Source organism: Pseudorca crassidens, chromosome 10 (assembly GCF_039906515.1).
Source record: "Pseudorca crassidens isolate mPseCra1 chromosome 10, mPseCra1.hap1, whole genome shotgun sequence".
NCBI classification, from domain to species: Eukaryota; Metazoa; Chordata; class Mammalia; order Artiodactyla; family Delphinidae; genus Pseudorca; species Pseudorca crassidens.
In genome coordinates, this window is record NC_090305.1 from 64,910,049 (window position 1) to 65,054,227 (window position 144,179).

The window sequence follows — 144,179 nt, forward strand, 5'->3', positions numbered from 1 at the left end:
TCCTTACCAGACTAAACACTGGAGGGACCACGAGATTGGGCAACCCCGTTGGAGGTCGGATAAACAGAGACTAGCATCATTGGAAGGAAGCACTTGCACCCCAGCGGTCGTTGTGGTACCCTTTACCACAGCCGAGACACGCAAGCGCACGAAATATCGAACGAGGGGTGAATGGAGAAAGGTGTTCTGCTACCTATACTCCCTCGACTACCACTCGTCCACAGAACCAAATGAACTCATACCATTTGCAGCAGCGTGGGTGCAGCAGTAGATGATCTCACTAATTCTGGTAGAGACAGCAAGACACATATCGCAGGATATCTCTTATATGTGCAGTCTAAATAGGGATACAAAGGAAACACAGGATTCACAGAGGGAAGAAAGAAGCGTGGAGTTCTCAGAGGGGGAAATTGGAGACCGGGGAAGGGTGAAGTGGGAGGTTGGGATTCAGAGAAACACACTTAACTTATCAAAAAGTGCTCATCAAGGGCGACCCCCCCAAAAGCACAGGGAACGCTGCAAAACATTCCTCAATCAACTAACAGGGCAAAGAATCTGAAACGCTACGGGTACAGCTACGTTTATAATTGCATCAAGCGGCTGTAGAACTCAGCAGACTCAACACTGTATGTAAACTATGCTGAGAGGGAAAAGGATTGCTCAACGACAAGGCAAAGAAGGGGTTAAGAAACGCCTAGTCTGTTACCTCAGGCCTCTGTGACATCGGCCGGTGTCACACCCCTGGAGCCTCAGCAGGCCTGGGTCCCACGGCTGGAGTATGCTGCTGCTGAGGGAACAAGGTAGCAGGACGTGCCACCTGACCAGCGGCCCCTCGGACCTCTACTGCCCATTCTCCCCTGCGTGGTACCACAATGTCCCGATCCAACGTGGCCCTCCTACAGGTAAGCAAAGCCTGGTGCACCCAGATGATGGTGGAGCAGCTGAGAGGGAAGAGCTGTGAGGAAACGGGATCTCCATAGCTCCTGCTAGGCAGGTTCCCACCTCTAGCCCACTTCCTTAGAGTCGACCCACCTGCGAACCACGGCACCCTCCGAGTAGCCCACTTGCAAGTCTTGCGATATGCCTGGGGTGGGGCAGTGCAGGTTAAGGGGCAGGAGGCGAGCATACGCAAGCCCTGGGGTGTGCGCTTAGCCACGTTCGACTCCCCATTTCCAATCCAACACCGGGAGCCCCGCAATGGCTTTGTTTCCCCAAGTTACCGGAGAGAACGCGGAGCAGTGCTGCCGCCTTGTGGCACACTGCCGTAACAACCTTACAAACTGTGCCGAAGGGCTCCTATCATTCACAAGGCCTGCGGCCGGCGGCTTTGCAAACACAACCCTGCCCTCAAGAAATATCCTGGGCTCGGTAATCTGAAACGAATTCAAATCAGGCCCGACTCTCAGGCAGAAACCTTACAAGACCTCAGTGGTACTCACGCGCGTTTTAGAAAACAGCACATTCAAATGAAAAGATGCTCAGCATCTGTCTTGATTAGAGAGTGCAAGGGAAGCTAGACGAGGGTTTCCCTGGCTGCAGTCCTCACAAACCCTAAAAGCGTAAGTGCTCAAGAGGGCATGCCCAACAGAGAAGCCTACTATTGCTGTGGCTGGCATTGTAAATTGGTAACAGCCGGTAGGAAGATCAGTAGGCAAGTTCCTTACCAGACTAAACACTGGAGGGACCACGAGATTGGGCAACCCCGCTGCAGGTCGGATAACCAGAGACTAGCATCATTGGAAGGAAGCACTTGCACCCCAGCGGTCGTTGTGGTACCCTTTACCACAGCCGAGACACGCAAGCGCACGAAATATCGAACGAGGGGTGAATGGAGAAAGGTGTTCTGCTACCTACACTCCCTCGACTACCACTCGTCCACAGAACCAAATGAACTCATACCATTTGCAGCAGCGAGGGTGCAGCAGTAGATGATCTCACTAATTCTGGTAGAGACAGCAAGACACATATCGCAGGATATCTCTTATATGTGCAGTCTAAATAGGGATACAAAGGAAACACAGGGTTCACAGAGGGAAGAAAGAAGCGTGGAGTTCTCAGAGGGGGAAATTGGAGACCGGGGAAGGGTGAAGTGGGAGGTTGGGATTCAGAGAAACACACCTAACTTATCAAAAAGTGCTCATCAAGGGCGACCCCCCCAAAAGCACAGGGAACGCTGCAAAACATTCCTCAATCAACTAACAGGGCAAAGAATCTGAAACGCTACGGGTACAGCTACGTTTATAATTGCATCAAGCGGCTGTAGAACTCAGCAGACGCAACACTGTATGTAAACTATGCTGAGAGGGAAAAGGATTGCTCAACGACAAGGCAAAGAAGGGGTTAAGAAACGCCTAGTCTGTTACCTCAGGCCTCTGTGACATCGGCCGGTGTCACACCCCTGGAGCCTCAGCAGGCCTGGGTCCCACGGCTGGAGTATGCTGCTGCTGAGGGAACAAGGTAGCAGGACGTGCCACCTGACCAGCGGCCCCTCGGACCTCTACTGCCCATTCTCCCCTGCGTGGTACCACAATGTCCCGATCCAACGTGGCCCTCCTACAGGTAAGTAAAGCCTGGTGCACCCAGATGATGGTGGAGCAGCTGAGAGGGAAGAGCTGTGAAGAAACGGGATCTCCACAGTTCCTGCTAGGCAGGTTCCCACCTCCAGCCCACTTCCTTAGAGTCGACCCACCTGCAAACCACGGCACCCTCCGAGTAGCCCACTTGCAAGTCTTGCGATAGGCCTGGGGTGGGGCAGTGCAGGTTAAGGGGCAGGAGGCGAGCATACGCAAGCCCTGGGGTGTGTGCTTAGCCACGTTCGACTCCCCATTTCCAAACCAACACCGAGACCCCCGCTAAGGCTTTGTTTCCCCAAGTTACCGGAGAGAAAACGGAGCAGTGCTGCCGCCTTGTGGCACACTGCCGTAACAACCTTACAAACTGTGCCGAAGGGCTCCTATCATTCACAAGGCCTGCGGCCGGCGGCTTCGCAAACACAACCCTGCCCTCAAGAAATATCCTGGGCTAGGTAATCTGAAACGAATTCAAATCAGGCCCGACTCTCAGGCAGAAACCTTACAAGACCTCAGTGGTACTCACGCGCGTTTTAGAAAACAGCACATTCAAATGAAAAGATGCTCAGCATCTGTCTTGATTAGAGAGTGCAAGGGAAGCTAGACGAGGGTTTCCCTGGCTGCAGTCCTCACAAACCCTAAAAGCGTAAGTGCTCAAGAGGGCATGCCCAACAGAGAAGCCTACTATTGCTGTGGCTGGCATTGTAAATTGGTAACAGCCGGTAGGAGGATCAGTAGGCAAGTTCCTTACCAGACTAAACACTGGAGGGACCACGAGATTGGGCAACCCCGCTGCAGGTCGGATAACCAGAGACTAGCATCATTGGAAGGAAGCACTTGCACCCCAGCGGTCGTTGTGGTACCCTTTACCACAGCCGAGACACGCAAGCGCACGAAATATCGAACGAGGGGTGAATGGAGAAAGGTGTTCTGCTACCTACACTCCCTCGACTACCACTCGTCCACAGAACCAAATGAACTCATACCATTTGCAGCAGCGTGGGTGCAGCAGTAGATGATCTCACTAATTCTGGTAGAGACAGCAAGACACATATCGCAGGATATCTCTTATATGTGCAGTCTAAATAGGGATACAAAGGAAACACAGGGTTCACAGAGGGAAGAAAGAAGCGTGGAGTTCTCAGAGGGGGAAATTGGAGACCGGGGAAGGGTGAAGTGGGAGGTTGGGATTCAGAGAAACACACTTAACTTATCAAAAAGTGCTCATCAAGGGCGACCCCCCCAAAAGCACAGGGAACGCTGCAAAACATTCCTCAATCAACTAACAGGGCAAAGAATCTGAAACGCTACGGGTACAGCTACGTTTATAATTGCATCAAGCGGCTGTAGAACTCAGCAGACGCAACACTGTATGTAAACTATGCTGAGAGGGAAAAGGATTGCTCAACGACAAGGCAAAGAAGGGGTTAAGAAACGCCTAGTCTGTTACCTCAGGCCTCTGTGACATCGGCCGGTGTCACACCCCTGGAGCCTCAGCAGGCCTGGGTCCCACGGCTGGAGTATGCTGCTGCTGAGGGAACAAGGTAGCAGGACGTGCCACCTGACCAGCGGCCCCTCGGACCTCTACTGCCCATTCTCCCCTGCATGGTACCACAATGTCCCCATCCAACGTGGCCCTCCTACAGGTAAGCAAAGCCTGGTGCACCCACATGATGGTGGAGCAGCTGAGAGGGAAGAGCTGTGAAGAAACGGGATCTCCACAGTTCCTGCTAGGCAGGTTCCCACCTCCAGCCCACTTCCTTAGAGTCGACCCACCTGCAAACCACGGCACCCTCCGAGTAGCCCACTTGCAAGTCTTGCGATAGGCCTGGGGTGGGGCAGTGCAGGTTAAGGGGCAGGAGGCGAGCATACGCAAGCCCTGGGGTGTGTGTTTAGCCACGTTCGACTCCCCATTTCCAAACCAACACCGAGACCCCCGCTAAGGCTTTGTTCCCCCAAGTTACCGGAGAGAAAACGGAGCAGTGCTGCCGCCTTGTGGCACACTGCCGTAACAACCTTACAAACTGTGCCGAAGGGCTCCTATCATTCACAAGGCCTGCGGCCGGCGGCTTTGCAAACACAACCCTGCCCTCAAGAAATATCCTGGGCTCGGTAATCTGAAACGAATTCAAATCAGGCCCGACTCTCAGGCAGAAACCTTACAAGACCTCAGTGGTACTCACGCGCGTTTTAGAAAACAGCACATTCAAATGAAAAGATGCTCAGCATCTGTCTTGATTAGAGAGTGCAAGGGAAGCTAGACGAGGGTTTCCCTGGCTGCAGTCCTCACAAACCCTAAAAGCGTAAGTGCTCAAGAGGGCATGCCCAACAGGGAAGCCTACTATTGCTGTGGCTGGCATTGTAAATTGGTAACAGCCGGTAGGAAGATCAGTAGGCAAGTTCCTTACCAGACTAAACACTGGAGGGACCACGAGATTGGGCAACCCCGTTGCAGGTCGGATAACCAGAGACTAGCATCATTGGAAGGAAGCACTTGCACCCCAGCGGTCGTTGTGGTACCCTTTACCACAGCCGAGACACGCAAGCGCACGAAATATCGAACGAGGGGTGAATGGAGAAAGGTGTTCTGCTACCTACACTCCCTCGACTACCACTCGTCCACAGAACCAAATGAACTCATACCATTTGCAGCAGCGTGGGTGCAGCAGTAGATGATCTCACTAATTCTGGTAGAGACAGCAAGACACATATCGCAGGATATCTCTTATATGTGCAGTCTAAATAGGGATACAAAGGAAACACAGGGTTCACAGAGGGAAGAAAGAAGCGTGGAGTTCTCAGAGGGGGAAATTGGAGACCGGGGAAGGGTGAAGTGGGAGGTTGGGATTCAGAGAAACACACTTAACTTATCAAAAAGTGCTCATCAAGGGCGACCCCCCCAAAAGCACAGGGAACGCTGCAAAACATTCCTCAATCAACTAACAGGGCAAAGAATCGGAAACGCTACGGGTACAGCTACGTTTATAATTGCATCAAGCGGCTGTAGAACTCAGCAGACGCAACACTGTATATAAACTATGCTGAGAGGGAAAAGGATTGCTCAACGACAAGGCAAAGAAGGGGTTAAGAAACGCCTAGTCTGTTACCTCAGGCCTCTGTGACATCGGCCGGTGTCACACCCCTGGAGCCTCAGCAGGCCTGGGTCCCACGGCTGGAGTATGCTGCTGCTGAGGGAACAAGGTAGCAGGACGTGCCACCTGACCAGCGGCCCCTCGGACCTCTACTGCCCATTCTCCCCTGCGTGGTACCACAATGTCCCCATCCAACGTGGCCCTCCTACAGGTAAGTAAAGCCTGGTGCACCCAGATGATGGTGGAGCAGCTGAGAGGGAAGAGCTGTGAAGAAACGGGATCTCCACAGTTCCTGCTAGGCAGGTTCCCACCTCCAGCCCACTTCCTTAGAGTCGACCCACCTGCAAACCACGGCACCCTCCGAGTAGCCCACTTGCAAGTCTTGCGATAGGCCTGGGGTGGGGCAGTGCAGGTTAAGGGGCAGGAGGCGAGCATACGCAAGCCCTGGGGTGTGTGCTTAGCCACGTTCGACTCCCCATTTCCAAACCAACACCGAGACCCCCGCTAAGGCTTTGTTTCCCCAAGTTACCGGAGAGAACGCGGAGCAGTGCTGCCGCCTTGTGGCACACTGCCGTAACAACCTTACAAACTGTGCCGAAGGGCTCCTATCATTCACAAGGCCTGCGGCCGGCGGCTTCGCAAACACAACCCTGCCCTCAAGAAATATCCTGGGCTCGGTAATCTGAAACGAATTCAAATCAGGCCCGACTCTCAGGCAGAAACCTTACAAGACCTCAGTGGTACTCACGCGCGTTTTAGAAAACACCACATTCAAATGAAAAGATGCTCAGCATCTGTCTTGATTAGAGAGTGCAAGGGAAGCTAGACGAGGGTTTCCCTGGCTGCAGTCCTCACAAACCCTAAAAGCGTAAGTGCTCAAGAGGGCATGCCCAACAGAGAAGCCTACTATTGCTGTGGCTGGCATTGTAAATTGGTAACAGCCGGTAGGAGGATCAGTAGGCAAGTTCCTTACCAGACTAAACACTGGAGGGACCACGAGATTGGGCAACCCCGCTGCAGGTCGGATAACCAGAGACTAGCATCATTGGAAGGAAGCACTTGCACCCCAGCGGTCGTTGTGGTACCCTTTACCACAGCCGAGACACGCAAGCGCACGAAATATCGAACGAGGGGTGAATGGAGAAAGGTGTTCTGCTACCTACACTCCCTCGACTACCACTCGTCCACAGAACCAAATGAACTCATACCATTTGCAGCAGCGTGGGTGCAGCAGTAGATGATCTCACTAATTCTGGTAGAGACAGCAAGACACATATCGCAGGATATCTCTTATATGTGCAGTCTAAATAGGGATACAAAGGAAACACAGGGTTCACAGAGGGAAGAAAGAAGCGTGGAGTTCTCAGAGGGGGAAATTGGAGACCGGGGAAGGGTGAAGTGGGAGGTTGGGATTCAGAGAAACACACCTAACTTATCAAAAAGTGCTCATCAAGGGCGACCCCCCCAAAAGCACAGGGAACGCTGCAAAACATTCCTCAATCAACTAACAGGGCAAAGAATCTGAAACGCTACGGGTACAGCTACGTTTATAATTGCATCAAGCGGCTGTAGAACTCAGCAGACGCAACACTGTATGTAAACTATGCTGAGAGGGAAAAGGATTGCTCAACGACAAGGCAAAGAAGGGGTTAAGAAACGCCTAGTCTGTTACCTCAGGCCTCTGTGACATCGGCCGGTGTCACACCCCTGGAGCCTCAGCAGGCCTGGGTCCCACGGCTGGAGTATGCTGCTGCTGAGGGAACAAGGTAGCAGGACGTGCCACCTGACCAGCGGCCCCTCGGACCTCTACTGCCCATTCTCCCCTGCGTGGTACCACAATGTCCCGATCCAACGTGGCCCTCCTACAGGTAAGCAAAGCCTGGTGCACCCAGATGATGGTGGAGCAGCTGAGAGGGAAGAGCTGTGAAGAAACGGGATCTCCACAGTTCCTGCTAGGCAGGTTCCCACCTCCAGCCCACTTCCTTAGAGTCGACCCACCTGCAAACCACGGCACCCTCCGAGTAGCCCACTTGCAAGTCTTGCGATAGGCCTGGGGTGGGGCAGTGCAGGTTAAGGGGCAGGAGGCGAGCATACGCAAGCCCTGGGGTGTGTGTTTAGCCACGTTCGACTCCCCATTTCCAAACCAACACCGAGACCCCCGCTAAGGCTTTGTTCCCCCAAGTTACCGGAGAGAACGCGGAGCAGTGCTGCCGCCTTGTGGCACACTGCCGTAACAACCTTACAAACTGTGCCGAAGGGCTCCTATCATTCACAAGGCCTGCGGCCGGCGGCTTTGCAAACACAACCCTGCCCTCAAGAAATATCCTGGGCTCGGTAATCTGAAACGAATTCAAATCAGGCCCGACTCTCAGGCAGAAACCTTACAAGACCTCAGTGGTACTCACGCGCGTTTTAGAAAACAGCACATTCAAATGAAAAGATGCTCAGCATCTGTCTTGATTAGAGAGTGCAAGGGAAGCTAGACGAGGGTTTCCCTGGCTGCAGTCCTCACAAACCCTAAAAGCGTAAGTGCTCAAGAGGGCATGCCCAACAGGGAAGCCTACTATTGCTGTGGCTGGCATTGTAAATTGGTAACAGCCGGTAGGAAGATCAGTAGGCAAGTTCCTTACCAGACTAAACACTGGAGGGACCACGAGATTGGGCAACCCCGTTGCAGGTCGGATAAACAGACACTAGCATCATTGGAAGGAAGCACTTGCACCCCAGCGGTCGTTGTGGTACCCTTTACCACAGCCGAGACACGCAAGCGCACGAAATATCGAACGAGGGGTGAATGGAGAAAGGTGTTCTGCTACCTATACTCCCTCGACTACCACTCGTCCACAGAACCAAATGAACTCATACCATTTGCAGCAGCGTGGGTGCAGCAGTAGATGATCTCACGAATTCTGGTAGAGACAGCAAGACACATATCGCAGGATATCTCTTATATGTGCAGTCTAAATAGGGATACAAAGGAAACACAGGGTTCACAGAGGGAAGAAAGAAGCGTGGAGTTCTCAGAGGGGGAAATTGGAGACCGGGGAAGGGTGAAGTGGGAGGTTGGGATTCAGAGAAACACACCTAACTTATCAAAAAGTGCTCATCAAGGGCGACCCCCCCAAAAGCACAGGGAACGCTGCAAAACATTCCTCAATCAACTAACAGGGCAAAGAATCTGAAACGCTACGGGTACAGCTACGTTTATAATTGCATCAAGCGGCTGTAGAACTCAGCAGACGCAACACTGTATATAAACTATGCTGAGAGGGAAAAGGATTGCTCAACGACAAGGCAAAGAAGGGGTTAAGAAACGCCTAGTCTGTTACCTCAGGCCTCTGTGACATCGGCCGGTGTCACACCCCTGGAGCCTCAGCAGGCCTGGGTCCCACGGCTGGAGTATGCTGCTGCTGAGGGAACAAGGTAGCAGGACGTGCCACCTGACCAGCGGCCCCTCGGACCTCTACTGCCCATTCTCCCCTGCGTGGTACCACAATGTCCCCATCCAACGTGGCCCTCCTACAGGTAAGCAAAGCCTGGTGCACCCACATGATGGTGGAGCAGCTGAGAGGGAAGAGCTGTGAAGAAACGGGATCTCCACAGTTCCTGCTAGGCAGGTTCCCACCTCCAGCCCACTTCCTTAGAGTCGACCCACCTGCAAACCACGGCACCCTCCGAGTAGCCCACTTGCAAGTCTTGCGATAGGCCTGGGGTGGGGCAGTGCAGGTTAAGGGGCAGGAGGCGAGCATACGCAAGCCCTGGGGTGTGTGCTTAGCCACGTTCGACTCCCCATTTCCAAACCAACACCGAGACCCCCGCTAAGGCTTTGTTTCCCCAAGTTACCGGAGAGAACGCGGAGCAGTGCTGCCGCCTTGTGGCACACTGCCGTAACAACCTTACAAACTGTGCCGAAGGGCTCCTATCATTCACAAGGCCTGCGGCCGGCGGCTTTGCAAACACAACCCTGCCCTCAAGAAATATCCTGGGCTCGGTAATCTGAAACGAATTCAAATCAGGCCCGACTCTCAGGCAGAAACCTTACAAGACCTCAGTGGTACTCACGCGCGTTTTAGAAAACACCACATTCAAATGAAAAGATGCTCAGCATCTGTCTTGATTAGAGAGTGCAAGGGAAGCTAGACGAGGGTTTCCCTGGCTGCAGTCCTCACAAACCCTAAAAGCGTAAGTGCTCAAGAGGGCATGCCCAACAGAGAAGCCTACTATTGCTGTGGCTGGCATTGTAAATTGGTAACAGCCGGTAGGAGGATCAGTAGGCAAGTTCCTTACCAGACTAAACACTGGAGGGACCACGAGATTGGGCAACCCCGCTGCAGGTCGGATAACCAGAGACTAGCATCATTGGAAGGAAGCACTTGCACCCCAGCGGTCGTTGTGGTACCCTTTACCACAGCCGAGACACGCAAGCGCACGAAATATCGAACGAGGGGTGAATGGAGAAAGGTGTTCTGCTACCTACACTCCCTCGACTACCACTCGTCCACAGAACCAAATGAACTCATACCATTTGCAGCAGCGTGGGTGCAGCAGTAGATGATCTCACTAATTCTGGTAGAGACAGCAAGACACATATCGCAGGATATCTCTTATATGTGCAGTCTAAATAGGGATACAAAGGAAACACAGGGTTCACAGAGGGAAGAAAGAAGCGTGGAGTTCTCAGAGGGGGAAATTGGAGACCGGGGAAGGGTGAAGTGGGAGGTTGGGATTCAGAGAAACACACTTAACTTATCAAAAAGTGCTCATCAAGGGCGACCCCCCCAAAAGCACAGGGAACGCTGCAAAACATTCCTCAATCAACTAACAGGGCAAAGAATCTGAAACGCTACGGGTACAGCTACGTTTATAATTGCATCAAGCGGCTGTAGAACTCAGCAGACGCAACACTGTATGTAAACTATGCTGAGAGGGAAAAGGATTGCTCAACGACAAGGCAAAGAAGGGGTTAAGAAACGCCTAGTCTGTTACCTCAGGCCTCTGTGACATCGGCCGGTGTCACACCCCTGGAGCCTCAGCAGGCCTGGGTCCCACGGCTGGAGTATGCTGCTGCTGAGGGAACAAGGTAGCAGGACGTGCCACCTGACCAGCGGCCCCTCGGACCTCTACTGCCCATTCTCCCCTGCGTGGTACCACAATGTCCCCATCCAACGTGGCCCTCCTACAGGTAAGCAAAGCCTGGTGCACCCACATGATGGTGGAGCAGCTGAGAGGGAAGAGCTGTGAAGAAACGGGATCTCCACAGTTCCTGCTAGGCAGGTTCCCACCTCCAGCCCACTTCCTTAGAGTCGACCCACCTGCAAACCACGGCACCCTCCGAGTAGCCCACTTGCAAGTCTTGCGATAGGCCTGGGGTGGGGCAGTGCAGGTTAAGGGGCAGGAGGCGAGCATACGCAAGCCCTGGGGTGTGTGCTTAGCCACGTTCGACTCCCCATTTCCAAACCAACACCGAGACCCCCGCTAAGGCTTTGTTTCCCCAAGTTACCGGAGAGAACGCGGAGCAGTGCTGCCGCCTTGTGGCACACTGCCGTAACAACCTTACAAACTGTGCCGAAGGGCTCCTATCATTCACAAGGCCTGCGGCCGGCGGCTTTGCAAACACAACCCTGCCCTCAAGAAATATCCTGGGCTCGGTAATCTGAAACGAATTCAAATCAGGCCCGACTCTCAGGCAGAAACCTTACAAGACCTCAGTGGTACTCACGCGCGTTTTAGAAAACACCACATTCAAATGAAAAGATGCTCAGCATCTGTCTTGATTAGAGAGTGCAAGGGAAGCTAGACGAGGGTTTCCCTGGCTGCAGTCCTCACAAACCCTAAAAGCGTAAGTGCTCAAGAGGGCATGCCCAACAGGGAAGCCTACTATTGCTGTGGCTGGCATTGTAAATTGGTAACAGCCGGTAGGAAGATCAGTAGGCAAGTTCCTTACCAGACTAAACACTGGAGGGACCACGAGATTGGGCAACCCCGTTGCAGGTCGGATAAACAGACACTAGCATCATTGGAAGGAAGCACTTGCACCCCAGCGGTCGTTGTGGTACCCTTTACCACAGCCGAGACACGCAAGCGCACGAAATATCGAACGAGGGGTGAATGGAGAAAGGTGTTCTGCTACCTACACTCCCTCGACTACCACTCGTCCACAGAACCAAATGAACTCATACCATTTGCAGCAGCGTGGGTGCAGCAGTAGATGATCTCACTAATTCTGGTAGAGACAGCAAGACACATATCGCAGGATATCTCTTATATGTGCAGTCTAAATAGGGATACAAAGGAAACACAGGATTCACAGAGGGAAGAAAGAAGCGTGGAGTTCTCAGAGGGGGAAATTGGAGACCGGGGAAGGGTGAAGTGGGAGGTTGGGATTCAGAGAAACACACTTAACTTATCAAAAAGTGCTCATCAAGGGCGACCCCCCCAAAAGCACAGGGAACGCTGCAAAACATTCCTCAATCAACTAACAGGGCAAAGAATCTGAAACGCTACGGGTACAGCTACGTTTATAATTGCATCAAGCGGCTGTAGAACTCAGCAGACGCAACACTGTATGTAAACTATGCTGAGAGGGAAAAGGATTGCTCAACGACAAGGCAAAGAAGGGGTTAAGAAACGCCTAGTCTGTTACCTCAGGCCTCTGTGACATCGGCCGGTGTCACACCCCTGGAGCCTCAGCAGGCCTGGGTCCCACGGCTGGAGTATGCTGCTGCTGAGGGAACAAGGTAGCAGGACGTGCCACCTGACCAGCGGCCCCTCGGACCTCTACTGCCCATTCTCCCCTGCGTGGTACCACAATGTCCCGATCCAACGTGGCCCTCCTACAGGTAAGTAAAGCCTGGTGCACCCAGATGATGGTGGAGCAGCTGAGAGGGAAGAGCTGTGAAGAAACGGGATCTCCACAGTTCCTGCTAGGCAGGTTCCCACCTCCAGCCCACTTCCTTAGAGTCGACCCACCTGCAAACCACGGCACCCTCCGAGTAGCCCACTTGCAAGTCTTGCGATAGGCCTGGGGTGGGGCAGTGCAGGTTAAGGGGCAGGAGGCGAGCATACGCAAGCCCTGGGGTGTGTGCTTAGCCACGTTCGACTCCCCATTTCCAAACCAACACCGAGACCCCCGCTAAGGCTTTGTTTCCCCAAGTTACCGGAGAGAAAACGGAGCAGTGCTGCCGCCTTGTGGCACACTGCCGTAACAACCTTACAAACTGTGCCGAAGGGCTCCTATCATTCACAAGGCCTGCGGCCGGCGGCTTTGCAAACACAACCCTGCCCTCAAGAAATATCCTGGGCTAGGTAATCTGAAACGAATTCAAATCAGGCCCGACTCTCAGGCAGAAACCTTACAAGACCTCAGTGGTACTCACGCGCGTTTTAGAAAACACCACATTCAAATGAAAAGATGCTCAGCATCTGTCTTGATTAGAGAGTGCAAGGGAAGCTAGACGAGGGTTTCCCTGGCTGCAGTCCTCACAAACCCTAAAAGCGTAAGTGCTCAAGAGGGCATGCCCAACAGGGAAGCCTACTATTGCTGTGGCTGGCATTGTAAATTGGTAACAGCCGGTAGGAAGATCAGTAGGCAAGTTCCTTACCAGACTAAACACTGGAGGGACCACGAGATTGGGCAACCCCGTTGCAGGTCGGATAAACAGAGACTAGCATCATTGGAAGGAAGCACTTGCACCCCAGCGGTCGTTGTGGTACCCTTTACCACAGCCGAGACACGCAAGCGCACGAAATATCGAACGAGGGGTGAATGGAGAAAGGTGTTCTGCTACCTACACTCCCTCGACTACCACTCGTCCACAGAACCAAATGAACTCATACCATTTGCAGCAGCGTGGGTGCAGCAGTAGATGATCTCACTAATTCTGGTAGAGACAGCAAGACACATATCGCAGGATATCTCTTATATGTGCAGTCTAAATAGGGATACAAAGGAAACACAGGGTTCACAGAGGGAAGAAAGAAGCGTGGAGTTCTCAGAGGGGGAAATTGGAGACCGGGGAAGGGTGAAGTGGGAGGTTGGGATTCAGAGAAACACACCTAACTTATCAAAAAGTGCTCATCAAGGGCGACCCCCCCAAAAGCACAGGGAACGCTGCAAAACATTCCTCAATCAACTAACAGGGCAAAGAATCTGAAACGCTACGGGTACAGCTACGTTTATAATTGCATCAAGCGGCTGTAGAACTCAGCAGACGCAACACTGTATATAAACTATGCTGAGAGGGAAAAGGATTGCTCAACGACAAGGCAAAGAAGGGGTTAAGAAACGCCTAGTCTGTTACCTCAGGCCTCTGTGACATCGGCCGGTGTCACACCCCTGGAGCCTCAGCAGGCCTGGGTCCCACGGCTGGAGTATGCTGCTGCTGAGGGAACAAGGTAGCAGGACGTGCCACCTGACCAGCGGCCCCTCGGACCTCTACTGCCCATTCTCCCCTGCGTGGTACCACAATGTCCCCATCCAACGTGGCCCTCCTACAGGTAAGCAAAGCCTGGTGCACCCACATGATGGTGGAGCAGCTGAGAGGGAAGAGCTGTGAAGAAACGGGATCTCCACAGTTCCTGCTAGGCAGGTTCCCACCTCCAGCCCACTTCCTTAGAGTCGACCCACCTGCAAACCACGGCACCCTCCGAGTAGCCCACTTGCAAGTCTTGCGATAGGCCTGGGGTGGGGCAGTGCAGGTTAAGGGGCAGGAGGCGAGCATACGCAAGCCCTGGGGTGTGTGCTTAGCCACGTTCGACTCCCCATTTCCAAACCAACACCGAGACCCCCGCTAAGGCTTTGTTTCCCCAAGTTACCGGAGAGAACGCGGAGCAGTGCTGCCGCCTTGTGGCACACTGCCGTAACAACCTTACAAACTGTGCCGAAGGGCTCCTATCATTCACAAGGCCTGCGGCCGGCGGCTTCGCAAACACAACCCTGCCCTCAAGAAATATCCTGGGCTCGGTAATCTGAAACGAATTCAAATCAGGCCCGACTCTCAGGCAGAAACCTTACAAGACCTCAGTGGTACTCACGCGCGTTTTAGAAAACACCACATTCAAATGAAAAGATGCTCAGCATCTGTCTTGATTAGAGAGTGCAAGGGAAGCTAGACGAGGGTTTCCCTGGCTGCAGTCCTCACAAACCCTAAAAGCGTAAGTGCTCAAGAGGGCATGCCCAACAGAGAAGCCTACTATTGCTGTGGCTGGCATTGTAAATTGGTAACAGCCGGTAGGAGGATCAGTAGGCAAGTTCCTTACCAGACTAAACACTGGAGGGACCACGAGATTGGGCAACCCCGCTGCAGGTCGGATAACCAGAGACTAGCATCATTGGAAGGAAGCACTTGCACCCCAGCGGTCGTCGTGGTACCCTTTACCACAGCCGAGACACGCAAGCGCACGAAATATCGAACGAGGGGTGAATGGAGAAAGGTGTTCTGCTACCTACACTCCCTCGACTACCACTCGTCCACAGAACCAAATGAACTCATACCATTTGCAGCAGCGTGGGTGCAGCAGTAGATGATCTCACTAATTCTGGTAGAGACAGCAAGACACATATCGCAGGATATCTCTTATATGTGCAGTCTAAATAGGGATACAAAGGAAACACAGGGTTCACAGAGGGAAGAAAGAAGCGTGGAGTTCTCAGAGGGGGAAATTGGAGACCGGGGAAGGGTGAAGTGGGAGGTTGGGATTCAGAGAAACACACTTAACTTATCAAAAAGTGCTCATCAAGGGCGACCCCCCCAAAAGCACAGGGAACGCTGCAAAACATTCCTCAATCAACTAACAGGGCAAAGAATCTGAAACGCTACGGGTACAGCTACGTTTATAATTGCATCAAGCGGCTGTAGAACTCAGCAGACGCAACACTGTATGTAAACTATGCTGAGAGGGAAAAGGATTGCTCAACGACAAGGCAAAGAAGGGGTTAAGAAACGCCTAGTCTGTTACCTCAGGCCTCTGTGACATCGGCCGGTGTCACACCCCTGGAGCCTCAGCAGGCCTGGGTCCCACGGCTGGAGTATGCTGCTGCTGAGGGAACAAGGTAGCAGGACGTGCCACCTGACCAGCGGCCCCTCGGACCTCTACTGCCCATTCTCCCCTGCGTGGTACCACAATGTCCCGATCCAACGTGGCCCTCCTACAGGTAAGCAAAGCCTGGTGCACCCAGATGATGGTGGAGCAGCTGAGAGGGAAGAGCTGTGAAGAAACGGGATCTCCACAGTTCCTGCTAGGCAGGTTCCCACCTCCAGCCCACTTCCTTAGAGTCGACCCACCTGCAAACCACGGCACCCTCCGAGTAGCCCACTTGCAAGTCTTGCGATAGGCCTGGGGTGGGGCAGTGCAGGTTAAGGGGCAGGAGGCGAGCATACGCAAGCCCTGGGGTGTGTGCTTAGCCACGTTCGACTCCCCATTTCCAAACCAACACCGAGACCCCCGCTAAGGCTTTGTTTCCCCAAGTTACCGGAGAGAACGCGGAGCAGTGCTGCCGCCTTGTGGCACACTGCCGTAACAACCTTACAAACTGTGCCGAAGGGCTCCTATCATTCACAAGGCCTGCGGCCGGCGGCTTCGCAAACACAACCCTGCCCTCAAGAAATATCCTGGGCTCGGTAATCTGAAACGAATTCAAATCAGGCCCGACTCTCAGGCAGAAACCTTACAAGACCTCAGTGGTACTCACGCGCGTTTTAGAAAACACCACATTCAAATGAAAAGATGCTCAGCATCTGTCTTGATTAGAGAGTGCAAGGGAAGCTAGACGAGGGTTTCCCTGGCTGCAGTCCTCACAAACCCTAAAAGCGTAAGTGCTCAAGAGGGCATGCCCAACAGAGAAGCCTACTATTGCTGTGGCTGGCATTGTAAATTGGTAACAGCCGGTAGGAGGATCAGTAGGCAAGTTCCTTACCAGACTAAACACTGGAGGGACCACGAGATTGGGCAACCCCGCTGCAGGTCGGATAACCAGAGACTAGCATCATTGGAAGGAAGCACTTGCACCCCAGCGGTCGTCGTGGTACCCTTTACCACAGCCGAGACACGCAAGCGCACGAAATATCGAACGAGGGGTGAATGGAGAAAGGTGTTCTGCTACCTACACTCCCTCGACTACCACTCGTCCACAGAACCAAATGAACTCATACCATTTGCAGCAGCGTGGGTGCAGCAGTAGATGATCTCACTAATTCTGGTAGAGACAGCAAGACACATATCGCAGGATATCTCTTATATGTGCAGTCTAAATAGGGATACAAAGGAAACACAGGGTTCACAGAGGGAAGAAAGAAGCGTGGAGTTCTCAGAGGGGGAAATTGGAGACCGGGGAAGGGTGAAGTGGGAGGTTGGGATTCAGAGAAACACACTTAACTTATCAAAAAGTGCTCATCAAGGGCGACCCCCCCAAAAGCACAGGGAACGCTGCAAAACATTCCTCAATCAACTAACAGGGCAAAGAATCTGAAACGCTACGGGTACAGCTACGTTTATAATTGCATCAAGCGGCTGTAGAACTCAGCAGACGCAACACTGTATGTAAACTATGCTGAGAGGGAAAAGGATTGCTCAACGACAAGGCAAAGAAGGGGTTAAGAAACGCCTAGTCTGTTACCTCAGGCCTCTGTGACATCGGCCGGTGTCACACCCCTGGAGCCTCAGCAGGCCTGGGTCCCACGGCTGGAGTATGCTGCTGCTGAGGGAACAAGGTAGCAGGACGTGCCACCTGACCAGCGGCCCCTCGGACCTCTACTGCCCATTCTCCCCTGCGTGGTACCACAATGTCCCGATCCAACGTGGCCCTCCTACAGGTAAGCAAAGCCTGGTGCACCCAGATGATGGTGGAGCAGCTGAGAGGGAAGAGCTGTGAAGAAACGGGATCTCCACAGTTCCTGCTAGGCAGGTTCCCACCTCCAGCCCACTTCCTTAGAGTCGACCCACCTGCAAACCACGGCACCCTCCGAGTAGCCCACTTGCAAGTCTTGCGATAGGCCTGGGGTGGGGCAGTGCAGGTTAAGGGGCAGGAGGCGAGCATACGCAAGCCCTGGGGTGTGTGCTTAGCCACGTTCGACTCCCCATTTCCAAACCAACACCGAGACCCCCGCTAAGGCTTTGTTTCCCCAAGTTACCGGAGAGAACGCGGAGCAGTGCTGCCGCCTTGTGGCACACTGCCGTAACAACCTTACAAACTGTGCCGAAGGGCTCCTATCATTCACAAGGCCTGCGGCCGGCGGCTTCGCAAACACAACCCTGCCCTCAAGAAATATCCTGGGCTCGGTAATCTGAAACGAATTCAAATCAGGCCCGACTCTCAGGCAGAAACCTTACAAGACCTCAGTGGTACTCACGCGCGTTTTAGAAAACACCACATTCAAATGAAAAGATGCTCAGCATCTGTCTTGATTAGAGAGTGCAAGGGAAGCTAGACGAGGGTTTCCCTGGCTGCAGTCCTCACAAACCCTAAAAGCGTAAGTGCTCAAGAGGGCATGCCCAACAGAGAAGCCTACTATTGCTGTGGCTGGCATTGTAAATTGGTAACAGCCGGTAGGAGGATCAGTAGGCAAGTTCCTTACCAGACTAAACACTGGAGGGACCACGAGATTGGGCAACCCCGCTGCAGGTCGGATAACCAGAGACTAGCATCATTGGAAGGAAGCACTTGCACCCCAGCGGTCGTCGTGGTACCCTTTACCACAGCCGAGACACGCAAGCGCACGAAATATCGAACGAGGGGTGAATGGAGAAAGGTGTTCTGCTACCTACACTCCCTCGACTACCACTCGTCCACAGAACCAAATGAACTCATACCATTTGCAGCAGCGTGGGTGCAGCAGTAGATGATCTCACTAATTCTGGTAGAGACAGCAAGACACATATCGCAGGATATCTCTTATATGTGCAGTCTAAATAGGGATACAAAGGAAACACAGGGTTCACAGAGGGAAGAAAGAAGCGTGGAGTTCTCAGAGGGGGAAATTGGAGACCGGGGAAGGGTGAAGTGGGAGGTTGGGATTCAGAGAAACACACCTAACTTATCAAAAAGTGCTCATCAAGGGCGACCCCCCCAAAAGCACAGGGAACGCTGCAAAACATTCCTCAATCAACTAACAGGGCAAAGAATCTGAAACGCTACGGGTACAGCTACGTTTATAATTGCATCAAGCGGCTGTAGAACTCAGCAGACGCAACACTGTATGTAAACTATGCTGAGAGGGAAAAGGATTGCTCAACGACAAGGCAAAGAAGGGGTTAAGAAACGCCTAGTCTGTTACCTCAGGCCTCTGTGACATCGGCCGGTGTCACACCCCTGGAGCCTCAGCAGGCCTGGGTCCCACGGCTGGAGTATGCTGCTGCTGAGGGAACAAGGTAGCAGGACGTGCCACCTGACCAGCGGCCCCTCGGACCTCTACTGCCCATTCTCCCCTGCGTGGTACCACAATGTCCCCATCCAACGTGGCCCACCTACAGGTAAGCAAAGCCTGGTGCACCCAGATGATGGTGGAGCAGCTGAGAGGGAAGAGCTGTGAAGAAACGGGATCTCCACAGTTCCTGCTAGGCAGGTTCCCACCTCCAGCCCACTTCCTTAGAGTCGACCCACCTGCAAACCACGGCACCCTCCGAGTAGCCCACTTGCAAGTCTTGCGATAGGCCTGGGGTGGGGCAGTGCAGGTTAAGGGGCAGGAGGCGAGCATACGCAAGCCCTGGCGTGTGTGCTTAGCCACGTTCGACTCCCCATTTCCAAACCAACACCGAGACCCCCGCTAAGGCTTTGTTTCCCCAAGTTACCGGAGAGAACGCGGAGCAGTGCTGCCGCCTTGTGGCACACTGCCGTAACAACCTTACAAACTGTGCCGAAGGGCTCCTATCATTCACAAGGCCTGCGGCCGGCGGCTTCGCAAACACAACCCTGCCCTCAAGAAATATCCTGGGCTCGGTAATCTGAAACGAATTCAAATCAGGCCCGACTCTCAGGCAGAAACCTTACAAGACCTCAGTGGTACTCACGCGCGTTTTAGAAAACACCACATTCAAATGAAAAGATGCTCAGCATCTGTCTTGATTAGAGAGTGCAAGGGAAGCTAGACGAGGGTTTCCCTGGCTGCAGTCCTCACAAACCCTAAAAGCGTAAGTGCTCAAGAGGGCATGCCCAACAGAGAAGCCTACTATTGCTGTGGCTGGCATTGTAAATTGGTAACAGCCGGTAGGAGGATCAGTAGGCAAGTTCCTTACCAGACTAAACACTGGAGGGACCACGAGATTGGGCAACCCCGCTGCAGGTCGGATAACCAGAGACTAGCATCATTGGAAGGAAGCACTTGCACCCCAGCGGTCGTTGTGGTACCCTTTACCACAGCCGAGACACGCAAGCGCACGAAATATCGAACGAGGGGTGAATGGAGAAAGGTGTTCTGCTACCTACACTCCCTCGACTACCACTCGTCCACAGAACCAAATGAACTCATACCATTTGCAGCAGCGTGGGTGCAGCAGTAGATGATCTCACTAATTCTGGTAGAGACAGCAAGACACATATCGCAGGATATCTCTTATATGTGCAGTCTAAATAGGGATACAAAGGAAACACAGGATTCACAGAGGGAAGAAAGAAGCGTGGAGTTCTCAGAGGGGGAAATTGGAGACCGGGGAAGGGTGAAGTGGGAGGTTGGGATTCAGAGAAACACACTTAACTTATCAAAAAGTGCTCATCAAGGGCGACCCCCCCAAAAGCACAGGGAACGCTGCAAAACATTCCTCAATCAACTAACAGGGCAAAGAATCTGAAACGCTACGGGTACAGCTACGTTTATAATTGCATCAAGCGGCTGTAGAACTCAGCAGACGCAACACTGTATGTAAACTATGCTGAGAGGGAAAAGGATTGCTCAACGACAAGGCAAAGAAGGGGTTAAGAAACGCCTAGTCTGTTACCTCAGGCCTCTGTGACATCGGCCGGTGTCACACCCCTGGAGCCTCAGCAGGCCTGGGTCCCACGGCTGGAGTATGCTGCTGCTGAGGGAACAAGGTAGCAGGACGTGCCACCTGACCAGCGGCCCCTCGGACCTCTACTGCCCATTCTCCCCTGCGTGGTACCACAATGTCCCGATCCAACGTGGCCCTCCTACAGGTAAGCAAAGCCTGGTGCACCCAGATGATGGTGGAGCAGCTGAGAGGGAAGAGCTGTGAAGAAACGGGATCTCCACAGTTCCTGCTAGGCAGGTTCCCACCTCCAGCCCACTTCCTTAGAGTCGACCCACCTGCAAACCACGGCACCCTCCGAGTAGCCCACTTGCAAGTCTTGCGATAGGCCTGGGGTGGGGCAGTGCAGGTTAAGGGGCAGGAGGCGAGCATACGCAAGCCCTGGGGTGTGTGCTTAGCCACGTTCGACTCCCCATTTCCAAACCAACACCGAGACCCCCGCTAAGGCTTTGTTTCCCCAAGTTACCGGAGAGAACGCGGAGCAGTGCTGCCGCCTTGTGGCACACTGCCGTAACAACCTTACAAACTGTGCCGAAGGGCTCCTATCATTCACAAGGCCTGCGGCCGGCGGCTTCGCAAACACAACCCTGCCCTCAAGAAATATCCTGGGCTCGGTAATCTGAAACGAATTCAAATCAGGCCCGACTCTCAGGCAGAAACCTTACAAGACCTCAGTGGTACTCACGCGCGTTTTAGAAAACACCACATTCAAATGAAAAGATGCTCAGCATCTGTCTTGATTAGAGAGTGCAAGGGAAGCTAAACGAGGGTTTCCCTGGCTGCAGTCCTCACAAACCCTAAAAGCGTAAGTGCTCAAGAGGGCATGCCCAACAGGGAAGCCTACTATTGCTGTGGCTGGCATTGTAAATTGGTAACAGCCGGTAGGAAGATCAGTAGGCAAGTTCCTTACCAGACTAAACACTGGAGGGACCACGAGATTGGGCAACCCCGTTGCAGGTCGGATAAACAGAGACTAGCATCATTGGAAGGAAGCACTTGCACCCCAGCGGTCGTCGTGGTACCCTTTACCACAGCCGAGACACGCAAGCGCACGAAATATCGAACGAGGGGTGAATGGAGAAAGGTGTTCTGCTACCTACACTCCCTCGACTACCACTCGTCCACAGAACCAAATGAACTCATACCATTTGCAGCAGCGTGGGTGCAGCAGTAGATGATCTCACTAATTCTGGTAGAGACAGCAAGACACATATCGCAGGATATCTCTTATATGTGCAGTCTAAATAGGGATACAAAGGAAACACAGGGTTCACAGAGGGAAGAAAGAAGCGTGGAGTTCTCAGAGGGGGAAATTGGAGACCGGGGAAGGGTGAAGTGGGAGGTTGGGATTCAGAGAAACACACCTAACTTATCAAAAAGTGCTCATCAAGGGCGACCCCCCCAAAAGCACAGGGAACGCTGCAAAACATTCCTCAATCAACTAACAGGGCAAAGAATCTGAAACGCTACGGGTACAGCTACGTTTATAATTGCATCAAGCGGCTGTAGAACTCAGCAGACGCAACACTGTATATAAACTATGCTGAGAGGGAAAAGGATTGCTCAACGACAAGGCAAAGAAGGGGTTAAGAAACGCCTAGTCTGTTACCTCAGGCCTCTGTGACATCGGCCGGTGTCACACCCCTGGAGCCTCAGCAGGCCTGGGTCCCACGGCTGGAGTATGCTGCTGCTGAGGGAACAAGGTAGCAGGACGTGCCACCTGACCAGCGGCCCCTCGGACCTCTACTGCCCATTCTCCCCTGCGTGGTACCACAATGTCCCGATCCAACGTGGCCCTCCTACAGGTAAGCAAAGCCTGGTGCACCCAGATGATGGTGGAGCAGCTGAGAGGGAAGAGCTGTGAAGAAACGGGATCTCCACAGTTCCTGCTAGGCAGGTTCCCACCTCCAGCCCACTTCCTTAGAGTCGACCCACCTGCAAACCACGGCACCCTCCGAGTAGCCCACTTGCAAGTCTTGCGATAGGCCTGGGGTGGGGCAGTGCAGGTTAAGGGGCAGGAGGCGAGCATACGCAAGCCCTGGGGTGTGTGCTTAGCCACGTTCGACTCCCCATTTCCAAACCAACACCGAGACCCCCGCTAAGGCTTTGTTTCCCCAAGTTACCGGAGAGAACGCGGAGCAGTGCTGCCGCCTTGTGGCACACTGCCGTAACAACCTTACAAACTGTGCCGAAGGGCTCCTATCATTCACAAGGCCTGCGGCCGGCGGCTTCGCAAACACAACCCTGCCCTCAAGAAATATCCTGGGCTCGGTAATCTGAAACGAATTCAAATCAGGCCCGACTCTCAGGCAGAAACCTTACAAGACCTCAGTGGTACTCACGCGCGTTTTAGAAAACACCACATTCAAATGAAAAGATGCTCAGCATCTGTCTTGATTAGAGAGTGCAAGGGAAGCTAGACGAGGGTTTCCCTGGCTGCAGTCCTCACAAACCCTAAAAGCGTAAGTGCTCAAGAGGGCATGCCCAACAGAGAAGCCTACTATTGCTGTGGCTGGCATTGTAAATTGGTAACAGCCGGTAGGAGGATCAGTAGGCAAGTTCCTTACCAGACTAAACACTGGAGGGACCACGAGATTGGGCAACCCCGCTGCAGGTCGGATAACCAGAGACTAGCATCATTGGAAGGAAGCACTTGCACCCCAGCGGTCGTCGTGGTACCCTTTACCACAGCCGAGACACGCAAGCGCACGAAATATCGAACGAGGGGTGAATGGAGAAAGGTGTTCTGCTACCTACACTCCCTCGACTACCACTCGTCCACAGAACCAAATGAACTCATACCATTTGCAGCAGCGTGGGTGCAGCAGTAGATGATCTCACTAATTCTGGTAGAGACAGCAAGACACATATCGCAGGATATCTCTTATATGTGCAGTCTAAATAGGGATACAAAGGAAACACAGGGTTCACAGAGGGAAGAAAGAAGCGTGGAGTTCTCAGAGGGGGAAATTGGAGACCGGGGAAGGGTGAAGTGGGAGGTTGGGATTCAGAGAAACACACTTAACTTATCAAAAAGTGCTCATCAAGGGCGACCCCCCCAAAAGCACAGGGAACGCTGCAAAACATTCCTCAATCAACTAACAGGGCAAAGAATCTGAAACGCTACGGGTACAGCTACGTTTATAATTGCATCAAGCGGCTGTAGAACTCAGCAGACGCAACACTGTATGTAAACTATGCTGAGAGGGAAAAGGATTGCTCAACGACAAGGCAAAGAAGGGGTTAAGAAACGCCTAGTCTGTTACCTCAGGCCTCTGTGACATCGGCCGGTGTCACACCCCTGGAGCCTCAGCAGGCCTGGGTCCCACGGCTGGAGTATGCTGCTGCTGAGGGAACAAGGTAGCAGGACGTGCCACCTGACCAGCGGCCCCTCGGACCTCTACTGCCCATTCTCCCCTGCGTGGTACCACAATGTCCCGATCCAACGTGGCCCTCCTACAGGTAAGCAAAGCCTGGTGCACCCAGATGATGGTGGAGCAGCTGAGAGGGAAGAGCTGTGAAGAAACGGGATCTCCACAGTTCCTGCTAGGCAGGTTCCCACCTCCAGCCCACTTCCTTAGAGTCGACCCACCTGCAAACCACGGCACCCTCCGAGTAGCCCACTTGCAAGTCTTGCGATAGGCCTGGGGTGGGGCAGTGCAGGTTAAGGGGCAGGAGGCGAGCATACGCAAGCCCTGGGGTGTGTGCTTAGCCACGTTCGACTCCCCATTTCCAAACCAACACCGAGACCCCCGCTAAGGCTTTGTTTCCCCAAGTTACCGGAGAGAACGCGGAGCAGTGCTGCCGCCTTGTGGCACACTGCCGTAACAACCTTACAAACTGTGCCGAAGGGCTCCTATCATTCACAAGGCCTGCGGCCGGCGGCTTCGCAAACACAACCCTGCCCTCAAGAAATATCCTGGGCTCGGTAATCTGAAACGAATTCAAATCAGGCCCGACTCTCAGGCAGAAACCTTACAAGACCTCAGTGGTACTCACGCGCGTTTTAGAAAACACCACATTCAAATGAAAAGATGCTCAGCATCTGTCTTGATTAGAGAGTGCAAGGGAAGCTAGACGAGGGTTTCCCTGGCTGCAGTCCTCACAAACCCTAAAAGCGTAAGTGCTCAAGAGGGCATGCCCAACAGAGAAGCCTACTATTGCTGTGGCTGGCATTGTAAATTGGTAACAGCCGGTAGGAGGATCAGTAGGCAAGTTCCTTACCAGACTAAACACTGGAGGGACCACGAGATTGGGCAACCCCGCTGCAGGTCGGATAACCAGAGACTAGCATCATTGGAAGGAAGCACTTGCACCCCAGCGGTCGTCGTGGTACCCTTTACCACAGCCGAGACACGCAAGCGCACGAAATATCGAACGAGGGGTGAATGGAGAAAGGTGTTCTGCTACCTACACTCCCTCGACTACCACTCGTCCACAGAACCAAATGAACTCATACCATTTGCAGCAGCGTGGGTGCAGCAGTAGATGATCTCACTAATTCTGGTAGAGACAGCAAGACACATATCGCAGGATATCTCTTATATGTGCAGTCTAAATAGGGATACAAAGGAAACACAGGGTTCACAGAGGGAAGAAAGAAGCGTGGAGTTCTCAGAGGGGGAAATTGGAGACCGGGGAAGGGTGAAGTGGGAGGTTGGGATTCAGAGAAACACACTTAACTTATCAAAAAGTGCTCATCAAGGGCGACCCCCCCAAAAGCACAGGGAACGCTGCAAAACATTCCTCAATCAACTAACAGGGCAAAGAATCTGAAACGCTACGGGTACAGCTACGTTTATAATTGCATCAAGCGGCTGTAGAACTCAGCAGACGCAACACTGTATGTAAACTATGCTGAGAGGGAAAAGGATTGCTCAACGACAAGGCAAAGAAGGGGTTAAGAAACGCCTAGTCTGTTACCTCAGGCCTCTGTGACATCGGCCGGTGTCACACCCCTGGAGCCTCAGCAGGCCTGGGTCCCACGGCTGGAGTATGCTGCTGCTGAGGGAACAAGGTAGCAGGACGTGCCACCTGACCAGCGGCCCCTCGGACCTCTACTGCCCATTCTCCCCTGCGTGGTACCACAATGTCCCCATCCAACGTGGCCCACCTACAGGTAAGCAAAGCCTGGTGCACCCAGATGATGGTGGAGCAGCTGAGAGGGAAGAGCTGTGAAGAAACGGGATCTCCACAGTTCCTGCTAGGCAGGTTCCCACCTCCAGCCCACTTCCTTAGAGTCGACCCACCTGCAAACCACGGCACCCTCCGAGTAGCCCACTTGCAAGTCTTGCGATAGGCCTGGGGTGGGGCAGTGCAGGTTAAGGGGCAGGAGGCGAGCATACGCAAGCCCTGGGGTGTGTGCTTAGCCACGTTCGACTCCCCATTTCCAAACCAACACCGAGACCCCCGCTAAGGCTTTGTTTCCCCAAGTTACCGGAGAGAACGCGGAGCAGTGCTGCCGCCTTGTGGCACACTGCCGTAACAACCTTACAAACTGTGCCGAAGGGCTCCTATCATTCACAAGGCCTGCGGCCGGCGGCTTCGCAAACACAACCCTGCCCTCAAGAAATATCCTGGGCTCGGTAATCTGAAACGAATTCAAATCAGGCCCGACTCTCAGGCAGAAACCTTACAAGACCTCAGTGGTACTCACGCGCGTTTTAGAAAACACCACATTCAAATGAAAAGATGCTCAGCATCTGTCTTGATTAGAGAGTGCAAGGGAAGCTAGACGAGGGTTTCCCTGGCTGCAGTCCTCACAAACCCTAAAAGCGTAAGTGCTCAAGAGGGCATGCCCAACAGAGAAGCCTACTATTGCTGTGGCTGGCATTGTAAATTGGTAACAGCCGGTAGGAGGATCAGTAGGCAAGTTCCTTACCAGACTAAACACTGGAGGGACCACGAGATTGGGCAACCCCGCTGCAGGTCGGATAACCAGAGACTAGCATCATTGGAAGGAAGCACTTGCACCCCAGCGGTCGTCGTGGTACCCTTTACCACAGCCGAGACACGCAAGCGCACGAAATATCGAACGAGGGGTGAATGGAGAAAGGTGTTCTGCTACCTACACTCCCTCGACTACCACTCGTCCACAGAACCAAATGAACTCATACCATTTGCAGCAGCGTGGGTGCAGCAGTAGATGATCTCACTAATTCTGGTAGAGACAGCAAGACACATATCGCAGGATATCTCTTATATGTGCAGTCTAAATAGGGATACAAAGGAAACACAGGGTTCACAGAGGGAAGAAAGAAGCGTGGAGTTCTCAGAGGGGGAAATTGGAGACCGGGGAAGGGTGAAGTGGGAGGTTGGGATTCAGAGAAACACACTTAACTTATCAAAAAGTGCTCATCAAGGGCGACCCCCCCAAAAGCACAGGGAACGCTGCAAAACATTCCTCAATCAACTAACAGGGCAAAGAATCTGAAACGCTACGGGTACAGCTACGTTTATAATTGCATCAAGCGGCTGTAGAACTCAGCAGACGCAACACTGTATGTAAACTATGCTGAGAGGGAAAAGGATTGCTCAACGACAAGGCAAAGAAGGGGTTAAGAAACGCCTAGTCTGTTACCTCAGGCCTCTGTGACATCGGCCGGTGTCACACCCCTGGAGCCTCAGCAGGCCTGGGTCCCACGGCTGGAGTATGCTGCTGCTGAGGGAACAAGGTAGCAGGACGTGCCACCTGACCAGCGGCCCCTCGGACCTCTACTGCCCATTCTCCCCTGCGTGGTACCACAATGTCCCGATCCAACGTGGCCCTCCTACAGGTAAGCAAAGCCTGGTGCACCCAGATGATGGTGGAGCAGCTGAGAGGGAAGAGCTGTGAAGAAACGGGATCTCCACAGTTCCTGCTAGGCAGGTTCCCACCTCCAGCCCACTTCCTTAGAGTCGACCCACCTGCAAACCACGGCACCCTCCGAGTAGCCCACTTGCAAGTCTTGCGATAGGCCTGGGGTGGGGCAGTGCAGGTTAAGGGGCAGGAGGCGAGCATACGCAAGCCCTGGGGTGTGTGCTTAGCCACGTTCGACTCCCCATTTCCAAACCAACACCGAGACCCCCGCTAAGGCTTTGTTTCCCCAAGTTACCGGAGAGAACGCGGAGCAGTGCTGCCGCCTTGTGGCACACTGCCGTAACAACCTTACAAACTGTGCCGAAGGGCTCCTATCATTCACAAGGCCTGCGGCCGGCGGCTTCGCAAACACAACCCTGCCCTCAAGAAATATCCTGGGCTCGGTAATCTGAAACGAATTCAAATCAGGCCCGACTCTCAGGCAGAAACCTTACAAGACCTCAGTGGTACTCACGCGCGTTTTAGAAAACACCACATTCAAATGAAAAGATGCTCAGCATCTGTCTTGATTAGAGAGTGCAAGGGAAGCTAGACGAGGGTTTCCCTGGCTGCAGTCCTCACAAACCCTAAAAGCGTAAGTGCTCAAGAGGGCATGCCCAACAGAGAAGCCTACTATTGCTGTGGCTGGCATTGTAAATTGGTAACAGCCGGTAGGAGGATCAGTAGGCAAGTTCCTTACCAGACTAAACACTGGAGGGACCACGAGATTGGGCAACCCCGCTGCAGGTCGGATAACCAGAGACTAGCATCATTGGAAGGAAGCACTTGCACCCCAGCGGTCGTCGTGGTACCCTTTACCACAGCCGAGACACGCAAGCGCACGAAATATCGAACGAGGGGTGAATGGAGAAAGGTGTTCTGCTACCTACACTCCCTCGACTACCACTCGTCCACAGAACCAAATGAACTCATACCATTTGCAGCAGCGTGGGTGCAGCAGTAGATGATCTCACTAATTCTGGTAGAGACAGCAAGACACATATCGCAGGATATCTCTTATATGTGCAGTCTAAATAGGGATACAAAGGAAACACAGGGTTCACAGAGGGAAGAAAGAAGCGTGGAGTTCTCAGAGGGGGAAATTGGAGACCGGGGAAGGGTGAAGTGGGAGGTTGGGATTCAGAGAAACACACTTAACTTATCAAAAAGTGCTCATCAAGGGCGACCCCCCCAAAAGCACAGGGAACGCTGCAAAACATTCCTCAATCAACTAACAGGGCAAAGAATCTGAAACGCTACGGGTACAGCTACGTTTATAATTGCATCAAGCGGCTGTAGAACTCAGCAGACGCAACACTGTATGTAAACTATGCTGAGAGGGAAAAGGATTGCTCAACGACAAGGCAAAGAAGGGGTTAAGAAACGCCTAGTCTGTTACCTCAGGCCTCTGTGACATCGGCCGGTGTCACACCCCTGGAGCCTCAGCAGGCCTGGGTCCCACGGCTGGAGTATGCTGCTGCTGAGGGAACAAGGTAGCAGGACGTGCCACCTGACCAGCGGCCCCTCGGACCTCTACTGCCCATTCTCCCCTGCGTGGTACCACAATGTCCCGATCCAACGTGGCCCTCCTACAGGTAAGCAAAGCCTGGTGCACCCAGATGATGGTGGAGCAGCTGAGAGGGAAGAGCTGTGAAGAAACGGGATCTCCACAGTTCCTGCTAGGCAGGTTCCCACCTCCAGCCCACTTCCTTAGAGTCGACCCACCTGCAAACCACGGCACCCTCCGAGTAGCCCACTTGCAAGTCTTGCGATAGGCCTGGGGTGGGGCAGTGCAGGTTAAGGGGCAGGAGGCGAGCATACGCAAGCCCTGGGGTGTGTGCTTAGCCACGTTCGACTCCCCATTTCCAAACCAACACCGAGACCCCCGCTAAGGCTTTGTTTCCCCAAGTTACCGGAGAGAACGCGGAGCAGTGCTGCCGCCTTGTGGCACACTGCCGTAACAACCTTACAAACTGTGCCGAAGGGCTCCTATCATTCACAAGGCCTGCGGCCGGCGGCTTCGCAAACACAACCCTGCCCTCAAGAAATATCCTGGGCTCGGTAATCTGAAACGAATTCAAATCAGGCCCGACTCTCAGGCAGAAACCTTACAAGACCTCAGTGGTACTCACGCGCGTTTTAGAAAACACCACATTCAAATGAAAAGATGCTCAGCATCTGTCTTGATTAGAGAGTGCAAGGGAAGCTAGACGAGGGTTTCCCTGGCTGCAGTCCTCACAAACCCTAAAAGCGTAAGTGCTCAAGAGGGCATGCCCAACAGAGAAGCCTACTATTGCTGTGGCTGGCATTGTAAATTGGTAACAGCCGGTAGGAGGATCAGTAGGCAAGTTCCTTACCAGACTAAACACTGGAGGGACCACGAGATTGGGCAACCCCGCTGCAGGTCGGATAACCAGAGACTAGCATCATTGGAAGGAAGCACTTGCACCCCAGCGGTCGTCGTGGTACCCTTTACCACAGCCGAGACACGCAAGCGCACGAAATATCGAACGAGGGGTGAATGGAGAAAGGTGTTCTGCTACCTACACTCCCTCGACTACCACTCGTCCACAGAACCAAATGAACTCATACCATTTGCAGCAGCGTGGGTGCAGCAGTAGATGATCTCACTAATTCTGGTAGAGACAGCAAGACACATATCGCAGGATATCTCTTATATGTGCAGTCTAAATAGGGATACAAAGGAAACACAGGGTTCACAGAGGGAAGAAAGAAGCGTGGAGTTCTCAGAGGGGGAAATTGGAGACCGGGGAAGGGTGAAGTGGGAGGTTGGGATTCAGAGAAACACACTTAACTTATCAAAAAGTGCTCATCAAGGGCGACCCCCCCAAAAGCACAGGGAACGCTGCAAAACATTCCTCAATCAACTAACAGGGCAAAGAATCTGAAACGCTACGGGTACAGCTACGTTTATAATTGCATCAAGCGGCTGTAGAACTCAGCAGACGCAACACTGTATGTAAACTATGCTGAGAGGGAAAAGGATTGCTCAACGACAAGGCAAAGAAGGGGTTAAGAAACGCCTAGTCTGTTACCTCAGGCCTCTGTGACATCGGCCGGTGTCACACCCCTGGAGCCTCAGCAGGCCTGGGTCCCACGGCTGGAGTATGCTGCTGCTGAGGGAACAAGGTAGCAGGACGTGCCACCTGACCAGCGGCCCCTCGGACCTCTACTGCCCATTCTCCCCTGCGTGGTACCACAATGTCCCCATCCAACGTGGCCCACCTACAGGTAAGCAAAGCCTGGTGCACCCAGATGATGGTGGAGCAGCTGAGAGGGAAGAGCTGTGAAGAAACGGGATCTCCACAGTTCCTGCTAGGCAGGTTCCCACCTCCAGCCCACTTCCTTAGAGTCGACCCACCTGCAAACCACGGCACCCTCCGAGTAGCCCACTTGCAAGTCTTGCGATAGGCCTGGGGTGGGGCAGTGCAGGTTAAGGGGCAGGAGGCGAGCATACGCAAGCCCTGGGGTGTGTGCTTAGCCACGTTCGACTCCCCATTTCCAAACCAACACCGAGACCCCCGCTAAGGCTTTGTTTCCCCAAGTTACCGGAGAGAACGCGGAGCAGTGCTGCCGCCTTGTGGCACACTGCCGTAACAACCTTACAAACTGTGCCGAAGGGCTCCTATCATTCACAAGGCCTGCGGCCGGCGGCTTCGCAAACACAACCCTGCCCTCAAGAAATATCCTGGGCTCGGTAATCTGAAACGAATTCAAATCAGGCCCGACTCTCAGGCAGAAACCTTACAAGACCTCAGTGGTACTCACGCGCGTTTTAGAAAACACCACATTCAAATGAAAAGATGCTCAGCATCTGTCTTGATTAGAGAGTGCAAGGGAAGCTAGACGAGGGTTTCCCTGGCTGCAGTCCTCACAAACCCTAAAAGCGTAAGTGCTCAAGAGGGCATGCCCAACAGAGAAGCCTACTATTGCTGTGGCTGGCATTGTAAATTGGTAACAGCCGGTAGGAGGATCAGTAGGCAAGTTCCTTACCAGACTAAACACTGGAGGGACCACGAGATTGGGCAACCCCGCTGCAGGTCGGATAACCAGAGACTAGCATCATTGGAAGGAAGCACTTGCACCCCAGCGGTCGTTGTGGTACCCTTTACCACAGCCGAGACACGCAAGCGCACGAAATATCGAACGAGGGGTGAATGGAGAAAGGTGTTCTGCTACCTACACTCCCTCGACTACCACTCGTCCACAGAACCAAATGAACTCATACCATTTGCAGCAGCGTGGGTGCAGCAGTAGATGATCTCACTAATTCTGGTAGAGACAGCAAGACACATATCGCAGGATATCTCTTATATGTGCAGTCTAAATAGGGATACAAAGGAAACACAGGATTCACAGAGGGAAGAAAGAAGCGTGGAGTTCTCAGAGGGGGAAATTGGAGACCGGGGAAGGGTGAAGTGGGAGGTTGGGATTCAGAGAAACACACTTAACTTATCAAAAAGTGCTCATCAAGGGCGACCCCCCCAAAAGCACAGGGAACGCTGCAAAACATTCCTCAATCAACTAACAGGGCAAAGAATCTGAAACGCTACGGGTACAGCTACGTTTATAATTGCATCAAGCGGCTGTAGAACTCAGCAGACGCAACACTGTATGTAAACTATGCTGAGAGGGAAAAGGATTGCTCAACGACAAGGCAAAGAAGGGGTTAAGAAACGCCTAGTCTGTTACCTCAGGCCTCTGTGACATCGGCCGGTGTCACACCCCTGGAGCCTCAGCAGGCCTGGGTCCCACGGCTGGAGTATGCTGCTGCTGAGGGAACAAGGTAGCAGGACGTGCCACCTGACCAGCGGCCCCTCGGACCTCTACTGCCCATTCTCCCCTGCGTGGTACCACAATGTCCCGATCCAACGTGGCCCTCCTACAGGTAAGCAAAGCCTGGTGCACCCAGATGATGGTGGAGCAGCTGAGAGGGAAGAGCTGTGAAGAAACGGGATCTCCACAGTTCCTGCTAGGCAGGTTCCCACCTCCAGCCCACTTCCTTAGAGTCGACCCACCTGCAAACCACGGCACCCTCCGAGTAGCCCACTTGCAAGTCTTGCGATAGGCCTGGGGTGGGGCAGTGCAGGTTAAGGGGCAGGAGGCGAGCATACGCAAGCCCTGGGGTGTGTGCTTAGCCACGTTCGACTCCCCATTTCCAAACCAACACCGAGACCCCCGCTAAGGCTTTGTTTCCCCAAGTTACCGGAGAGAACGCGGAGCAGTGCTGCCGCCTTGTGGCACACTGCCGTAACAACCTTACAAACTGTGCCGAAGGGCTCCTATCATTCACAAGGCCTGCGGCCGGCGGCTTCGCAAACACAACCCTGCCCTCAAGAAATATCCTGGGCTCGGTAATCTGAAACGAATTCAAATCAGGCCCGACTCTCAGGCAGAAACCTTACAAGACCTCAGTGGTACTCACGCGCGTTTTAGAAAACACCACATTCAAATGAAAAGATGCTCAGCATCTGTCTTGATTAGAGAGTGCAAGGGAAGCTAAACGAGGGTTTCCCTGGCTGCAGTCCTCACAAACCCTAAAAGCGTAAGTGCTCAAGAGGGCATGCCCAACAGGGAAGCCTACTATTGCTGTGGCTGGCATTGTAAATTGGTAACAGCCGGTAGGAAGATCAGTAGGCAAGTTCCTTACCAGACTAAACACTGGAGGGACCACGAGATTGGGCAACCCCGTTGCAGGTCGGATAAACAGAGACTAGCATCATTGGAAGGAAGCACTTGCACCCCAGCGGTCGTCGTGGTACCCTTTACCACAGCCGAGACACGCAAGCGCACGAAATATCGAACGAGGGGTGAATGGAGAAAGGTGTTCTGCTACCTACACTCCCTCGACTACCACTCGTCCACAGAACCAAATGAACTCATACCATTTGCAGCAGCGTGGGTGCAGCAGTAGATGATCTCACTAATTCTGGTAGAGACAGCAAGACACATATCGCAGGATATCTCTTATATGTGCAGTCTAAATAGGGATACAAAGGAAACACAGGGTTCACAGAGGGAAGAAAGAAGCGTGGAGTTCTCAGAGGGGGAAATTGGAGACCGGGGAAGGGTGAAGTGGGAGGTTGGGATTCAGAGAAACACACCTAACTTATCAAAAAGTGCTCATCAAGGGCGACCCCCCCAAAAGCACAGGGAACGCTGCAAAACATTCCTCAATCAACTAACAGGGCAAAGAATCTGAAACGCTACGGGTACAGCTACGTTTATAATTGCATCAAGCGGCTGTAGAACTCAGCAGACGCAACACTGTATATAAACTATGCTGAGAGGGAAAAGGATTGCTCAACGACAAGGCAAAGAAGGGGTTAAGAAACGCCTAGTCTGTTACCTCAGGCCTCTGTGACATCGGCCGGTGTCACACCCCTGGAGCCTCAGCAGGCCTGGGTCCCACGGCTGGAGTATGCTGCTGCTGAGGGAACAAGGTAGCAGGACGTGCCACCTGACCAGCGGCCCCTCGGACCTCTACTGCCCATTCTCCCCTGCGTGGTACCACAATGTCCCGATCCAACGTGGCCCTCCTACAGGTAAGCAAAGCCTGGTGCACCCAGATGATGGTGGAGCAGCTGAGAGGGAAGAGCTGTGAAGAAACGGGATCTCCACAGTTCCTGCTAGGCAGGTTCCCACCTCCAGCCCACTTCCTTAGAGTCGACCCACCTGCAAACCACGGCACCCTCCGAGTAGCCCACTTGCAAGTCTTGCGATAGGCCTGGGGTGGGGCAGTGCAGGTTAAGGGGCAGGAGGCGAGCATACGCAAGCCCTGGGGTGTGTGCTTAGCCACGTTCGACTCCCCATTTCCAAACCAACACCGAGACCCCCGCTAAGGCTTTGTTTCCCCAAGTTACCGGAGAGAACGCGGAGCAGTGCTGCCGCCTTGTGGCACACTGCCGTAACAACCTTACAAACTGTGCCGAAGGGCTCCTATCATTCACAAGGCCTGCGGCCGGCGGCTTCGCAAACACAACCCTGCCCTCAAGAAATATCCTGGGCTCGGTAATCTGAAACGAATTCAAATCAGGCCCGACTCTCAGGCAGAAACCTTACAAGACCTCAGTGGTACTCACGCGCGTTTTAGAAAACACCACATTCAAATGAAAAGATGCTCAGCATCTGTCTTGATTAGAGAGTGCAAGGGAAGCTAGACGAGGGTTTCCCTGGCTGCAGTCCTCACAAACCCTAAAAGCGTAAGTGCTCAAGAGGGCATGCCCAACAGAGAAGCCTACTATTGCTGTGGCTGGCATTGTAAATTGGTAACAGCCGGTAGGAGGATCAGTAGGCAAGTTCCTTACCAGACTAAACACTGGAGGGACCACGAGATTGGGCAACCCCGCTGCAGGTCGGATAACCAGAGACTAGCATCATTGGAAGGAAGCACTTGCACCCCAGCGGTCGTCGTGGTACCCTTTACCACAGCCGAGACACGCAAGCGCACGAAATATCGAACGAGGGGTGAATGGAGAAAGGTGTTCTGCTACCTACACTCCCTCGACTACCACTCGTCCACAGAACCAAATGAACTCATACCATTTGCAGCAGCGTGGGTGCAGCAGTAGATGATCTCACTAATTCTGGTAGAGACAGCAAGACACATATCGCAGGATATCTCTTATATGTGCAGTCTAAATAGGGATACAAAGGAAACACAGGGTTCACAGAGGGAAGAAAGAAGCGTGGAGTTCTCAGAGGGGGAAATTGGAGACCGGGGAAGGGTGAAGTGGGAGGTTGGGATTCAGAGAAACACACTTAACTTATCAAAAAGTGCTCATCAAGGGCGACCCCCCCAAAAGCACAGGGAACGCTGCAAAACATTCCTCAATCAACTAACAGGGCAAAGAATCTGAAACGCTACGGGTACAGCTACGTTTATAATTGCATCAAGCGGCTGTAGAACTCAGCAGACGCAACACTGTATGTAAACTATGCTGAGAGGGAAAAGGATTGCTCAACGACAAGGCAAAGAAGGGGTTAAGAAACGCCTAGTCTGTTACCTCAGGCCTCTGTGACATCGGCCGGTGTCACACCCCTGGAGCCTCAGCAGGCCTGGGTCCCACGGCTGGAGTATGCTGCTGCTGAGGGAACAAGGTAGCAGGACGTGCCACCTGACCAGCGGCCCCTCGGACCTCTACTGCCCATTCTCCCCTGCGTGGTACCACAATGTCCCGATCCAACGTGGCCCTCCTACAGGTAAGCAAAGCCTGGTGCACCCAGATGATGGTGGAGCAGCTGAGAGGGAAGAGCTGTGAAGAAACGGGATCTCCACAGTTCCTGCTAGGCAGGTTCCCACCTCCAGCCCACTTCCTTAGAGTCGACCCACCTGCAAACCACGGCACCCTCCGAGTAGCCCACTTGCAAGTCTTGCGATAGGCCTGGGGTGGGGCAGTGCAGGTTAAGGGGCAGGAGGCGAGCATACGCAAGCCCTGGGGTGTGTGCTTAGCCACGTTCGACTCCCCATTTCCAAACCAACACCGAGACCCCCGCTAAGGCTTTGTTTCCCCAAGTTACCGGAGAGAACGCGGAGCAGTGCTGCCGCCTTGTGGCACACTGCCGTAACAACCTTACAAACTGTGCCGAAGGGCTCCTATCATTCACAAGGCCTGCGGCCGGCGGCTTCGCAAACACAACCCTGCCCTCAAGAAATATCCTGGGCTCGGTAATCTGAAACGAATTCAAATCAGGCCCGACTCTCAGGCAGAAACCTTACAAGACCTCAGTGGTACTCACGCGCGTTTTAGAAAACACCACATTCAAATGAAAAGATGCTCAGCATCTGTCTTGATTAGAGAGTGCAAGGGAAGCTAGACGAGGGTTTCCCTGGCTGCAGTCCTCACAAACCCTAAAAGCGTAAGTGCTCAAGAGGGCATGCCCAACAGAGAAGCCTACTATTGCTGTGGCTGGCATTGTAAATTGGTAACAGCCGGTAGGAGGATCAGTAGGCAAGTTCCTTACCAGACTAAACACTGGAGGGACCACGAGATTGGGCAACCCCGCTGCAGGTCGGATAACCAGAGACTAGCATCATTGGAAGGAAGCACTTGCACCCCAGCGGTCGTCGTGGTACCCTTTACCACAGCCGAGACACGCAAGCGCACGAAATATCGAACGAGGGGTGAATGGAGAAAGGTGTTCTGCTACCTACACTCCCTCGACTACCACTCGTCCACAGAACCAAATGAACTCATACCATTTGCAGCAGCGTGGGTGCAGCAGTAGATGATCTCACTAATTCTGGTAGAGACAGCAAGACACATATCGCAGGATATCTCTTATATGTGCAGTCTAAATAGGGATACAAAGGAAACACAGGGTTCACAGAGGGAAGAAAGAAGCGTGGAGTTCTCAGAGGGGGAAATTGGAGACCGGGGAAGGGTGAAGTGGGAGGTTGGGATTCAGAGAAACACACTTAACTTATCAAAAAGTGCTCATCAAGGGCGACCCCCCCAAAAGCACAGGGAACGCTGCAAAACATTCCTCAATCAACTAACAGGGCAAAGAATCTGAAACGCTACGGGTACAGCTACGTTTATAATTGCATCAAGCGGCTGTAGAACTCAGCAGACGCAACACTGTATGTAAACTATGCTGAGAGGGAAAAGGATTGCTCAACGACAAGGCAAAGAAGGGGTTAAGAAACGCCTAGTCTGTTACCTCAGGCCTCTGTGACATCGGCCGGTGTCACACCCCTGGAGCCTCAGCAGGCCTGGGTCCCACGGCTGGAGTATGCTGCTGCTGAGGGAACAAGGTAGCAGGACGTGCCACCTGACCAGCGGCCCCTCGGACCTCTACTGCCCATTCTCCCCTGCGTGGTACCACAATGTCCCCATCCAACGTGGCCCACCTACAGGTAAGCAAAGCCTGGTGCACCCAGATGATGGTGGAGCAGCTGAGAGGGAAGAGCTGTGAAGAAACGGGATCTCCACAGTTCCTGCTAGGCAGGTTCCCACCTCCAGCCCACTTCCTTAGAGTCGACCCACCTGCAAACCACGGCACCCTCCGAGTAGCCCACTTGCAAGTCTTGCGATAGGCCTGGGGTGGGGCAGTGCAGGTTAAGGGGCAGGAGGCGAGCATACGCAAGCCCTGGGGTGTGTGCTTAGCCACGTTCGACTCCCCATTTCCAAACCAACACCGAGACCCCCGCTAAGGCTTTGTTTCCCCAAGTTACCGGAGAGAACGCGGAGCAGTGCTGCCGCCTTGTGGCACACTGCCGTAACAACCTTACAAACTGTGCCGAAGGGCTCCTATCATTCACAAGGCCTGCGGCCGGCGGCTTCGCAAACACAACCCTGCCCTCAAGAAATATCCTGGGCTCGGTAATCTGAAACGAATTCAAATCAGGCCCGACTCTCAGGCAGAAACCTTACAAGACCTCAGTGGTACTCACGCGCGTTTTAGAAAACACCACATTCAAATGAAAAGATGCTCAGCATCTGTCTTGATTAGAGAGTGCAAGGGAAGCTAGACGAGGGTTTCCCTGGCTGCAGTCCTCACAAACCCTAAAAGCGTAAGTGCTCAAGAGGGCATGCCCAACAGAGAAGCCTACTATTGCTGTGGCTGGCATTGTAAATTGGTAACAGCCGGTAGGAGGATCAGTAGGCAAGTTCCTTACCAGACTAAACACTGGAGGGACCACGAGATTGGGCAACCCCGCTGCAGGTCGGATAACCAGAGACTAGCATCATTGGAAGGAAGCACTTGCACCCCAGCGGTCGTCGTGGTACCCTTTACCACAGCCGAGACACGCAAGCGCACGAAATATCGAACGAGGGGTGAATGGAGAAAGGTGTTCTGCTACCTACACTCCCTCGACTACCACTCGTCCACAGAACCAAATGAACTCATACCATTTGCAGCAGCGTGGGTGCAGCAGTAGATGATCTCACTAATTCTGGTAGAGACAGCAAGACACATATCGCAGGATATCTCTTATATGTGCAGTCTAAATAGGGATACAAAGGAAACACAGGGTTCACAGAGGGAAGAAAGAAGCGTGGAGTTCTCAGAGGGGGAAATTGGAGACCGGGGAAGGGTGAAGTGGGAGGTTGGGATTCAGAGAAACACACTTAACTTATCAAAAAGTGCTCATCAAGGGCGACCCCCCCAAAAGCACAGGGAACGCTGCAAAACATTCCTCAATCAACTAACAGGGCAAAGAATCTGAAACGCTACGGGTACAGCTACGTTTATAATTGCATCAAGCGGCTGTAGAACTCAGCAGACGCAACACTGTATGTAAACTATGCTGAGAGGGAAAAGGATTGCTCAACGACAAGGCAAAGAAGGGGTTAAGAAACGCCTAGTCTGTTACCTCAGGCCTCTGTGACATCGGCCGGTGTCACACCCCTGGAGCCTCAGCAGGCCTGGGTCCCACGGCTGGAGTATGCTGCTGCTGAGGGAACAAGGTAGCAGGACGTGCCACCTGACCAGCGGCCCCTCGGACCTCTACTGCCCATTCTCCCCTGCGTGGTACCACAATGTCCCGATCCAACGTGGCCCTCCTACAGGTAAGCAAAGCCTGGTGCACCCAGATGATGGTGGAGCAGCTGAGAGGGAAGAGCTGTGAAGAAACGGGATCTCCACAGTTCCTGCTAGGCAGGTTCCCACCTCCAGCCCACTTCCTTAGAGTCGACCCACCTGCAAACCACGGCACCCTCCGAGTAGCCCACTTGCAAGTCTTGCGATAGGCCTGGGGTGGGGCAGTGCAGGTTAAGGGGCAGGAGGCGAGCATACGCAAGCCCTGGGGTGTGTGCTTAGCCACGTTCGACTCCCCATTTCCAAACCAACACCGAGACCCCCGCTAAGGCTTTGTTTCCCCAAGTTACCGGAGAGAACGCGGAGCAGTGCTGCCGCCTTGTGGCACACTGCCGTAACAACCTTACAAACTGTGCCGAAGGGCTCCTATCATTCACAAGGCCTGCGGCCGGCGGCTTCGCAAACACAACCCTGCCCTCAAGAAATATCCTGGGCTCGGTAATCTGAAACGAATTCAAATCAGGCCCGACTCTCAGGCAGAAACCTTACAAGACCTCAGTGGTACTCACGCGCGTTTTAGAAAACACCACATTCAAATGAAAAGATGCTCAGCATCTGTCTTGATTAGAGAGTGCAAGGGAAGCTAGACGAGGGTTTCCCTGGCTGCAGTCCTCACAAACCCTAAAAGCGTAAGTGCTCAAGAGGGCATGCCCAACAGAGAAGCCTACTATTGCTGTGGCTGGCATTGTAAATTGGTAACAGCCGGTAGGAGGATCAGTAGGCAAGTTCCTTACCAGACTAAACACTGGAGGGACCACGAGATTGGGCAACCCCGCTGCAGGTCGGATAACCAGAGACTAGCATCATTGGAAGGAAGCACTTGCACCCCAGCGGTCGTCGTGGTACCCTTTACCACAGCCGAGACACGCAAGCGCACGAAATATCGAACGAGGGGTGAATGGAGAAAGGTGTTCTGCTACCTACACTCCCTCGACTACCACTCGTCCACAGAACCAAATGAACTCATACCATTTGCAGCAGCGTGGGTGCAGCAGTAGATGATCTCACTAATTCTGGTAGAGACAGCAAGACACATATCGCAGGATATCTCTTATATGTGCAGTCTAAATAGGGATACAAAGGAAACACAGGGTTCACAGAGGGAAGAAAGAAGCGTGGAGTTCTCAGAGGGGGAAATTGGAGACCGGGGAAGGGTGAAGTGGGAGGTTGGGATTCAGAGAAACACACTTAACTTATCAAAAAGTGCTCATCAAGGGCGACCCCCCCAAAAGCACAGGGAACGCTGCAAAACATTCCTCAATCAACTAACAGGGCAAAGAATCTGAAACGCTACGGGTACAGCTACGTTTATAATTGCATCAAGCGGCTGTAGAACTCAGCAGACGCAACACTGTATGTAAACTATGCTGAGAGGGAAAAGGATTGCTCAACGACAAGGCAAAGAAGGGGTTAAGAAACGCCTAGTCTGTTACCTCAGGCCTCTGTGACATCGGCCGGTGTCACACCCCTGGAGCCTCAGCAGGCCTGGGTCCCACGGCTGGAGTATGCTGCTGCTGAGGGAACAAGGTAGCAGGACGTGCCACCTGACCAGCGGCCCCTCGGACCTCTACTGCCCATTCTCCCCTGCGTGGTACCACAATGTCCCCATCCAACGTGGCCCACCTACAGGTAAGCAAAGCCTGGTGCACCCAGATGATGGTGGAGCAGCTGAGAGGGAAGAGCTGTGAAGAAACGGGATCTCCACAGTTCCTGCTAGGCAGGTTCCCACCTCCAGCCCACTTCCTTAGAGTCGACCCACCTGCAAACCACGGCACCCTCCGAGTAGCCCACTTGCAAGTCTTGCGATAGGCCTGGGGTGGGGCAGTGCAGGTTAAGGGGCAGGAGGCGAGCATACGCAAGCCCTGGGGTGTGTGCTTAGCCACGTTCGACTCCCCATTTCCAAACCAACACCGAGACCCCCGCTAAGGCTTTGTTTCCCCAAGTTACCGGAGAGAACGCGGAGCAGTGCTGCCGCCTTGTGGCACACTGCCGTAACAACCTTACAAACTGTGCCGAAGGGCTCCTATCATTCACAAGGCCTGCGGCCGGCGGCTTCGCAAACACAACCCTGCCCTCAAGAAATATCCTGGGCTCGGTAATCTGAAACGAATTCAAATCAGGCCCGACTCTCAGGCAGAAACCTTACAAGACCTCAGTGGTACTCACGCGCGTTTTAGAAAACACCACATTCAAATGAAAAGATGCTCAGCATCTGTCTTGATTAGAGAGTGCAAGGGAAGCTAGACGAGGGTTTCCCTGGCTGCAGTCCTCACAAACCCTAAAAGCGTAAGTGCTCAAGAGGGCATGCCCAACAGAGAAGCCTACTATTGCTGTGGCTGGCATTGTAAATTGGTAACAGCCGGTAGGAGGATCAGTAGGCAAGTTCCTTACCAGACTAAACACTGGAGGGACCACGAGATTGGGCAACCCCGCTGCAGGTCGGATAACCAGAGACTAGCATCATTGGAAGGAAGCACTTGCACCCCAGCGGTCGTCGTGGTACCCTTTACCACAGCCGAGACACGCAAGCGCACGAAATATCGAACGAGGGGTGAATGGAGAAAGGTGTTCTGCTACCTACACTCCCTCGACTACCACTCGTCCACAGAACCAAATGAACTCATACCATTTGCAGCAGCGTGGGTGCAGCAGTAGATGATCTCACTAATTCTGGTAGAGACAGCAAGACACATATCGCAGGATATCTCTTATATGTGCAGTCTAAATAGGGATACAAAGGAAACACAGGGTTCACAGAGGGAAGAAAGAAGCGTGGAGTTCTCAGAGGGGGAAATTGGAGACCGGGGAAGGGTGAAGTGGGAGGTTGGGATTCAGAGAAACACACTTAACTTATCAAAAAGTGCTCATCAAGGGCGACCCCCCCAAAAGCACAGGGAACGCTGCAAAACATTCCTCAATCAACTAACAGGGCAAAGAATCTGAAACGCTACGGGTACAGCTACGTTTATAATTGCATCAAGCGGCTGTAGAACTCAGCAGACGCAACACTGTATGTAAACTATGCTGAGAGGGAAAAGGATTGCTCAACGACAAGGCAAAGAAGGGGTTAAGAAACGCCTAGTCTGTTACCTCAGGCCTCTGTGACATCGGCCGGTGTCACACCCCTGGAGCCTCAGCAGGCCTGGGTCCCACGGCTGGAGTATGCTGCTGCTGAGGGAACAAGGTAGCAGGACGTGCCACCTGACCAGCGGCCCCTCGGACCTCTACTGCCCATTCTCCCCTGCGTGGTACCACAATGTCCCGATCCAACGTGGCCCTCCTACAGGTAAGCAAAGCCTGGTGCACCCAGATGATGGTGGAGCAGCTGAGAGGGAAGAGCTGTGAAGAAACGGGATCTCCACAGTTCCTGCTAGGCAGGTTCCCACCTCCAGCCCACTTCCTTAGAGTCGACCCACCTGCAAACCACGGCACCCTCCGAGTAGCCCACTTGCAAGTCTTGCGATAGGCCTGGGGTGGGGCAGTGCAGGTTAAGGGGCAGGAGGCGAGCATACGCAAGCCCTGGGGTGTGTGCTTAGCCACGTTCGACTCCCCATTTCCAAACCAACACCGAGACCCCCGCTAAGGCTTTGTTTCCCCAAGTTACCGGAGAGAACGCGGAGCAGTGCTGCCGCCTTGTGGCACACTGCCGTAACAACCTTACAAACTGTGCCGAAGGGCTCCTATCATTCACAAGGCCTGCGGCCGGCGGCTTCGCAAACACAACCCTGCCCTCAAGAAATATCCTGGGCTCGGTAATCTGAAACGAATTCAAATCAGGCCCGACTCTCAGGCAGAAACCTTACAAGACCTCAGTGGTACTCACGCGCGTTTTAGAAAACACCACATTCAAATGAAAAGATGCTCAGCATCTGTCTTGATTAGAGAGTGCAAGGGAAGCTAGACGAGGGTTTCCCTGGCTGCAGTCCTCACAAACCCTAAAAGCGTAAGTGCTCAAGAGGGCATGCCCAACAGAGAAGCCTACTATTGCTGTGGCTGGCATTGTAAATTGGTAACAGCCGGTAGGAGGATCAGTAGGCAAGTTCCTTACCAGACTAAACACTGGAGGGACCACGAGATTGGGCAACCCCGCTGCAGGTCGGATAACCAGAGACTAGCATCATTGGAAGGAAGCACTTGCACCCCAGCGGTCGTCGTGGTACCCTTTACCACAGCCGAGACACGCAAGCGCACGAAATATCGAACGAGGGGTGAATGGAGAAAGGTGTTCTGCTACCTACACTCCCTCGACTACCACTCGTCCACAGAACCAAATGAACTCATACCATTTGCAGCAGCGTGGGTGCAGCAGTAGATGATCTCACTAATTCTGGTAGAGACAGCAAGACACATATCGCAGGATATCTCTTATATGTGCAGTCTAAATAGGGATACAAAGGAAACACAGGGTTCACAGAGGGAAGAAAGAAGCGTGGAGTTCTCAGAGGGGGAAATTGGAGACCGGGGAAGGGTGAAGTGGGAGGTTGGGATTCAGAGAAACACACTTAACTTATCAAAAAGTGCTCATCAAGGGCGACCCCCCCAAAAGCACAGGGAACGCTGCAAAACATTCCTCAATCAACTAACAGGGCAAAGAATCTGAAACGCTACGGGTACAGCTACGTTTATAATTGCATCAAGCGGCTGTAGAACTCAGCAGACGCAACACTGTATGTAAACTATGCTGAGAGGGAAAAGGATTGCTCAACGACAAGGCAAAGAAGGGGTTAAGAAACGCCTAGTCTGTTACCTCAGGCCTCTGTGACATCGGCCGGTGTCACACCCCTGGAGCCTCAGCAGGCCTGGGTCCCACGGCTGGAGTATGCTGCTGCTGAGGGAACAAGGTAGCAGGACGTGCCACCTGACCAGCGGCCCCTCGGACCTCTACTGCCCATTCTCCCCTGCGTGGTACCACAATGTCCCCATCCAACGTGGCCCACCTACAGGTAAGCAAAGCCTGGTGCACCCAGATGATGGTGGAGCAGCTGAGAGGGAAGAGCTGTGAAGAAACGGGATCTCCACAGTTCCTGCTAGGCAGGTTCCCACCTCCAGCCCACTTCCTTAGAGTCGACCCACCTGCAAACCACGGCACCCTCCGAGTAGCCCACTTGCAAGTCTTGCGATAGGCCTGGGGTGGGGCAGTGCAGGTTAAGGGGCAGGAGGCGAGCATACGCAAGCCCTGGGGTGTGTGCTTAGCCACGTTCGACTCCCCATTTCCAAACCAACACCGAGACCCCCGCTAAGGCTTTGTTTCCCCAAGTTACCGGAGAGAACGCGGAGCAGTGCTGCCGCCTTGTGGCACACTGCCGTAACAACCTTACAAACTGTGCCGAAGGGCTCCTATCATTCACAAGGCCTGCGGCCGGCGGCTTCGCAAACACAACCCTGCCCTCAAGAAATATCCTGGGCTCGGTAATCTGAAACGAATTCAAATCAGGCCCGACTCTCAGGCAGAAACCTTACAAGACCTCAGTGGTACTCACGCGCGTTTTAGAAAACACCACATTCAAATGAAAAGATGCTCAGCATCTGTCTTGATTAGAGAGTGCAAGGGAAGCTAGACGAGGGTTTCCCTGGCTGCAGTCCTCACAAACCCTAAAAGCGTAAGTGCTCAAGAGGGCATGCCCAACAGGGAAGCCTACTATTGCTGTGGCTGGCATTGTAAATTGGTAACAGCCGGTAGGAAGATCAGTAGGCAAGTTCCTTACCAGACTAAACACTGGAGGGACCACGAGATTGGGCAACCCCGTTGCAGGTCGGATAACCAGAGACTAGCATCATTGGAAGGAAGCACTTGCACCCCAGCGGTCGTTGTGGTACCCTTTACCACAGCCGAGACACGCAAGCGCACGAAATATCGAACGAGGGGTGAATGGAGAAAGGTGTTCTGCTACCTACACTCCCTCGACTACCACTCGTCCACAGAACCAAATGAACTCATACCATTTGCAGCAGCGTGGGTGCAGCAGTAGATGATCTCACTAATTCTGGTAGAGACAGCAAGACACATATCGCAGGATATCTCTTATATGTGCAGTCTAAATAGGGATACAAAGGAAACACAGGGTTCACAGAGGGAAGAAAGAAGCGTGGAGTTCTCAGAGGGGGAAATTGGAGACCGGGGAAGGGTGAAGTGGGAGGTTGGGATTCAGAGAAACACACCTAACTTATCAAAAAGTGCTCATCAAGGGCGACCCCCCCAAAAGCACAGGGAACGCTGCAAAACATTCCTCAATCAACTAACAGGGCAAAGAATCTGAAACGCTACGGGTACAGCTACGTTTATAATTGCATCAAGCGGCTGTAGAACTCAGCAGACGCAACACTGTATATAAACTATGCTGAGAGGGAAAAGGATTGCTCAACGACAAGGCAAAGAAGGGGTTAAGAAACGCCTAGTCTGTTACCTCAGGCCTGTGTGACATCGGCCGGTGTCACACCCCTGGAGCCTCAGCAGGCCTGGGTCCCACGGCTGGAGTATGCTGCTGCTGAGGGAACAAGGTAGCAGGACGTGCCACCTGACCAGCGGCCCCTCGGACCTCTACTGCCCATTCTCCCCTGCGTGGTACCACAATGTCCCCATCCAACGTGGCCCTCCTACAGGTAAGCAAAGCCTGGTGCACCCACATGATGGTGGAGCAGCTGAGAGGGAAGAGCTGTGAAGAAACGGGATCTCCACAGTTCCTGCTAGGCAGGTTCCCACCTCCAGCCCACTTCCTTAGAGTCGACCCACCTGCAAACCACGGCACCCTCCGAGTAGCCCACTTGCAAGTCTTGCGATAGGCCTGGGGTGGGGCAGTGCAGGTTAAGGGGCAGGAGGCGAGCATACGCAAGCCCTGGGGTGTGTGCTTAGCCACGTTCGACTCCCCATTTCCAAACCAACACCGAGACCCCCGCTAAGGCTTTGTTTCCCCAAGTTACCGGAGAGAAAACGGAACAGTGCTGCCGCCTTGTGGCACACTGCCGTAACAACCTTACAAACTGTGCCGAAGGGCTCCTATCATTCACAAGGCCTGCGGCCGGCGGCTTCGCAAACACAACCCTGCCCTCAAGAAATATCCTGGGCTAGGTAATCTGAAACGAATTCAAATCAGGCCCGACTCTCAGGCAGAAACCTTACAAGACCTCAGTGGTACTCACGCGCGTTTTAGAAAACAGCACATTCAAATGAAAAGATGCTCAGCATCTGTCTTGATTAGAGAGTGCAAGGGAAGCTAGACGAGGGTTTCCCTGGCTGCAGTCCTCACAAACCCTAAAAGCGTAAGTGCTCAAGAGGGCATGCCCAACAGGGAAGCCTACTATTGCTGTGGCTGGCATTGTAAATTGGTAACAGCCGGTAGGAAGATCAGTAGGCAAGTTCCTTACCAGACTAAACACTGGAGGGACCACGAGATTGGGCAACCCCGTTGCAGGTCGGATAAACAGAGACTAGCATCATTGGAAGGAAGCACTTGCACCCCAGCGGTCGTTGTGGTACCCTTTACCACAGCCGAGACACGCAAGCGCACGAAATATCGAACGAGGGGTGAATGGAGAAAGGTGTTCTGCTACCTATACTCCCTCGACTACCACTCGTCCACAGAACCAAATGAACTCATACCATTTGCAGCAGCGTGGGTGCAGCAGTAGATGATCTCACTAATTCTGGTAGAGACAGCAAGACACATATCGCAGGATATCTCTTATATGTGCAGTCTAAATAGGGATACAAAGGAAACACAGGATTCACAGAGGGAAGAAAGAAGCGTGGAGTTCTCAGAGGGGGAAATTGGAGACCGGGGAAGGGTGAAGTGGGAGGTTGGGATTCAGAGAAACACACTTAACTTATCAAAAAGTGCTCATCAAGGGCGACCCCCCCAAAAGCACAGGGAACGCTGCAAAACATTCCTCAATCAACTAACAGGGCAAAGAATCTGAAACGCTACGGGTACAGCTACGTTTATAATTGCATCAAGCGGCTGTAGAACTCAGCAGACTCAACACTGTATGTAAACTATGCTGAGAGGGAAAAGGATTGCTCAACGACAAGGCAAAGAAGGGGTTAAGAAACGCCTAGTCTGTTACCTCAGGCCTCTGTGACATCGGCCGGTGTCACACCCCTGGAGCCTCAGCAGGCCTGGGTCCCACGGCTGGAGTATGCTGCTGCTGAGGGAACAAGGTAGCAGGACGTGCCACCTGACCAGCGGCCCCTCGGACCTCTACTGCCCATTCTCCCCTGCGTGGTACCACAATGTCCCGATCCAACGTGGCCCTCCTACAGGTAAGCAAAGCCTGGTGCACCCAGATGATGGTGGAGCAGCTGAGAGGGAAGAGCTGTGAGGAAACGGGATCTCCATAGCTCCTGCTAGGCAGGTTCCCACCTCTAGCCCACTTCCTTAGAGTCGACCCACCTGCGAACCACGGCACCCTCCGAGTAGCCCACTTGCAAGTCTTGCGATATGCCTGGGGTGGGGCAGTGCAGGTTAAGGGGCAGGAGGCGAGCATACGCAAGCCCTGGGGTGTGCGCTTAGCCACGTTCGACTCCCCATTTCCAATCCAACACCGGGAGCCCCGCAATGGCTTTGTTTCCCCAAGTTACCGGAGAGAACGCGGAGCAGTGCTGCCGCCTTGTGGCACACTGCCGTAACAACCTTACAAACTGTGCCGAAGGGCTCCTATCATTCACAAGGCCTGCGGCCGGCGGCTTTGCAAACACAACCCTGCCCTCAAGAAATATCCTGGGCTCGGTAATCTGAAACGAATTCAAATCAGGCCCGACTCTCAGGCAGAAACCTTACAAGACCTCAGTGGTACTCACGCGCGTTTTAGAAAACAGCACATTCAAATGAAAAGATGCTCAGCATCTGTCTTGATTAGAGAGTGCAAGGGAAGCTAGACGAGGGTTTCCCTGGCTGCAGTCCTCACAAACCCTAAAAGCGTAAGTGCTCAAGAGGGCATGCCCAACAGGGAAGCCTACTATTGCTGTGGCTGGCATTGTAAATTGGTAACAGCCGGTAGGAAGATCAGTAGGCAAGTTCCTTACCAGACTAAACACTGGAGGGACCACGAGATTGGGCAACCCCGCTGCAGGTCGGATAACCAGAGACTAGCATCATTGGAAGGAAGCACTTGCACCCCAGCGGTCGTTGTGGTACCCTTTACCACAGCCGAGACACGCAAGCGCACGAAATATCGAACGAGGGGTGAATGGAGAAAGGTGTTCTGCTACCTACACTCCCTCGACTACCACTCGTCCACAGAACCAAATGAACTCATACCATTTGCAGCAGCGAGGGTGCAGCAGTAGATGATCTCACTAATTCTGGTAGAGACAGCAAGACACATATCGCAGGATATCTCTTATATGTGCAGTCTAAATAGGGATACAAAGGAAACACAGGGTTCACAGAGGGAAGAAAGAAGCGTGGAGTTCTCAGAGGGGGAAATTGGAGACCGGGGAAGGGTGAAGTGGGAGGTTGGGATTCAGAGAAACACACCTAACTTATCAAAAAGTGCTCATCAAGGGCGACCCCCCCAAAAGCACAGGGAACGCTGCAAAACATTCCTCAATCAACTAACAGGGCAAAGAATCTGAAACGCTACGGGTACAGCTACGTTTATAATTGCATCAAGCGGCTGTAGAACTCAGCAGACGCAACACTGTATGTAAACTATGCTGAGAGGGAAAAGGATTGCTCAACGACAAGGCAAAGAAGGGGTTAAGAAACGCCTAGTCTGTTACCTCAGGCCTCTGTGACATCGGCCGGTGTCACACCCCTGGAGCCTCAGCAGGCCTGGGTCCCACGGCTGGAGTATGCTGCTGCTGAGGGAACAAGGTAGCAGGACGTGCCACCTGACCAGCGGCCCCTCGGACCTCTACTGCCCATTCTCCCCTGCGTGGTACCACAATGTCCCGATCCAACGTGGCCCTCCTACAGGTAAGTAAAGCCTGGTGCACCCAGATGATGGTGGAGCAGCTGAGAGGGAAGAGCTGTGAAGAAACGGGATCTCCACAGTTCCTGCTAGGCAGGTTCCCACCTCCAGCCCACTTCCTTAGAGTCGACCCACCTGCAAACCACGGCACCCTCCGAGTAGCCCACTTGCAAGTCTTGCGATAGGCCTGGGGTGGGGCAGTGCAGGTTAAGGGGCAGGAGGCGAGCATACGCAAGCCCTGGGGTGTGTGCTTAGCCACGTTCGACTCCCCATTTCCAAACCAACACCGAGACCCCCGCTAAGGCTTTGTTTCCCCAAGTTACCGGAGAGAAAACGGAACAGTGCTGCCGCCTTGTGGCACACTGCCGTAACAACCTTACAAACTGTGCCGAAGGGCTCCTATCATTCACAAGGCCTGCGGCCGGCGGTTTTGCAAACACAACCCTGCCCTCAAGAAATATCCTGGGCTAGGTAATCTGAAACGAATTCAAATCAGGCCCGACTCTCAGGCAGAAACCTTACAAGACCTCAGTGGTACTCACGCGCGTTTTAGAAAACACCACATTCAAATGAAAAGATGCTCAGCATCTGTCTTGATTAGAGAGTGCAAGGGAAGCTAGACGAGGGTTTCCCTGGCTGCAGTCCTCACAAACCCTAAAAGCGTAAGTGCTCAAGAGGGCATGCCCAACAGAGAAGCCTACTATTGCTGTGGCTGGCATTGTAAATTGGTAACAGCCGGTAGGAGGATCAGTAGGCAAGTTCCTTACCAGACTAAACACTGGAGGGACCACGAGATTGGGCAACCCCGCTGCAGGTCGGATAACCAGAGACTAGCATCATTGGAAGGAAGCACTTGCACCCCAGCGGTCGTTGTGGTACCCTTTACCACAGCCGAGACACGCAAGCGCACGAAATATCGAACGAGGGGTGAATGGAGAAAGGTGTTCTGCTACCTACACTCCCTCGACTACCACTCGTCCACAGAACCAAATGAACTCATACCATTTGCAGCAGCGTGGGTGCAGCAGTAGATGATCTCACTAATTCTGGTAGAGACAGCAAGACACATATCGCAGGATATCTCTTATATGTGCAGTCTAAATAGGGATACAAAGGAAACACAGGGTTCACAGAGGGAAGAAAGAAGCGTGGAGTTCTCAGAGGGGGAAATTGGAGACCGGGGAAGGGTGAAGTGGGAGGTTGGGATTCAGAGAAACACACTTAACTTATCAAAAAGTGCTCATCAAGGGCGACCCCCCCAAAAGCACAGGGAACGCTGCAAAACATTCCTCAATCAACTAACAGGGCAAAGAATCTGAAACGCTACGGGTACAGCTACGTTTATAATTGCATCAAGCGGCTGTAGAACTCAGCAGACGCAACACTGTATGTAAACTATGCTGAGAGGGAAAAGGATTGCTCAACGACAAGGCAAAGAAGGGGTTAAGAAACGCCTAGTCTGTTACCTCAGGCCTCTGTGACATCGGCCGGTGTCACACCCCTGGAGCCTCAGCAGGCCTGGGTCCCACGGCTGGAGTATGCTGCTGCTGAGGGAACAAGGTAGCAGGACGTGCCACCTGACCAGCGGCCCCTCGGACCTCTACTGCCCATTCTCCCCTGCATGGTACCACAATGTCCCCATCCAACGTGGCCCTCCTACAGGTAAGCAAAGCCTGGTGCACCCACATGATGGTGGAGCAGCTGAGAGGGAAGAGCTGTGAAGAAACGGGATCTCCACAGTTCCTGCTAGGCAGGTTCCCACCTCCAGCCCACTTCCTTAGAGTCGACCCACCTGCAAACCACGGCACCCTCCGAGTAGCCCACTTGCAAGTCTTGCGATAGGCCTGGGGTGGGGCAGTGCAGGTTAAGGGGCAGGAGGCGAGCATACGCAAGCCCTGGGGTGTGTGTTTAGCCACGTTCGACTCCCCATTTCCAAACCAACACCGAGACCCCCGCTAAGGCTTTGTTCCCCCAAGTTACCGGAGAGAAAACGGAGCAGTGCTGCCGCCTTGTGGCACACTGCCGTAACAACCTTACAAACTGTGCCGAAGGGCTCCTATCATTCACAAGGCCTGCGGCCGGCGGCTTTGCAAACACAACCCTGCCCTCAAGAAATATCCTGGGCTCGGTAATCTGAAACGAATTCAAATCAGGCCCGACTCTCAGGCAGAAACCTTACAAGACCTCAGTGGTACTCACGCGCGTTTTAGAAAACAGCACATTCAAATGAAAAGATGCTCAGCATCTGTCTTGATTAGAGAGTGCAAGGGAAGCTAGACGAGGGTTTCCCTGGCTGCAGTCCTCACAAACCCTAAAAGCGTAAGTGCTCAAGAGGGCATGCCCAACAGGGAAGCCTACTATTGCTGTGGCTGGCATTGTAAATTGGTAACAGCCGGTAGGAAGATCAGTAGGCAAGTTCCTTACCAGACTAAACACTGGAGGGACCACGAGATTGGGCAACCCCGTTGCAGGTCGGATAACCAGAGACTAGCATCATTGGAAGGAAGCACTTGCACCCCAGCGGTCGTTGTGGTACCCTTTACCACAGCCGAGACACGCAAGCGCACGAAATATCGAACGAGGGGTGAATGGAGAAAGGTGTTCTGCTACCTACACTCCCTCGACTACCACTCGTCCACAGAACCAAATGAACTCATACCATTTGCAGCAGCGTGGGTGCAGCAGTAGATGATCTCACTAATTCTGGTAGAGACAGCAAGACACATATCGCAGGATATCTCTTATATGTGCAGTCTAAATAGGGATACAAAGGAAACACAGGGTTCACAGAGGGAAGAAAGAAGCGTGGAGTTCTCAGAGGGGGAAATTGGAGACCGGGGAAGGGTGAAGTGGGAGGTTGGGATTCAGAGAAACACACTTAACTTACCAAAAAGTGCTCATCAAGGGCGACCCCCCCAAAAGCACAGGGAACGCTGCAAAACATTCCTCAATCAACTAACAGGGCAAAGAATCTGAAACGCTACGGGTACAGCTACGTTTATAATTGCATCAAGCGGCTGTAGAACTCAGCAGACGCAACACTGTATATAAACTATGCTGAGAGGGAAAAGGATTGCTCAACGACAAGGCAAAGAAGGGGTTAAGAAACGCCTAGTCTGTTACCTCAGGCCTCTGTGACATCGGCCGGTGTCACACCCCTGGAGCCTCAGCAGGCCTGGGTCCCACGGCTGGAGTATGCTGCTGCTGAGGGAACAAGGTAGCAGGACGTGCCACCTGACCAGCGGCCCCTCGGACCTCTACTGCCCATTCTCCCCTGCGTGGTACCACAATGTCCCGATCCAACGTGGCCCTCCTACAGGTAAGCAAAGCCTGGTGCACCCAGATGATGGTGGAGCAGCTGAGAGGGAAGAGCTGTGAAGAAACGGGATCTCCACAGTTCCTGCTAGGCAGGTTCCCACCTCCAGCCCACTTCCTTAGAGTCGACCCACCTGCAAACCACGGCACCCTCCGAGTAGCCCACTTGCAAGTCTTGCGATAGGCCTGGGGTGGGGCAGTGCAGGTTAAGGGGCAGGAGGCGAGCATACGCAAGCCCTGGGGTGTGTGCTTAGCCACGTTCGACTCCCCATTTCCAAACCAACACCGAGACCCCCGCTAAGGCTTTGTTTCCCCAAGTTACCGGAGAGAACGCGGAGCAGTGCTGCCGCCTTGTGGCACACTGCCGTAACAACCTTACAAACTGTGCCGAAGGGCTCCTATCATTCACAAGGCCTGCGGCCGGCGGCTTTGCAAACACAACCCTGCCCTCAAGAAATATCCTGGGCTCGGTAATCTGAAACGAATTCAAATCAGGCCCGACTCTCAGGCAGAAACCTTACAAGACCTCAGTGGTACTCACGCGCGTTTTAGAAAACAGCACATTCAAATGAAAAGATGCTCAGCATCTGTCTTGATTAGAGAGTGCAAGGGAAGCTAGACGAGGGTTTCCCTGGCTGCAGTCCTCACAAACCCTAAAAGCGTAAGTGCTCAAGAGGGCATGCCCAACAGGGAAGCCTACTATTGCTGTGGCTGGCATTGTAAATTGGTAACAGCCGGTAGGAAGATCAGTAGGCAAGTTCCTTACCAGACTAAACACTGGAGGGACCACGAGATTGGGCAACCCCGCTGCAGGTCGGATAACCAGAGACTAGCATCATTGGAAGGAAGCACTTGCACCCCAGCGGTCGTTGTGGTACCCTTTACCACAGCCGAGACACGCAAGCGCACGAAATATCGAACGAGGGGTGAATGGAGAAAGGTGTTCTGCTACCTACACTCCCTCGACTACCACTCGTCCACAGAACCAAATGAACTCATACCATTTGCAGCAGCGAGGGTGCAGCAGTAGATGATCTCACTAATTCTGGTAGAGACAGCAAGACACATATCGCAGGATATCTCTTATATGTGCAGTCTAAATAGGGATACAAAGGAAACACAGGGTTCACAGAGGGAAGAAAGAAGCGTGGAGTTCTCAGAGGGGGAAATTGGAGACCGGGGAAGGGTGAAGTGGGAGGTTGGGATTCAGAGAAACACACCTAACTTATCAAAAAGTGCTCATCAAGGGCGACCCCCCCAAAAGCACAGGGAACGCTGCAAAACATTCCTCAATCAACTAACAGGGCAAAGAATCTGAAACGCTACGGGTACAGCTACGTTTATAATTGCATCAAGCGGCTGTAGAACTCAGCAGACGCAACACTGTATGTAAACTATGCTGAGAGGGAAAAGGATTGCTCAACGACAAGGCAAAGAAGGGGTTAAGAAACGCCTAGTCTGTTACCTCAGGCCTCTGTGACATCGGCCGGTGTCACACCCCTGGAGCCTCAGCAGGCCTGGGTCCCACGGCTGGAGTATGCTGCTGCTGAGGGAACAAGGTAGCAGGACGTGCCACCTGACCAGCGGCCCCTCGGACCTCTACTGCCCATTCTCCCCTGCGTGGTACCACAATGTCCCCATCCAACGTGGCCCTCCTACAGGTAAGCAAAGCCTGGTGCACCCACATGATGGTGGAGCAGCTGAGAGGGAAGAGCTGTGAAGAAACGGGATCTCCACAGTTCCTGCTAGGCAGGTTCCCACCTCCAGCCCACTTCCTTAGAGTCGACCCACCTGCAAACCACGGCACCCTCCGAGTAGCCCACTTGCAAGTCTTGCGATAGGCCTGGGGTGGGGCAGTGCAGGTTAAGGGGCAGGAGGCGAGCATACGCAAGCCCTGGGGTGTGTGCTTAGCCACGTTCGACTCCCCATTTCCAAACCAACACCGAGACCCCCGCTAAGGCTTTGTTTCCCCAAGTTACCGGAGAGAACGCGGAGCAGTGCTGCCGCCTTGTGGCACACTGCCGTAACAACCTTACAAACTGTGCCGAAGGGCTCCTATCATTCACAAGGCCTGCGGCCGGCGGCTTTGCAAACACAACCCTGCCCTCAAGAAATATCCTGGGCTCGGTAATCTGAAACGAATTCAAATCAGGCCCGACTCTCAGGCAGAAACCTTACAAGACCTCAGTGGTACTCACGCGCGTTTTAGAAAACACCACATTCAAATGAAAAGATGCTCAGCATCTGTCTTGATTAGAGAGTGCAAGGGAAGCTAGACGAGGGTTTCCCTGGCTGCAGTCCTCACAAACCCTAAAAGCGTAAGTGCTCAAGAGGGCATGCCCAACAGAGAAGCCTACTATTGCTGTGGCTGGCATTGTAAATTGGTAACAGCCGGTAGGAGGATCAGTAGGCAAGTTCCTTACCAGACTAAACACTGGAGGGACCACGAGATTGGGCAACCCCGCTGCAGGTCGGATAACCAGAGACTAGCATCATTGGAAGGAAGCACTTGCACCCCAGCGGTCGTTGTGGTACCCTTTACCACAGCCGAGACACGCAAGCGCACGAAATATCGAACGAGGGGTGAATGGAGAAAGGTGTTCTGCTACCTACACTCCCTCGACTACCACTCGTCCACAGAACCAAATGAACTCATACCATTTGCAGCAGCGTGGGTGCAGCAGTAGATGATCTCACTAATTCTGGTAGAGACAGCAAGACACATATCGCAGGATATCTCTTATATGTGCAGTCTAAATAGGGATACAAAGGAAACACAGGGTTCACAGAGGGAAGAAAGAAGCGTGGAGTTCTCAGAGGGGGAAATTGGAGACCGGGGAAGGGTGAAGTGGGAGGTTGGGATTCAGAGAAACACACTTAACTTATCAAAAAGTGCTCATCAAGGGCGACCCCCCCAAAAGCACAGGGAACGCTGCAAAACATTCCTCAATCAACTAACAGGGCAAAGAATCTGAAACGCTACGGGTACAGCTACGTTTATAATTGCATCAAGCGGCTGTAGAACTCAGCAGACGCAACACTGTATGTAAACTATGCTGAGAGGGAAAAGGATTGCTCAACGACAAGGCAAAGAAGGGGTTAAGAAACGCCTAGTCTGTTACCTCAGGCCTCTGTGACATCGGCCGGTGTCACACCCCTGGAGCCTCAGCAGGCCTGGGTCCCACGGCTGGAGTATGCTGCTGCTGAGGGAACAAGGTAGCAGGACGTGCCACCTGACCAGCGGCCCCTCGGACCTCTACTGCCCATTCTCCCCTGCGTGGTACCACAATGTCCCCATCCAACGTGGCCCTCCTACAGGTAAGCAAAGCCTGGTGCACCCACATGATGGTGGAGCAGCTGAGAGGGAAGAGCTGTGAAGAAACGGGATCTCCACAGTTCCTGCTAGGCAGGTTCCCACCTCCAGCCCACTTCCTTAGAGTCGACCCACCTGCAAACCACGGCACCCTCCGAGTAGCCCACTTGCAAGTCTTGCGATAGGCCTGGGGTGGGGCAGTGCAGGTTAAGGGGCAGGAGGCGAGCATACGCAAGCCCTGGGGTGTGTGCTTAGCCACGTTCGACTCCCCATTTCCAAACCAACACCGAGACCCCCGCTAAGGCTTTGTTTCCCCAAGTTACCGGAGAGAACGCGGAGCAGTGCTGCCGCCTTGTGGCACACTGCCGTAACAACCTTACAAACTGTGCCGAAGGGCTCCTATCATTCACAAGGCCTGCGGCCGGCGGCTTTGCAAACACAACCCTGCCCTCAAGAAATATCCTGGGCTCGGTAATCTGAAACGAATTCAAATCAGGCCCGACTCTCAGGCAGAAACCTTACAAGACCTCAGTGGTACTCACGCGCGTTTTAGAAAACACCACATTCAAATGAAAAGATGCTCAGCATCTGTCTTGATTAGAGAGTGCAAGGGAAGCTAGACGAGGGTTTCCCTGGCTGCAGTCCTCACAAACCCTAAAAGCGTAAGTGCTCAAGAGGGCATGCCCAACAGGGAAGCCTACTATTGCTGTGGCTGGCATTGTAAATTGGTAACAGCCGGTAGGAAGATCAGTAGGCAAGTTCCTTACCAGACTAAACACTGGAGGGACCACGAGATTGGGCAACCCCGTTGCAGGTCGGATAAACAGACACTAGCATCATTGGAAGGAAGCACTTGCACCCCAGCGGTCGTTGTGGTACCCTTTACCACAGCCGAGACACGCAAGCGCACGAAATATCGAACGAGGGGTGAATGGAGAAAGGTGTTCTGCTACCTACACTCCCTCGACTACCACTCGTCCACAGAACCAAATGAACTCATACCATTTGCAGCAGCGTGGGTGCAGCAGTAGATGATCTCACTAATTCTGGTAGAGACAGCAAGACACATATCGCAGGATATCTCTTATATGTGCAGTCTAAATAGGGATACAAAGGAAACACAGGATTCACAGAGGGAAGAAAGAAGCGTGGAGTTCTCAGAGGGGGAAATTGGAGACCGGGGAAGGGTGAAGTGGGAGGTTGGGATTCAGAGAAACACACTTAACTTATCAAAAAGTGCTCATCAAGGGCGACCCCCCCAAAAGCACAGGGAACGCTGCAAAACATTCCTCAATCAACTAACAGGGCAAAGAATCTGAAACGCTACGGGTACAGCTACGTTTATAATTGCATCAAGCGGCTGTAGAACTCAGCAGACGCAACACTGTATGTAAACTATGCTGAGAGGGAAAAGGATTGCTCAACGACAAGGCAAAGAAGGGGTTAAGAAACGCCTAGTCTGTTACCTCAGGCCTCTGTGACATCGGCCGGTGTCACACCCCTGGAGCCTCAGCAGGCCTGGGTCCCACGGCTGGAGTATGCTGCTGCTGAGGGAACAAGGTAGCAGGACGTGCCACCTGACCAGCGGCCCCTCGGACCTCTACTGCCCATTCTCCCCTGCGTGGTACCACAATGTCCCGATCCAACGTGGCCCTCCTACAGGTAAGTAAAGCCTGGTGCACCCAGATGATGGTGGAGCAGCTGAGAGGGAAGAGCTGTGAAGAAACGGGATCTCCACAGTTCCTGCTAGGCAGGTTCCCACCTCCAGCCCACTTCCTTAGAGTCGACCCACCTGCAAACCACGGCACCCTCCGAGTAGCCCACTTGCAAGTCTTGCGATAGGCCTGGGGTGGGGCAGTGCAGGTTAAGGGGCAGGAGGCGAGCATACGCAAGCCCTGGGGTGTGTGCTTAGCCACGTTCGACTCCCCATTTCCAAACCAACACCGAGACCCCCGCTAAGGCTTTGTTTCCCCAAGTTACCGGAGAGAAAACGGAGCAGTGCTGCCGCCTTGTGGCACACTGCCGTAACAACCTTACAAACTGTGCCGAAGGGCTCCTATCATTCACAAGGCCTGCGGCCGGCGGCTTTGCAAACACAACCCTGCCCTCAAGAAATATCCTGGGCTAGGTAATCTGAAACGAATTCAAATCAGGCCCGACTCTCAGGCAGAAACCTTACAAGACCTCAGTGGTACTCACGCGCGTTTTAGAAAACACCACATTCAAATGAAAAGATGCTCAGCATCTGTCTTGATTAGAGAGTGCAAGGGAAGCTAGACGAGGGTTTCCCTGGCTGCAGTCCTCACAAACCCTAAAAGCGTAAGTGCTCAAGAGGGCATGCCCAACAGGGAAGCCTACTATTGCTGTGGCTGGCATTGTAAATTGGTAACAGCCGGTAGGAAGATCAGTAGGCAAGTTCCTTACCAGACTAAACACTGGAGGGACCACGAGATTGGGCAACCCCGTTGCAGGTCGGATAAACAGAGACTAGCATCATTGGAAGGAAGCACTTGCACCCCAGCGGTCGTTGTGGTACCCTTTACCACAGCCGAGACACGCAAGCGCACGAAATATCGAACGAGGGGTGAATGGAGAAAGGTGTTCTGCTACCTACACTCCCTCGACTACCACTCGTCCACAGAACCAAATGAACTCATACCATTTGCAGCAGCGTGGGTGCAGCAGTAGATGATCTCACTAATTCTGGTAGAGACAGCAAGACACATATCGCAGGATATCTCTTATATGTGCAGTCTAAATAGGGATACAAAGGAAACACAGGGTTCACAGAGGGAAGAAAGAAGCGTGGAGTTCTCAGAGGGGGAAATTGGAGACCGGGGAAGGGTGAAGTGGGAGGTTGGGATTCAGAGAAACACACCTAACTTATCAAAAAGTGCTCATCAAGGGCGACCCCCCCAAAAGCACAGGGAACGCTGCAAAACATTCCTCAATCAACTAACAGGGCAAAGAATCTGAAACGCTACGGGTACAGCTACGTTTATAATTGCATCAAGCGGCTGTAGAACTCAGCAGACGCAACACTGTATATAAACTATGCTGAGAGGGAAAAGGATTGCTCAACGACAAGGCAAAGAAGGGGTTAAGAAACGCCTAGTCTGTTACCTCAGGCCTCTGTGACATCGGCCGGTGTCACACCCCTGGAGCCTCAGCAGGCCTGGGTCCCACGGCTGGAGTATGCTGCTGCTGAGGGAACAAGGTAGCAGGACGTGCCACCTGACCAGCGGCCCCTCGGACCTCTACTGCCCATTCTCCCCTGCGTGGTACCACAATGTCCCGATCCAACGTGGCCCTCCTACAGGTAAGCAAAGCCTGGTGCACCCAGATGATGGTGGAGCAGCTGAGAGGGAAGAGCTGTGAAGAAACGGGATCTCCACAGTTCCTGCTAGGCAGGTTCCCACCTCCAGCCCACTTCCTTAGAGTCGACCCACCTGCAAACCACGGCACCCTCCGAGTAGCCCACTTGCAAGTCTTGCGATAGGCCTGGGGTGGGGCAGTGCAGGTTAAGGGGCAGGAGGCGAGCATACGCAAGCCCTGGGGTGTGTGCTTAGCCACGTTCGACTCCCCATTTCCAAACCAACACCGAGACCCCCGCTAAGGCTTTGTTTCCCCAAGTTACCGGAGAGAACGCGGAGCAGTGCTGCCGCCTTGTGGCACACTGCCGTAACAACCTTACAAACTGTGCCGAAGGGCTCCTATCATTCACAAGGCCTGCGGCCGGCGGCTTCGCAAACACAACCCTGCCCTCAAGAAATATCCTGGGCTCGGTAATCTGAAACGAATTCAAATCAGGCCCGACTCTCAGGCAGAAACCTTACAAGACCTCAGTGGTACTCACGCGCGTTTTAGAAAACACCACATTCAAATGAAAAGATGCTCAGCATCTGTCTTGATTAGAGAGTGCAAGGGAAGCTAGACGAGGGTTTCCCTGGCTGCAGTCCTCACAAACCCTAAAAGCGTAAGTGCTCAAGAGGGCATGCCCAACAGAGAAGCCTACTATTGCTGTGGCTGGCATTGTAAATTGGTAACAGCCGGTAGGAGGATCAGTAGGCAAGTTCCTTACCAGACTAAACACTGGAGGGACCACGAGATTGGGCAACCCCGCTGCAGGTCGGATAACCAGAGACTAGCATCATTGGAAGGAAGCACTTGCACCCCAGCGGTCGTCGTGGTACCCTTTACCACAGCCGAGACACGCAAGCGCACGAAATATCGAACGAGGGGTGAATGGAGAAAGGTGTTCTGCTACCTACACTCCCTCGACTACCACTCGTCCACAGAACCAAATGAACTCATACCATTTGCAGCAGCGTGGGTGCAGCAGTAGATGATCTCACTAATTCTGGTAGAGACAGCAAGACACATATCGCAGGATATCTCTTATATGTGCAGTCTAAATAGGGATACAAAGGAAACACAGGGTTCACAGAGGGAAGAAAGAAGCGTGGAGTTCTCAGAGGGGGAAATTGGAGACCGGGGAAGGGTGAAGTGGGAGGTTGGGATTCAGAGAAACACACTTAACTTATCAAAAAGTGCTCATCAAGGGCGACCCCCCCAAAAGCACAGGGAACGCTGCAAAACATTCCTCAATCAACTAACAGGGCAAAGAATCTGAAACGCTACGGGTACAGCTACGTTTATAATTGCATCAAGCGGCTGTAGAACTCAGCAGACGCAACACTGTATGTAAACTATGCTGAGAGGGAAAAGGATTGCTCAACGACAAGGCAAAGAAGGGGTTAAGAAACGCCTAGTCTGTTACCTCAGGCCTCTGTGACATCGGCCGGTGTCACACCCCTGGAGCCTCAGCAGGCCTGGGTCCCACGGCTGGAGTATGCTGCTGCTGAGGGAACAAGGTAGCAGGACGTGCCACCTGACCAGCGGCCCCTCGGACCTCTACTGCCCATTCTCCCCTGCGTGGTACCACAATGTCCCCATCCAACGTGGCCCTCCTACAGGTAAGCAAAGCCTGGTGCACCCACATGATGGTGGAGCAGCTGAGAGGGAAGAGCTGTGAAGAAACGGGATCTCCACAGTTCCTGCTAGGCAGGTTCCCACCTCCAGCCCACTTCCTTAGAGTCGACCCACCTGCAAACCACGGCACCCTCCGAGTAGCCCACTTGCAAGTCTTGCGATAGGCCTGGGGTGGGGCAGTGCAGGTTAAGGGGCAGGAGGCGAGCATACGCAAGCCCTGGGGTGTGTGCTTAGCCACGTTCGACTCCCCATTTCCAAACCAACACCGAGACCCCCGCTAAGGCTTTGTTTCCCCAAGTTACCGGAGAGAACGCGGAGCAGTGCTGCCGCCTTGTGGCACACTGCCGTAACAACCTTACAAACTGTGCCGAAGGGCTCCTATCATTCACAAGGCCTGCGGCCGGCGGCTTTGCAAACACAACCCTGCCCTCAAGAAATATCCTGGGCTCGGTAATCTGAAACGAATTCAAATCAGGCCCGACTCTCAGGCAGAAACCTTACAAGACCTCAGTGGTACTCACGCGCGTTTTAGAAAACAGCACATTCAAATGAAAAGATGCTCAGCATCTGTCTTGATTAGAGAGTGCAAGGGAAGCTAGACGAGGGTTTCCCTGGCTGCAGTCCTCACAAACCCTAAAAGCGTAAGTGCTCAAGAGGGCATGCCCAACAGAGAAGCCTACTATTGCTGTGGCTGGCATTGTAAATTGGTAACAGCCGGTAGGAAGATCAGTAGGCAAGTTCCTTACCAGACTAAACACTGGAGGGACCACGAGATTGGGCAACCCCGTTGCAGGTCGGATAAACAGACACTAGCATCATTGGAAGGAAGCACTTGCACCCCAGCGGTCGTTGTGGTACCCTTTACCACAGCCGAGACACGCAAGCGCACGAAATATCGAACGAGGGGTGAATGGAGAAAGGTGTTCTGCTACCTACACTCCCTCGACTACCACTCGTCCACAGAACCAAATGAACTCATACCATTTGCAGCAGCGTGGGTGCAGCAGTAGATGATCTCACTAATTCTGGTAGAGACAGCAAGACACATATCGCAGGATATCTCTTATATGTGCAGTCTAAATAGGGATACAAAGGAAACACAGGGTTCACAGAGGGAAGAAAGAAGCGTGGAGTTCTCAGAGGGGGAAATTGGAGACCGGGGAAGGGTGAAGTGGGAGGTTGGGATTCAGAGAAACACACTTAACTTATCAAAAAGTGCTCATCAAGGGCGACCCCCCCAAAAGCACAGGGAACGCTGCAAAACATTCCTCAATCAACTAACAGGGCAAAGAATCTGAAACGCTACGGGTACAGCTACGTTTATAATTGCATCAAGCGGCTGTAGAACTCAGCAGACGCAACACTGTATGTAAACTATGCTGAGAGGGAAAAGGATTGCTCAACGACAAGGCAAAGAAGGGGTTAAGAAACGCCTAGTCTGTTACCTCAGGCCTCTGTGACATCGGCCGGTGTCACACCCCTGGAGCCTCAGCAGGCCTGGGTCCCACGGCTGGAGTATGCTGCTGCTGAGGGAACAAGGTAGCAGGACGTGCCACCTGACCAGCGGCCCCTCGGACCTCTACTGCCCATTCTCCCCTGCGTGGTACCACAATGTCCCGATCCAACGTGGCCCTCCTACAGGTAAGTAAAGCCTTGTGCACCCAGATGATGGTGGAGCAGCTGAGAGGGAAGAGCTGTGAAGAAACGGGATCTCCACAGTTCCTGCTAGGCAGGTTCCCACCTCCAGCCCACTTCCTTAGAGTCGACCCACCTGCAAACCACGGCACCCTCCGAGTAGCCCACTTGCAAGTCTTGCGATAGGCCTGGGGTGGGGCAGTGCAGGTTAAGGGGCAGGAGGCGAGCATACGCAAGCCCTGGGGTGTGTGCTTAGCCACGTTCGACTCCCCATTTCCAAACCAACACCGAGACCCCCGCTAAGGCTTTGTTTCCCCAAGTTACCGGAGAGAAAACGGAGCAGTGCTGCCGCCTTGTGGCACACTGCCGTAACAACCTTACAAACTGTGCCGAAGGGCTCCTATCATTCACAAGGCCTGCGGCCGGCGGCTTTGCAAACACAACCCTGCCCTCAAGAAATATCCTGGGCTAGGTAATCTGAAACGAATTCAAATCAGGCCCGACTCTCAGGCAGAAACCTTACAAGACCTCAGTGGTACTCACGCGCGTTTTAGAAAACACCACATTCAAATGAAAAGATGCTCAGCATCTGTCTTGATTAGAGAGTGCAAGGGAAGCTAGACGAGGGTTTCCCTGGCTGCAGTCCTCACAAACCCTAAAAGCGTAAGTGCTCAAGAGGGCATGCCCAACAGGGAAGCCTACTATTGCTGTGGCTGGCATTGTAAATTGGTAACAGCCGGTAGGAAGATCAGTAGGCAAGTTCCTTACCAGACTAAACACTGGAGGGACCACGAGATTGGGCAACCCCGTTGCAGGTCGGATAAACAGAGACTAGCATCATTGGAAGGAAGCACTTGCACCCCAGCGGTCGTTGTGGTACCCTTTACCACAGCCGAGACACGCAAGCGCACGAAATATCGAACGAGGGGTGAATGGAGAAAGGTGTTCTGCTACCTACACTCCCTCGACTACCACTCGTCCACAGAACCAAATGAACTCATACCATTTGCAGCAGCGTGGGTGCAGCAGTAGATGATCTCACTAATTCTGGTAGAGACAGCAAGACACATATCGCAGGATATCTCTTATATGTGCAGTCTAAATAGGGATACAAAGGAAACACAGGGTTCACAGAGGGAAGAAAGAAGCGTGGAGTTCTCAGAGGGGGAAATTGGAGACCGGGGAAGGGTGAAGTGGGAGGTTGGGATTCAGAGAAACACACCTAACTTATCAAAAAGTGCTCATCAAGGGCGACCCCCCCAAAAGCACAGGGAACGCTGCAAAACATTCCTCAATCAACTAACAGGGCAAAGAATCTGAAACGCTACGGGTACAGCTACGTTTATAATTGCATCAAGCGGCTGTAGAACTCAGCAGACGCAACACTGTATATAAACTATGCTGAGAGGGAAAAGGATTGCTCAACGACAAGGCAAAGAAGGGGTTAAGAAACGCCTAGTCTGTTACCTCAGGCCTCTGTGACATCGGCCGGTGTCACACCCCTGGAGCCTCAGCAGGCCTGGGTCCCACGGCTGGAGTATGCTGCTGCTGAGGGAACAAGGTAGCAGGACGTGCCACCTGACCAGCGGCCCCTCGGACCTCTACTGCCCATTCTCCCCTGCGTGGTACCACAATGTCCCGATCCAACGTGGCCCTCCTACAGGTAAGCAAAGCCTGGTGCACCCAGATGATGGTGGAGCAGCTGAGAGGGAAGAGCTGTGAAGAAACGGGATCTCCACAGTTCCTGCTAGGCAGGTTCCCACCTCCAGCCCACTTCCTTAGAGTCGACCCACCTGCAAACCACGGCACCCTCCGAGTAGCCCACTTGCAAGTCTTGCGATAGGCCTGGGGTGGGGCAGTGCAGGTTAAGGGGCAGGAGGCGAGCATACGCAAGCCCTGGGGTGTGTGCTTAGCCACGTTCGACTCCCCATTTCCAAACCAACACCGAGACCCCCGCTAAGGCTTTGTTTCCCCAAGTTACCGGAGAGAACGCGGAGCAGTGCTGCCGCCTTGTGGCACACTGCCGTAACAACCTTACAAACTGTGCCGAAGGGCTCCTATCATTCACAAGGCCTGCGGCCGGCGGCTTCGCAAACACAACCCTGCCCTCAAGAAATATCCTGGGCTCGGTAATCTGAAACGAATTCAAATCAGGCCCGACTCTCAGGCAGAAACCTTACAAGACCTCAGTGGTACTCACGCGCGTTTTAGAAAACACCACATTCAAATGAAAAGATGCTCAGCATCTGTCTTGATTAGAGAGTGCAAGGGAAGCTAGACGAGGGTTTCCCTGGCTGCAGTCCTCACAAACCCTAAAAGCGTAAGTGCTCAAGAGGGCATGCCCAACAGAGAAGCCTACTATTGCTGTGGCTGGCATTGTAAATTGGTAACAGCCGGTAGGAGGATCAGTAGGCAAGTTCCTTACCAGACTAAACACTGGAGGGACCACGAGATTGGGCAACCCCGCTGCAGGTCGGATAACCAGAGACTAGCATCATTGGAAGGAAGCACTTGCACCCCAGCGGTCGTCGTGGTACCCTTTACCACAGCCGAGACACGCAAGCGCACGAAATATCGAACGAGGGGTGAATGGAGAAAGGTGTTCTGCTACCTACACTCCCTCGACTACCACTCGTCCACAGAACCAAATGAACTCATACCATTTGCAGCAGCGTGGGTGCAGCAGTAGATGATCTCACTAATTCTGGTAGAGACAGCAAGACACATATCGCAGGATATCTCTTATATGTGCAGTCTAAATAGGGATACAAAGGAAACACAGGGTTCACAGAGGGAAGAAAGAAGCGTGGAGTTCTCAGAGGGGGAAATTGGAGACCGGGGAAGGGTGAAGTGGGAGGTTGGGATTCAGAGAAACACACTTAACTTATCAAAAAGTGCTCATCAAGGGCGACCCCCCCAAAAGCACAGGGAACGCTGCAAAACATTCCTCAATCAACTAACAGGGCAAAGAATCTGAAACGCTACGGGTACAGCTACGTTTATAATTGCATCAAGCGGCTGTAGAACTCAGCAGACGCAACACTGTATGTAAACTATGCTGAGAGGGAAAAGGATTGCTCAACGACAAGGCAAAGAAGGGGTTAAGAAACGCCTAGTCTGTTACCTCAGGCCTCTGTGACATCGGCCGGTGTCACACCCCTGGAGCCTCAGCAGGCCTGGGTCCCACGGCTGGAGTATGCTGCTGCTGAGGGAACAAGGTAGCAGGACGTGCCACCTGACCAGCGGCCCCTCGGACCTCTACTGCCCATTCTCCCCTGCGTGGTACCACAATGTCCCGATCCAACGTGGCCCTCCTACAGGTAAGCAAAGCCTGGTGCACCCAGATGATGGTGGAGCAGCTGAGAGGGAAGAGCTGTGAAGAAACGGGATCTCCACAGTTCCTGCTAGGCAGGTTCCCACCTCCAGCCCACTTCCTTAGAGTCGACCCACCTGCAAACCACGGCACCCTCCGAGTAGCCCACTTGCAAGTCTTGCGATAGGCCTGGGGTGGGGCAGTGCAGGTTAAGGGGCAGGAGGCGAGCATACGCAAGCCCTGGGGTGTGTGCTTAGCCACGTTCGACTCCCCATTTCCAAACCAACACCGAGACCCCCGCTAAGGCTTTGTTTCCCCAAGTTACCGGAGAGAACGCGGAGCAGTGCTGCCGCCTTGTGGCACACTGCCGTAACAACCTTACAAACTGTGCCGAAGGGCTCCTATCATTCACAAGGCCTGCGGCCGGCGGCTTCGCAAACACAACCCTGCCCTCAAGAAATATCCTGGGCTCGGTAATCTGAAACGAATTCAAATCAGGCCCGACTCTCAGGCAGAAACCTTACAAGACCTCAGTGGTACTCACGCGCGTTTTAGAAAACACCACATTCAAATGAAAAGATGCTCAGCATCTGTCTTGATTAGAGAGTGCAAGGGAAGCTAGACGAGGGTTTCCCTGGCTGCAGTCCTCACAAACCCTAAAAGCGTAAGTGCTCAAGAGGGCATGCCCAACAGAGAAGCCTACTATTGCTGTGGCTGGCATTGTAAATTGGTAACAGCCGGTAGGAGGATCAGTAGGCAAGTTCCTTACCAGACTAAACACTGGAGGGACCACGAGATTGGGCAACCCCGCTGCAGGTCGGATAACCAGAGACTAGCATCATTGGAAGGAAGCACTTGCACCCCAGCGGTCGTCGTGGTACCCTTTACCACAGCCGAGACACGCAAGCGCACGAAATATCGAACGAGGGGTGAATGGAGAAAGGTGTTCTGCTACCTACACTCCCTCGACTACCACTCGTCCACAGAACCAAATGAACTCATACCATTTGCAGCAGCGTGGGTGCAGCAGTAGATGATCTCACTAATTCTGGTAGAGACAGCAAGACACATATCGCAGGATATCTCTTATATGTGCAGTCTAAATAGGGATACAAAGGAAACACAGGGTTCACAGAGGGAAGAAAGAAGCGTGGAGTTCTCAGAGGGGGAAATTGGAGACCGGGGAAGGGTGAAGTGGGAGGTTGGGATTCAGAGAAACACACTTAACTTATCAAAAAGTGCTCATCAAGGGCGACCCCCCCAAAAGCACAGGGAACGCTGCAAAACATTCCTCAATCAACTAACAGGGCAAAGAATCTGAAACGCTACGGGTACAGCTACGTTTATAATTGCATCAAGCGGCTGTAGAACTCAGCAGACGCAACACTGTATGTAAACTATGCTGAGAGGGAAAAGGATTGCTCAACGACAAGGCAAAGAAGGGGTTAAGAAACGCCTAGTCTGTTACCTCAGGCCTCTGTGACATCGGCCGGTGTCACACCCCTGGAGCCTCAGCAGGCCTGGGTCCCACGGCTGGAGTATGCTGCTGCTGAGGGAACAAGGTAGCAGGACGTGCCACCTGACCAGCGGCCCCTCGGACCTCTACTGCCCATTCTCCCCTGCGTGGTACCACAATGTCCCGATCCAACGTGGCCCTCCTACAGGTAAGCAAAGCCTGGTGCACCCAGATGATGGTGGAGCAGCTGAGAGGGAAGAGCTGTGAAGAAACGGGATCTCCACAGTTCCTGCTAGGCAGGTTCCCACCTCCAGCCCACTTCCTTAGAGTCGACCCACCTGCAAACCACGGCACCCTCCGAGTAGCCCACTTGCAAGTCTTGCGATAGGCCTGGGGTGGGGCAGTGCAGGTTAAGGGGCAGGAGGCGAGCATACGCAAGCCCTGGGGTGTGTGCTTAGCCACGTTCGACTCCCCATTTCCAAACCAACACCGAGACCCCCGCTAAGGCTTTGTTTCCCCAAGTTACCGGAGAGAACGCGGAGCAGTGCTGCCGCCTTGTGGCACACTGCCGTAACAACCTTACAAACTGTGCCGAAGGGCTCCTATCATTCACAAGGCCTGCGGCCGGCGGCTTCGCAAACACAACCCTGCCCTCAAGAAATATCCTGGGCTCGGTAATCTGAAACGAATTCAAATCAGGCCCGACTCTCAGGCAGAAACCTTACAAGACCTCAGTGGTACTCACGCGCGTTTTAGAAAACACCACATTCAAATGAAAAGATGCTCAGCATCTGTCTTGATTAGAGAGTGCAAGGGAAGCTAGACGAGGGTTTCCCTGGCTGCAGTCCTCACAAACCCTAAAAGCGTAAGTGCTCAAGAGGGCATGCCCAACAGAGAAGCCTACTATTGCTGTGGCTGGCATTGTAAATTGGTAACAGCCGGTAGGAGGATCAGTAGGCAAGTTCCTTACCAGACTAAACACTGGAGGGACCACGAGATTGGGCAACCCCGCTGCAGGTCGGATAACCAGAGACTAGCATCATTGGAAGGAAGCACTTGCACCCCAGCGGTCGTCGTGGTACCCTTTACCACAGCCGAGACACGCAAGCGCACGAAATATCGAACGAGGGGTGAATGGAGAAAGGTGTTCTGCTACCTACACTCCCTCGACTACCACTCGTCCACAGAACCAAATGAACTCATACCATTTGCAGCAGCGTGGGTGCAGCAGTAGATGATCTCACTAATTCTGGTAGAGACAGCAAGACACATATCGCAGGATATCTCTTATATGTGCAGTCTAAATAGGGATACAAAGGAAACACAGGGTTCACAGAGGGAAGAAAGAAGCGTGGAGTTCTCAGAGGGGGAAATTGGAGACCGGGGAAGGGTGAAGTGGGAGGTTGGGATTCAGAGAAACACACTTAACTTATCAAAAAGTGCTCATCAAGGGCGACCCCCCCAAAAGCACAGGGAACGCTGCAAAACATTCCTCAATCAACTAACAGGGCAAAGAATCTGAAACGCTACGGGTACAGCTACGTTTATAATTGCATCAAGCGGCTGTAGAACTCAGCAGACGCAACACTGTATGTAAACTATGCTGAGAGGGAAAAGGATTGCTCAACGACAAGGCAAAGAAGGGGTTAAGAAACGCCTAGTCTGTTACCTCAGGCCTCTGTGACATCGGCCGGTGTCACACCCCTGGAGCCTCAGCAGGCCTGGGTCCCACGGCTGGAGTATGCTGCTGCTGAGGGAACAAGGTAGCAGGACGTGCCACCTGACCAGCGGCCCCTCGGACCTCTACTGCCCATTCTCCCCTGCGTGGTACCACAATGTCCCCATCCAACGTGGCCCACCTACAGGTAAGCAAAGCCTGGTGCACCCAGATGATGGTGGAGCAGCTGAGAGGGAAGAGCTGTGAAGAAACGGGATCTCCACAGTTCCTGCTAGGCAGGTTCCCACCTCCAGCCCACTTCCTTAGAGTCGACCCACCTGCAAACCACGGCACCCTCCGAGTAGCCCACTTGCAAGTCTTGCGATAGGCCTGGGGTGGGGCAGTGCAGGTTAAGGGGCAGGAGGCGAGCATACGCAAGCCCTGGGGTGTGTGCTTAGCCACGTTCGACTCCCCATTTCCAAACCAACACCGAGACCCCCGCTAAGGCTTTGTTTCCCCAAGTTACCGGAGAGAACGCGGAGCAGTGCTGCCGCCTTGTGGCACACTGCCGTAACAACCTTACAAACTGTGCCGAAGGGCTCCTATCATTCACAAGGCCTGCGGCCGGCGGCTTCGCAAACACAACCCTGCCCTCAAGAAATATCCTGGGCTCGGTAATCTGAAACGAATTCAAATCAGGCCCGACTCTCAGGCAGAAACCTTACAAGACCTCAGTGGTACTCACGCGCGTTTTAGAAAACACCACATTCAAATGAAAAGATGCTCAGCATCTGTCTTGATTAGAGAGTGCAAGGGAAGCTAGACGAGGGTTTCCCTGGCTGCAGTCCTCACAAACCCTAAAAGCGTAAGTGCTCAAGAGGGCATGCCCAACAGAGAAGCCTACTATTGCTGTGGCTGGCATTGTAAATTGGTAACAGCCGGTAGGAGGATCAGTAGGCAAGTTCCTTACCAGACTAAACACTGGAGGGACCACGAGATTGGGCAACCCCGCTGCAGGTCGGATAACCAGAGACTAGCATCATTGGAAGGAAGCACTTGCACCCCAGCGGTCGTTGTGGTACCCTTTACCACAGCCGAGACACGCAAGCGCACGAAATATCGAACGAGGGGTGAATGGAGAAAGGTGTTCTGCTACCTACACTCCCTCGACTACCACTCGTCCACAGAACCAAATGAACTCATACCATTTGCAGCAGCGTGGGTGCAGCAGTAGATGATCTCACTAATTCTGGTAGAGACAGCAAGACACATATCGCAGGATATCTCTTATATGTGCAGTCTAAATAGGGATACAAAGGAAACACAGGATTCACAGAGGGAAGAAAGAAGCGTGGAGTTCTCAGAGGGGGAAATTGGAGACCGGGGAAGGGTGAAGTGGGAGGTTGGGATTCAGAGAAACACGCTTAACTTATCAAAAAGTGCTCATCAAGGGCGACCCCCCCAAAAGCACAGGGAACGCTGCAAAACATTCCTCAATCAACTAACAGGGCAAAGAATCTGAAACGCTACGGGTACAGCTACGTTTATAATTGCATCAAGCGGCTGTAGAACTCAGCAGACGCAACACTGTATGTAAACTATGCTGAGAGGGAAAAGGATTGCTCAACGACAAGGCAAAGAAGGGGTTAAGAAACGCCTAGTCTGTTACCTCAGGCCTCTGTGACATCGGCCGGTGTCACACCCCTGGAGCCTCAGCAGGCCTGGGTCCCACGGCTGGAGTATGCTGCTGCTGAGGGAACAAGGTAGCAGGACGTGCCACCTGACCAGCGGCCCCTCGGACCTCTACTGCCCATTCTCCCCTGCGTGGTACCACAATGTCCCGATCCAACGTGGCCCTCCTACAGGTAAGCAAAGCCTGGTGCACCCAGATGATGGTGGAGCAGCTGAGAGGGAAGAGCTGTGAAGAAACGGGATCTCCACAGTTCCTGCTAGGCAGGTTCCCACCTCCAGCCCACTTCCTTAGAGTCGACCCACCTGCAAACCACGGCACCCTCCGAGTAGCCCACTTGCAAGTCTTGCGATAGGCCTGGGGTGGGGCAGTGCAGGTTAAGGGGCAGGAGGCGAGCATACGCAAGCCCTGGGGTGTGTGCTTAGCCACGTTCGACTCCCCATTTCCAAACCAACACCGAGACCCCCGCTAAGGCTTTGTTTCCCCAAGTTACCGGAGAGAACGCGGAGCAGTGCTGCCGCCTTGTGGCACACTGCCGTAACAACCTTACAAACTGTGCCGAAGGGCTCCTATCATTCACAAGGCCTGCGGCCGGCGGCTTCGCAAACACAACCCTGCCCTCAAGAAATATCCTGGGCTCGGTAATCTGAAACGAATTCAAATCAGGCCCGACTCTCAGGCAGAAACCTTACAAGACCTCAGTGGTACTCACGCGCGTTTTAGAAAACACCACATTCAAATGAAAAGATGCTCAGCATCTGTCTTGATTAGAGAGTGCAAGGGAAGCTAGACGAGGGTTTCCCTGGCTGCAGTCCTCACAAACCCTAAAAGCGTAAGTGCTCAAGAGGGCATGCCCAACAGGGAAGCCTACTATTGCTGTGGCTGGCATTGTAAATTGGTAACAGCCGGTAGGAAGATCAGTAGGCAAGTTCCTTACCAGACTAAACACTGGAGGGACCACGAGATTGGGCAACCCCGTTGCAGGTCGGATAAACAGAGACTAGCATCATTGGAAGGAAGCACTTGCACCCCAGCGGTCGTCGTGGTACCCTTTACCACAGCCGAGACACGCAAGCGCACGAAATATCGAACGAGGGGTGAATGGAGAAAGGTGTTCTGCTACCTACACTCCCTCGACTACCACTCGTCCACAGAACCAAATGAACTCATACCATTTGCAGCAGCGTGGGTGCAGCAGTAGATGATCTCACTAATTCTGGTAGAGACAGCAAGACACATATCGCAGGATATCTCTTATATGTGCAGTCTAAATAGGGATACAAAGGAAACACAGGGTTCACAGAGGGAAGAAAGAAGCGTGGAGTTCTCAGAGGGGGAAATTGGAGACCGGGGAAGGGTGAAGTGGGAGGTTGGGATTCAGAGAAACACACCTAACTTATCAAAAAGTGCTCATCAAGGGCGACCCCCCCAAAAGCACAGGGAACGCTGCAAAACATTCCTCAATCAACTAACAGGGCAAAGAATCTGAAACGCTACGGGTACAGCTACGTTTATAATTGCATCAAGCGGCTGTAGAACTCAGCAGACGCAACACTGTATATAAACTATGCTGAGAGGGAAAAGGATTGCTCAACGACAAGGCAAAGAAGGGGTTAAGAAACGCCTAGTCTGTTACCTCAGGCCTCTGTGACATCGGCCGGTGTCACACCCCTGGAGCCTCAGCAGGCCTGGGTCCCACGGCTGGAGTATGCTGCTGCTGAGGGAACAAGGTAGCAGGACGTGCCACCTGACCAGCGGCCCCTCGGACCTCTACTGCCCATTCTCCCCTGCGTGGTACCACAATGTCCCGATCCAACGTGGCCCTCCTACAGGTAAGCAAAGCCTGGTGCACCCAGATGATGGTGGAGCAGCTGAGAGGGAAGAGCTGTGAAGAAACGGGATCTCCACAGTTCCTGCTAGGCAGGTTCCCACCTCCAGCCCACTTCCTTAGAGTCGACCCACCTGCAAACCACGGCACCCTCCGAGTAGCCCACTTGCAAGTCTTGCGATAGGCCTGGGGTGGGGCAGTGCAGGTTAAGGGGCAGGAGGCGAGCATACGCAAGCCCTGGGGTGTGTGCTTAGCCACGTTCGACTCCCCATTTCCAAACCAACACCGAGACCCCCGCTAAGGCTTTGTTTCCCCAAGTTACCGGAGAGAACGCGGAGCAGTGCTGCCGCCTTGTGGCACACTGCCGTAACAACCTTACAAACTGTGCCGAAGGGCTCCTATCATTCACAAGGCCTGCGGCCGGCGGCTTCGCAAACACAACCCTGCCCTCAAGAAATATCCTGGGCTCGGTAATCTGAAACGAATTCAAATCAGGCCCGACTCTCAGGCAGAAACCTTACAAGACCTCAGTGGTACTCACGCGCGTTTTAGAAAACACCACATTCAAATGAAAAGATGCTCAGCATCTGTCTTGATTAGAGAGTGCAAGGGAAGCTAGACGAGGGTTTCCCTGGCTGCAGTCCTCACAAACCCTAAAAGCGTAAGTGCTCAAGAGGGCATGCCCAACAGAGAAGCCTACTATTGCTGTGGCTGGCATTGTAAATTGGTAACAGCCGGTAGGAGGATCAGTAGGCAAGTTCCTTACCAGACTAAACACTGGAGGGACCACGAGATTGGGCAACCCCGCTGCAGGTCGGATAACCAGAGACTAGCATCATTGGAAGGAAGCACTTGCACCCCAGCGGTCGTCGTGGTACCCTTTACCACAGCCGAGACACGCAAGCGCACGAAATATCGAACGAGGGGTGAATGGAGAAAGGTGTTCTGCTACCTACACTCCCTCGACTACCACTCGTCCACAGAACCAAATGAACTCATACCATTTGCAGCAGCGTGGGTGCAGCAGTAGATGATCTCACTAATTCTGGTAGAGACAGCAAGACACATATCGCAGGATATCTCTTATATGTGCAGTCTAAATAGGGATACAAAGGAAACACAGGGTTCACAGAGGGAAGAAAGAAGCGTGGAGTTCTCAGAGGGGGAAATTGGAGACCGGGGAAGGGTGAAGTGGGAGGTTGGGATTCAGAGAAACACACTTAACTTATCAAAAAGTGCTCATCAAGGGCGACCCCCCCAAAAGCACAGGGAACGCTGCAAAACATTCCTCAATCAACTAACAGGGCAAAGAATCTGAAACGCTACGGGTACAGCTACGTTTATAATTGCATCAAGCGGCTGTAGAACTCAGCAGACGCAACACTGTATGTAAACTATGCTGAGAGGGAAAAGGATTGCTCAACGACAAGGCAAAGAAGGGGTTAAGAAACGCCTAGTCTGTTACCTCAGGCCTCTGTGACATCGGCCGGTGTCACACCCCTGGAGCCTCAGCAGGCCTGGGTCCCACGGCTGGAGTATGCTGCTGCTGAGGGAACAAGGTAGCAGGACGTGCCACCTGACCAGCGGCCCCTCGGACCTCTACTGCCCATTCTCCCCTGCGTGGTACCACAATGTCCCGATCCAACGTGGCCCTCCTACAGGTAAGCAAAGCCTGGTGCACCCAGATGATGGTGGAGCAGCTGAGAGGGAAGAGCTGTGAAGAAACGGGATCTCCACAGTTCCTGCTAGGCAGGTTCCCACCTCCAGCCCACTTCCTTAGAGTCGACCCACCTGCAAACCACGGCACCCTCCGAGTAGCCCACTTGCAAGTCTTGCGATAGGCCTGGGGTGGGGCAGTGCAGGTTAAGGGGCAGGAGGCGAGCATACGCAAGCCCTGGGGTGTGTGCTTAGCCACGTTCGACTCCCCATTTCCAAACCAACACCGAGACCCCCGCTAAGGCTTTGTTTCCCCAAGTTACCGGAGAGAACGCGGAGCAGTGCTGCCGCCTTGTGGCACACTGCCGTAACAACCTTACAAACTGTGCCGAAGGGCTCCTATCATTCACAAGGCCTGCGGCCGGCGGCTTCGCAAACACAACCCTGCCCTCAAGAAATATCCTGGGCTCGGTAATCTGAAACGAATTCAAATCAGGCCCGACTCTCAGGCAGAAACCTTACAAGACCTCAGTGGTACTCACGCGCGTTTTAGAAAACACCACATTCAAATGAAAAGATGCTCAGCATCTGTCTTGATTAGAGAGTGCAAGGGAAGCTAGACGAGGGTTTCCCTGGCTGCAGTCCTCACAAACCCTAAAAGCGTAAGTGCTCAAGAGGGCATGCCCAACAGAGAAGCCTACTATTGCTGTGGCTGGCATTGTAAATTGGTAACAGCCGGTAGGAGGATCAGTAGGCAAGTTCCTTACCAGACTAAACACTGGAGGGACCACGAGATTGGGCAACCCCGCTGCAGGTCGGATAACCAGAGACTAGCATCATTGGAAGGAAGCACTTGCACCCCAGCGGTCGTCGTGGTACCCTTTACCACAGCCGAGACACGCAAGCGCACGAAATATCGAACGAGGGGTGAATGGAGAAAGGTGTTCTGCTACCTACACTCCCTCGACTACCACTCGTCCACAGAACCAAATGAACTCATACCATTTGCAGCAGCGTGGGTGCAGCAGTAGATGATCTCACTAATTCTGGTAGAGACAGCAAGACACATATCGCAGGATATCTCTTATATGTGCAGTCTAAATAGGGATACAAAGGAAACACAGGGTTCACAGAGGGAAGAAAGAAGCGTGGAGTTCTCAGAGGGGGAAATTGGAGACCGGGGAAGGGTGAAGTGGGAGGTTGGGATTCAGAGAAACACACCTAACTTATCAAAAAGTGCTCATCAAGGGCGACCCCCCCAAAAGCACAGGGAACGCTGCAAAACATTCCTCAATCAACTAACAGGGCAAAGAATCTGAAACGCTACGGGTACAGCTACGTTTATAATTGCATCAAGCGGCTGTAGAACTCAGCAGACGCAACACTGTATGTAAACTATGCTGAGAGGGAAAAGGATTGCTCAACGACAAGGCAAAGAAGGGGTTAAGAAACGCCTAGTCTGTTACCTCAGGCCTCTGTGACATCGGCCGGTGTCACACCCCTGGAGCCTCAGCAGGCCTGGGTCCCACGGCTGGAGTATGCTGCTGCTGAGGGAACAAGGTAGCAGGACGTGCCACCTGACCAGCGGCCCCTCGGACCTCTACTGCCCATTCTCCCCTGCGTGGTACCACAATGTCCCGATCCAACGTGGCCCTCCTACAGGTAAGCAAAGCCTGGTGCACCCAGATGATGGTGGAGCAGCTGAGAGGGAAGAGCTGTGAAGAAACGGGATCTCCACAGTTCCTGCTAGGCAGGTTCCCACCTCCAGCCCACTTCCTTAGAGTCGACCCACCTGCAAACCACGGCACCCTCCGAGTAGCCCACTTGCAAGTCTTGCGATAGGCCTGGGGTGGGGCAGTGCAGGTTAAGGGGCAGGAGGCGAGCATACGCAAGCCCTGGGGTGTGTGCTTAGCCACGTTCGACTCCCCATTTCCAAACCAACACCGAGACCCCCGCTAAGGCTTTGTTTCCCCAAGTTACCGGAGAGAACGCGGAGCAGTGCTGCCGCCTTGTGGCACACTGCCGTAACAACCTTACAAACTGTGCCGAAGGGCTCCTATCATTCACAAGGCCTGCGGCCGGCGGCTTCGCAAACACAACCCTGCCCTCAAGAAATATCCTGGGCTCGGTAATCTGAAACGAATTCAAATCAGGCCCGACTCTCAGGCAGAAACCTTACAAGACCTCAGTGGTACTCACGCGCGTTTTAGAAAACACCACATTCAAATGAAAAGATGCTCAGCATCTGTCTTGATTAGAGAGTGCAAGGGAAGCTAGACGAGGGTTTCCCTGGCTGCAGTCCTCACAAACCCTAAAAGCGTAAGTGCTCAAGAGGGCATGCCCAACAGAGAAGCCTACTATTGCTGTGGCTGGCATTGTAAATTGGTAACAGCCGGTAGGAGGATCAGTAGGCAAGTTCCTTACCAGACTAAACACTGGAGGGACCACGAGATTGGGCAACCCCGCTGCAGGTCGGATAACCAGAGACTAGCATCATTGGAAGGAAGCACTTGCACCCCAGCGGTCGTCGTGGTACCCTTTACCACAGCCGAGACACGCAAGCGCACGAAATATCGAACGAGGGGTGAATGGAGAAAGGTGTTCTGCTACCTACACTCCCTCGACTACCACTCGTCCACAGAACCAAATGAACTCATACCATTTGCAGCAGCGTGGGTGCAGCAGTAGATGATCTCACTAATTCTGGTAGAGACAGCAAGACACATATCGCAGGATATCTCTTATATGTGCAGTCTAAATAGGGATACAAAGGAAACACAGGGTTCACAGAGGGAAGAAAGAAGCGTGGAGTTCTCAGAGGGGGAAATTGGAGACCGGGGAAGGGTGAAGTGGGAGGTTGGGATTCAGAGAAACACACTTAACTTATCAAAAAGTGCTCATCAAGGGCGACCCCCCCAAAAGCACAGGGAACGCTGCAAAACATTCCTCAATCAACTAACAGGGCAAAGAATCTGAAACGCTACGGGTACAGCTACGTTTATAATTGCATCAAGCGGCTGTAGAACTCAGCAGACGCAACACTGTATGTAAACTATGCTGAGAGGGAAAAGGATTGCTCAACGACAAGGCAAAGAAGGGGTTAAGAAACGCCTAGTCTGTTACCTCAGGCCTCTGTGACATCGGCCGGTGTCACACCCCTGGAGCCTCAGCAGGCCTGGGTCCCACGGCTGGAGTATGCTGCTGCTGAGGGAACAAGGTAGCAGGACGTGCCACCTGACCAGCGGCCCCTCGGACCTCTACTGCCCATTCTCCCCTGCGTGGTACCACAATGTCCCCATCCAACGTGGCCCTCCTACAGGTAAGCAAAGCCTGGTGCACCCACATGATGGTGGAGCAGCTGAGAGGGAAGAGCTGTGAAGAAACGGGATCTCCACAGTTCCTGCTAGGCAGGTTCCCACCTCCAGCCCACTTCCTTAGAGTCGACCCACCTGCAAACCACGGCACCCTCCGAGTAGCCCACTTGCAAGTCTTGCGATAGGCCTGGGGTGGGGCAGTGCAGGTTAAGGGGCAGGAGGCGAGCATACGCAAGCCCTGGGGTGTGTGCTTAGCCACGTTCGACTCCCCATTTCCAAACCAACACCGAGACCCCCGCTAAGGCTTTGTTTCCCCAAGTTACCGGAGAGAACGCGGAGCAGTGCTGCCGCCTTGTGGCACACTGCCGTAACAACCTTACAAACTGTGCCGAAGGGCTCCTATCATTCACAAGGCCTGCGGCCGGCGGCTTTGCAAACACAACCCTGCCCTCAAGAAATATCCTGGGCTCGGTAATCTGAAACGAATTCAAATCAGGCCCGACTCTCAGGCAGAAACCTTACAAGACCTCAGTGGTACTCACGCGCGTTTTAGAAAACACCACATTCAAATGAAAAGATGCTCAGCATCTGTCTTGATTAGAGAGTGCAAGGGAAGCTAGACGAGGGTTTCCCTGGCTGCAGTCCTCACAAACCCTAAAAGCGTAAGTGCTCAAGAGGGCATGCCCAACAGGGAAGCCTACTATTGCTGTGGCTGGCATTGTAAATTGGTAACAGCCGGTAGGAAGATCAGTAGGCAAGTTCCTTACCAGACTAAACACTGGAGGGACCACGAGATTGGGCAACCCCGTTGCAGGTCGGATAAACAGACACTAGCATCATTGGAAGGAAGCACTTGCACCCCAGCGGTCGTTGTGGTACCCTTTACCACAGCCGAGACACGCAAGCGCACGAAATATCGAACGAGGGGTGAATGGAGAAAGGTGTTCTGCTACCTACACTCCCTCGACTACCACTCGTCCACAGAACCAAATGAACTCATACCATTTGCAGCAGCGTGGGTGCAGCAGTAGATGATCTCACTAATTCTGGTAGAGACAGCAAGACACATATCGCAGGATATCTCTTATATGTGCAGTCTAAATAGGGATACAAAGGAAACACAGGATTCACAGAGGGAAGAAAGAAGCGTGGAGTTCTCAGAGGGGGAAATTGGAGACCGGGGAAGGGTGAAGTGGGAGGTTGGGATTCAGAGAAACACACTTAACTTATCAAAAAGTGCTCATCAAGGGCGACCCCCCCAAAAGCACAGGGAACGCTGCAAAACATTCCTCAATCAACTAACAGGGCAAAGAATCTGAAACGCTACGGGTACAGCTACGTTTATAATTGCATCAAGCGGCTGTAGAACTCAGCAGACGCAACACTGTATGTAAACTATGCTGAGAGGGAAAAGGATTGCTCAACGACAAGGCAAAGAAGGGGTTAAGAAACGCCTAGTCTGTTACCTCAGGCCTCTGTGACATCGGCCGGTGTCACACCCCTGGAGCCTCAGCAGGCCTGGGTCCCACGGCTGGAGTATGCTGCTGCTGAGGGAACAAGGTAGCAGGACGTGCCACCTGACCAGCGGCCCCTCGGACCTCTACTGCCCATTCTCCCCTGCGTGGTACCACAATGTCCCGATCCAACGTGGCCCTCCTACAGGTAAGTAAAGCCTGGTGCACCCAGATGATGGTGGAGCAGCTGAGAGGGAAGAGCTGTGAAGAAACGGGATCTCCACAGTTCCTGCTAGGCAGGTTCCCACCTCCAGCCCACTTCCTTAGAGTCGACCCACCTGCAAACCACGGCACCCTCCGAGTAGCCCACTTGCAAGTCTTGCGATAGGCCTGGGGTGGGGCAGTGCAGGTTAAGGGGCAGGAGGCGAGCATACGCAAGCCCTGGGGTGTGTGCTTAGCCACGTTCGACTCCCCATTTCCAAACCAACACCGAGACCCCCGCTAAGGCTTTGTTTCCCCAAGTTACCGGAGAGAAAACGGAGCAGTGCTGCCGCCTTGTGGCACACTGCCGTAACAACCTTACAAACTGTGCCGAAGGGCTCCTATCATTCACAAGGCCTGCGGCCGGCGGCTTTGCAAACACAACCCTGCCCTCAAGAAATATCCTGGGCTAGGTAATCTGAAACGAATTCAAATCAGGCCCGACTCTCAGGCAGAAACCTTACAAGACCTCAGTGGTACTCACGCGCGTTTTAGAAAACACCACATTCAAATGAAAAGATGCTCAGCATCTGTCTTGATTAGAGAGTGCAAGGGAAGCTAGACGAGGGTTTCCCTGGCTGCAGTCCTCACAAACCCTAAAAGCGTAAGTGCTCAAGAGGGCATGCCCAACAGGGAAGCCTACTATTGCTGTGGCTGGCATTGTAAATTGGTAACAGCCGGTAGGAAGATCAGTAGGCAAGTTCCTTACCAGACTAAACACTGGAGGGACCACGAGATTGGGCAACCCCGTTGCAGGTCGGATAAACAGAGACTAGCATCATTGGAAGGAAGCACTTGCACCCCAGCGGTCGTTGTGGTACCCTTTACCACAGCCGAGACACGCAAGCGCACGAAATATCGAACGAGGGGTGAATGGAGAAAGGTGTTCTGCTACCTACACTCCCTCGACTACCACTCGTCCACAGAACCAAATGAACTCATACCATTTGCAGCAGCGTGGGTGCAGCAGTAGATGATCTCACTAATTCTGGTAGAGACAGCAAGACACATATCGCAGGATATCTCTTATATGTGCAGTCTAAATAGGGATACAAAGGAAACACAGGGTTCACAGAGGGAAGAAAGAAGCGTGGAGTTCTCAGAGGGGGAAATTGGAGACCGGGGAAGGGTGAAGTGGGAGGTTGGGATTCAGAGAAACACACCTAACTTATCAAAAAGTGCTCATCAAGGGCGACCCCCCCAAAAGCACAGGGAACGCTGCAAAACATTCCTCAATCAACTAACAGGGCAAAGAATCTGAAACGCTACGGGTACAGCTACGTTTATAATTGCATCAAGCGGCTGTAGAACTCAGCAGACGCAACACTGTATATAAACTATGCTGAGAGGGAAAAGGATTGCTCAACGACAAGGCAAAGAAGGGGTTAAGAAACGCCTAGTCTGTTACCTCAGGCCTCTGTGACATCGGCCGGTGTCACACCCCTGGAGCCTCAGCAGGCCTGGGTCCCACGGCTGGAGTATGCTGCTGCTGAGGGAACAAGGTAGCAGGACGTGCCACCTGACCAGCGGCCCCTCGGACCTCTACTGCCCATTCTCCCCTGCGTGGTACCACAATGTCCCGATCCAACGTGGCCCTCCTACAGGTAAGCAAAGCCTGGTGCACCCAGATGATGGTGGAGCAGCTGAGAGGGAAGAGCTGTGAAGAAACGGGATCTCCACAGTTCCTGCTAGGCAGGTTCCCACCTCCAGCCCACTTCCTTAGAGTCGACCCACCTGCAAACCACGGCACCCTCCGAGTAGCCCACTTGCAAGTCTTGCGATAGGCCTGGGGTGGGGCAGTGCAGGTTAAGGGGCAGGAGGCGAGCATACGCAAGCCCTGGGGTGTGTGCTTAGCCACGTTCGACTCCCCATTTCCAAACCAACACCGAGACCCCCGCTAAGGCTTTGTTTCCCCAAGTTACCGGAGAGAACGCGGAGCAGTGCTGCCGCCTTGTGGCACACTGCCGTAACAACCTTACAAACTGTGCCGAAGGGCTCCTATCATTCACAAGGCCTGCGGCCGGCGGCTTCGCAAACACAACCCTGCCCTCAAGAAATATCCTGGGCTCGGTAATCTGAAACGAATTCAAATCAGGCCCGACTCTCAGGCAGAAACCTTACAAGACCTCAGTGGTACTCACGCGCGTTTTAGAAAACACCACATTCAAATGAAAAGATGCTCAGCATCTGTCTTGATTAGAGAGTGCAAGGGAAGCTAGACGAGGGTTTCCCTGGCTGCAGTCCTCACAAACCCTAAAAGCGTAAGTGCTCAAGAGGGCATGCCCAACAGAGAAGCCTACTATTGCTGTGGCTGGCATTGTAAATTGGTAACAGCCGGTAGGAGGATCAGTAGGCAAGTTCCTTACCAGACTAAACACTGGAGGGACCACGAGATTGGGCAACCCCGCTGCAGGTCGGATAACCAGAGACTAGCATCATTGGAAGGAAGCACTTGCACCCCAGCGGTCGTCGTGGTACCCTTTACCACAGCCGAGACACGCAAGCGCACGAAATATCGAACGAGGGGTGAATGGAGAAAGGTGTTCTGCTACCTACACTCCCTCGACTACCACTCGTCCACAGAACCAAATGAACTCATACCATTTGCAGCAGCGTGGGTGCAGCAGTAGATGATCTCACTAATTCTGGTAGAGACAGCAAGACACATATCGCAGGATATCTCTTATATGTGCAGTCTAAATAGGGATACAAAGGAAACACAGGGTTCACAGAGGGAAGAAAGAAGCGTGGAGTTCTCAGAGGGGGAAATTGGAGACCGGGGAAGGGTGAAGTGGGAGGTTGGGATTCAGAGAAACACACTTAACTTATCAAAAAGTGCTCATCAAGGGCGACCCCCCCAAAAGCACAGGGAACGCTGCAAAACATTCCTCAATCAACTAACAGGGCAAAGAATCTGAAACGCTACGGGTACAGCTACGTTTATAATTGCATCAAGCGGCTGTAGAACTCAGCAGACGCAACACTGTATGTAAACTATGCTGAGAGGGAAAAGGATTGCTCAACGACAAGGCAAAGAAGGGGTTAAGAAACGCCTAGTCTGTTACCTCAGGCCTCTGTGACATCGGCCGGTGTCACACCCCTGGAGCCTCAGCAGGCCTGGGTCCCACGGCTGGAGTATGCTGCTGCTGAGGGAACAAGGTAGCAGGACGTGCCACCTGACCAGCGGCCCCTCGGACCTCTACTGCCCATTCTCCCCTGCGTGGTACCACAATGTCCCGATCCAACGTGGCCCTCCTACAGGTAAGCAAAGCCTGGTGCACCCAGATGATGGTGGAGCAGCTGAGAGGGAAGAGCTGTGAAGAAACGGGATCTCCACAGTTCCTGCTAGGCAGGTTCCCACCTCCAGCCCACTTCCTTAGAGTCGACCCACCTGCAAACCACGGCACCCTCCGAGTAGCCCACTTGCAAGTCTTGCGATAGGCCTGGGGTGGGGCAGTGCAGGTTAAGGGGCAGGAGGCGAGCATACGCAAGCCCTGGGGTGTGTGCTTAGCCACGTTCGACTCCCCATTTCCAAACCAACACCGAGACCCCCGCTAAGGCTTTGTTTCCCCAAGTTACCGGAGAGAACGCGGAGCAGTGCTGCCGCCTTGTGGCACACTGCCGTAACAACCTTACAAACTGTGCCGAAGGGCTCCTATCATTCACAAGGCCTGCGGCCGGCGGCTTCGCAAACACAACCCTGCCCTCAAGAAATATCCTGGGCTCGGTAATCTGAAACGAATTCAAATCAGGCCCGACTCTCAGGCAGAAACCTTACAAGACCTCAGTGGTACTCACGCGCGTTTTAGAAAACACCACATTCAAATGAAAAGATGCTCAGCATCTGTCTTGATTAGAGAGTGCAAGGGAAGCTAGACGAGGGTTTCCCTGGCTGCAGTCCTCACAAACCCTAAAAGCGTAAGTGCTCAAGAGGGCATGCCCAACAGAGAAGCCTACTATTGCTGTGGCTGGCATTGTAAATTGGTAACAGCCGGTAGGAGGATCAGTAGGCAAGTTCCTTACCAGACTAAACACTGGAGGGACCACGAGATTGGGCAACCCCGCTGCAGGTCGGATAACCAGAGACTAGCATCATTGGAAGGAAGCACTTGCACCCCAGCGGTCGTCGTGGTACCCTTTACCACAGCCGAGACACGCAAGCGCACGAAATATCGAACGAGGGGTGAATGGAGAAAGGTGTTCTGCTACCTACACTCCCTCGACTACCACTCGTCCACAGAACCAAATGAACTCATACCATTTGCAGCAGCGTGGGTGCAGCAGTAGATGATCTCACTAATTCTGGTAGAGACAGCAAGACACATATCGCAGGATATCTCTTATATGTGCAGTCTAAATAGGGATACAAAGGAAACACAGGGTTCACAGAGGGAAGAAAGAAGCGTGGAGTTCTCAGAGGGGGAAATTGGAGACCGGGGAAGGGTGAAGTGGGAGGTTGGGATTCAGAGAAACACACTTAACTTATCAAAAAGTGCTCATCAAGGGCGACCCCCCCAAAAGCACAGGGAACGCTGCAAAACATTCCTCAATCAACTAACAGGGCAAAGAATCTGAAACGCTACGGGTACAGCTACGTTTATAATTGCATCAAGCGGCTGTAGAACTCAGCAGACGCAACACTGTATGTAAACTATGCTGAGAGGGAAAAGGATTGCTCAACGACAAGGCAAAGAAGGGGTTAAGAAACGCCTAGTCTGTTACCTCAGGCCTCTGTGACATCGGCCGGTGTCACACCCCTGGAGCCTCAGCAGGCCTGGGTCCCACGGCTGGAGTATGCTGCTGCTGAGGGAACAAGGTAGCAGGACGTGCCACCTGACCAGCGGCCCCTCGGACCTCTACTGCCCATTCTCCCCTGCGTGGTACCACAATGTCCCGATCCAACGTGGCCCTCCTACAGGTAAGCAAAGCCTGGTGCACCCAGATGATGGTGGAGCAGCTGAGAGGGAAGAGCTGTGAAGAAACGGGATCTCCACAGTTCCTGCTAGGCAGGTTCCCACCTCCAGCCCACTTCCTTAGAGTCGACCCACCTGCAAACCACGGCACCCTCCGAGTAGCCCACTTGCAAGTCTTGCGATAGGCCTGGGGTGGGGCAGTGCAGGTTAAGGGGCAGGAGGCGAGCATACGCAAGCCCTGGGGTGTGTGCTTAGCCACGTTCGACTCCCCATTTCCAAACCAACACCGAGACCCCCGCTAAGGCTTTGTTTCCCCAAGTTACCGGAGAGAACGCGGAGCAGTGCTGCCGCCTTGTGGCACACTGCCGTAACAACCTTACAAACTGTGCCGAAGGGCTCCTATCATTCACAAGGCCTGCGGCCGGCGGCTTCGCAAACACAACCCTGCCCTCAAGAAATATCCTGGGCTCGGTAATCTGAAACGAATTCAAATCAGGCCCGACTCTCAGGCAGAAACCTTACAAGACCTCAGTGGTACTCACGCGCGTTTTAGAAAACACCACATTCAAATGAAAAGATGCTCAGCATCTGTCTTGATTAGAGAGTGCAAGGGAAGCTAGACGAGGGTTTCCCTGGCTGCAGTCCTCACAAACCCTAAAAGCGTAAGTGCTCAAGAGGGCATGCCCAACAGAGAAGCCTACTATTGCTGTGGCTGGCATTGTAAATTGGTAACAGCCGGTAGGAGGATCAGTAGGCAAGTTCCTTACCAGACTAAACACTGGAGGGACCACGAGATTGGGCAACCCCGCTGCAGGTCGGATAACCAGAGACTAGCATCATTGGAAGGAAGCACTTGCACCCCAGCGGTCGTCGTGGTACCCTTTACCACAGCCGAGACACGCAAGCGCACGAAATATCGAACGAGGGGTGAATGGAGAAAGGTGTTCTGCTACCTACACTCCCTCGACTACCACTCGTCCACAGAACCAAATGAACTCATACCATTTGCAGCAGCGTGGGTGCAGCAGTAGATGATCTCACTAATTCTGGTAGAGACAGCAAGACACATATCGCAGGATATCTCTTATATGTGCAGTCTAAATAGGGATACAAAGGAAACACAGGGTTCACAGAGGGAAGAAAGAAGCGTGGAGTTCTCAGAGGGGGAAATTGGAGACCGGGGAAGGGTGAAGTGGGAGGTTGGGATTCAGAGAAACACACTTAACTTATCAAAAAGTGCTCATCAAGGGCGACCCCCCCAAAAGCACAGGGAACGCTGCAAAACATTCCTCAATCAACTAACAGGGCAAAGAATCTGAAACGCTACGGGTACAGCTACGTTTATAATTGCATCAAGCGGCTGTAGAACTCAGCAGACGCAACACTGTATGTAAACTATGCTGAGAGGGAAAAGGATTGCTCAACGACAAGGCAAAGAAGGGGTTAAGAAACGCCTAGTCTGTTACCTCAGGCCTCTGTGACATCGGCCGGTGTCACACCCCTGGAGCCTCAGCAGGCCTGGGTCCCACGGCTGGAGTATGCTGCTGCTGAGGGAACAAGGTAGCAGGACGTGCCACCTGACCAGCGGCCCCTCGGACCTCTACTGCCCATTCTCCCCTGCGTGGTACCACAATGTCCCCATCCAACGTGGCCCACCTACAGGTAAGCAAAGCCTGGTGCACCCAGATGATGGTGGAGCAGCTGAGAGGGAAGAGCTGTGAAGAAACGGGATCTCCACAGTTCCTGCTAGGCAGGTTCCCACCTCCAGCCCACTTCCTTAGAGTCGACCCACCTGCAAACCACGGCACCCTCCGAGTAGCCCACTTGCAAGTCTTGCGATAGGCCTGGGGTGGGGCAGTGCAGGTTAAGGGGCAGGAGGCGAGCATACGCAAGCCCTGGGGTGTGTGCTTAGCCACGTTCGACTCCCCATTTCCAAACCAACACCGAGACCCCCGCTAAGGCTTTGTTTCCCCAAGTTACCGGAGAGAACGCGGAGCAGTGCTGCCGCCTTGTGGCACACTGCCGTAACAACCTTACAAACTGTGCCGAAGGGCTCCTATCATTCACAAGGCCTGCGGCCGGCGGCTTCGCAAACACAACCCTGCCCTCAAGAAATATCCTGGGCTCGGTAATCTGAAACGAATTCAAATCAGGCCCGACTCTCAGGCAGAAACCTTACAAGACCTCAGTGGTACTCACGCGCGTTTTAGAAAACACCACATTCAAATGAAAAGATGCTCAGCATCTGTCTTGATTAGAGAGTGCAAGGGAAGCTAGACGAGGGTTTCCCTGGCTGCAGTCCTCACAAACCCTAAAAGCGTAAGTGCTCAAGAGGGCATGCCCAACAGAGAAGCCTACTATTGCTGTGGCTGGCATTGTAAATTGGTAACAGCCGGTAGGAGGATCAGTAGGCAAGTTCCTTACCAGACTAAACACTGGAGGGACCACGAGATTGGGCAACCCCGCTGCAGGTCGGATAACCAGAGACTAGCATCATTGGAAGGAAGCACTTGCACCCCAGCGGTCGTTGTGGTACCCTTTACCACAGCCGAGACACGCAAGCGCACGAAATATCGAACGAGGGGTGAATGGAGAAAGGTGTTCTGCTACCTACACTCCCTCGACTACCACTCGTCCACAGAACCAAATGAACTCATACCATTTGCAGCAGCGTGGGTGCAGCAGTAGATGATCTCACTAATTCTGGTAGAGACAGCAAGACACATATCGCAGGATATCTCTTATATGTGCAGTCTAAATAGGGATACAAAGGAAACACAGGATTCACAGAGGGAAGAAAGAAGCGTGGAGTTCTCAGAGGGGGAAATTGGAGACCGGGGAAGGGTGAAGTGGGAGGTTGGGATTCAGAGAAACACACTTAACTTATCAAAAAGTGCTCATCAAGGGCGACCCCCCCAAAAGCACAGGGAACGCTGCAAAACATTCCTCAATCAACTAACAGGGCAAAGAATCTGAAACGCTACGGGTACAGCTACGTTTATAATTGCATCAAGCGGCTGTAGAACTCAGCAGACGCAACACTGTATGTAAACTATGCTGAGAGGGAAAAGGATTGCTCAACGACAAGGCAAAGAAGGGGTTAAGAAACGCCTAGTCTGTTACCTCAGGCCTCTGTGACATCGGCCGGTGTCACACCCCTGGAGCCTCAGCAGGCCTGGGTCCCACGGCTGGAGTATGCTGCTGCTGAGGGAACAAGGTAGCAGGACGTGCCACCTGACCAGCGGCCCCTCGGACCTCTACTGCCCATTCTCCCCTGCGTGGTACCACAATGTCCCGATCCAACGTGGCCCTCCTACAGGTAAGCAAAGCCTGGTGCACCCAGATGATGGTGGAGCAGCTGAGAGGGAAGAGCTGTGAAGAAACGGGATCTCCACAGTTCCTGCTAGGCAGGTTCCCACCTCCAGCCCACTTCCTTAGAGTCGACCCACCTGCAAACCACGGCACCCTCCGAGTAGCCCACTTGCAAGTCTTGCGATAGGCCTGGGGTGGGGCAGTGCAGGTTAAGGGGCAGGAGGCGAGCATACGCAAGCCCTGGGGTGTGTGCTTAGCCACGTTCGACTCCCCATTTCCAAACCAACACCGAGACCCCCGCTAAGGCTTTGTTTCCCCAAGTTACCGGAGAGAACGCGGAGCAGTGCTGCCGCCTTGTGGCACACTGCCGTAACAACCTTACAAACTGTGCCGAAGGGCTCCTATCATTCACAAGGCCTGCGGCCGGCGGCTTCGCAAACACAACCCTGCCCTCAAGAAATATCCTGGGCTCGGTAATCTGAAACGAATTCAAATCAGGCCCGACTCTCAGGCAGAAACCTTACAAGACCTCAGTGGTACTCACGCGCGTTTTAGAAAACACCACATTCAAATGAAAAGATGCTCAGCATCTGTCTTGATTAGAGAGTGCAAGGGAAGCTAGACGAGGGTTTCCCTGGCTGCAGTCCTCACAAACCCTAAAAGCGTAAGTGCTCAAGAGGGCATGCCCAACAGGGAAGCCTACTATTGCTGTGGCTGGCATTGTAAATTGGTAACAGCCGGTAGGAAGATCAGTAGGCAAGTTCCTTACCAGACTAAACACTGGAGGGACCACGAGATTGGGCAACCCCGTTGCAGGTCGGATAAACAGAGACTAGCATCATTGGAAGGAAGCACTTGCACCCCAGCGGTCGTCGTGGTACCCTTTACCACAGCCGAGACACGCAAGCGCACGAAATATCGAACGAGGGGTGAATGGAGAAAGGTGTTCTGCTACCTACACTCCCTCGACTACCACTCGTCCACAGAACCAAATGAACTCATACCATTTGCAGCAGCGTGGGTGCAGCAGTAGATGATCTCACTAATTCTGGTAGAGACAGCAAGACACATATCGCAGGATATCTCTTATATGTGCAGTCTAAATAGGGATACAAAGGAAACACAGGGTTCACAGAGGGAAGAAAGAAGCGTGGAGTTCTCAGAGGGGGAAATTGGAGACCGGGGAAGGGTGAAGTGGGAGGTTGGGATTCAGAGAAACACACCTAACTTATCAAAAAGTGCTCATCAAGGGCGACCCCCCCAAAAGCACAGGGAACGCTGCAAAACATTCCTCAATCAACTAACAGGGCAAAGAATCTGAAACGCTACGGGTACAGCTACGTTTATAATTGCATCAAGCGGCTGTAGAACTCAGCAGACGCAACACTGTATATAAACTATGCTGAGAGGGAAAAGGATTGCTCAACGACAAGGCAAAGAAGGGGTTAAGAAACGCCTAGTCTGTTACCTCAGGCCTCTGTGACATCGGCCGGTGTCACACCCCTGGAGCCTCAGCAGGCCTGGGTCCCACGGCTGGAGTATGCTGCTGCTGAGGGAACAAGGTAGCAGGACGTGCCACCTGACCAGCGGCCCCTCGGACCTCTACTGCCCATTCTCCCCTGCGTGGTACCACAATGTCCCGATCCAACGTGGCCCTCCTACAGGTAAGCAAAGCCTGGTGCACCCAGATGATGGTGGAGCAGCTGAGAGGGAAGAGCTGTGAAGAAACGGGATCTCCACAGTTCCTGCTAGGCAGGTTCCCACCTCCAGCCCACTTCCTTAGAGTCGACCCACCTGCAAACCACGGCACCCTCCGAGTAGCCCACTTGCAAGTCTTGCGATAGGCCTGGGGTGGGGCAGTGCAGGTTAAGGGGCAGGAGGCGAGCATACGCAAGCCCTGGGGTGTGTGCTTAGCCACGTTCGACTCCCCATTTCCAAACCAACACCGAGACCCCCGCTAAGGCTTTGTTTCCCCAAGTTACCGGAGAGAACGCGGAGCAGTGCTGCCGCCTTGTGGCACACTGCCGTAACAACCTTACAAACTGTGCCGAAGGGCTCCTATCATTCACAAGGCCTGCGGCCGGCGGCTTCGCAAACACAACCCTGCCCTCAAGAAATATCCTGGGCTCGGTAATCTGAAACGAATTCAAATCAGGCCCGACTCTCAGGCAGAAACCTTACAAGACCTCAGTGGTACTCACGCGCGTTTTAGAAAACACCACATTCAAATGAAAAGATGCTCAGCATCTGTCTTGATTAGAGAGTGCAAGGGAAGCTAGACGAGGGTTTCCCTGGCTGCAGTCCTCACAAACCCTAAAAGCGTAAGTGCTCAAGAGGGCATGCCCAACAGAGAAGCCTACTATTGCTGTGGCTGGCATTGTAAATTGGTAACAGCCGGTAGGAGGATCAGTAGGCAAGTTCCTTACCAGACTAAACACTGGAGGGACCACGAGATTGGGCAACCCCGCTGCAGGTCGGATAACCAGAGACTAGCATCATTGGAAGGAAGCACTTGCACCCCAGCGGTCGTCGTGGTACCCTTTACCACAGCCGAGACACGCAAGCGCACGAAATATCGAACGAGGGGTGAATGGAGAAAGGTGTTCTGCTACCTACACTCCCTCGACTACCACTCGTCCACAGAACCAAATGAACTCATACCATTTGCAGCAGCGTGGGTGCAGCAGTAGATGATCTCACTAATTCTGGTAGAGACAGCAAGACACATATCGCAGGATATCTCTTATATGTGCAGTCTAAATAGGGATACAAAGGAAACACAGGGTTCACAGAGGGAAGAAAGAAGCGTGGAGTTCTCAGAGGGGGAAATTGGAGACCGGGGAAGGGTGAAGTGGGAGGTTGGGATTCAGAGAAACACACTTAACTTATCAAAAAGTGCTCATCAAGGGCGACCCCCCCAAAAGCACAGGGAACGCTGCAAAACATTCCTCAATCAACTAACAGGGCAAAGAATCTGAAACGCTACGGGTACAGCTACGTTTATAATTGCATCAAGCGGCTGTAGAACTCAGCAGACGCAACACTGTATGTAAACTATGCTGAGAGGGAAAAGGATTGCTCAACGACAAGGCAAAGAAGGGGTTAAGAAACGCCTAGTCTGTTACCTCAGGCCTCTGTGACATCGGCCGGTGTCACACCCCTGGAGCCTCAGCAGGCCTGGGTCCCACGGCTGGAGTATGCTGCTGCTGAGGGAACAAGGTAGCAGGACGTGCCACCTGACCAGCGGCCCCTCGGACCTCTACTGCCCATTCTCCCCTGCGTGGTACCACAATGTCCCGATCCAACGTGGCCCTCCTACAGGTAAGCAAAGCCTGGTGCACCCAGATGATGGTGGAGCAGCTGAGAGGGAAGAGCTGTGAAGAAACGGGATCTCCACAGTTCCTGCTAGGCAGGTTCCCACCTCCAGCCCACTTCCTTAGAGTCGACCCACCTGCAAACCACGGCACCCTCCGAGTAGCCCACTTGCAAGTCTTGCGATAGGCCTGGGGTGGGGCAGTGCAGGTTAAGGGGCAGGAGGCGAGCATACGCAAGCCCTGGGGTGTGTGCTTAGCCACGTTCGACTCCCCATTTCCAAACCAACACCGAGACCCCCGCTAAGGCTTTGTTTCCCCAAGTTACCGGAGAGAACGCGGAGCAGTGCTGCCGCCTTGTGGCACACTGCCGTAACAACCTTACAAACTGTGCCGAAGGGCTCCTATCATTCACAAGGCCTGCGGCCGGCGGCTTCGCAAACACAACCCTGCCCTCAAGAAATATCCTGGGCTCGGTAATCTGAAACGAATTCAAATCAGGCCCGACTCTCAGGCAGAAACCTTACAAGACCTCAGTGGTACTCACGCGCGTTTTAGAAAACACCACATTCAAATGAAAAGATGCTCAGCATCTGTCTTGATTAGAGAGTGCAAGGGAAGCTAGACGAGGGTTTCCCTGGCTGCAGTCCTCACAAACCCTAAAAGCGTAAGTGCTCAAGAGGGCATGCCCAACAGAGAAGCCTACTATTGCTGTGGCTGGCATTGTAAATTGGTAACAGCCGGTAGGAGGATCAGTAGGCAAGTTCCTTACCAGACTAAACACTGGAGGGACCACGAGATTGGGCAACCCCGCTGCAGGTCGGATAACCAGAGACTAGCATCATTGGAAGGAAGCACTTGCACCCCAGCGGTCGTCGTGGTACCCTTTACCACAGCCGAGACACGCAAGCGCACGAAATATCGAACGAGGGGTGAATGGAGAAAGGTGTTCTGCTACCTACACTCCCTCGACTACCACTCGTCCACAGAACCAAATGAACTCATACCATTTGCAGCAGCGTGGGTGCAGCAGTAGATGATCTCACTAATTCTGGTAGAGACAGCAAGACACATATCGCAGGATATCTCTTATATGTGCAGTCTAAATAGGGATACAAAGGAAACACAGGGTTCACAGAGGGAAGAAAGAAGCGTGGAGTTCTCAGAGGGGGAAATTGGAGACCGGGGAAGGGTGAAGTGGGAGGTTGGGATTCAGAGAAACACACTTAACTTATCAAAAAGTGCTCATCAAGGGCGACCCCCCCAAAAGCACAGGGAACGCTGCAAAACATTCCTCAATCAACTAACAGGGCAAAGAATCTGAAACGCTACGGGTACAGCTACGTTTATAATTGCATCAAGCGGCTGTAGAACTCAGCAGACGCAACACTGTATGTAAACTATGCTGAGAGGGAAAAGGATTGCTCAACGACAAGGCAAAGAAGGGGTTAAGAAACGCCTAGTCTGTTACCTCAGGCCTCTGTGACATCGGCCGGTGTCACACCCCTGGAGCCTCAGCAGGCCTGGGTCCCACGGCTGGAGTATGCTGCTGCTGAGGGAACAAGGTAGCAGGACGTGCCACCTGACCAGCGGCCCCTCGGACCTCTACTGCCCATTCTCCCCTGCGTGGTACCACAATGTCCCCATCCAACGTGGCCCACCTACAGGTAAGCAAAGCCTGGTGCACCCAGATGATGGTGGAGCAGCTGAGAGGGAAGAGCTGTGAAGAAACGGGATCTCCACAGTTCCTGCTAGGCAGGTTCCCACCTCCAGCCCACTTCCTTAGAGTCGACCCACCTGCAAACCACGGCACCCTCCGAGTAGCCCACTTGCAAGTCTTGCGATAGGCCTGGGGTGGGGCAGTGCAGGTTAAGGGGCAGGAGGCGAGCATACGCAAGCCCTGGGGTGTGTGCTTAGCCACGTTCGACTCCCCATTTCCAAACCAACACCGAGACCCCCGCTAAGGCTTTGTTTCCCCAAGTTACCGGAGAGAACGCGGAGCAGTGCTGCCGCCTTGTGGCACACTGCCGTAACAACCTTACAAACTGTGCCGAAGGGCTCCTATCATTCACAAGGCCTGCGGCCGGCGGCTTCGCAAACACAACCCTGCCCTCAAGAAATATCCTGGGCTCGGTAATCTGAAACGAATTCAAATCAGGCCCGACTCTCAGGCAGAAACCTTACAAGACCTCAGTGGTACTCACGCGCGTTTTAGAAAACACCACATTCAAATGAAAAGATGCTCAGCATCTGTCTTGATTAGAGAGTGCAAGGGAAGCTAGACGAGGGTTTCCCTGGCTGCAGTCCTCACAAACCCTAAAAGCGTAAGTGCTCAAGAGGGCATGCCCAACAGAGAAGCCTACTATTGCTGTGGCTGGCATTGTAAATTGGTAACAGCCGGTAGGAGGATCAGTAGGCAAGTTCCTTACCAGACTAAACACTGGAGGGACCACGAGATTGGGCAACCCCGCTGCAGGTCGGATAACCAGAGACTAGCATCATTGGAAGGAAGCACTTGCACCCCAGCGGTCGTCGTGGTACCCTTTACCACAGCCGAGACACGCAAGCGCACGAAATATCGAACGAGGGGTGAATGGAGAAAGGTGTTCTGCTACCTACACTCCCTCGACTACCACTCGTCCACAGAACCAAATGAACTCATACCATTTGCAGCAGCGTGGGTGCAGCAGTAGATGATCTCACTAATTCTGGTAGAGACAGCAAGACACATATCGCAGGATATCTCTTATATGTGCAGTCTAAATAGGGATACAAAGGAAACACAGGGTTCACAGAGGGAAGAAAGAAGCGTGGAGTTCTCAGAGGGGGAAATTGGAGACCGGGGAAGGGTGAAGTGGGAGGTTGGGATTCAGAGAAACACACTTAACTTATCAAAAAGTGCTCATCAAGGGCGACCCCCCCAAAAGCACAGGGAACGCTGCAAAACATTCCTCAATCAACTAACAGGGCAAAGAATCTGAAACGCTACGGGTACAGCTACGTTTATAATTGCATCAAGCGGCTGTAGAACTCAGCAGACGCAACACTGTATGTAAACTATGCTGAGAGGGAAAAGGATTGCTCAACGACAAGGCAAAGAAGGGGTTAAGAAACGCCTAGTCTGTTACCTCAGGCCTCTGTGACATCGGCCGGTGTCACACCCCTGGAGCCTCAGCAGGCCTGGGTCCCACGGCTGGAGTATGCTGCTGCTGAGGGAACAAGGTAGCAGGACGTGCCACCTGACCAGCGGCCCCTCGGACCTCTACTGCCCATTCTCCCCTGCGTGGTACCACAATGTCCCGATCCAACGTGGCCCTCCTACAGGTAAGCAAAGCCTGGTGCACCCAGATGATGGTGGAGCAGCTGAGAGGGAAGAGCTGTGAAGAAACGGGATCTCCACAGTTCCTGCTAGGCAGGTTCCCACCTCCAGCCCACTTCCTTAGAGTCGACCCACCTGCAAACCACGGCACCCTCCGAGTAGCCCACTTGCAAGTCTTGCGATAGGCCTGGGGTGGGGCAGTGCAGGTTAAGGGGCAGGAGGCGAGCATACGCAAGCCCTGGGGTGTGTGCTTAGCCACGTTCGACTCCCCATTTCCAAACCAACACCGAGACCCCCGCTAAGGCTTTGTTTCCCCAAGTTACCGGAGAGAACGCGGAGCAGTGCTGCCGCCTTGTGGCACACTGCCGTAACAACCTTACAAACTGTGCCGAAGGGCTCCTATCATTCACAAGGCCTGCGGCCGGCGGCTTCGCAAACACAACCCTGCCCTCAAGAAATATCCTGGGCTCGGTAATCTGAAACGAATTCAAATCAGGCCCGACTCTCAGGCAGAAACCTTACAAGACCTCAGTGGTACTCACGCGCGTTTTAGAAAACACCACATTCAAATGAAAAGATGCTCAGCATCTGTCTTGATTAGAGAGTGCAAGGGAAGCTAGACGAGGGTTTCCCTGGCTGCAGTCCTCACAAACCCTAAAAGCGTAAGTGCTCAAGAGGGCATGCCCAACAGAGAAGCCTACTATTGCTGTGGCTGGCATTGTAAATTGGTAACAGCCGGTAGGAGGATCAGTAGGCAAGTTCCTTACCAGACTAAACACTGGAGGGACCACGAGATTGGGCAACCCCGCTGCAGGTCGGATAACCAGAGACTAGCATCATTGGAAGGAAGCACTTGCACCCCAGCGGTCGTCGTGGTACCCTTTACCACAGCCGAGACACGCAAGCGCACGAAATATCGAACGAGGGGTGAATGGAGAAAGGTGTTCTGCTACCTACACTCCCTCGACTACCACTCGTCCACAGAACCAAATGAACTCATACCATTTGCAGCAGCGTGGGTGCAGCAGTAGATGATCTCACTAATTCTGGTAGAGACAGCAAGACACATATCGCAGGATATCTCTTATATGTGCAGTCTAAATAGGGATACAAAGGAAACACAGGGTTCACAGAGGGAAGAAAGAAGCGTGGAGTTCTCAGAGGGGGAAATTGGAGACCGGGGAAGGGTGAAGTGGGAGGTTGGGATTCAGAGAAACACACTTAACTTATCAAAAAGTGCTCATCAAGGGCGACCCCCCCAAAAGCACAGGGAACGCTGCAAAACATTCCTCAATCAACTAACAGGGCAAAGAATCTGAAACGCTACGGGTACAGCTACGTTTATAATTGCATCAAGCGGCTGTAGAACTCAGCAGACGCAACACTGTATGTAAACTATGCTGAGAGGGAAAAGGATTGCTCAACGACAAGGCAAAGAAGGGGTTAAGAAACGCCTAGTCTGTTACCTCAGGCCTCTGTGACATCGGCCGGTGTCACACCCCTGGAGCCTCAGCAGGCCTGGGTCCCACGGCTGGAGTATGCTGCTGCTGAGGGAACAAGGTAGCAGGACGTGCCACCTGACCAGCGGCCCCTCGGACCTCTACTGCCCATTCTCCCCTGCGTGGTACCACAATGTCCCCATCCAACGTGGCCCACCTACAGGTAAGCAAAGCCTGGTGCACCCAGATGATGGTGGAGCAGCTGAGAGGGAAGAGCTGTGAAGAAACGGGATCTCCACAGTTCCTGCTAGGCAGGTTCCCACCTCCAGCCCACTTCCTTAGAGTCGACCCACCTGCAAACCACGGCACCCTCCGAGTAGCCCACTTGCAAGTCTTGCGATAGGCCTGGGGTGGGGCAGTGCAGGTTAAGGGGCAGGAGGCGAGCATACGCAAGCCCTGGGGTGTGTGCTTAGCCACGTTCGACTCCCCATTTCCAAACCAACACCGAGACCCCCGCTAAGGCTTTGTTTCCCCAAGTTACCGGAGAGAACGCGGAGCAGTGCTGCCGCCTTGTGGCACACTGCCGTAACAACCTTACAAACTGTGCCGAAGGGCTCCTATCATTCACAAGGCCTGCGGCCGGCGGCTTCGCAAACACAACCCTGCCCTCAAGAAATATCCTGGGCTCGGTAATCTGAAACGAATTCAAATCAGGCCCGACTCTCAGGCAGAAACCTTACAAGACCTCAGTGGTACTCACGCGCGTTTTAGAAAACACCACATTCAAATGAAAAGATGCTCAGCATCTGTCTTGATTAGAGAGTGCAAGGGAAGCTAGACGAGGGTTTCCCTGGCTGCAGTCCTCACAAACCCTAAAAGCGTAAGTGCTCAAGAGGGCATGCCCAACAGAGAAGCCTACTATTGCTGTGGCTGGCATTGTAAATTGGTAACAGCCGGTAGGAGGATCAGTAGGCAAGTTCCTTACCAGACTAAACACTGGAGGGACCACGAGATTGGGCAACCCCGCTGCAGGTCGGATAACCAGAGACTAGCATCATTGGAAGGAAGCACTTGCACCCCAGCGGTCGTCGTGGTACCCTTTACCACAGCCGAGACACGCAAGCGCACGAAATATCGAACGAGGGGTGAATGGAGAAAGGTGTTCTGCTACCTACACTCCCTCGACTACCACTCGTCCACAGAACCAAATGAACTCATACCATTTGCAGCAGCGTGGGTGCAGCAGTAGATGATCTCACTAATTCTGGTAGAGACAGCAAGACACATATCGCAGGATATCTCTTATATGTGCAGTCTAAATAGGGATACAAAGGAAACACAGGGTTCACAGAGGGAAGAAAGAAGCGTGGAGTTCTCAGAGGGGGAAATTGGAGACCGGGGAAGGGTGAAGTGGGAGGTTGGGATTCAGAGAAACACACTTAACTTATCAAAAAGTGCTCATCAAGGGCGACCCCCCCAAAAGCACAGGGAACGCTGCAAAACATTCCTCAATCAACTAACAGGGCAAAGAATCTGAAACGCTACGGGTACAGCTACGTTTATAATTGCATCAAGCGGCTGTAGAACTCAGCAGACGCAACACTGTATGTAAACTATGCTGAGAGGGAAAAGGATTGCTCAACGACAAGGCAAAGAAGGGGTTAAGAAACGCCTAGTCTGTTACCTCAGGCCTCTGTGACATCGGCCGGTGTCACACCCCTGGAGCCTCAGCAGGCCTGGGTCCCACGGCTGGAGTATGCTGCTGCTGAGGGAACAAGGTAGCAGGACGTGCCACCTGACCAGCGGCCCCTCGGACCTCTACTGCCCATTCTCCCCTGCGTGGTACCACAATGTCCCGATCCAACGTGGCCCTCCTACAGGTAAGCAAAGCCTGGTGCACCCAGATGATGGTGGAGCAGCTGAGAGGGAAGAGCTGTGAAGAAACGGGATCTCCACAGTTCCTGCTAGGCAGGTTCCCACCTCCAGCCCACTTCCTTAGAGTCGACCCACCTGCAAACCACGGCACCCTCCGAGTAGCCCACTTGCAAGTCTTGCGATAGGCCTGGGGTGGGGCAGTGCAGGTTAAGGGGCAGGAGGCGAGCATACGCAAGCCCTGGGGTGTGTGCTTAGCCACGTTCGACTCCCCATTTCCAAACCAACACCGAGACCCCCGCTAAGGCTTTGTTTCCCCAAGTTACCGGAGAGAACGCGGAGCAGTGCTGCCGCCTTGTGGCACACTGCCGTAACAACCTTACAAACTGTGCCGAAGGGCTCCTATCATTCACAAGGCCTGCGGCCGGCGGCTTCGCAAACACAACCCTGCCCTCAAGAAATATCCTGGGCTCGGTAATCTGAAACGAATTCAAATCAGGCCCGACTCTCAGGCAGAAACCTTACAAGACCTCAGTGGTACTCACGCGCGTTTTAGAAAACACCACATTCAAATGAAAAGATGCTCAGCATCTGTCTTGATTAGAGAGTGCAAGGGAAGCTAGACGAGGGTTTCCCTGGCTGCAGTCCTCACAAACCCTAAAAGCGTAAGTGCTCAAGAGGGCATGCCCAACAGAGAAGCCTACTATTGCTGTGGCTGGCATTGTAAATTGGTAACAGCCGGTAGGAGGATCAGTAGGCAAGTTCCTTACCAGACTAAACACTGGAGGGACCACGAGATTGGGCAACCCCGCTGCAGGTCGGATAACCAGAGACTAGCATCATTGGAAGGAAGCACTTGCACCCCAGCGGTCGTCGTGGTACCCTTTACCACAGCCGAGACACGCAAGCGCACGAAATATCGAACGAGGGGTGAATGGAGAAAGGTGTTCTGCTACCTACACTCCCTCGACTACCACTCGTCCACAGAACCAAATGAACTCATACCATTTGCAGCAGCGTGGGTGCAGCAGTAGATGATCTCACTAATTCTGGTAGAGACAGCAAGACACATATCGCAGGATATCTCTTATATGTGCAGTCTAAATAGGGATACAAAGGAAACACAGGGTTCACAGAGGGAAGAAAGAAGCGTGGAGTTCTCAGAGGGGGAAATTGGAGACCGGGGAAGGGTGAAGTGGGAGGTTGGGATTCAGAGAAACACACTTAACTTATCAAAAAGTGCTCATCAAGGGCGACCCCCCCAAAAGCACAGGGAACGCTGCAAAACATTCCTCAATCAACTAACAGGGCAAAGAATCTGAAACGCTACGGGTACAGCTACGTTTATAATTGCATCAAGCGGCTGTAGAACTCAGCAGACGCAACACTGTATGTAAACTATGCTGAGAGGGAAAAGGATTGCTCAACGACAAGGCAAAGAAGGGGTTAAGAAACGCCTAGTCTGTTACCTCAGGCCTCTGTGACATCGGCCGGTGTCACACCCCTGGAGCCTCAGCAGGCCTGGGTCCCACGGCTGGAGTATGCTGCTGCTGAGGGAACAAGGTAGCAGGACGTGCCACCTGACCAGCGGCCCCTCGGACCTCTACTGCCCATTCTCCCCTGCGTGGTACCACAATGTCCCCATCCAACGTGGCCCACCTACAGGTAAGCAAAGCCTGGTGCACCCAGATGATGGTGGAGCAGCTGAGAGGGAAGAGCTGTGAAGAAACGGGATCTCCACAGTTCCTGCTAGGCAGGTTCCCACCTCCAGCCCACTTCCTTAGAGTCGACCCACCTGCAAACCACGGCACCCTCCGAGTAGCCCACTTGCAAGTCTTGCGATAGGCCTGGGGTGGGGCAGTGCAGGTTAAGGGGCAGGAGGCGAGCATACGCAAGCCCTGGGGTGTGTGCTTAGCCACGTTCGACTCCCCATTTCCAAACCAACACCGAGACCCCCGCTAAGGCTTTGTTTCCCCAAGTTACCGGAGAGAACGCGGAGCAGTGCTGCCGCCTTGTGGCACACTGCCGTAACAACCTTACAAACTGTGCCGAAGGGCTCCTATCATTCACAAGGCCTGCGGCCGGCGGCTTCGCAAACACAACCCTGCCCTCAAGAAATATCCTGGGCTCGGTAATCTGAAACGAATTCAAATCAGGCCCGACTCTCAGGCAGAAACCTTACAAGACCTCAGTGGTACTCACGCGCGTTTTAGAAAACACCACATTCAAATGAAAAGATGCTCAGCATCTGTCTTGATTAGAGAGTGCAAGGGAAGCTAGACGAGGGTTTCCCTGGCTGCAGTCCTCACAAACCCTAAAAGCGTAAGTGCTCAAGAGGGCATGCCCAACAGGGAAGCCTACTATTGCTGTGGCTGGCATTGTAAATTGGTAACAGCCGGTAGGAAGATCAGTAGGCAAGTTCCTTACCAGACTAAACACTGGAGGGACCACGAGATTGGGCAACCCCGTTGCAGGTCGGATAACCAGAGACTAGCATCATTGGAAGGAAGCACTTGCACCCCAGCGGTCGTTGTGGTACCCTTTACCACAGCCGAGACACGCAAGCGCACGAAATATCGAACGAGGGGTGAATGGAGAAAGGTGTTCTGCTACCTACACTCCCTCGACTACCACTCGTCCACAGAACCAAATGAACTCATACCATTTGCAGCAGCGTGGGTGCAGCAGTAGATGATCTCACTAATTCTGGTAGAGACAGCAAGACACATATCGCAGGATATCTCTTATATGTGCAGTCTAAATAGGGATACAAAGGAAACACAGGGTTCACAGAGGGAAGAAAGAAGCGTGGAGTTCTCAGAGGGGGAAATTGGAGACCGGGGAAGGGTGAAGTGGGAGGTTGGGATTCAGAGAAACACACCTAACTTATCAAAAAGTGCTCATCAAGGGCGACCCCCCCAAAAGCACAGGGAACGCTGCAAAACATTCCTCAATCAACTAACAGGGCAAAGAATCTGAAACGCTACGGGTACAGCTACGTTTATAATTGCATCAAGCGGCTGTAGAACTCAGCAGACGCAACACTGTATATAAACTATGCTGAGAGGGAAAAGGATTGCTCAACGACAAGGCAAAGAAGGGGTTAAGAAACGCCTAGTCTGTTACCTCAGGCCTGTGTGACATCGGCCGGTGTCACACCCCTGGAGCCTCAGCAGGCCTGGGTCCCACGGCTGGAGTATGCTGCTGCTGAGGGAACAAGGTAGCAGGACGTGCCACCTGACCAGCGGCCCCTCGGACCTCTACTGCCCATTCTCCCCTGCGTGGTACCACAATGTCCCCATCCAACGTGGCCCTCCTACAGGTAAGCAAAGCCTGGTGCACCCAGATGATGGTGGAGCAGCTGAGAGGGAAGAGCTGTGAAGAAACGGGATCTCCACAGTTCCTGCTAGGCAGGTTCCCACCTCCAGCCCACTTCCTTAGAGTCGACCCACCTGCAAACCACGGCACCCTCCGAGTAGCCCACTTGCAAGTCTTGCGATAGGCCTGGGGTGGGGCAGTGCAGGTTAAGGGGCAGGAGGCGAGCATACGCAAGCCCTGGGGTGTGTGCTTAGCCACGTTCGACTCCCCATTTCCAAACCAACACCGAGACCCCCGCTAAGGCTTTGTTTCCCCAAGTTACCGGAGAGAAAACGGAACAGTGCTGCCGCCTTGTGGCACACTGCCGTAACAACCTTACAAACTGTGCCGAAGGGCTCCTATCATTCACAAGGCCTGCGGCCGGCGGCTTCGCAAACACAACCCTGCCCTCAAGAAATATCCTGGGCTAGGTAATCTGAAACGAATTCAAATCAGGCCCGACTCTCAGGCAGAAACCTTACAAGACCTCAGTGGTACTCACGCGCGTTTTAGAAAACAGCACATTCAAATGAAAAGATGCTCAGCATCTGTCTTGATTAGAGAGTGCAAGGGAAGCTAGACGAGGGTTTCCCTGGCTGCAGTCCTCACAAACCCTAAAAGCGTAAGTGCTCAAGAGGGCATGCCCAACAGGGAAGCCTACTATTGCTGTGGCTGGCATTGTAAATTGGTAACAGCCGGTAGGAAGATCAGTAGGCAAGTTCCTTACCAGACTAAACACTGGAGGGACCACGAGATTGGGCAACCCCGTTGCAGGTCGGATAAACAGAGACTAGCATCATTGGAAGGAAGCACTTGCACCCCAGCGGTCGTCGTGGTACCCTTTACCACAGCCGAGACACGCAAGCGCACGAAATATCGAACGAGGGGTGAATGGAGAAAGGTGTTCTGCTACCTACACTCCCTCGACTACCACTCGTCCACAGAACCAAATGAACTCATACCATTTGCAGCAGCGTGGGTGCAGCAGTAGATGATCTCACTAATTCTGGTAGAGACAGCAAGACACATATCGCAGGATATCTCTTATATGTGCAGTCTAAATAGGGATACAAAGGAAACACAGGATTCACAGAGGGAAGAAAGAAGCGTGGAGTTCTCAGAGGGGGAAATTGGAGACCGGGGAAGGGTGAAGTGGGAGGTTGGGATTCAGAGAAACACACTTAACTTATCAAAAAGTGCTCATCAAGGGCGACCCCCCCAAAAGCACAGGGAACGCTGCAAAACATTCCTCAATCAACTAACAGGGCAAAGAATCTGAAACGCTACGGGTACAGCTACGTTTATAATTGCATCAAGCGGCTGTAGAACTCAGCAGACTCAACACTGTATGTAAACTATGCTGAGAGGGAAAAGGATTGCTCAACGACAAGGCAAAGAAGGGGTTAAGAAACGCCTAGTCTGTTACCTCAGGCCTCTGTGACATCGGCCGGTGTCACACCCCTGGAGCCTCAGCAGGCCTGGGTCCCACGGCTGGAGTATGCTGCTGCTGAGGGAACAAGGTAGCAGGACGTGCCACCTGACCAGCGGCCCCTCGGACCTCTACTGCCCATTCTCCCCTGCGTGGTACCACAATGTCCCGATCCAACGTGGCCCTCCTACAGGTAAGCAAAGCCTGGTGCACCCAGATGATGGTGGAGCAGCTGAGAGGGAAGAGCTGTGAGGAAACGGGATCTCCATAGCTCCTGCTAGGCAGGTTCCCACCTCTAGCCCACTTCCTTAGAGTCGACCCACCTGCGAACCACGGCACCCTCCGAGTAGCCCACTTGCAAGTCTTGCGATATGCCTGGGGTGGGGCAGTGCAGGTTAAGGGGCAGGAGGCGAGCATACGCAAGCCCTGGGGTGTGCGCTTAGCCACGTTCGACTCCCCATTTCCAATCCAACACCGGGAGCCCCGCAATGGCTTTGTTTCCCCAAGTTACCGGAGAGAACGCGGAGCAGTGCTGCCGCCTTGTGGCACACTGCCGTAACAACCTTACAAACTGTGCCGAAGGGCTCCTATCATTCACAAGGCCTGCGGCCGGCGGCTTTGCAAACACAACCCTGCCCTCAAGAAATATCCTGGGCTCGGTAATCTGAAACGAATTCAAATCAGGCCCGACTCTCAGGCAGAAACCTTACAAGACCTCAGTGGTACTCACGCGCGTTTTAGAAAACAGCACATTCAAATGAAAAGATGCTCAGCATCTGTCTTGATTAGAGAGTGCAAGGGAAGCTAGACGAGGGTTTCCCTGGCTGCAGTCCTCACAAACCCTAAAAGCGTAAGTGCTCAAGAGGGCATGCCCAACAGGGAAGCCTACTATTGCTGTGGCTGGCATTGTAAATTGGTAACAGCCGGTAGGAAGATCAGTAGGCAAGTTCCTTACCAGACTAAACACTGGAGGGACCACGAGATTGGGCAACCCCGCTGCAGGTCGGATAACCAGAGACTAGCATCATTGGAAGGAAGCACTTGCACCCCAGCGGTCGTCGTGGTACCCTTTACCACAGCCGAGACACGCAAGCGCACGAAATATCGAACGAGGGGTGAATGGAGAAAGGTGTTCTGCTACCTACACTCCCTCGACTACCACTCGTCCACAGAACCAAATGAACTCATACCATTTGCAGCAGCGAGGGTGCAGCAGTAGATGATCTCACTAATTCTGGTAGAGACAGCAAGACACATATCGCAGGATATCTCTTATATGTGCAGTCTAAATAGGGATACAAAGGAAACACAGGGTTCACAGAGGGAAGAAAGAAGCGTGGAGTTCTCAGAGGGGGAAATTGGAGACCGGGGAAGGGTGAAGTGGGAGGTTGGGATTCAGAGAAACACACTTAACTTATCAAAAAGTGCTCATCAAGGGCGACCCCCCCAAAAGCACAGGGAACGCTGCAAAACATTCCTCAATCAACTAACAGGGCAAAGAATCTGAAACGCTACGGGTACAGCTACGTTTATAATTGCATCAAGCGGCTGTAGAACTCAGCAGACGCAACACTGTATGTAAACTATGCTGAGAGGGAAAAGGATTGCTCAACGACAAGGCAAAGAAGGGGTTAAGAAACGCCTAGTCTGTTACCTCAGGCCTCTGTGACATCGGCCGGTGTCACACCCCTGGAGCCTCAGCAGGCCTGGGTCCCACGGCTGGAGTATGCTGCTGCTGAGGGAACAAGGTAGCAGGACGTGCCACCTGACCAGCGGCCCCTCGGACCTCTACTGCCCATTCTCCCCTGCGTGGTACCACAATGTCCCGATCCAACGTGGCCCTCCTACAGGTAAGCAAAGCCTGGTGCACCCAGATGATGGTGGAGCAGCTGAGAGGGAAGAGCTGTGAAGAAACGGGATCTCCACAGTTCCTGCTAGGCAGGTTCCCACCTCCAGCCCACTTCCTTAGAGTCGACCCACCTGCAAACCACGGCACCCTCCGAGTAGCCCACTTGCAAGTCTTGCGATAGGCCTGGGGTGGGGCAGTGCAGGTTAAGGGGCAGGAGGCGAGCATACGCAAGCCCTGGGGTGTGTGCTTAGCCACGTTCGACTCCCCATTTCCAAACCAACACCGAGACCCCCGCTAAGGCTTTGTTTCCCCAAGTTACCGGAGAGAACGCGGAGCAGTGCTGCCGCCTTGTGGCACACTGCCGTAACAACCTTACAAACTGTGCCGAAGGGCTCCTATCATTCACAAGGCCTGCGGCCGGCGGCTTCGCAAACACAACCCTGCCCTCAAGAAATATCCTGGGCTCGGTAATCTGAAACGAATTCAAATCAGGCCCGACTCTCAGGCAGAAACCTTACAAGACCTCAGTGGTACTCACGCGCGTTTTAGAAAACACCACATTCAAATGAAAAGATGCTCAGCATCTGTCTTGATTAGAGAGTGCAAGGGAAGCTAGACGAGGGTTTCCCTGGCTGCAGTCCTCACAAACCCTAAAAGCGTAAGTGCTCAAGAGGGCATGCCCAACAGAGAAGCCTACTATTGCTGTGGCTGGCATTGTAAATTGGTAACAGCCGGTAGGAGGATCAGTAGGCAAGTTCCTTACCAGACTAAACACTGGAGGGACCACGAGATTGGGCAACCCCGCTGCAGGTCGGATAACCAGAGACTAGCATCATTGGAAGGAAGCACTTGCACCCCAGCGGTCGTCGTGGTACCCTTTACCACAGCCGAGACACGCAAGCGCACGAAATATCGAACGAGGGGTGAATGGAGAAAGGTGTTCTGCTACCTACACTCCCTCGACTACCACTCGTCCACAGAACCAAATGAACTCATACCATTTGCAGCAGCGTGGGTGCAGCAGTAGATGATCTCACTAATTCTGGTAGAGACAGCAAGACACATATCGCAGGATATCTCTTATATGTGCAGTCTAAATAGGGATACAAAGGAAACACAGGGTTCACAGAGGGAAGAAAGAAGCGTGGAGTTCTCAGAGGGGGAAATTGGAGACCGGGGAAGGGTGAAGTGGGAGGTTGGGATTCAGAGAAACACACTTAACTTATCAAAAAGTGCTCATCAAGGGCGACCCCCCCAAAAGCACAGGGAACGCTGCAAAACATTCCTCAATCAACTAACAGGGCAAAGAATCTGAAACGCTACGGGTACAGCTACGTTTATAATTGCATCAAGCGGCTGTAGAACTCAGCAGACGCAACACTGTATGTAAACTATGCTGAGAGGGAAAAGGATTGCTCAACGACAAGGCAAAGAAGGGGTTAAGAAACGCCTAGTCTGTTACCTCAGGCCTCTGTGACATCGGCCGGTGTCACACCCCTGGAGCCTCAGCAGGCCTGGGTCCCACGGCTGGAGTATGCTGCTGCTGAGGGAACAAGGTAGCAGGACGTGCCACCTGACCAGCGGCCCCTCGGACCTCTACTGCCCATTCTCCCCTGCGTGGTACCACAATGTCCCCATCCAACGTGGCCCTCCTACAGGTAAGCAAAGCCTGGTGCACCCAGATGATGGTGGAGCAGCTGAGAGGGAAGAGCTGTGAAGAAACGGGATCTCCACAGTTCCTGCTAGGCAGGTTCCCACCTCCAGCCCACTTCCTTAGAGTCGACCCACCTGCAAACCACGGCACCCTCCGAGTAGCCCACTTGCAAGTCTTGCGATAGGCCTGGGGTGGGGCAGTGCAGGTTAAGGGGCAGGAGGCGAGCATACGCAAGCCCTGGGGTGTGTGCTTAGCCACGTTCGACTCCCCATTTCCAAACCAACACCGAGACCCCCGCTAAGGCTTTGTTTCCCCAAGTTACCGGAGAGAACGCGGAGCAGTGCTGCCGCCTTGTGGCACACTGCCGTAACAACCTTACAAACTGTGCCGAAGGGCTCCTATCATTCACAAGGCCTGCGGCCGGCGGCTTCGCAAACACAACCCTGCCCTCAAGAAATATCCTGGGCTCGGTAATCTGAAACGAATTCAAATCAGGCCCGACTCTCAGGCAGAAACCTTACAAGACCTCAGTGGTACTCACGCGCGTTTTAGAAAACACCACATTCAAATGAAAAGATGCTCAGCATCTGTCTTGATTAGAGAGTGCAAGGGAAGCTAGACGAGGGTTTCCCTGGCTGCAGTCCTCACAAACCCTAAAAGCGTAAGTGCTCAAGAGGGCATGCCCAACAGAGAAGCCTACTATTGCTGTGGCTGGCATTGTAAATTGGTAACAGCCGGTAGGAGGATCAGTAGGCAAGTTCCTTACCAGACTAAACACTGGAGGGACCACGAGATTGGGCAACCCCGCTGCAGGTCGGATAACCAGAGACTAGCATCATTGGAAGGAAGCACTTGCACCCCAGCGGTCGTCGTGGTACCCTTTACCACAGCCGAGACACGCAAGCGCACGAAATATCGAACGAGGGGTGAATGGAGAAAGGTGTTCTGCTACCTACACTCCCTCGACTACCACTCGTCCACAGAACCAAATGAACTCATACCATTTGCAGCAGCGTGGGTGCAGCAGTAGATGATCTCACTAATTCTGGTAGAGACAGCAAGACACATATCGCAGGATATCTCTTATATGTGCAGTCTAAATAGGGATACAAAGGAAACACAGGGTTCACAGAGGGAAGAAAGAAGCGTGGAGTTCTCAGAGGGGGAAATTGGAGACCGGGGAAGGGTGAAGTGGGAGGTTGGGATTCAGAGAAACACACTTAACTTATCAAAAAGTGCTCATCAAGGGCGACCCCCCCAAAAGCACAGGGAACGCTGCAAAACATTCCTCAATCAACTAACAGGGCAAAGAATCTGAAACGCTACGGGTACAGCTACGTTTATAATTGCATCAAGCGGCTGTAGAACTCAGCAGACGCAACACTGTATGTAAACTATGCTGAGAGGGAAAAGGATTGCTCAACGACAAGGCAAAGAAGGGGTTAAGAAACGCCTAGTCTGTTACCTCAGGCCTCTGTGACATCGGCCGGTGTCACACCCCTGGAGCCTCAGCAGGCCTGGGTCCCACGGCTGGAGTATGCTGCTGCTGAGGGAACAAGGTAGCAGGACGTGCCACCTGACCAGCGGCCCCTCGGACCTCTACTGCCCATTCTCCCCTGCGTGGTACCACAATGTCCCGATCCAACGTGGCCCTCCTACAGGTAAGCAAAGCCTGGTGCACCCAGATGATGGTGGAGCAGCTGAGAGGGAAGAGCTGTGAAGAAACGGGATCTCCACAGTTCCTGCTAGGCAGGTTCCCACCTCCAGCCCACTTCCTTAGAGTCGACCCACCTGCAAACCACGGCACCCTCCGAGTAGCCCACTTGCAAGTCTTGCGATAGGCCTGGGGTGGGGCAGTGCAGGTTAAGGGGCAGGAGGCGAGCATACGCAAGCCCTGGGGTGTGTGCTTAGCCACGTTCGACTCCCCATTTCCAAACCAACACCGAGACCCCCGCTAAGGCTTTGTTTCCCCAAGTTACCGGAGAGAACGCGGAGCAGTGCTGCCGCCTTGTGGCACACTGCCGTAACAACCTTACAAACTGTGCCGAAGGGCTCCTATCATTCACAAGGCCTGCGGCCGGCGGCTTCGCAAACACAACCCTGCCCTCAAGAAATATCCTGGGCTCGGTAATCTGAAACGAATTCAAATCAGGCCCGACTCTCAGGCAGAAACCTTACAAGACCTCAGTGGTACTCACGCGCGTTTTAGAAAACACCACATTCAAATGAAAAGATGCTCAGCATCTGTCTTGATTAGAGAGTGCAAGGGAAGCTAGACGAGGGTTTCCCTGGCTGCAGTCCTCACAAACCCTAAAAGCGTAAGTGCTCAAGAGGGCATGCCCAACAGAGAAGCCTACTATTGCTGTGGCTGGCATTGTAAATTGGTAACAGCCGGTAGGAGGATCAGTAGGCAAGTTCCTTACCAGACTAAACACTGGAGGGACCACGAGATTGGGCAACCCCGCTGCAGGTCGGATAACCAGAGACTAGCATCATTGGAAGGAAGCACTTGCACCCCAGCGGTCGTCGTGGTACCCTTTACCACAGCCGAGACACGCAAGCGCACGAAATATCGAACGAGGGGTGAATGGAGAAAGGTGTTCTGCTACCTACACTCCCTCGACTACCACTCGTCCACAGAACCAAATGAACTCATACCATTTGCAGCAGCGTGGGTGCAGCAGTAGATGATCTCACTAATTCTGGTAGAGACAGCAAGACACATATCGCAGGATATCTCTTATATGTGCAGTCTAAATAGGGATACAAAGGAAACACAGGGTTCACAGAGGGAAGAAAGAAGCGTGGAGTTCTCAGAGGGGGAAATTGGAGACCGGGGAAGGGTGAAGTGGGAGGTTGGGATTCAGAGAAACACACTTAACTTATCAAAAAGTGCTCATCAAGGGCGACCCCCCCAAAAGCACAGGGAACGCTGCAAAACATTCCTCAATCAACTAACAGGGCAAAGAATCTGAAACGCTACGGGTACAGCTACGTTTATAATTGCATCAAGCGGCTGTAGAACTCAGCAGACGCAACACTGTATGTAAACTATGCTGAGAGGGAAAAGGATTGCTCAACGACAAGGCAAAGAAGGGGTTAAGAAACGCCTAGTCTGTTACCTCAGGCCTCTGTGACATCGGCCGGTGTCACACCCCTGGAGCCTCAGCAGGCCTGGGTCCCACGGCTGGAGTATGCTGCTGCTGAGGGAACAAGGTAGCAGGACGTGCCACCTGACCAGCGGCCCCTCGGACCTCTACTGCCCATTCTCCCCTGCGTGGTACCACAATGTCCCCATCCAACGTGGCCCACCTACAGGTAAGCAAAGCCTGGTGCACCCAGATGATGGTGGAGCAGCTGAGAGGGAAGAGCTGTGAAGAAACGGGATCTCCACAGTTCCTGCTAGGCAGGTTCCCACCTCCAGCCCACTTCCTTAGAGTCGACCCACCTGCAAACCACGGCACCCTCCGAGTAGCCCACTTGCAAGTCTTGCGATAGGCCTGGGGTGGGGCAGTGCAGGTTAAGGGGCAGGAGGCGAGCATACGCAAGCCCTGGGGTGTGTGCTTAGCCACGTTCGACTCCCCATTTCCAAACCAACACCGAGACCCCCGCTAAGGCTTTGTTTCCCCAAGTTACCGGAGAGAACGCGGAGCAGTGCTGCCGCCTTGTGGCACACTGCCGTAACAACCTTACAAACTGTGCCGAAGGGCTCCTATCATTCACAAGGCCTGCGGCCGGCGGCTTCGCAAACACAACCCTGCCCTCAAGAAATATCCTGGGCTCGGTAATCTGAAACGAATTCAAATCAGGCCCGACTCTCAGGCAGAAACCTTACAAGACCTCAGTGGTACTCACGCGCGTTTTAGAAAACACCACATTCAAATGAAAAGATGCTCAGCATCTGTCTTGATTAGAGAGTGCAAGGGAAGCTAGACGAGGGTTTCCCTGGCTGCAGTCCTCACAAACCCTAAAAGCGTAAGTGCTCAAGAGGGCATGCCCAACAGGGAAGCCTACTATTGCTGTGGCTGGCATTGTAAATTGGTAACAGCCGGTAGGAAGATCAGTAGGCAAGTTCCTTACCAGACTAAACACTGGAGGGACCACGAGATTGGGCAACCCCGTTGCAGGTCGGATAACCAGAGACTAGCATCATTGGAAGGAAGCACTTGCACCCCAGCGGTCGTCGTGGTACCCTTTACCACAGCCGAGACACGCAAGCGCACGAAATATCGAACGAGGGGTGAATGGAGAAAGGTGTTCTGCTACCTACACTCCCTCGACTACCACTCGTCCACAGAACCAAATGAACTCATACCATTTGCAGCAGCGTGGGTGCAGCAGTAGATGATCTCACTAATTCTGGTAGAGACAGCAAGACACATATCGCAGGATATCTCTTATATGTGCAGTCTAAATAGGGATACAAAGGAAACACAGGGTTCACAGAGGGAAGAAAGAAGCGTGGAGTTCTCAGAGGGGGAAATTGGAGACCGGGGAAGGGTGAAGTGGGAGGTTGGGATTCAGAGAAACACACCTAACTTATCAAAAAGTGCTCATCAAGGGCGACCCCCCCAAAAGCACAGGGAACGCTGCAAAACATTCCTCAATCAACTAACAGGGCAAAGAATCTGAAACGCTACGGGTACAGCTACGTTTATAATTGCATCAAGCGGCTGTAGAACTCAGCAGACGCAACACTGTATATAAACTATGCTGAGAGGGAAAAGGATTGCTCAACGACAAGGCAAAGAAGGGGTTAAGAAACGCCTAGTCTGTTACCTCAGGCCTGTGTGACATCGGCCGGTGTCACACCCCTGGAGCCTCAGCAGGCCTGGGTCCCACGGCTGGAGTATGCTGCTGCTGAGGGAACAAGGTAGCAGGACGTGCCACCTGACCAGCGGCCCCTCGGACCTCTACTGCCCATTCTCCCCTGCGTGGTACCACAATGTCCCCATCCAACGTGGCCCTCCTACAGGTAAGCAAAGCCTGGTGCACCCACATGATGGTGGAGCAGCTGAGAGGGAAGAGCTGTGAAGAAACGGGATCTCCACAGTTCCTGCTAGGCAGGTTCCCACCTCCAGCCCACTTCCTTAGAGTCGACCCACCTGCAAACCACGGCACCCTCCGAGTAGCCCACTTGCAAGTCTTGCGATAGGCCTGGGGTGGGGCAGTGCAGGTTAAGGGGCAGGAGGCGAGCATACGCAAGCCCTGGGGTGTGTGCTTAGCCACGTTCGACTCCCCATTTCCAAACCAACACCGAGACCCCCGCTAAGGCTTTGTTTCCCCAAGTTACCGGAGAGAAAACGGAACAGTGCTGCCGCCTTGTGGCACACTGCCGTAACAACCTTACAAACTGTGCCGAAGGGCTCCTATCATTCACAAGGCCTGCGGCCGGCGGCTTCGCAAACACAACCCTGCCCTCAAGAAATATCCTGGGCTAGGTAATCTGAAACGAATTCAAATCAGGCCCGACTCTCAGGCAGAAACCTTACAAGACCTCAGTGGTACTCACGCGCGTTTTAGAAAACAGCACATTCAAATGAAAAGATGCTCAGCATCTGTCTTGATTAGAGAGTGCAAGGGAAGCTAGACGAGGGTTTCCCTGGCTGCAGTCCTCACAAACCCTAAAAGCGTAAGTGCTCAAGAGGGCATGCCCAACAGGGAAGCCTACTATTGCTGTGGCTGGCATTGTAAATTGGTAACAGCCGGTAGGAAGATCAGTAGGCAAGTTCCTTACCAGACTAAACACTGGAGGGACCACGAGATTGGGCAACCCCGTTGCAGGTCGGATAAACAGAGACTAGCATCATTGGAAGGAAGCACTTGCACCCCAGCGGTCGTTGTGGTACCCTTTACCACAGCCGAGACACGCAAGCGCACGAAATATCGAACGAGGGGTGAATGGAGAAAGGTGTTCTGCTACCTACACTCCCTCGACTACCACTCGTCCACAGAACCAAATGAACTCATACCATTTGCAGCAGCGTGGGTGCAGCAGTAGATGATCTCACTAATTCTGGTAGAGACAGCAAGACACATATCGCAGGATATCTCTTATATGTGCAGTCTAAATAGGGATACAAAGGAAACACAGGATTCACAGAGGGAAGAAAGAAGCGTGGAGTTCTCAGAGGGGGAAATTGGAGACCGGGGAAGGGTGAAGTGGGAGGTTGGGATTCAGAGAAACACACTTAACTTATCAAAAAGTGCTCATCAAGGGCGACCCCCCCAAAAGCACAGGGAACGCTGCAAAACATTCCTCAATCAACTAACAGGGCAAAGAATCTGAAACGCTACGGGTACAGCTACGTTTATAATTGCATCAAGCGGCTGTAGAACTCAGCAGACTCAACACTGTATGTAAACTATGCTGAGAGGGAAAAGGATTGCTCAACGACAAGGCAAAGAAGGGGTTAAGAAACGCCTAGTCTGTTACCTCAGGCCTCTGTGACATCGGCCGGTGTCACACCCCTGGAGCCTCAGCAGGCCTGGGTCCCACGGCTGGAGTATGCTGCTGCTGAGGGAACAAGGTAGCAGGACGTGCCACCTGACCAGCGGCCCCTCGGACCTCTACTGCCCATTCTCCCCTGCGTGGTACCACAATGTCCCGATCCAACGTGGCCCTCCTACAGGTAAGCAAAGCCTGGTGCACCCAGATGATGGTGGAGCAGCTGAGAGGGAAGAGCTGTGAGGAAACGGGATCTCCATAGCTCCTGCTAGGCAGGTTCCCACCTCTAGCCCACTTCCTTAGAGTCGACCCACCTGCGAACCACGGCACCCTCCGAGTAGCCCACTTGCAAGTCTTGCGATATGCCTGGGGTGGGGCAGTGCAGGTTAAGGGGCAGGAGGCGAGCATACGCAAGCCCTGGGGTGTGCGCTTAGCCACGTTCGACTCCCCATTTCCAATCCAACACCGGGAGCCCCGCAATGGCTTTGTTTCCCCAAGTTACCGGAGAGAACGCGGAGCAGTGCTGCCGCCTTGTGGCACACTGCCGTAACAACCTTACAAACTGTGCCGAAGGGCTCCTATCATTCACAAGGCCTGCGGCCGGCGGCTTTGCAAACACAACCCTGCCCTCAAGAAATATCCTGGGCTCGGTAATCTGAAACGAATTCAAATCAGGCCCGACTCTCAGGCAGAAACCTTACAAGACCTCAGTGGTACTCACGCACGTTTTAGAAAACAGCACATTCAAATGAAAAGATGCTCAGCATCTGTCTTGATTAGAGAGTGCAAGGGAAGCTAGACGAGGGTTTCCCTGGCTGCAGTCCTCACAAACCCTAAAAGCGTAAGTGCTCAAGAGGGCATGCCCAACAGGGAAGCCTACTATTGCTGTGGCTGGCATTGTAAATTGGTAACAGCCGGTAGGAAGATCAGTAGGCAAGTTCCTTACCAGACTAAACACTGGAGGGACCACGAGATTGGGCAACCCCGCTGCAGGTCGGATAACCAGAGACTAGCATCATTGGAAGGAAGCACTTGCACCCCAGCGGTCGTTGTGGTACCCTTTACCACAGCCGAGACACGCAAGCGCACGAAATATCGAACGAGGGGTGAATGGAGAAAGGTGTTCTGCTACCTACACTCCCTCGACTACCACTCGTCCACAGAACCAAATGAACTCATACCATTTGCAGCAGCGAGGGTGCAGCAGTAGATGATCTCACTAATTCTGGTAGAGACAGCAAGACACATATCGCAGGATATCTCTTATATGTGCAGTCTAAATAGGGATACAAAGGAAACACAGGGTTCACAGAGGGAAGAAAGAAGCGTGGAGTTCTCAGAGGGGGAAATTGGAGACCGGGGAAGGGTGAAGTGGGAGGTTGGGATTCAGAGAAACACACCTAACTTATCAAAAAGTGCTCATCAAGGGCGACCCCCCCAAAAGCACAGGGAACGCTGCAAAACATTCCTCAATCAACTAACAGGGCAAAGAATCTGAAACGCTACGGGTACAGCTACGTTTATAATTGCATCAAGCGGCTGTAGAACTCAGCAGACGCAACACTGTATGTAAACTATGCTGAGAGGGAAAAGGATTGCTCAACGACAAGGCAAAGAAGGGGTTAAGAAACGCCTAGTCTGTTACCTCAGGCCTCTGTGACATCGGCCGGTGTCACACCCCTGGAGCCTCAGCAGGCCTGGGTCCCACGGCTGGAGTATGCTGCTGCTGAGGGAACAAGGTAGCAGGACGTGCCACCTGACCAGCGGCCCCTCGGACCTCTACTGCCCATTCTCCCCTGCGTGGTACCACAATGTCCCGATCCAACGTGGCCCTCCTACAGGTAAGTAAAGCCTGGTGCACCCAGATGATGGTGGAGCAGCTGAGAGGGAAGAGCTGTGAAGAAACGGGATCTCCACAGTTCCTGCTAGGCAGGTTCCCACCTCCAGCCCACTTCCTTAGAGTCGACCCACCTGCAAACCACGGCACCCTCCGAGTAGCCCACTTGCAAGTCTTGCGATAGGCCTGGGGTGGGGCAGTGCAGGTTAAGGGGCAGGAGGCGAGCATACGCAAGCCCTGGGGTGTGTGCTTAGCCACGTTCGACTCCCCATTTCCAAACCAACACCGAGACCCCCGCTAAGGCTTTGTTTCCCCAAGTTACCGGAGAGAAAACGGAACAGTGCTGCCGCCTTGTGGCACACTGCCGTAACAACCTTACAAACTGTGCCGAAGGGCTCCTATCATTCACAAGGCCTGCGGCCGGCGGTTTTGCAAACACAACCCTGCCCTCAAGAAATATCCTGGGCTAGGTAATCTGAAACGAATTCAAATCAGGCCCGACTCTCAGGCAGAAACCTTACAAGACCTCAGTGGTACTCACGCGCGTTTTAGAAAACAGCACATTCAAATGAAAAGATGCTCAGCATCTGTCTTGATTAGAGAGTGCAAGGGAAGCTAGACGAGGGTTTCCCTGGCTGCAGTCCTCACAAACCCTAAAAGCGTAAGTGCTCAAGAGGGCATGCCCAACAGAGAAGCCTACTATTGCTGTGGCTGGCATTGTAAATTGGTAACAGCCGGTAGGAGGATCAGTAGGCAAGTTCCTTACCAGACTAAACACTGGAGGGACCACGAGATTGGGCAACCCCGCTGCAGGTCGGATAACCAGAGACTAGCATCATTGGAAGGAAGCACTTGCACCCCAGCGGTCGTTGTGGTACCCTTTACCACAGCCGAGACACGCAAGCGCACGAAATATCGAACGAGGGGTGAATGGAGAAAGGTGTTCTGCTACCTACACTCCCTCGACTACCACTCGTCCACAGAACCAAATGAACTCATACCATTTGCAGCAGCGTGGGTGCAGCAGTAGATGATCTCACTAATTCTGGTAGAGACAGCAAGACACATATCGCAGGATATCTCTTATATGTGCAGTCTAAATAGGGATACAAAGGAAACACAGGGTTCACAGAGGGAAGAAAGAAGCGTGGAGTTCTCAGAGGGGGAAATTGGAGACCGGGGAAGGGTGAAGTGGGAGGTTGGGATTCAGAGAAACACACTTAACTTATCAAAAAGTGCTCATCAAGGGCGACCCCCCCAAAAGCACAGGGAACGCTGCAAAACATTCCTCAATCAACTAACAGGGCAAAGAATCTGAAACGCTACGGGTACAGCTACGTTTATAATTGCATCAAGCGGCTGTAGAACTCAGCAGACGCAACACTGTATGTAAACTATGCTGAGAGGGAAAAGGATTGCTCAACGACAAGGCAAAGAAGGGGTTAAGAAACGCCTAGTCTGTTACCTCAGGCCTCTGTGACATCGGCCGGTGTCACACCCCTGGAGCCTCAGCAGGCCTGGGTCCCACGGCTGGAGTATGCTGCTGCTGAGGGAACAAGGTAGCAGGACGTGCCACCTGACCAGCGGCCCCTCGGACCTCTACTGCCCATTCTCCCCTGCATGGTACCACAATGTCCCCATCCAACGTGGCCCTCCTACAGGTAAGCAAAGCCTGGTGCACCCACATGATGGTGGAGCAGCTGAGAGGGAAGAGCTGTGAAGAAACGGGATCTCCACAGTTCCTGCTAGGCAGGTTCCCACCTCCAGCCCACTTCCTTAGAGTCGACCCACCTGCAAACCACGGCACCCTCCGAGTAGCCCACTTGCAAGTCTTGCGATAGGCCTGGGGTGGGGCAGTGCAGGTTAAGGGGCAGGAGGCGAGCATACGCAAGCCCTGGGGTGTGTGTTTAGCCACGTTCGACTCCCCATTTCCAAACCAACACCGAGACCCCCGCTAAGGCTTTGTTCCCCCAAGTTACCGGAGAGAAAACGGAGCAGTGCTGCCGCCTTGTGGCACACTGCCGTAACAACCTTACAAACTGTGCCGAAGGGCTCCTATCATTCACAAGGCCTGCGGCCGGCGGCTTTGCAAACACAACCCTGCCCTCAAGAAATATCCTGGGCTCGGTAATCTGAAACGAATTCAAATCAGGCCCGACTCTCAGGCAGAAACCTTACAAGACCTCAGTGGTACTCACGCGCGTTTTAGAAAACAGCACATTCAAATGAAAAGATGCTCAGCATCTGTCTTGATTAGAGAGTGCAAGGGAAGCTAGACGAGGGTTTCCCTGGCTGCAGTCCTCACAAACCCTAAAAGCGTAAGTGCTCAAGAGGGCATGCCCAACAGGGAAGCCTACTATTGCTGTGGCTGGCATTGTAAATTGGTAACAGCCGGTAGGAAGATCAGTAGGCAAGTTCCTTACCAGACTAAACACTGGAGGGACCACGAGATTGGGCAACCCCGTTGCAGGTCGGATAACCAGAGACTAGCATCATTGGAAGGAAGCACTTGCACCCCAGCGGTCGTTGTGGTACCCTTTACCACAGCCGAGACACGCAAGCGCACGAAATATCGAACGAGGGGTGAATGGAGAAAGGTGTTCTGCTACCTACACTCCCTCGACTACCACTCGTCCACAGAACCAAATGAACTCATACCATTTGCAGCAGCGTGGGTGCAGCAGTAGATGATCTCACTAATTCTGGTAGAGACAGCAAGACACATATCGCAGGATATCTCTTATATGTGCAGTCTAAATAGGGATACAAAGGAAACACAGGGTTCACAGAGGGAAGAAAGAAGCGTGGAGTTCTCAGAGGGGGAAATTGGAGACCGGGGAAGGGTGAAGTGGGAGGTTGGGATTCAGAGAAACACACTTAACTTACCAAAAAGTGCTCATCAAGGGCGACCCCCCCAAAAGCACAGGGAACGCTGCAAAACATTCCTCAATCAACTAACAGGGCAAAGAATCTGAAACGCTACGGGTACAGCTACGTTTATAATTGCATCAAGCGGCTGTAGAACTCAGCAGACGCAACACTGTATATAAACTATGCTGAGAGGGAAAAGGATTGCTCAACGACAAGGCAAAGAAGGGGTTAAGAAACGCCTAGTCTGTTACCTCAGGCCTCTGTGACATCGGCCGGTGTCACACCCCTGGAGCCTCAGCAGGCCTGGGTCCCACGGCTGGAGTATGCTGCTGCTGAGGGAACAAGGTAGCAGGACGTGCCACCTGACCAGCGGCCCCTCGGACCTCTACTGCCCATTCTCCCCTGCGTGGTACCACAATGTCCCGATCCAACGTGGCCCTCCTACAGGTAAGCAAAGCCTGGTGCACCCAGATGATGGTGGAGCAGCTGAGAGGGAAGAGCTGTGAAGAAACGGGATCTCCACAGTTCCTGCTAGGCAGGTTCCCACCTCCAGCCCACTTCCTTAGAGTCGACCCACCTGCAAACCACGGCACCCTCCGAGTAGCCCACTTGCAAGTCTTGCGATAGGCCTGGGGTGGGGCAGTGCAGGTTAAGGGGCAGGAGGCGAGCATACGCAAGCCCTGGGGTGTGTGCTTAGCCACGTTCGACTCCCCATTTCCAAACCAACACCGAGACCCCCGCTAAGGCTTTGTTTCCCCAAGTTACCGGAGAGAACGCGGAGCAGTGCTGCCGCCTTGTGGCACACTGCCGTAACAACCTTACAAACTGTGCCGAAGGGCTCCTATCATTCACAAGGCCTGCGGCCGGCGGCTTTGCAAACACAACCCTGCCCTCAAGAAATATCCTGGGCTCGGTAATCTGAAACGAATTCAAATCAGGCCCGACTCTCAGGCAGAAACCTTACAAGACCTCAGTGGTACTCACGCGCGTTTTAGAAAACAGCACATTCAAATGAAAAGATGCTCAGCATCTGTCTTGATTAGAGAGTGCAAGGGAAGCTAGACGAGGGTTTCCCTGGCTGCAGTCCTCACAAACCCTAAAAGCGTAAGTGCTCAAGAGGGCATGCCCAACAGGGAAGCCTACTATTGCTGTGGCTGGCATTGTAAATTGGTAACAGCCGGTAGGAAGATCAGTAGGCAAGTTCCTTACCAGACTAAACACTGGAGGGACCACGAGATTGGGCAACCCCGCTGCAGGTCGGATAACCAGAGACTAGCATCATTGGAAGGAAGCACTTGCACCCCAGCGGTCGTTGTGGTACCCTTTACCACAGCCGAGACACGCAAGCGCACGAAATATCGAACGAGGGGTGAATGGAGAAAGGTGTTCTGCTACCTACACTCCCTCGACTACCACTCGTCCACAGAACCAAATGAACTCATACCATTTGCAGCAGCGAGGGTGCAGCAGTAGATGATCTCACTAATTCTGGTAGAGACAGCAAGACACATATCGCAGGATATCTCTTATATGTGCAGTCTAAATAGGGATACAAAGGAAACACAGGGTTCACAGAGGGAAGAAAGAAGCGTGGAGTTCTCAGAGGGGGAAATTGGAGACCGGGGAAGGGTGAAGTGGGAGGTTGGGATTCAGAGAAACACACCTAACTTATCAAAAAGTGCTCATCAAGGGCGACCCCCCCAAAAGCACAGGGAACGCTGCAAAACATTCCTCAATCAACTAACAGGGCAAAGAATCTGAAACGCTACGGGTACAGCTACGTTTATAATTGCATCAAGCGGCTGTAGAACTCAGCAGACGCAACACTGTATGTAAACTATGCTGAGAGGGAAAAGGATTGCTCAACGACAAGGCAAAGAAGGGGTTAAGAAACGCCTAGTCTGTTACCTCAGGCCTCTGTGACATCGGCCGGTGTCACACCCCTGGAGCCTCAGCAGGCCTGGGTCCCACGGCTGGAGTATGCTGCTGCTGAGGGAACAAGGTAGCAGGACGTGCCACCTGACCAGCGGCCCCTCGGACCTCTACTGCCCATTCTCCCCTGCGTGGTACCACAATGTCCCGATCCAACGTGGCCCTCCTACAGGTAAGTAAAGCCTGGTGCACCCAGATGATGGTGGAGCAGCTGAGAGGGAAGAGCTGTGAAGAAACGGGATCTCCACAGTTCCTGCTAGGCAGGTTCCCACCTCCAGCCCACTTCCTTAGAGTCGACCCACCTGCAAACCACGGCACCCTCCGAGTAGCCCACTTGCAAGTCTTGCGATAGGCCTGGGGTGGGGCAGTGCAGGTTAAGGGGCAGGAGGCGAGCATACGCAAGCCCTGGGGTGTGTGCTTAGCCACGTTCGACTCCCCATTTCCAAACCAACACCGAGACCCCCGCTAAGGCTTTGTTTCCCCAAGTTACCGGAGAGAAAACGGAACAGTGCTGCCGCCTTGTGGCACACTGCCGTAACAACCTTACAAACTGTGCCGAAGGGCTCCTATCATTCACAAGGCCTGCGGCCGGCGGCTTTGCAAACACAACCCTGCCCTCAAGAAATATCCTGGGCTAGGTAATCTGAAACGAATTCAAATCAGGCCCGACTCTCAGGCAGAAACCTTACAAGACCTCAGTGGTACTCACGCGCGTTTTAGAAAACAGCACATTCAAATGAAAAGATGCTCAGCATCTGTCTTGATTAGAGAGTGCAAGGGAAGCTAGACGAGGGTTTCCCTGGCTGCAGTCCTCACAAACCCTAAAAGCGTAAGTGCTCAAGAGGGCATGCCCAACAGAGAAGCCTACTATTGCTGTGGCTGGCATTGTAAATTGGTAACAGCCGGTAGGAGGATCAGTAGGCAAGTTCCTTACCAGACTAAACACTGGAGGGACCACGAGATTGGGCAACCCCGCTGCAGGTCGGATAACCAGAGACTAGCATCATTGGAAGGAAGCACTTGCACCCCAGCGGTCGTTGTGGTACCCTTTACCACAGCCGAGACACGCAAGCGCACGAAATATCGAACGAGGGGTGAATGGAGAAAGGTGTTCTGCTACCTACACTCCCTCGACTACCACTCGTCCACAGAACCAAATGAACTCATACCATTTGCAGCAGCGTGGGTGCAGCAGTAGATGATCTCACTAATTCTGGTAGAGACAGCAAGACACATATCGCAGGATATCTCTTATATGTGCAGTCTAAATAGGGATACAAAGGAAACACAGGGTTCACAGAGGGAAGAAAGAAGCGTGGAGTTCTCAGAGGGGGAAATTGGAGACCGGGGAAGGGTGAAGTGGGAGGTTGGGATTCAGAGAAACACACTTAACTTATCAAAAAGTGCTCATCAAGGGCGACCCCCCCAAAAGCACAGGGAACGCTGCAAAACATTCCTCAATCAACTAACAGGGCAAAGAATCTGAAACGCTACGGGTACAGCTACGTTTATAATTGCATCAAGCGGCTGTAGAACTCAGCAGACGCAACACTGTATGTAAACTATGCTGAGAGGGAAAAGGATTGCTCAACGACAAGGCAAAGAAGGGGTTAAGAAACGCCTAGTCTGTTACCTCAGGCCTCTGTGACATCGGCCGGTGTCACACCCCTGGAGCCTCAGCAGGCCTGGGTCCCACGGCTGGAGTATGCTGCTGCTGAGGGAACAAGGTAGCAGGACGTGCCACCTGACCAGCGGCCCCTCGGACCTCTACTGCCCATTCTCCCCTGCATGGTACCACAATGTCCCCATCCAACGTGGCCCTCCTACAGGTAAGCAAAGCCTGGTGCACCCACATGATGGTGGAGCAGCTGAGAGGGAAGAGCTGTGAAGAAACGGGATCTCCACAGTTCCTGCTAGGCAGGTTCCCACCTCCAGCCCACTTCCTTAGAGTCGACCCACCTGCAAACCACGGCACCCTCCGAGTAGCCCACTTGCAAGTCTTGCGATAGGCCTGGGGTGGGGCAGTGCAGGTTAAGGGGCAGGAGGCGAGCATACGCAAGCCCTGGGGTGTGTGTTTAGCCACGTTCGACTCCCCATTTCCAAACCAACACCGAGACCCCCGCTAAGGCTTTGTTCCCCCAAGTTACCGGAGAGAAAACGGAGCAGTGCTGCCGCCTTGTGGCACACTGCCGTAACAACCTTACAAACTGTGCCGAAGGGCTCCTATCATTCACAAGGCCTGCGGCCGGCGGCTTTGCAAACACAACCCTGCCCTCAAGAAATATCCTGGGCTTGGTAATCTGAAACGAATTCAAATCAGGCCCGACTCTCAGGCAGAAACCTTACAAGACCTCAGTGGTACTCACGCGCGTTTTAGAAAACAGCACATTCAAATGAAAAGATGCTCAGCATCTGTCTTGATTAGAGAGTGCAAGGGAAGCTAGACGAGGGTTTCCCTGGCTGCAGTCCTCACAAACCCTAAAAGCGTAAGTGCTCAAGAGGGCATGCCCAACAGGGAAGCCTACTATTGCTGTGGCTGGCATTGTAAATTGGTAACAGCCGGTAGGAAGATCAGTAGGCAAGTTCCTTACCAGACTAAACACTGGAGGGACCACGAGATTGGGCAACCCCGTTGCAGGTCGGATAACCAGAGACTAGCATCATTGGAAGGAAGCACTTGCACCCCAGCGGTCGTTGTGGTACCCTTTACCACAGCCGAGACACGCAAGCGCACGAAATATCGAACGAGGGGTGAATGGAGAAAGGTGTTCTGCTACCTACACTCCCTCGACTACCACTCGTCCACAGAACCAAATGAACTCATACCATTTGCAGCAGCGTGGGTGCAGCAGTAGATGATCTCACTAATTCTGGTAGAGACAGCAAGACACATATCGCAGGATATCTCTTATATGTGCAGTCTAAATAGGGATACAAAGGAAACACAGGGTTCACAGAGGGAAGAAAGAAGCGTGGAGTTCTCAGAGGGGGAAATTGGAGACCGGGGAAGGGTGAAGTGGGAGGTTGGGATTCAGAGAAACACACTTAACTTACCAAAAAGTGCTCATCAAGGGCGACCCCCCCAAAAGCACAGGGAACGCTGCAAAACATTCCTCAATCAACTAACAGGGCAAAGAATCTGAAACGCTACGGGTACAGCTACGTTTATAATTGCATCAAGCGGCTGTAGAACTCAGCAGACGCAACACTGTATATAAACTATGCTGAGAGGGAAAAGGATTGCTCAACGACAAGGCAAAGAAGGGGTTAAGAAACGCCTAGTCTGTTACCTCAGGCCTCTGTGACATCGGCCGGTGTCACACCCCTGGAGCCTCAGCAGGCCTGGGTCCCACGGCTGGAGTATGCTGCTGCTGAGGGAACAAGGTAGCAGGACGTGCCACCTGACCAGCGGCCCCTCGGACCTCTACTGCCCATTCTCCCCTGCGTGGTACCACAATGTCCCGATCCAACGTGGCCCTCCTACAGGTAAGCAAAGCCTGGTGCACCCAGATGATGGTGGAGCAGCTGAGAGGGAAGAGCTGTGAAGAAACGGGATCTCCACAGTTCCTGCTAGGCAGGTTCCCACCTCCAGCCCACTTCCTTAGAGTCGACCCACCTGCAAACCACGGCACCCTCCGAGTAGCCCACTTGCAAGTCTTGCGATAGGCCTGGGGTGGGGCAGTGCAGGTTAAGGGGCAGGAGGCGAGCATACGCAAGCCCTGGGGTGTGTGCTTAGCCACGTTCGACTCCCCATTTCCAAACCAACACCGAGACCCCCGCTAAGGCTTTGTTTCCCCAAGTTACCGGAGAGAACGCGGAGCAGTGCTGCCGCCTTGTGGCACACTGCCGTAACAACCTTACAAACTGTGCCGAAGGGCTCCTATCATTCACAAGGCCTGCGGCCGGCGGCTTTGCAAACACAACCCTGCCCTCAAGAAATATCCTGGGCTCGGTAATCTGAAACGAATTCAAATCAGGCCCGACTCTCAGGCAGAAACCTTACAAGACCTCAGTGGTACTCACGCGCGTTTTAGAAAACAGCACATTCAAATGAAAAGATGCTCAGCATCTGTCTTGATTAGAGAGTGCAAGGGAAGCTAGACGAGGGTTTCCCTGGCTGCAGTCCTCACAAACCCTAAAAGCGTAAGTGCTCAAGAGGGCATGCCCAACAGGGAAGCCTACTATTGCTGTGGCTGGCATTGTAAATTGGTAACAGCCGGTAGGAAGATCAGTAGGCAAGTTCCTTACCAGACTAAACACTGGAGGGACCACGAGATTGGGCAACCCCGCTGCAGGTCGGATAACCAGAGACTAGCATCATTGGAAGGAAGCACTTGCACCCCAGCGGTCGTTGTGGTACCCTTTACCACAGCCGAGACACGCAAGCGCACGAAATATCGAACGAGGGGTGAATGGAGAAAGGTGTTCTGCTACCTACACTCCCTCGACTACCACTCGTCCACAGAACCAAATGAACTCATACCATTTGCAGCAGCGAGGGTGCAGCAGTAGATGATCTCACTAATTCTGGTAGAGACAGCAAGACACATATCGCAGGATATCTCTTATATGTGCAGTCTAAATAGGGATACAAAGGAAACACAGGGTTCACAGAGGGAAGAAAGAAGCGTGGAGTTCTCAGAGGGGGAAATTGGAGACCGGGGAAGGGTGAAGTGGGAGGTTGGGATTCAGAGAAACACACCTAACTTATCAAAAAGTGCTCATCAAGGGCGACCCCCCCAAAAGCACAGGGAACGCTGCAAAACATTCCTCAATCAACTAACAGGGCAAAGAATCTGAAACGCTACGGGTACAGCTACGTTTATAATTGCATCAAGCGGCTGTAGAACTCAGCAGACGCAACACTGTATGTAAACTATGCTGAGAGGGAAAAGGATTGCTCAACGACAAGGCAAAGAAGGGGTTAAGAAACGCCTAGTCTGTTACCTCAGGCCTCTGTGACATCGGCCGGTGTCACACCCCTGGAGCCTCAGCAGGCCTGGGTCCCACGGCTGGAGTATGCTGCTGCTGAGGGAACAAGGTAGCAGGACGTGCCACCTGACCAGCGGCCCCTCGGACCTCTACTGCCCATTCTCCCCTGCGTGGTACCACAATGTCCCGATCCAACGTGGCCCTCCTACAGGTAAGCAAAGCCTGGTGCACCCAGATGATGGTGGAGCAGCTGAGAGGGAAGAGCTGTGAAGAAACGGGATCTCCACAGTTCCTGCTAGGCAGGTTCCCACCTCCAGCCCACTTCCTTAGAGTCGACCCACCTGCAAACCACGGCACCCTCCGAGTAGCCCACTTGCAAGTCTTGCGATAGGCCTGGGGTGGGGCAGTGCAGGTTAAGGGGCAGGAGGCGAGCATACGCAAGCCCTGGGGTGTGTGCTTAGCCACGTTCGACTCCCCATTTCCAAACCAACACCGAGACCCCCGCTAAGGCTTTGTTTCCCCAAGTTACCGGAGAGAAAACGGAACAGTGCTGCCGCCTTGTGGCACACTGCCGTAACAACCTTACAAACTGTGCCGAAGGGCTCCTATCATTCACAAGGCCTGCGGCCGGCGGCTTTGCAAACACAACCCTGCCCTCAAGAAATATCCTGGGCTAGGTAATCTGAAACGAATTCAAATCAGGCCCGACTCTCAGGCAGAAACCTTACAAGACCTCAGTGGTACTCACGCGCGTTTTAGAAAACAGCACATTCAAATGAAAAGATGCTCAGCATCTGTCTTGATTAGAGAGTGCAAGGGAAGCTAGACGAGGGTTTCCCTGGCTGCAGTCCTCACAAACCCTAAAAGCGTAAGTGCTCAAGAGGGCATGCCCAACAGAGAAGCCTACTATTGCTGTGGCTGGCATTGTAAATTGGTAACAGCCGGTAGGAGGATCAGTAGGCAAGTTCCTTACCAGACTAAACACTGGAGGGACCACGAGATTGGGCAACCCCGCTGCAGGTCGGATAACCAGAGACTAGCATCATTGGAAGGAAGCACTTGCACCCCAGCGGTCGTTGTGGTACCCTTTACCACAGCCGAGACACGCAAGCGCACGAAATATCGAACGAGGGGTGAATGGAGAAAGGTGTTCTGCTACCTACACTCCCTCGACTACCACTCGTCCACAGAACCAAATGAACTCATACCATTTGCAGCAGCGTGGGTGCAGCAGTAGATGATCTCACTAATTCTGGTAGAGACAGCAAGACACATATCGCAGGATATCTCTTATATGTGCAGTCTAAATAGGGATACAAAGGAAACACAGGGTTCACAGAGGGAAGAAAGAAGCGTGGAGTTCTCAGAGGGGGAAATTGGAGACCGGGGAAGGGTGAAGTGGGAGGTTGGGATTCAGAGAAACACACTTAACTTATCAAAAAGTGCTCATCAAGGGCGACCCCCCCAAAAGCACAGGGAACGCTGCAAAACATTCCTCAATCAACTAACAGGGCAAAGAATCTGAAACGCTACGGGTACAGCTACGTTTATAATTGCATCAAGCGGCTGTAGAACTCAGCAGACGCAACACTGTATGTAAACTATGCTGAGAGGGAAAAGGATTGCTCAACGACAAGGCAAAGAAGGGGTTAAGAAACGCCTAGTCTGTTACCTCAGGCCTCTGTGACATCGGCCGGTGTCACACCCCTGGAGCCTCAGCAGGCCTGGGTCCCACGGCTGGAGTATGCTGCTGCTGAGGGAACAAGGTAGCAGGACGTGCCACCTGACCAGCGGCCCCTCGGACCTCTACTGCCCATTCTCCCCTGCATGGTACCACAATGTCCCCATCCAACGTGGCCCTCCTACAGGTAAGCAAAGCCTGGTGCACCCACATGATGGTGGAGCAGCTGAGAGGGAAGAGCTGTGAAGAAACGGGATCTCCACAGTTCCTGCTAGGCAGGTTCCCACCTCCAGCCCACTTCCTTAGAGTCGACCCACCTGCAAACCACGGCACCCTCCGAGTAGCCCACTTGCAAGTCTTGCGATAGGCCTGGGGTGGGGCAGTGCAGGTTAAGGGGCAGGAGGCGAGCATACGCAAGCCCTGGGGTGTGTGTTTAGCCACGTTCGACTCCCCATTTCCAAACCAACACCGAGACCCCCGCTAAGGCTTTGTTCCCCCAAGTTACCGGAGAGAAAACGGAGCAGTGCTGCCGCCTTGTGGCACACTGCCGTAACAACCTTACAAACTGTGCCGAAGGGCTCCTATCATTCACAAGGCCTGCGGCCGGCGGCTTTGCAAACACAACCCTGCCCTCAAGAAATATCCTGGGCTTGGTAATCTGAAACGAATTCAAATCAGGCCCGACTCTCAGGCAGAAACCTTACAAGACCTCAGTGGTACTCACGCGCGTTTTAGAAAACAGCACATTCAAATGAAAAGATGCTCAGCATCTGTCTTGATTAGAGAGTGCAAGGGAAGCTAGACGAGGGTTTCCCTGGCTGCAGTCCTCACAAACCCTAAAAGCGTAAGTGCTCAAGAGGGCATGCCCAACAGGGAAGCCTACTATTGCTGTGGCTGGCATTGTAAATTGGTAACAGCCGGTAGGAAGATCAGTAGGCAAGTTCCTTACCAGACTAAACACTGGAGGGACCACGAGATTGGGCAACCCCGTTGCAGGTCGGATAACCAGAGACTAGCATCATTGGAAGGAAGCACTTGCACCCCAGCGGTCGTTGTGGTACCCTTTACCACAGCCGAGACACGCAAGCGCACGAAATATCGAACGAGGGGTGAATGGAGAAAGGTGTTCTGCTACCTACACTCCCTCGACTACCACTCGTCCACAGAACCAAATGAACTCATACCATTTGCAGCAGCGTGGGTGCAGCAGTAGATGATCTCACTAATTCTGGTAGAGACAGCAAGACACATATCGCAGGATATCTCTTATATGTGCAGTCTAAATAGGGATACAAAGGAAACACAGGGTTCACAGAGGGAAGAAAGAAGCGTGGAGTTCTCAGAGGGGGAAATTGGAGACCGGGGAAGGGTGAAGTGGGAGGTTGGGATTCAGAGAAACACACTTAACTTACCAAAAAGTGCTCATCAAGGGCGACCCCCCCAAAAGCACAGGGAACGCTGCAAAACATTCCTCAATCAACTAACAGGGCAAAGAATCTGAAACGCTACGGGTACAGCTACGTTTATAATTGCATCAAGCGGCTGTAGAACTCAGCAGACGCAACACTGTATATAAACTATGCTGAGAGGGAAAAGGATTGCTCAACGACAAGGCAAAGAAGGGGTTAAGAAACGCCTAGTCTGTTACCTCAGGCCTCTGTGACATCGGCCGGTGTCACACCCCTGGAGCCTCAGCAGGCCTGGGTCCCACGGCTGGAGTATGCTGCTGCTGAGGGAACAAGGTAGCAGGACGTGCCACCTGACCAGCGGCCCCTCGGACCTCTACTGCCCATTCTCCCCTGCGTGGTACCACAATGTCCCGATCCAACGTGGCCCTCCTACAGGTAAGCAAAGCCTGGTGCACCCAGATGATGGTGGAGCAGCTGAGAGGGAAGAGCTGTGAAGAAACGGGATCTCCACAGTTCCTGCTAGGCAGGTTCCCACCTCCAGCCCACTTCCTTAGAGTCGACCCACCTGCAAACCACGGCACCCTCCGAGTAGCCCACTTGCAAGTCTTGCGATAGGCCTGGGGTGGGGCAGTGCAGGTTAAGGGGCAGGAGGCGAGCATACGCAAGCCCTGGGGTGTGTGCTTAGCCACGTTCGACTCCCCATTTCCAAACCAACACCGAGACCCCCGCTAAGGCTTTGTTTCCCCAAGTTACCGGAGAGAACGCGGAGCAGTGCTGCCGCCTTGTGGCACACTGCCGTAACAACCTTACAAACTGTGCCGAAGGGCTCCTATCATTCACAAGGCCTGCGGCCGGCGGCTTTGCAAACACAACCCTGCCCTCAAGAAATATCCTGGGCTCGGTAATCTGAAACGAATTCAAATCAGGCCCGACTCTCAGGCAGAAACCTTACAAGACCTCAGTGGTACTCACGCGCGTTTTAGAAAACAGCACATTCAAATGAAAAGATGCTCAGCATCTGTCTTGATTAGAGAGTGCAAGGGAAGCTAGACGAGGGTTTCCCTGGCTGCAGTCCTCACAAACCCTAAAAGCGTAAGTGCTCAAGAGGGCATGCCCAACAGGGAAGCCTACTATTGCTGTGGCTGGCATTGTAAATTGGTAACAGCCGGTAGGAAGATCAGTAGGCAAGTTCCTTACCAGACTAAACACTGGAGGGACCACGAGATTGGGCAACCCCGCTGCAGGTCGGATAACCAGAGACTAGCATCATTGGAAGGAAGCACTTGCACCCCAGCGGTCGTTGTGGTACCCTTTACCACAGCCGAGACACGCAAGCGCACGAAATATCGAACGAGGGGTGAATGGAGAAAGGTGTTCTGCTACCTACACTCCCTCGACTACCACTCGTCCACAGAACCAAATGAACTCATACCATTTGCAGCAGCGAGGGTGCAGCAGTAGATGATCTCACTAATTCTGGTAGAGACAGCAAGACACATATCGCAGGATATCTCTTATATGTGCAGTCTAAATAGGGATACAAAGGAAACACAGGGTTCACAGAGGGAAGAAAGAAGCGTGGAGTTCTCAGAGGGGGAAATTGGAGACCGGGGAAGGGTGAAGTGGGAGGTTGGGATTCAGAGAAACACACCTAACTTATCAAAAAGTGCTCATCAAGGGCGACCCCCCCAAAAGCACAGGGAACGCTGCAAAACATTCCTCAATCAACTAACAGGGCAAAGAATCTGAAACGCTACGGGTACAGCTACGTTTATAATTGCATCAAGCGGCTGTAGAACTCAGCAGACGCAACACTGTATGTAAACTATGCTGAGAGGGAAAAGGATTGCTCAACGACAAGGCAAAGAAGGGGTTAAGAAACGCCTAGTCTGTTACCTCAGGCCTCTGTGACATCGGCCGGTGTCACACCCCTGGAGCCTCAGCAGGCCTGGGTCCCACGGCTGGAGTATGCTGCTGCTGAGGGAACAAGGTAGCAGGACGTGCCACCTGACCAGCGGCCCCTCGGACCTCTACTGCCCATTCTCCCCTGCGTGGTACCACAATGTCCCGATCCAACGTGGCCCTCCTACAGGTAAGTAAAGCCTGGTGCACCCAGATGATGGTGGAGCAGCTGAGAGGGAAGAGCTGTGAAGAAACGGGATCTCCACAGTTCCTGCTAGGCAGGTTCCCACCTCCAGCCCACTTCCTTAGAGTCGACCCACCTGCAAACCACGGCACCCTCCGAGTAGCCCACTTGCAAGTCTTGCGATAGGCCTGGGGTGGGGCAGTGCAGGTTAAGGGGCAGGAGGCGAGCATACGCAAGCCCTGGGGTGTGTGCTTAGCCACGTTCGACTCCCCATTTCCAAACCAACACCGAGACCCCCGCTAAGGCTTTGTTTCCCCAAGTTACCGGAGAGAAAACGGAACAGTGCTGCCGCCTTGTGGCACACTGCCGTAACAACCTTACAAACTGTGCCGAAGGGCTCCTATCATTCACAAGGCCTGCGGCCGGCGGCTTTGCAAACACAACCCTGCCCTCAAGAAATATCCTGGGCTAGGTAATCTGAAACGAATTCAAATCAGGCCCGACTCTCAGGCAGAAACCTTACAAGACCTCAGTGGTACTCACGCGCGTTTTAGAAAACAGCACATTCAAATGAAAAGATGCTCAGCATCTGTCTTGATTAGAGAGTGCAAGGGAAGCTAGACGAGGGTTTCCCTGGCTGCAGTCCTCACAAACCCTAAAAGCGTAAGTGCTCAAGAGGGCATGCCCAACAGAGAAGCCTACTATTGCTGTGGCTGGCATTGTAAATTGGTAACAGCCGGTAGGAAGATCAGTAGGCAAGTTCCTTACCAGACTAAACACTGGAGGGACCACGAGATTGGGCAACCCCGTTGGAGGTCGGATAAACAGAGACTAGCATCATTGGAAGGAAGCACTTGCACCCCAGCGGTCGTTGTGGTACCCTTTACCACAGCCGAGACACGCAAGCGCACGAAATATCGAACGAGGGGTGAATGGAGAAAGGTGTTCTGCTACCTATACTCCCTCGACTACCACTCGTCCACAGAACCAAATGAACTCATACCATTTGCAGCAGCGTGGGTGCAGCAGTAGATGATCTCACTAATTCTGGTAGAGACAGCAAGACACATATCGCAGGATATCTCTTATATGTGCAGTCTAAATAGGGATACAAAGGAAACACAGGATTCACAGAGGGAAGAAAGAAGCGTGGAGTTCTCAGAGGGGGAAATTGGAGACCGGGGAAGGGTGAAGTGGGAGGTTGGGATTCAGAGAAACACACTTAACTTATCAAAAAGTGCTCATCAAGGGCGACCCCCCCAAAAGCACAGGGAACGCTGCAAAACATTCCTCAATCAACTAACAGGGCAAAGAATCTGAAACGCTACGGGTACAGCTACGTTTATAATTGCATCAAGCGGCTGTAGAACTCAGCAGACTCAACACTGTATGTAAACTATGCTGAGAGGGAAAAGGATTGCTCAACGACAAGGCAAAGAAGGGGTTAAGAAACGCCTAGTCTGTTACCTCAGGCCTCTGTGACATCGGCCGGTGTCACACCCCTGGAGCCTCAGCAGGCCTGGGTCCCACGGCTGGAGTATGCTGCTGCTGAGGGAACAAGGTAGCAGGACGTGCCACCTGACCAGCGGCCCCTCGGACCTCTACTGCCCATTCTCCCCTGCGTGGTACCACAATGTCCCGATCCAACGTGGCCCTCCTACAGGTAAGCAAAGCCTGGTGCACCCAGATGATGGTGGAGCAGCTGAGAGGGAAGAGCTGTGAGGAAACGGGATCTCCATAGCTCCTGCTAGGCAGGTTCCCACCTCTAGCCCACTTCCTTAGAGTCGACCCACCTGCGAACCACGGCACCCTCCGAGTAGCCCACTTGCAAGTCTTGCGATATGCCTGGGGTGGGGCAGTGCAGGTTAAGGGGCAGGAGGCGAGCATACGCAAGCCCTGGGGTGTGCGCTTAGCCACGTTCGACTCCCCATTTCCAATCCAACACCGGGAGCCCCGCAATGGCTTTGTTTCCCCAAGTTACCGGAGAGAACGCGGAGCAGTGCTGCCGCCTTGTGGCACACTGCCGTAACAACCTTACAAACTGTGCCGAAGGGCTCCTATCATTCACAAGGCCTGCGGCCGGCGGCTTTGCAAACACAACCCTGCCCTCAAGAAATATCCTGGGCTCGGTAATCTGAAACGAATTCAAATCAGGCCCGACTCTCAGGCAGAAACCTTACAAGACCTCAGTGGTACTCACGCGCGTTTTAGAAAACAGCACATTCAAATGAAAAGATGCTCAGCATCTGTCTTGATTAGAGAGTGCAAGGGAAGCTAGACGAGGGTTTCCCTGGCTGCAGTCCTCACAAACCCTAAAAGCGTAAGTGCTCAAGAGGGCATGCCCAACAGGGAAGCCTACTATTGCTGTGGCTGGCATTGTAAATTGGTAACAGCCGGTAGGAAGATCAGTAGGCAAGTTCCTTACCAGACTAAACACTGGAGGGACCACGAGATTGGGCAACCCCGCTGCAGGTCGGATAACCAGAGACTAGCATCATTGGAAGGAAGCACTTGCACCCCAGCGGTCGTTGTGGTACCCTTTACCACAGCCGAGACACGCAAGCGCACGAAATATCGAACGAGGGGTGAATGGAGAAAGGTGTTCTGCTACCTACACTCCCTCGACTACCACTCGTCCACAGAACCAAATGAACTCATACCATTTGCAGCAGCGAGGGTGCAGCAGTAGATGATCTCACTAATTCTGGTAGAGACAGCAAGACACATATCGCAGGATATCTCTTATATGTGCAGTCTAAATAGGGATACAAAGGAAACACAGGGTTCACAGAGGGAAGAAAGAAGCGTGGAGTTCTCAGAGGGGGAAATTGGAGACCGGGGAAGGGTGAAGTGGGAGGTTGGGATTCAGAGAAACACACCTAACTTATCAAAAAGTGCTCATCAAGGGCGACCCCCCCAAAAGCACAGGGAACGCTGCAAAACATTCCTCAATCAACTAACAGGGCAAAGAATCTGAAACGCTACGGGTACAGCTACGTTTATAATTGCATCAAGCGGCTGTAGAACTCAGCAGACGCAACACTGTATGTAAACTATGCTGAGAGGGAAAAGGATTGCTCAACGACAAGGCAAAGAAGGGGTTAAGAAACGCCTAGTCTGTTACCTCAGGCCTCTGTGACATCGGCCGGTGTCACACCCCTGGAGCCTCAGCAGGCCTGGGTCCCACGGCTGGAGTATGCTGCTGCTGAGGGAACAAGGTAGCAGGACGTGCCACCTGACCAGCGGCCCCTCGGACCTCTACTGCCCATTCTCCCCTGCGTGGTACCACAATGTCCCGATCCAACGTGGCCCTCCTACAGGTAAGTAAAGCCTGGTGCACCCAGATGATGGTGGAGCAGCTGAGAGGGAAGAGCTGTGAAGAAACGGGATCTCCACAGTTCCTGCTAGGCAGGTTCCCACCTCCAGCCCACTTCCTTAGAGTCGACCCACCTGCAAACCACGGCACCCTCCGAGTAGCCCACTTGCAAGTCTTGCGATAGGCCTGGGGTGGGGCAGTGCAGGTTAAGGGGCAGGAGGCGAGCATACGCAAGCCCTGGGGTGTGTGCTTAGCCACGTTCGACTCCCCATTTCCAAACCAACACCGAGACCCCCGCTAAGGCTTTGTTTCCCCAAGTTACCGGAGAGAAAACGGAGCAGTGCTGCCGCCTTGTGGCACACTGCCGTAACAACCTTACAAACTGTGCCGAAGGGCTCCTATCATTCACAAGGCCTGCGGCCGGCGGTTTTGCAAACACAACCCTGCCCTCAAGAAATATCCTGGGCTAGGTAATCTGAAACGAATTCAAATCAGGCCCGACTCTCAGGCAGAAACCTTACAAGACCTCAGTGGTACTCACGCGCGTTTTAGAAAACAGCACATTCAAATGAAAAGATGCTCAGCATCTGTCTTGATTAGAGAGTGCAAGGGAAGCTAGACGAGGGTTTCCCTGGCTGCAGTCCTCACAAACCCTAAAAGCGTAAGTGCTCAAGAGGGCATGCCCAACAGAGAAGCCTACTATTGCTGTGGCTGGCATTGTAAATTGGTAACAGCCGGTAGGAGGATCAGTAGGCAAGTTCCTTACCAGACTAAACACTGGAGGGACCACGAGATTGGGCAACCCCGCTGCAGGTCGGATAACCAGAGACTAGCATCATTGGAAGGAAGCACTTGCACCCCAGCGGTCGTTGTGGTACCCTTTACCACAGCCGAGACACGCAAGCGCACGAAATATCGAACGAGGGGTGAATGGAGAAAGGTGTTCTGCTACCTACACTCCCTCGACTACCACTCGTCCACAGAACCAAATGAACTCATACCATTTGCAGCAGCGTGGGTGCAGCAGTAGATGATCTCACTAATTCTGGTAGAGACAGCAAGACACATATCGCAGGATATCTCTTATATGTGCAGTCTAAATAGGGATACAAAGGAAACACAGGGTTCACAGAGGGAAGAAAGAAGCGTGGAGTTCTCAGAGGGGGAAATTGGAGACCGGGGAAGGGTGAAGTGGGAGGTTGGGATTCAGAGAAACACACTTAACTTATCAAAAAGTGCTCATCAAGGGCGACCCCCCCAAAAGCACAGGGAACGCTGCAAAACATTCCTCAATCAACTAACAGGGCAAAGAATCTGAAACGCTACGGGTACAGCTACGTTTATAATTGCATCAAGCGGCTGTAGAACTCAGCAGACGCAACACTGTATGTAAACTATGCTGAGAGGGAAAAGGATTGCTCAACGACAAGGCAAAGAAGGGGTTAAGAAACGCCTAGTCTGTTACCTCAGGCCTCTGTGACATCGGCCGGTGTCACACCCCTGGAGCCTCAGCAGGCCTGGGTCCCACGGCTGGAGTATGCTGCTGCTGAGGGAACAAGGTAGCAGGACGTGCCACCTGACCAGCGGCCCCTCGGACCTCTACTGCCCATTCTCCCCTGCATGGTACCACAATGTCCCCATCCAACGTGGCCCTCCTACAGGTAAGCAAAGCCTGGTGCACCCACATGATGGTGGAGCAGCTGAGAGGGAAGAGCTGTGAAGAAACGGGATCTCCACAGTTCCTGCTAGGCAGGTTCCCACCTCCAGCCCACTTCCTTAGAGTCGACCCACCTGCAAACCACGGCACCCTCCGAGTAGCCCACTTGCAAGTCTTGCGATAGGCCTGGGGTGGGGCAGTGCAGGTTAAGGGGCAGGAGGCGAGCATACGCAAGCCCTGGGGTGTGTGCTTAGCCACGTTCGACTCCCCATTTCCAAACCAACACCGAGACCCCCGCTAAGGCTTTGTTTCCCCAAGTTACCGGAGAGAACGCGGAGCAGTGCTGCCGCCTTGTGGCACACTGCCGTAACAACCTTACAAACTGTGCCGAAGGGCTCCTATCATTCACAAGGCCTGCGGCCGGCGGCTTTGCAAACACAACCCTGCCCTCAAGAAATATCCTGGGCTCGGTAATCTGAAACGAATTCAAATCAGGCCCGACTCTCAGGCAGAAACCTTACAAGACCTCAGTGGTACTCACGCGCGTTTTAGAAAACAGCACATTCAAATGAAAAGATGCTCAGCATCTGTCTTGATTAGAGAGTGCAAGGGAAGCTAGACGAGGGTTTCCCTGGCTGCAGTCCTCACAAACCCTAAAAGCGTAAGTGCTCAAGAGGGCATGCCCAACAGGGAAGCCTACTATTGCTGTGGCTGGCATTGTAAATTGGTAACAGCCGGTAGGAAGATCAGTAGGCAAGTTCCTTACCAGACTAAACACTGGAGGGACCACGAGATTGGGCAACCCCGTTGCAGGTCGGATAAACAGAGACTAGCATCATTGGAAGGAAGCACTTGCACCCCAGCGGTCGTTGTGGTACCCTTTACCACAGCCGAGACACGCAAGCGCACGAAATATCGAACGAGGGGTGAATGGAGAAAGGTGTTCTGCTACCTACACTCCCTCGACTACCACTCGTCCACAGAACCAAATGAACTCATACCATTTGCAGCAGCGTGGGTGCAGCAGTAGATGATCTCACTAATTCTGGTAGAGACAGCAAGACACATATCGCAGGATATCTCTTATATGTGCAGTCTAAATAGGGATACAAAGGAAACACAGGGTTCACAGAGGGAAGAAAGAAGCGTGGAGTTCTCAGAGGGGGAAATTGGAGACCGGGGAAGGGTGAAGTGGGAGGTTGGGATTCAGAGAAACACACTTAACTTATCAAAAAGTGCTCATCAAGGGCGACCCCCCCAAAAGCACAGGGAACGCTGCAAAACATTCCTCAATCAACTAACAGGGCAAAGAATCTGAAACGCTACGGGTACAGCTACGTTTATAATTGCATCAAGCGGCTGTAGAACTCAGCAGACGCAACACTGTATGTAAACTATGCTGAGAGGGAAAAGGATTGCTCAACGACAAGGCAAAGAAGGGGTTAAGAAACGCCTAGTCTGTTACCTCAGGCCTCTGTGACATCGGCCGGTGTCACACCCCTGGAGCCTCAGCAGGCCTGGGTCCCACGGCTGGAGTATGCTGCTGCTGAGGGAACAAGGTAGCAGGACGTGCCACCTGACCAGCGGCCCCTCGGACCTCTACTGCCCATTCTCCCCTGCGTGGTACCACAATGTCCCGATCCAACGTGGCCCTCCTACAGGTAAGTAAAGCCTGGTGCACCCAGATGATGGTGGAGCAGCTGAGAGGGAAGAGCTGTGAAGAAACGGGATCTCCACAGTTCCTGCTAGGCAGGTTCCCACCTCCAGCCCACTTCCTTAGAGTCGACCCACCTGCAAACCACGGCACCCTCCGAGTAGCCCACTTGCAAGTCTTGCGATAGGCCTGGGGTGGGGCAGTGCAGGTTAAGGGGCAGGAGGCGAGCATACGCAAGCCCTGGGGTGTGTGCTTAGCCACGTTCGACTCCCCATTTCCAAACCAACACCGAGACCCCCGCTAAGGCTTTGTTTCCCCAAGTTACCGGAGAGAAAACGGAACAGTGCTGCCGCCTTGTGGCACACTGCCGTAACAACCTTACAAACTGTGCCGAAGGGCTCCTATCATTCACAAGGCCTGCGGCCGGCGGCTTTGCAAACACAACCCTGCCCTCAAGAAATATCCTGGGCTAGGTAATCTGAAACGAATTCAAATCAGGCCCGACTCTCAGGCAGAAACCTTACAAGACCTCAGTGGTACTCACGCGCGTTTTAGAAAACAGCACATTCAAATGAAAAGATGCTCAGCATCTGTCTTGATTAGAGAGTGCAAGGGAAGCTAGACGAGGGTTTCCCTGGCTGCAGTCCTCACAAACCCTAAAAGCGTAAGTGCTCAAGAGGGCATGCCCAACAGAGAAGCCTACTATTGCTGTGGCTGGCATTGTAAATTGGTAACAGCCGGTAGGAAGATCAGTAGGCAAGTTCCTTACCAGACTAAACACTGGAGGGACCACGAGATTGGGCAACCCCGTTGGAGGTCGGATAAACAGAGACTAGCATCATTGGAAGGAAGCACTTGCACCCCAGCGGTCGTTGTGGTACCCTTTACCACAGCCGAGACACGCAAGCGCACGAAATATCGAACGAGGGGTGAATGGAGAAAGGTGTTCTGCTACCTATACTCCCTCGACTACCACTCGTCCACAGAACCAAATGAACTCATACCATTTGCAGCAGCGTGGGTGCAGCAGTAGATGATCTCACTAATTCTGGTAGAGACAGCAAGACACATATCGCAGGATATCTCTTATATGTGCAGTCTAAATAGGGATACAAAGGAAACACAGGGTTCACAGAGGGAAGAAAGAAGCGTGGAGTTCTCAGAGGGGGAAATTGGAGACCGGGGAAGGGTGAAGTGGGAGGTTGGGATTCAGAGAAACACACTTAACTTATCAAAAAGTGCTCATCAAGGGCGACCCCCCCAAAAGCACAGGGAACGCTGCAAAACATTCCTCAATCAACTAACAGGGCAAAGAATCTGAAACGCTACGGGTACAGCTACGTTTATAATTGCATCAAGCGGCTGTAGAACTCAGCAGACTCAACACTGTATGTAAACTATGCTGAGAGGGAAAAGGATTGCTCAACGACAAGGCAAAGAAGGGGTTAAGAAACGCCTAGTCTGTTACCTCAGGCCTCTGTGACATCGGCCGGTGTCACACCCCTGGAGCCTCAGCAGGCCTGGGTCCCACGGCTGGAGTATGCTGCTGCTGAGGGAACAAGGTAGCAGGACGTGCCACCTGACCAGCGGCCCCTCGGACCTCTACTGCCCATTCTCCCCTGCGTGGTACCACAATGTCCCGATCCAACGTGGCCCTCCTACAGGTAAGCAAAGCCTGGTGCACCCAGATGATGGTGGAGCAGCTGAGAGGGAAGAGCTGTGAGGAAACGGGATCTCCATAGCTCCTGCTAGGCAGGTTCCCACCTCTAGCCCACTTCCTTAGAGTCGACCCACCTGCGAACCACGGCACCCTCCGAGTAGCCCACTTGCAAGTCTTGCGATATGCCTGGGGTGGGGCAGTGCAGGTTAAGGGGCAGGAGGCGAGCATACGCAAGCCCTGGGGTGTGCGCTTAGCCACGTTCGACTCCCCATTTCCAATCCAACACCGGGAGCCCCGCAATGGCTTTGTTTCCCCAAGTTACCGGAGAGAACGCGGAGCAGTGCTGCCGCCTTGTGGCACACTGCCGTAACAACCTTACAAACTGTGCCGAAGGGCTCCTATCATTCACAAGGCCTGCGGCCGGCGGCTTTGCAAACACAACCCTGCCCTCAAGAAATATCCTGGGCTCGGTAATCTGAAACGAATTCAAATCAGGCCCGACTCTCAGGCAGAAACCTTACAAGACCTCAGTGGTACTCACGCGCGTTTTAGAAAACAGCACATTCAAATGAAAAGATGCTCAGCATCTGTCTTGATTAGAGAGTGCAAGGGAAGCTAGACGAGGGTTTCCCTGGCTGCAGTCCTCACAAACCCTAAAAGCGTAAGTGCTCAAGAGGGCATGCCCAACAGGGAAGCCTACTATTGCTGTGGCTGGCATTGTAAATTGGTAACAGCCGGTAGGAAGATCAGTAGGCAAGTTCCTTACCAGACTAAACACTGGAGGGACCACGAGATTGGGCAACCCCGCTGCAGGTCGGATAACCAGAGACTAGCATCATTGGAAGGAAGCACTTGCACCCCAGCGGTCGTTGTGGTACCCTTTACCACAGCCGAGACACGCAAGCGCACGAAATATCGAACGAGGGGTGAATGGAGAAAGGTGTTCTGCTACCTACACTCCCTCGACTACCACTCGTCCACAGAACCAAATGAACTCATACCATTTGCAGCAGCGAGGGTGCAGCAGTAGATGATCTCACTAATTCTGGTAGAGACAGCAAGACACATATCGCAGGATATCTCTTATATGTGCAGTCTAAATAGGGATACAAAGGAAACACAGGGTTCACAGAGGGAAGAAAGAAGCGTGGAGTTCTCAGAGGGGGAAATTGGAGACCGGGGAAGGGTGAAGTGGGAGGTTGGGATTCAGAGAAACACACCTAACTTATCAAAAAGTGCTCATCAAGGGCGACCCCCCCAAAAGCACAGGGAACGCTGCAAAACATTCCTCAATCAACTAACAGGGCAAAGAATCTGAAACGCTACGGGTACAGCTACGTTTATAATTGCATCAAGCGGCTGTAGAACTCAGCAGACGCAACACTGTATATAAACTATGCTGAGAGGGAAAAGGATTGCTCAACGACAAGGCAAAGAAGGGGTTAAGAAACGCCTAGTCTGTTACCTCAGGCCTCTGTGACATCGGCCGGTGTCACACCCCTGGAGCCTCAGCAGGCCTGGGTCCCACGGCTGGAGTATGCTGCTGCTGAGGGAACAAGGTAGCAGGACGTGCCACCTGACCAGCGGCCCCTCGGACCTCTACTGCCCATTCTCCCCTGCGTGGTACCACAATGTCCCGATCCAACGTGGCCCTCCTACAGGTAAGCAAAGCCTGGTGCACCCAGATGATGGTGGAGCAGCTGAGAGGGAAGAGCTGTGAAGAAACGGGATCTCCACAGTTCCTGCTAGGCAGGTTCCCACCTCCAGCCCACTTCCTTAGAGTCGACCCACCTGCAAACCACGGCACCCTCCGAGTAGCCCACTTGCAAGTCTTGCGATAGGCCTGGGGTGGGGCAGTGCAGGTTAAGGGGCAGGAGGCGAGCATACGCAAGCCCTGGGGTGTGTGCTTAGCCACGTTCGACTCCCCATTTCCAAACCAACACCGAGACCCCCGCTAAGGCTTTGTTTCCCCAAGTTACCGGAGAGAACGCGGAGCAGTGCTGCCGCCTTGTGGCACACTGCCGTAACAACCTTACAAACTGTGCCGAAGGGCTCCTATCATTCACAAGGCCTGCGGCCGGCGGCTTTGCAAACACAACCCTGCCCTCAAGAAATATCCTGGGCTCGGTAATCTGAAACGAATTCAAATCAGGCCCGACTCTCAGGCAGAAACCTTACAAGACCTCAGTGGTACTCACGCGCGTTTTAGAAAACAGCACATTCAAATGAAAAGATGCTCAGCATCTGTCTTGATTAGAGAGTGCAAGGGAAGCTAGACGAGGGTTTCCCTGGCTGCAGTCCTCACAAACCCTAAAAGCGTAAGTGCTCAAGAGGGCATGCCCAACAGGGAAGCCTACTATTGCTGTGGCTGGCATTGTAAATTGGTAACAGCCGGTAGGAAGATCAGTAGGCAAGTTCCTTACCAGACTAAACACTGGAGGGACCACGAGATTGGGCAACCCCGCTGCAGGTCGGATAACCAGAGACTAGCATCATTGGAAGGAAGCACTTGCACCCCAGCGGTCGTTGTGGTACCCTTTACCACAGCCGAGACACGCAAGCGCACGAAATATCGAACGAGGGGTGAATGGAGAAAGGTGTTCTGCTACCTACACTCCCTCGACTACCACTCGTCCACAGAACCAAATGAACTCATACCATTTGCAGCAGCGAGGGTGCAGCAGTAGATGATCTCACTAATTCTGGTAGAGACAGCAAGACACATATCGCAGGATATCTCTTATATGTGCAGTCTAAATAGGGATACAAAGGAAACACAGGGTTCACAGAGGGAAGAAAGAAGCGTGGAGTTCTCAGAGGGGGAAATTGGCGACCGGGGAAGGGTGAAGTGGGAGGTTGGGATTCAGAGAAACACACTTAACTTACCAAAAAGTGCTCATCAAGGGCGACCCCCCCAAAAGCACAGGGAACGCTGCAAAACATTCCTCAATCAACTAACAGGGCAAAGAATCTGAAACGCTACGGGTACAGCTACGTTTATAATTGCATCAAGCGGCTGTAGAACTCAGCAGACGCAACACTGTATGTAAACTATGCTGAGAGGGAAAAGGATTGCTCAACGACAAGGCAAAGAAGGGGTTAAGAAACGCCTAGTCTGTTACCTCAGGCCTCTGTGACATCGGCCGGTGTCACACCCCTGGAGCCTCAGCAGGCCTGGGTCCCACGGCTGGAGTATGCTGCTGCTGAGGGAACAAGGTAGCAGGACGTGCCACCTGACCAGCGGCCCCTCGGACCTCTACTGCCCATTCTCCCCTGCGTGGTACCACAATGTCCCGATCCAACGTGGCCCTCCTACAGGTAAGCAAAGCCTGGTGCACCCAGATGATGGTGGAGCAGCTGAGAGGGAAGAGCTGTGAAGAAACGGGATCTCCACAGTTCCTGCTAGGCAGGTTCCCACCTCCAGCCCACTTCCTTAGAGTCGACCCACCTGCAAACCACGGCACCCTCCGAGTAGCCCACTTGCAAGTCTTGCGATAGGCCTGGGGTGGGGCAGTGCAGGTTAAGGGGCAGGAGGCGAGCATACGCAAGCCCTGGGGTGTGTGCTTAGCCACGTTCGACTCCCCATTTCCAAACCAACACCGAGACCCCCGCTAAGGCTTTGTTTCCCCAAGTTACCGGAGAGAACGCGGAGCAGTGCTGCCGCCTTGTGGCACACTGCCGTAACAACCTTACAAACTGTGCCGAAGGGCTCCTATCATTCACAAGGCCTGCGGCCTGCGGCTTTGCAAACACAACCCTGCCCTCAAGAAATATCCTGGGCTAGGTAATCTGAAACGAATTCAAATCAGGCCCGACTCTCAGGCAGAAACCTTACAAGACCTCAGTGGTACTCACGCGCGTTTTAGAAAACACCACATTCAAATGAAAAGATGCTCAGCATCTGTCTTGATTAGAGAGTGCAAGGGAAGCTAGACGAGGGTTTCCCTGGCTGCAGTCCTCACAAACCCTAAAAGCGTAAGTGCTCAAGAGGGCATGCCCAACAGAGAAGCCTACTATTGCTGTGGCTGGCATTGTAAATTGGTAACAGCCGGTAGGAGGATCAGTAGGCAAGTTCCTTACCAGACTAAACACTGGAGGGACCACGAGATTGGGCAACCCCGCTGCAGGTCGGATAACCAGAGACTAGCATCATTGGAAGGAAGCACTTGCACCCCAGCGGTCGTTGTGGTACCCTTTACCACAGCCGAGACACGCAAGCGCACGAAATATCGAACGAGGGGTGAATGGAGAAAGGTGTTCTGCTACCTACACTCCCTCGACTACCACTCGTCCACAGAACCAAATGAACTCATACCATTTGCAGCAGCGTGGGTGCAGCAGTAGATGATCTCACTAATTCTGGTAGAGACAGCAAGACACATATCGCAGGATATCTCTTATATGTGCAGTCTAAATAGGGATACAAAGGAAACACAGGGTTCACAGAGGGAAGAAAGAAGCGTGGAGTTCTCAGAGGGGGAAATTGGAGACCGGGGAAGGGTGAAGTGGGAGGTTGGGATTCAGAGAAACACACCTAACTTATCAAAAAGTGCTCATCAAGGGCGACCCCCCCAAAAGCACAGGGAACGCTGCAAAACATTCCTCAATCAACTAACAGGGCAAAGAATCTGAAACGCTACGGGTACAGCTACGTTTATAATTGCATCAAGCGGCTGTAGAACTCAGCAGACGCAACACTGTATATAAACTATGCTGAGAGGGAAAAGGATTGCTCAACGACAAGGCAAAGAAGGGGTTAAGAAACGCCTAGTCTGTTACCTCAGGCCTCTGTGACATCGGCCGGTGTCACACCCCTGGAGCCTCAGCAGGCCTGGGTCCCACGGCTGGAGTATGCTGCTGCTGAGGGAACAAGGTAGCAGGACGTGCCACCTGACCAGCGGCCCCTCGGACCTCTACTGCCCATTCTCCCCTGCGTGGTACCACAATGTCCCGATCCAACGTGGCCCTCCTACAGGTAAGCAAAGCCTGGTGCACCCAGATGATGGTGGAGCAGCTGAGAGGGAAGAGCTGTGAAGAAACGGGATCTCCACAGTTCCTGCTAGGCAGGTTCCCACCTCCAGCCCACTTCCTTAGAGTCGACCCACCTGCAAACCACGGCACCCTCCGAGTAGCCCACTTGCAAGTCTTGCGATAGGCCTGGGGTGGGGCAGTGCAGGTTAAGGGGCAGGAGGCGAGCATACGCAAGCCCTGGGGTGTGTGCTTAGCCACGTTCGACTCCCCATTTCCAAACCAACACCGAGACCCCCGCTAAGGCTTTGTTTCTCCAACTTACCGGAGAGAACGCGGAGCAGTGCTGCCGCCTTGTGGCACACTGCCGTAACAACCTTACAAACTGTGCCGAAGGGCTCCTATCATTCACAAGGCCTGCGGCCGGCGGCTTTGCAAACACAACCCTGCCCTCAAGAAATATCCTGGGCTAGGTAATCTGAAACGAATTCAAATCAGGCCCGACTCTCAGGCAGAAACCTTACAAGACCTCAGTGGTACTCACGCGCGTTTTAGAAAACAGCACATTCAAATGAAAAGATGCTCAGCATCTGTCTTGATTAGAGAGTGCAAGGGAAGCTAGACGAGGGTTTCCCTGGCTGCAGTCCTCACAAACCCTAAAAGCGTAAGTGCTCAAGAGGGCATGCCCAACAGAGAAGCCTACTATTGCTGTGGCTGGCATTGTAAATTGGTAACAGCCGGTAGGAGGATCAGTAGGCAAGTTCCTTACCAGACTAAACACTGGAGGGACCACGAGATTGGGCAACCCCGCTGCAGGTCGGATAACCAGAGACTAGCATCATTGGAAGGAAGCACTTGCACCCCAGCGGTCGTTGTGGTACCCTTTACCACAGCCAAGACACGCAAGCGCACGAAATATCGAACGAGGGGTGAATGGAGAAAGGTGTTCTGCTACCTACACTCCCTCGACTACCACTCGTCCACAGAACCAAATGAACTCATACCATTTGCAGCAGCGTGGGTGCAGCAGTAGATGATCTCACTAATTCTGGTAGAGACAGCAAGACACATATCGCAGGATATCTCTTATATGTGCAGTCTAAATAGGGATACAAAGGAAACACAGGGTTCACAGAGGGAAGAAAGAAGCGTGGAGTTCTCAGAGGGGGAAATTGGAGACCGGGGAAGGGTGAAGTGGGAGGTTGGGATTCAGAGAAACACACTTAACTTATCAAAAAGTGCTCATCAAGGGCGACCCCCCCAAAAGCACAGGGAACGCTGCAAAACATTCCTCAATCAACTAACAGGGCAAAGAATCTGAAACGCTACGGGTACAGCTACGTTTATAATTGCATCAAGCGGCTGTAGAACTCAGCAGACTCAACACTGTATGTAAACTATGCTGAGAGGGAAAAGGATTGCTCAACGACAAGGCAAAGAAGGGGTTAAGAAACGCCTAGTCTGTTACCTCAGGCCTCTGTGACATCGGCCGGTGTCACACCCCTGGAGCCTCAGCAGGCCTGGGTCCCACGGCTGGAGTATGCTGCTGCTGAGGGAACAAGGTAGCAGGACGTGCCACCTGACCAGCGGCCCCTCGGACCTCTACTGCCCATTCTCCCCTGCGTGGTACCACAATGTCCCGATCCAACGTGGCCCTCCTACAGGTAAGCAAAGCCTGGTGCACCCAGATGATGGTGGAGCAGCTGAGAGGGAAGAGCTGTGAGGAAACGGGATCTCCATAGCTCCTGCTAGGCAGGTTCCCACCTCTAGCCCACTTCCTTAGAGTCGACCCACCTGCGAACCACGGCACCCTCCGAGTAGCCCACTTGCAAGTCTTGCGATATGCCTGGGGTGGGGCAGTGCAGGTTAAGGGGCAGGAGGCGAGCATACGCAAGCCCTGGGGTGTGCGCTTAGCCACGTTCGACTCCCCATTTCCAATCCAACACCGGGAGCCCCGCAATGGCTTTGTTTCCCCAAGTTACCGGAGAGAACGCGGAGCAGTGCTGCCGCCTTGTGGCACACTGCCGTAACAACCTTACAAACTGTGCCGAAGGGCTCCTATCATTCACAAGGCCTGCGGCCGGCGGCTTTGCAAACACAACCCTGCCCTCAAGAAATATCCTGGGCTCGGTAATCTGAAACGAATTCAAATCAGGCCCGACTCTCAGGCAGAAACCTTACAAGACCTCAGTGGTACTCACGCGCGTTTTAGAAAACAGCACATTCAAATGAAAAGATGCTCAGCATCTGTCTTGATTAGAGAGTGCAAGGGAAGCTAGACGAGGGTTTCCCTGGCTGCAGTCCTCACAAACCCTAAAAGCGTAAGTGCTCAAGAGGGCATGCCCAACAGGGAAGCCTACTATTGCTGTGGCTGGCATTGTAAATTGGTAACAGCCGGTAGGAGGATCAGTAGGCAAGTTCCTTACCAGACTAAACACT